General features: G+C 41.0%; 5 protein-coding genes across 15 annotated transcripts; 3 read left to right on the top strand and 2 right to left on the bottom strand.

Moving 5' to 3' along the window:
* Positions 1-4472: 4472 nt before the first annotated feature.
* On the top strand, positions 4473-9792 carry adcyap1a (adenylate cyclase activating polypeptide 1a). The gene is made up of 7 exons (XM_041065922.1): positions 4473-4608; positions 4813-4917; positions 5498-5632; positions 6319-6423; positions 7267-7401; positions 7911-8031; positions 9671-9792. Exons 2-7 carry the CDS (start codon positions 4820-4822, stop codon positions 9677-9679), a joined length of 603 nt encoding a protein of 200 aa, XP_040921856.1. The 5' UTR covers positions 4473-4608; positions 4813-4819; the 3' UTR covers positions 9680-9792.
* Positions 9793-20572: 10780 nt separating this feature from the next.
* Positions 20573-69026, bottom strand: mettl4 (methyltransferase like 4). 8 transcript variants are annotated; one of them, XR_005896556.1, is made up of 15 exons: positions 68633-69026; positions 68039-68104; positions 66419-66779; positions 66137-66206; positions 65552-65726; positions 65150-65256; positions 64639-64730; positions 53570-53744; positions 41619-41782; positions 37448-39620; positions 34595-34747; positions 34251-34333; positions 29107-29184; positions 26842-26905; positions 20573-20673 (listed from the first exon to the last, which is right to left on the bottom strand). XR_005896556.1 is itself a non-coding variant. In XM_041066170.1 (8 exons), the coding sequence occupies exons 1-8, from the start codon at positions 68861-68863 to the stop codon at positions 60137-60139; spliced, it is 1341 nt and encodes a 446-aa protein (XP_040922104.1). In that variant the 5' UTR covers positions 68864-69026; the 3' UTR covers positions 59701-60136. The 8 variants fall into 8 exon arrangements, 2 of the variants coding, with proteins under 2 accessions (XP_040922104.1, XP_040922105.1); XR_005896555.1 differs by lacking the exons at positions 20573-20673; positions 26842-26905 and adding an exon at positions 27255-27458 and having other exon boundaries at positions 37448-37510; positions 39401-39620; XR_005896554.1 differs by lacking the exons at positions 20573-20673; positions 26842-26905 and adding an exon at positions 27255-27458.
* A 346-nt stretch (positions 69027-69372) lies between these two features.
* On the top strand, positions 69373-87068 carry smchd1 (structural maintenance of chromosomes flexible hinge domain containing 1). Of its 2 annotated transcripts, none has more exons than XM_041066093.1 (47): positions 69373-69696; positions 70838-70913; positions 71131-71268; positions 72120-72202; positions 72363-72496; positions 72633-72747; positions 73045-73164; positions 73247-73413; positions 73516-73609; positions 73717-73933; positions 74021-74141; positions 74328-74517; positions 74860-75057; positions 75216-75329; positions 75526-75632; positions 75791-75873; positions 76006-76119; positions 76427-76498; positions 76618-76737; positions 76821-76965; positions 77110-77212; positions 77386-77458; positions 77744-77883; positions 78627-78755; positions 78868-79092; positions 79235-79377; positions 79814-79899; positions 79988-80106; positions 81059-81220; positions 81363-81488; positions 81618-81697; positions 81867-82024; positions 82133-82248; positions 82351-82412; positions 82594-82672; positions 82846-82977; positions 83151-83306; positions 83390-83516; positions 83719-83838; positions 84004-84089; positions 84209-84331; positions 84452-84633; positions 85565-85674; positions 86099-86169; positions 86255-86423; positions 86524-86682; positions 86793-87068. In XM_041066093.1, exons 1-47 carry the CDS (start codon positions 69529-69531, stop codon positions 86864-86866), a joined length of 5886 nt encoding a protein of 1961 aa, XP_040922027.1. In that variant the 5' UTR covers positions 69373-69528; the 3' UTR covers positions 86867-87068. The 2 variants fall into 2 exon arrangements, with proteins under 2 accessions (XP_040922027.1, XP_040922026.1); XM_041066092.1 differs by having other exon boundaries at positions 71131-71289.
* Positions 87069-87540: 472 nt separating this feature from the next.
* On the top strand, positions 87541-95453 carry emilin2b (elastin microfibril interfacer 2b). Its single transcript, XM_041065897.1, has 9 exons — positions 87541-87665; positions 87809-87934; positions 88593-88774; positions 88923-90713; positions 94093-94302; positions 94389-94445; positions 94531-94581; positions 94663-94779; positions 94949-95453. Exons 1-9 carry the CDS (start codon positions 87541-87543, stop codon positions 95302-95304), a joined length of 3015 nt encoding a protein of 1004 aa, XP_040921831.1. The 3' UTR covers positions 95305-95453.
* A 340-nt stretch (positions 95454-95793) lies between these two features.
* Positions 95794-109194, bottom strand: LOC121200533 (phosphatidate phosphatase LPIN2-like). Of its 3 annotated transcripts, none has more exons than XM_041065899.1 (20): positions 109121-109194; positions 103885-104085; positions 102744-102839; positions 102352-102650; positions 102163-102279; positions 101886-102012; positions 101252-101729; positions 100598-100697; positions 100178-100365; positions 99954-100047; positions 99802-99871; positions 99614-99697; positions 99225-99304; positions 98573-98750; positions 98275-98423; positions 97972-98058; positions 97718-97870; positions 97294-97408; positions 97044-97147; positions 95794-96954 (listed from the first exon to the last, which is right to left on the bottom strand). In XM_041065899.1, the coding sequence occupies exons 2-20, from the start codon at positions 104074-104076 to the stop codon at positions 96810-96812; spliced, it is 2856 nt and encodes a 951-aa protein (XP_040921833.1). In that variant the 5' UTR covers positions 104077-104085; positions 109121-109194; the 3' UTR covers positions 95794-96809. The 3 variants fall into 3 exon arrangements, with proteins under 3 accessions (XP_040921833.1, XP_040921832.1, XP_040921834.1); XM_041065898.1 differs by having other exon boundaries at positions 109125-109187; XM_041065900.1 differs by having other exon boundaries at positions 98573-98729; positions 109125-109187.
* Positions 109195-110602: the final 1408 nt, after the last annotated feature.

Raw genomic sequence — 110602 nt, 5'->3', positions numbered from 1 at the left:
TCTGCTGGTTGTAAGGCTGATACCGCAGCTGTCAGGGAGGTCTCACCTGTGTGGTTGCTGTTATTGGACAGTTTCAGTACATGATACATTCAGAAGGATGCACTGCACTCACACAACACTGCAAACACAAGTTGCTATATTAATATTGACCATTATTATTATTATTATTATTATTATTAAATGTACAGTCACAGATACAACACAATTGTTCCATAATATTGGTAATATTCACAAACTGACTGGTAATAGTATAGTGATTTAATTTATGTGATTGGTTGATTTTGGACATGTAAGAAATAACACTGCAGGGAACATTATAGGATTTCTTTAATATTTAGATAAACTAATAGTGATGGAGTTCTTCTATCAGCTCTCTCAACTGGTGACTGGTAATCTTCTGATGGAGGCTGATGTATATTTTACAAACTCTCTTTTCAACTTTATTGTTGCTACTGGAAGTTGCCCTAAGTTACTGTCGTCCAGCAGCAGCTGGAAACCAAAACGTCAGCGCTTGTATCATGTGTTAATCTAACAAGATCACCAAAAATGGAATCACATAATACAGTAGTGAATCGTGCGCGTGTTTCTTCGACAGCTTTTCGTACCACTGAGTAGGGGACAGTCTGTAATCAGTGAAGCTCATCGTGTCAACACTGAAAGGCTCTTGTATTGCACTGGTGATTGCATCCTCTTCGGTGTGTACTGTGCAATTACAATGAAGCAGTTCTCTTCCCTGTTTTTACAGACTCTGTTTGATTACATATCCTGCTTTAATTGTGCCCTTTGTACCAGGAAGGTGCAGTTTTCAGTCATACTTTGTAATTCAATGTATGCTAATGTTAATGTTGTTATTCATAAGTATTTATATTCATAATATAAACCCAGTTTTTAATAACACTAATCCAGTTCTGCCACAGGGATGATTTAAGTTTTGTGTAATCTTGTGTGTTTACTATAAAATAAAGAAACAGTATGTCAAATTAAAGTGCCTTCTTTATACAAACTGCACAATCACTGTGTCTCATGGAGTGTATAGATTGTTTGGTTGCTTTGCACTGAAAAAAATCCCTGATTTTGCTTTGTTAACGATGAACTGATAAAGGTACATAAATCACTACAAATTGACAGGTTTTATTTACAGCACAGAGAAATAAGCAGCAGTTGAGTCCCCACATTGTGACTGTGTAAACAGATTTGTGTCCCCACAATATTATACAAACACACACCCACACGCACCTTACAAATTAGATTTAAAAACCCATGTTCTTTCAACACTCTGGGCTGTAAAAGCTGAGTATTGCAGCACTTGAGTCATGAGACTGTAACTTCAATAAAACTCTTTAAACACCACGTGTCAACACCGGTAGGCGCTATAAAAGGCTAACAGAGCTAAAATTAGAATGAGTCATATGTTCTTCTCCTGTGTTGTTTGGTGTGATAAAGCTCAGTCATACACTGTATGGTCTGGTATGATTACTCACGGCTCTCTTTCCAAGCAAAAGATATTAAACAGTGTGATTTTCAAGGAAGCTGCTGTTTGCAGAGCCATCTGAACAAACACAAGCACATTTTCTGTTACTATACATACAGTGACAATGTTATTGATGAGTTCCTGTAAGGAGCCAGTTTATAAAACCTACCGCACATGGCTTTTATGCCACATTTATCAGATTGCAATCAGTTTCATCCACATGTTTTATCAACTCATGTAATTATTATAATAACACTGTGGCCAGAAAAGCAACAAGCATTTCAATCAGCTATCAATAGGAGATTAAAATGCTTCTACAAATGGTTACTGAGGGAAGCAGGTTTATTAATATTCCACTATGACTATTACAGGAAGGCACTTACATGGTGTGATGAGTCAAGAATTAAGTGATTACTGGATAAATATTCTTATCTATTTTATGTTCTCGCTAATTAGATTTAGAAAAACCGACATCCTGGCAACATCAGTACAAATATTTTTTAAATGTTATTAACAGATGAACAAAGCTGAATGACTAATCACCATTTTATTGTGATTACTCTGACTATTTTTAACTGACGATCATGATTATATGATTATCTTATGTTAATCATTATTATTTTCCACTTTGCACAGTCCATGTCCAAAAAAAAGTGTATCACACATGGACACCTTGGTCTTCCTTTTTTATGCAATGTATCTGCCATATTAAAATATTTCATTTACAGTCATTTGAAAATCATTATGATTCTGTAACTTTACCTTCTAGTTCCCAGGAACAAAATAAAGTAGATAAACTCTATTTTCAGAATAAGTTTTTGCAGTTAAACAGGATGGTTATTCAAAACTTTACATTTCAAAATTTTGTCTTCTCTACCTTGTCTGCTGAGACATTACAAAAGAGACCAGACACACTACAGTGCACTTTCTCTTCATAACCACTTGGGTGCAGTGCTCTCTCAGAGATTTTATCAGAGATCTTTTTTTCCCCCCTCAAATCTTAAGAATTCAGGTGAGGAAACAGTGTCCTGGTGCTAAACAAACCGTCACATGACCTCAGAGCCTGAAAAAGACTGACCTCTCTGAATCACACCTGTGTAGAGCGAAGACACAGCCGACTGTTAATGAATACTGTCCAGGCCCCTGAATGCAGGCGTGAAACGGAGTATATAAATGAGACAAATTAAAGTAGAAAAACAAAAGTTAATAATAGTTTTAGATTTTACTCAGGGGCAATTTTAGCTACTTGTGCTTTACATACTTCACTTGTGACCCCTTGATGAAAGGCAGCGTGTAGCTGGGACACTGTGTCACATTTCAGATGTCTACGAGTTGTCAGCAGTTCCACCAAAGAGAGATTTCCCCTCTAAACTCATCAGATAACTGTTATCTAATTAGCAGGTTGAGGACCAAATACATGAAAGTGTCTAACATCTCACAAAAATCAGAATTTGGAGTAATTAATACACATTTGTATTAATCATTGAGGACCACTGGACTTAAACTACCTGACTGTATGTAAAGTAGTCAAAGTTAGCTCCACCTTGAGCAGCTACAACAGCAAAATGTTACACACAGCTCCATCAGTGTTAACAGTTTAATCATGTGTCACTGACAGGGGCCATTTTTACTTTTGCTACTTTAAGTACATTCAGCAAATACTACTTATGTATTTTCTTGCTTCAATTTTTGTGTTGTTGCATTGTTAGTACTTTAACACAAGTGAAGTGAAAATGATCCGAGTATTTTTCCACCACTGGACTCAGGTTATTCAACCTCTGAATCAGGGACAACAAAGACAGCTGAGAGGTTAAAGAGACGTCCTTCAACCAGGTGACTCAGGTCTGTATATGACTTCAGTAAATTGTACCTTCCATTGTCAGGCTCTACAATGGAAATGAGCCTGACAATGGAAAGGTGGGTGTAAAAAGGAAAAGCACAGGAAAAACAACTAAACACAGGCCAGCTGCCTCTGAGACATGTCTTTGGTGCCTCAGTTTGGGAAACTTTCTCTGGAAGAGCTGCTGTCAGCCACATTTCAGGGCTGGACAGCGCCACAAGACAACAAGACAATAGCTAATGTTAAATATACAGAAATATACAGAAAAGAAAAAAGGCCAACAACAGCTTTTCATCATTTTCCAATGGAAAACCATGTATCTGTGTTATCAGACCAATATTCGTTTTATGGGTTGAGAAAATTCACCTTCTTCTTAAGCTGAATAAAACATCTAAAACCCCCCACTGGATTACTTGACTGCTGCGTCGTGACAAAGCTGATAACAAGCCAATATCTACTAACCCATGGTTGATAATCTGGAGATACGTGGTTTTCACAGGACAGAGGCGCTTTGCTGTGGGCCTAAGGGATGAAGGAATCAGGATTCTTCAGTCAGAAGACTCAGGTTCAGACTCTGAGCAACTGTTTAGTACGTTGTTGTGTAGTTAGGGTAGTAGTAGTAGCTGTGTAGTGGAGTTGGACAGGTGAAAGGAGAAAACGTCTCCCTGCCATTTCCCAACGGGCTCCAGAGACCATGTGATCCTATTAATGGCGTGACGTCAACTGTTATGATATTAATTCACTGTGTAATTAATGACAATGTTTGAATTCAAGATCCATTCTTCTCTTTTTATTTTTTTATGACTTGGCTCGGGGTCTTTCATTGACGCGGAAGAAGGATGCACTCCAATGGGACGAGCAGGGTGGTGGGTGTGTGGGGCGGAGGGCGATGACGCAGCCGCACACCTCCCTTCTCCACACCCCCCCTCCCCACCCCCCTTTACCTACGTGACAAGTGAAAAAGGCATGCCTTTCGGATTCATGAATAAAAAACCAAGGGGAGTTAAGTTCACAGGACGCAGGAAAGTTCTCCGCAGACAAATGTTTGGCGCTCTTCTTTCAGCCCATGACAGAGTACACGTAGCAGTCCCCGAGAACTGAGCTGCGGGCGCACGGAGGGCTGGACACTCGGTTAAAGACGCGCACGGAGACTGAAGAGGCGCTTCACTGAGGGGACTAGAGGAAGAGGAGAGGAAGGGAGAGAGAGAGACAGAGAGAAAGAGAGACTGAGATAGAGATCCTATCTCACTCTCCCAGTTGAGATCTTCAGAGGATCGCGTCCAGCGTCTCGCAACTGGTAAGAGGAGGCACTTTTCGGGGGGTTTTACGCTGCGTAAAAGTGGGGAGCGTTTCAGGGAGAAACTCGCAGGAGCGATTGTGAAAGTTACTAAATATCACAAGAAAACACAGAGTCCACCTCACTGCATTAAAACATTGTTCTTATGAGTAGTTTGATTATGCACCTGTGCACTCACTGAATGTTTTTTTTTTTCTCTTACAGCAGGACAATGTCTAGTAAAGCGACTTTAGCCTTACTCATCTATGGAATCATAATGCATTACAGCGTCAACTGCTCACCTGTGGGGCTTAGCTTTCCCAGTGTTAGGTATGTACACTCTTATCATTTAAGCGCCCAGGTGTGTTGATTCCTCTCTTTGTTTTTTGGCATGCATGGAAAGGAGAACTTGACATTGTTGCACTCAGCGGCAGTAGCAGCATCAGCAGCAGGGCACAGGGTAAAGACCATACCTGCCTCACAGTCAGTTATGTCTGTGGCTATAATAGCCCATTAGATTACTGGATAACAGCATCTGACAGCCAATCCATAGGGCAGCTCACACTGAAATAATTGCGGAGAAACATTCACTAGGGAGCGGCTGTAATGTAATTTAGTCTACTGAGGCAGTAAGGAACAGTGTCTCAATCTGTCCTGCAATCACCAATCGATCGGTTTATGTGATTAGATAATTAATAGAAAACGTTTTTGCTTTTTTTTGTAGAAAAATAGGCTTAAAGCTCTTTTTTTCTTTTGAGAAAATTGTATTTTCGTGCAACATTTAAAGAAATCCTCTGGAGATATAAACATAACATTTTAGTGGACAATTACACAAAGAAATGCTCCTTTTTTAAATGTAAGACTGCAAACAAGTTCTTGGAACATGTTTTCTTTTTTTGTCCTTATTCAGACTTGACAGTGAGGTTTATGATGAGGATGGAAATTCCTTACCGTCCCTGGATTATGACAGAGACCAACTGGATGTGAGGAGCCCTCCGTCTGTGGCTGACGACGTCTACACTTTGTATTACCCACCAGAGAAAAGGTGACTATCATCTCCGTTTTACCCAAAAGAAAACAAAAGAAAACTCCGATGCTGGAGACCTCCATGTTGAACATCTCATTGCTGTAGTCCTATTTCTGTCCATATATGTTGTACGTTCTGTGTGAATCAGTGTAACGTATCGTCGAAAATTGTGTCAGTAACTTCCAACACGAACAAAGAGTTCATTATGACTTTTTATTTATTTTTTATTTAGTTTTTTTTTCCTTTACCAAATTAGTCAGGTCTCTTTTTTAAACTGAATTCCCGGGGGAACTTCAAACCCCGCTTTCTTTAAAAAAAAAAAAAAAACAATAATGGACTTTAATGATCAACTCCAAATTGCAAGAAAAGAGTGAGGAAAAAAGTAAATGAAATCTGGCTGCAAAAAGAGGAAGAGTCCCTCCTGTGGAGTTATCCAGTCTTTCTCCTAAAATCCTGTTTTCTTTGAAAAATTCTGCCAAAATGTTTGTCTAGAACAGTCTAGAAAAAAAACTTAAATCAATTATTCGACTCAAGTGAAACATTCTTAAAACTATTTATCTTTAATTAAATAACTTGAGTTCAAGGCCCGAAATTATAACTGATTTGTTGAGCCAGATATTTTTTTTGCAGTGCAGCTACTTGACATTGTTGCCTCTTGCGCTGGGTGTGTGGTGATTTTACTGTGTGGCTATCTATCATCCCAGAACGGAAAGGCATGCAGACGGCATGTTTAATAAAGCCTACAGGAAAGCGCTGGGTCAGTTATCAGCAAGGAAATATCTGCATTCTCTGATGGCAAAACGTGTAGGGTAAGAACATCTTCTTGGTTGTCACCTCTTCTTTTCTACTTAATGTTTCCTGTCCTATGTGCGTCTTTGTTTCTTTTGACTGATCCTTTAAATGCTCGTAATTCACGCTGTTATACGTACTGTATATGTCTGTGGTCCCATTATCTCCCAGCATGCTGTTAAATCTGGCGCCCTCGCCTTCTGAATCAACCTTTATTAATGCTATAAAACCGTGGAGGGGGAGCACAAACGGGCACTTGATTGATTTGGGAAGTGTCATTTTCTGAGCCCGCTGCTGTGTCGTTAAGGCGCAGGGGGAAGAATTAACCCGCACAGGCTTAAATTTATTTCCATATGAATAATTTATAGGTTTGAGTCCCAGTGGTTCCCGATGGAAGGGAGAGATGCAATTACTCTAGTCTTATGAGCAGGCCTTATTGCAGATCGAAAATAGATGCCACATTGTCCTGGGATGGGCTAAAAGTTAAACAAAGACAGAGAATATAAGTACAGAATAAAAGCCTTTTTTGAGAAGATTTGGAAAAGAGTCTTCCTGCAGAATGACAATGCACTAACATGCTTTGCCTTGGAACAAAATAAATGGTGAAATTGGATTGTTTTCACTGAAATGATCTGAAATAAGGACACAGATTTGGTCTCTGCACATCACTCCAGGCTTCTGCACAAAATGGGGAGTCTGATTATCTGATTATGCTCCCTCTAAGATGGTGACATAAAGATCCTAATTCAAGTATCCAGACTCTTCACCTCAGCACCACAGGCTGTACATGCAGAGGTCATGTGAATGCACATCAGATGCATCAGTGTGGCGGTAGTGAAACCCTCCTCTTGTCTCTCTCACAGCGGGGGGAAAACGCTGGACGACAGCTCAGAGCCCCTGTCCAAGCGACACTCAGACGGGATCTTCACAGACAGCTACAGCCGCTACCGAAAGCAAATGGCGGTCAAGAAATACCTGGCAGCAGTCCTTGGGAAAAGGTATAGACAGAGAATTAGAAACAAAGGACGCCGGCTGGCATATTTGTAGCATCCTCCCCTCCCCTCCTGACAAACAAAAAAACTTAAGTGTGTGCAGCCCCAGATGAAGTCATTTGAGATCTGAACAATCAGTGGATCGCTTTTGTGTTCTTAAACATGTATTTATGTATGAAGTAAGCCATTAAAATGAATATTTTGATAATAATATTGTTTTTTATTTTGTACTTAAAGCACTTGAGGACACATATATCTACTTTGTGGACTAATTTTTGTTCATTATAAAAAAAATAGCCTCTATTTATGTATTCATTGATTTATTTTTTTTAGGCCTATTTATTGAGGGGAGACAATTGTTCACAAGACGATATGCTCCAACAGCCCTGTCTTTTAAACGTTTAGTGAAGAGATATGATTGTGAGGAAAATAAATAGTTTAAAAGACAATCAATGTATTGAATGCTGCTTTTTGTAAAGTGACATTAAGAGTTTAGTTGTCTTTATTCACAACAGCCTTGAAGACATAGGTATTCACCATATCCTACAAGACATAGACTTTGATGCCCTCCCGGACGGGGATGAGTTTGAGGCTTTTTTGGGAGATTGGCTGAAACAGTTCTCTCCCGAATTTCCGGTGAGTTTCAGGCTCTTTCCTGAGGCCGTGTCCTTGCAGGGGGCGTCTCATGTCCCTCCCTTTTTCCTCTCACCTTTAACTCTTAACCTTGTGATCTTGCTCCAAACACTCAAATTCAACTCTTCTTCCACCTCATTTGTGCTCCTGTCTCTCTAGAGTCTCACAGATTTTACCTTTAATCCCACCTGTATAGCCACGTGCATACAGGCTGAATGTGGAGAGACTTTGCTAAGCCTGATATGTTATACATATCATTGATTGATACGAAAGGTACAGACTTATCAGCATCCTGTTTTATTATGGATGCAAGGATGATATGATGATGGCAAAAACTATTTTATTAGACCTGGTTTAGACCAGATGTGAGCCCTGCTGGCTTTCAAAAGTGCCAGTTATTCATTTTTTAAGTCAAGATGGGATGCTTGTCAAACAAAAAAAGAAAAAACAAAAAAAAACAAAAAAAAAAACAAACAAATCTGAGATGAGGACCAGAGTACTTTTGAGGTTTTTCTTGTCCTTTTCTTCTGCAGTGTTTACAGAGTGAGCTTACACCTTTGACTCATGTAAAAGTGCCAGTCTTGTGTTTCTATCAACTGGTTTCTGTGTGTTTGGAAACCTCTTATCCTGCTGAAGGTTTTCTCATGTCTCTCTGCCCATATAATAAGTATCACTAGCATTTAAAGCACCATCAGGCAAATTTTAAAAAGCATAAAAAAAAAAAACACACTAAGAAATGATACTTGTTACATGGTAACCTACCCATCGATTTGTTCTTTGTGAGAGACATATGAGGCAGTTTGAACTTTTGTGTTTGAACCTTCTGGGTCTATTGTGCTTCCCTTTTCTGTCATGTGAACCAATGTAAAAACTACAGTAGATTGCATGATTAAAGTAATTGCACTAGCCACCGCATCTGTGCAGACGACTCCAACTAGATGGTTTTGCTTGCTTTCTGACTACTGCAAACATATATTACCTGTCATCTCTAGATGTTGTTTTGTGTTTTGTTCTCCTCACTGACATTTCTACACAAGCTGTATGTTGGAGAATTACTCTGAATGTACTTCACTGCTGGCAAGAAGCTCTCAGTCTTATGCCTAGCCTCTGTTAGCTAACCAGCTGGAGATTTTGTAACCCACTGTTGAATTGTATATGAAGAAAAAGCTGTGATTGGACAATTAAAGTGGTCATTTTCTATCATCTTTATCTGCAGTGTGGCACGAAAACTGCCATTAACACAATTTGATTGACATCGTTTAAATTTGAAGAACAGGAAGGGTAAGCTGCAAGTGCAAGAGAACAAAACACAGTTAGGGAGACATCCAGAGAAAGCAAACAAAGGAAGAAAGGGTGGACTGCATGACCAAGAACATGCTGATTTTAAAAAAGTTAAGGGAACAGGCAAGTTTATAAAACCAACATGGTGAGACTGAAAAGCCACTAATAACAAATAACATTAAAAACTGTCTAGAAGTGTGCACACTTCGTCCCAGTACCTGAGGAATCTATACTGATACATCAGGCACAATTTTGCAGAAAAAAAAAATCCAGTTGATCTTTAGTTTTCAAACAGCAGGGTAAAGTTCTTCGATTTGTGTTTATTGTATCAATCTTTCTTTAATTTTGCATTCTCCTCTAGGCTTTGTGACGCAGGAAGCAGTTTGCGGCTGTGGTGCCTTGCATCGACTTTAAAATCGCCATGAATCACAGATGGCTATTTAGTGGCCCTACAATGCTGCACATCATCAGCTTACATTTCACCCTTTTGTTGTTGTTTTTGTGTTGCACAGACGTTTGATAGGATCTTTGGTACCATCCAGCTTTAGACGTCAAGCGTTCTTGCTTGCACTGCTTTCTTTTGCACTTTGTGTTTAGAGCACTAGATAAGATTTTTGTGAAAACAGAGGGAAGGATCAGTTTCCCACTCTCCATATATGTATGATAATGAAAGCGCCAATAGCCTTACTAAAATGAAATAACCTTCAAAGATTATATATATATATATAATACTGTGTAGAAAGTGAATATTAGATTACTATTTCAAATGGCGATCTGCAAGGGTCAAGTCAATAAATGTTAAAAAAAAAAGAAGTGTTGTAAGATTTGTATGAATAAATTTTTGTAAACAACAAACAAAAATTTCGTCTAATCTTTGAAGCCAATATCATCATAAGTCTTTACGTTAAGACACATTTAAGAGGATGAAAACAAGTAATAAAAACCTAAATCACTGGAGATAGAGCCTCCCTCAACAGTTTGAATGGGATAAGAAATGAGGAGAAAAATCAGATTGTGGACATCAGAGAGAGACACAATGGTGAACCATTAAAATCATGAAATATCAAATGGACCACACACAATCAGATAAGACAAAGCAACATAGTGCAAAGCACAGACACACACAGTAGCCTGAGAAAAATCTCCCAATTCATGTCGAATTTTAGAAAATGACAAAAAAAAAAAAAAAAGAATGAGCACCCGTTACTTTTGTCTCGCCATCAGTGTGGGCGTCATGTGTTGTAGCTATGTGGACGGTCAGTAACTACAGGATGTTGCAAAATAAAACCAGTGAACCACAGAAACAAAGGATAAGCTGGTGAAAAGGAGTCCAACAGATCCACGTCTCTGCCCCATTTTCATACTGACTCAGTCAATTTGGCGGAGGAACAGTGACACCAGTTGGCTGGGTGTCTACCTCCCCTCGGGACAGCATGAGTAAAGGGACGTGGGAGGGATCACCCAGCCCGCACCACACACTGCCTTGCTGCACTTTACACCTCTCCAGGACTTCAGCAGTCACCACCAAAGGCCTGAAGGACTGGTGGAACAGTTGGCCAGTCTCAACACTGGTACATTCACTTTGTGCCAAAAACAATGTCGACGCGTGAAGCAAAAGAGCTGATGCAGGCTGGTTTCAACCAAACATGCACAGAAATGAGAAATATATTCATATCTCCACAATTTAAGATAGAAATGTACCTTTTAAAAAAAAAAAATCATTTATATATAAGATAATCTGATGACCCAAGTACAACTGAAATTGTTTTTAAAAACAAACAAAACAAAAAACACTTGCTGCGTGAGGTTTCGATCAGGCTCCTGTTGAGACCCCAGGGACTCCCACACTGTGGGTGCAGCAGGTGGCATTTGGAATACTTCCACCCACATTATAGCCCTCAACCCTGTTCTATTTCCACACAACTGTGTCAATCCAAATTACAGTTAATGATTTTAAATAGATCCCCCTTATCTGATAATAACTCATAATAATTCACCGCAGAGCAGGGCCTGTTCTAGACATTGATGGCTTGTCTGTACACCCCCGCCCTCCAGACCTACCCCATATAGTGCCTGAGATCTCTCTTAAGGCTTCGGTTACAATCATATCACTTGCGACTGCGAGTAGTTGCAGCATCACGCTGTGATGTGCAGTACGGGATGTTAGACTGAGCAACCACACAAAGCCTGCCGTGTTTCTGTCTGCTCCCCTGTGTGCGTAATAACCCCCTCTCAGACATGATGGCAGGGCTTTGATTTTGTGGCCGCGGCCTCAGCTCTCAGAGGAGCACACACAGAAGATGATCAATGGGAGTGATCTGATTCCTGCGGCCCGTGCCAGACCCTTTCTTAACCTTGCTAACCCAATCAGCCAGTGTTGCCAGGCAACCAGTCCTAGGAGGATGCATTGGGAGTGGGCGGGGTGCCGGTGGCCTTCCTGGGCACCAAAAGATCACACTGGATATATTTCACTCAGATGGCTTCAGTGTCAGCTATGTTGTCTCTTACTGGCTGCAATGGGAAGTTGCTGGGAGGGGCTGATAAATAGGCTCTCAGAGAGGAAAACAGAGGTTGAGTAATGCTTAGTGATTCATACAACTGCACAGACATAAAGCAAGACAGAGACGGGCACACACACTGTAACTGATGCTTTCACAAATTAATCACACAGGTCAGCAAGAGCCATAACAAGAAAAGCAGCTAAGACTATAAACAGTTCTACAATTCTGAGTACTATAGTGAGAGTTTAAAGATTATGTTTGAGCAAGTCTCTCTCTCTCTCGCAAAAACTCTCCACTCAACAGAAATATCCAGTTCTTTCCCAAATGTATAACATGTCCTCAAATTACATGAAATCAAACCAAAGCTAAGATATGATCAAACAGCAAATTGGGCCATTGTTCAACATCATTTCTATTTCGGTCAAATCCAACTTTGCTCTTGGCAAACTGCTGCCTAAAATACTCAGACTGTCTCTCTCACACGTTCAAATCGTACTCCACAGCCCAAACTCCGGGCTTCAACCCAGGATCCCCCCTGCTCCTCTGGGAGCCGCGTGAGTGACAGCTTTCTGGAGGGGGAATCCACATGAAGCCCTTTCATCGCTGCCGCCCCCTGGGCCCTGCTTGACTGACTGCGGCACAGTGCAAAAGTTCAGCCATCATGGAACACTATTGCCTTATTTACACTGGTGAAATGTGTCACTTTTTTAATGTCAGACCTCTATGAAAGAGAAATTTCCTATGTGAGTGGACTTTGGGTCCACCCTCCTCTACCTTTAAAGGGAGGAGACGTTTTCGTTCTGTGAGGGTTAACAGGGCCTGATGTGTTCGGTTTGAGGTTTTGAGTACTGTGGTCAACTGAACAGTACAGTACAGTGCAACTGCACAGGCTAGGGAAGGATCATGGTTATAGCACTAAGATGAAGGTTGGTCAGAGCTAGGCAAATATCTTTGTCTCTATTATCCTGTAATTGTTACTCGTGTCCACAGGAGTACTGAAGAAATGAATCGCCTACAGTTTGTGCCCATCTTCAGTCTCTTTAAATCAAATTATATTCGTGTCAGAAAACAATGAGAATCTGAGAGTGATGTTAAGATGACATTAATCCTCTTACAGATAAAACACTAAATTCAGAGCAACAAAAGGCAACCTTGCTCATGTTCGATACACTCAGGAGTTTGCACCTTACTTGGTCTGGTATGATTAGTGAGGTAGATTGTTCTGTAACTGACATTACTGAGCCAGTTTGCTGACATGAGCTGCTGTTAAGAGCAACACACTGCATCACACATCTCGTGACACCCAAAACACACATAGGATGCGACCTACAGTCAGAAGGACTTGTCAGCACATAACCAGGATGTGACGAGAATGCTGCCTTTCTGGAGAGCTGACGCACATGGCTCAGGGAAACGGGAGAATGGCACATCCTGACAGAGTTTGTACACTTAAATATAAAACTATGGGTGCAGATGTTTTGATGCATGTCATGTGCAGGCAGCATATAACTTATAATTGTCATTTGTAGACTCACTTTTAGGCAGAATGACAGCTGAATACAATTTCTTAGCAGGTTGAACAGATTGTATATGTGATTATATTGGTAGTGGACCACAGGACTAGTGAATATGTGGCATTTGAGAAAGGCCAAGCAGCTGGCAGTTTGTTTGCAGAAGTCTCACTTACAGTGTTTGTGTGTTTTTTCTCTTTGTCTCGAAGTCTCTTCCCTGTTAGTGTCTAGGGGACAGAGAGAGCTGAGCACAGATCACAGCAAACCCTGTTAAGTGGCTGAAATGCTTTTCATCTAACCTCTGTAGCTGAGGCTATAAGTGCCAAAGGCATGTAATTAAGTTTTTATTAAATATATCTCTGAGAAGCCACCTGAACAAAGACCTTCATCGAAACCATGAATTCACAATTCCATATTCTTTTTAAACCTGTACATCTGCAGCTCACACCCTTCCCATCTCTCATGTTACTCTTCCACCTTTCCTCCCTCTGTGGACACTGTACAGAACATCAGAGCCCAATTAGCATTCCCCTGGCTCAGACGTCATGGCGGTGTGGGTTCAAAGGCCAGAGGTAGAGGTGCATGTTCCTGGATTTGGACTGAACGCTGTACTCATTATTGGGCTGTCAGGTGACCCCTGATGTCATTTTCCTCACATCGTTAGAGATACTGTAGGTCTCAAGGCTAAACTGGTCACACATACAGACACGCACACGCACACACACACAGGCCACAGAACCATTAATATGCATCTACTGACGTCACAGTATCGATCTATCCATTAGCACGCTGTTTTACCTCATGAAATCACTGCTGAGGAAGGACAGTGGCTGTAACTTTGCAAACACACAGGATGAAGAAGGTCACAGGTACTTCGGGAGATTTGGCAGATATGTACACAATTAAATCACACACTTTTCCGCACATTACGGCGTGCTCCTGCCCACTGGGTTGGGAGGTCACAAAAAGAAAGAAAAACAAGGCAATAAAGCGTCTTGTGGTGGTGGTTTTCATATCTAGATGTTCATCATTCATGTGACACCAATGAGATGGTGGTAATAAATCAGTTCAGCTGCTTGCCCTAAATCCTGCTAAAGATAGAGGCAGGCTTAATTTATCTCACTTCTGCTGACGTGGATATACCTGTCTTCTCTTGTTGCAGGGGGTACACTGCAAGCAGAGATAAATCATACACTACCAGAATAGAGCGTTCAGTCATCTCTTAAGAACGAGCATCACTCACTTATGTACACACACTTTTCTTGGCATTTTCTTTTGATCCTTTGCAGCCCACTGAAAACATATCTCTACAAAAATATTTTTTTTTTAACACCAGCCAGAGAATTTTATAAGAAAAAGAATATGAGAGTAACAGTCTTTATTCTTTTGAGGGTAACAGCTTTGATCATGTATGTATGCATGCTAGTTCTTGAGAGGCTAACGTATGTTTTGTAGGGTTTACAAAGGATATTGGCACAAAACGGCAACTTAAATATCAACATAAAATAGCAGAAGGTAAAATAAATTGCCAATCATTTGCCTCCAACACACTTTTCAGGTGTCTTAATCGACTTATATGTGATCATTTTGTCTATTGTTAATAAAAACATATTGATCTGGGAAGCTTTAAGGTTTTATCTTAAACACTTCAATCATCTACAGCCTGTTTCAGTGGTTCTTCTCTCAAAACAAAAAAGTTGCGATTGTAAAAAAAAAAAAATCAAATCATTACAACTGTGCATGGTCAGAAAGAAACCATTCATTGTTCTTGCTTCATGTCAGTACAGCAGTGGCTTCGGGCTGGCATTTCAAGAAAGGCTCCTGCTGTTCATCTTCATTGGAGATTTCCTCCATCAGTCTTCCTGGTTGCCAAAGTGAGTGGCAGCCTAATAAGATTTCATGGAATCTTTTAACCCTTTTAAGCGGCCACTTTCGTAATGACACATAAATATACAGGCGATGAATAAGAAAGGTAATTAGATATGACTCGAGCTGAAACATATTTCTAAATTAGCTGAGCAATAGCTGCGTGAGCATCACAATCTGCTTTGTGGAAGACATTAATTTCCTGTCATACATGATTAGAGAGCTTGTTCTGAATATTATCCTGTTCATGGCTAAGTAAATGAGTCATTCATCTGCTTCTGGATTTTACATATTGTTAGCATCCTTTTCCAATGTGGCCAAACAGTGCACTTGTTTTTTTTGTTTTTTTTCTCTGGACCTTTGGTTTACATTTCATTGATGCTGATTTTAGAGCCTCAATTAAAATACAGTATGCAGATTTTTGTCTTATGTCAGTGCTTGTCCCTAAAATACCCACATACACTGATTTGAATTGATATATGTGATGAATCAGTGGGTTAATGACTAAAAACAGACACAGGTTTCTTTCTCAGATGTTGGGCTAATTTGCAAATCTAGTGCTAATCAGCAACTAACTAGCCTTTGTCAATTAAACATCCATAATTACACTCAGGGTCACTGACTGAAGATAACCTTTGGGTGTTTCATAAAATCCGCTTTGTAGTCATCCGCAATCTGAATGAGTGTGCTATCATTCATCTTCTCCTCTGTTTCATATGTATCTTTAATATCTCCAGTTACTAAAATAGAGCCTCTATCTTTAGCTGTTCACAGTTCATCTTAGCAGACAGTGACTGTTCCTGAAAAAGTCTTGTCTTTTCAGATTCCTCCTGAGGTAATGCTGCAGGGCGGGAGTGTTGATGAAGCAGCGGGGAGCAAATGACTGAAAACCCAGAACACTTTCAGCGACTGAGAAGCATTGCCATCATCATTTTGTAGCTGATAAACAATGCCAAATAATGATAAGACATCCTAAAGACAGACAACCATTAACAACTCAGCAACCCGGCAGCTGGAGACTTTAAATTTGTGCGAGGCTGGAAAAAGTTGTATTCTTCTCACAAAGTCTACAGTTTCCTTGAAGCTTTAAGTCGTGAAAAATGCATGATGCTGGTTTATTTGTCCCCTGCACACACCGAAAGATCTCTGCTGAGCAACAAACAACCCTTTATGTCAGAATCAGCACCATTACTGTCTAACTGTGAGCCGCGCTGTTGAGCTCTGAGCTTATTAAAAAAGAGTGAGCATGCCATATCTGCTGACAGTCCTGAATCATTCAGTAAAGCCTGTTTCTTTCTCTGTCCCTCCTTGTGTCCTGGTGCTCCATTTGAAGCAGTCTCATTATGTCATACATTTGTGTAACAACATCATCAAATGCCACGGTGACTTAGAGAGACTCACAAAAGAGCCGTTTGTAGACAGATGATCACATCGTAAAGGACGTGAAATAAAAGATGTGCTGTGAAGAGAAAGTAGTGTGTGCGCTGGCTTTTGTCTCTGTCTTCTGAAGATTTTGTAAAACATTACAAAACAGCATTAAGAATTTGTTTCTGCCAATCCCTCATTTTCTGCTGTTTGAGTTCATGTTCTGAAGGTTGTTACTGAGGAAACTACAGAAAGTGTCAGTAATTCTGAAGCTATTATGAATTATGAAGCCAGATATCAGGATGGAGTAGAGACAAACAATTGTGCCTTACAATGCACATTGATTTGTCTCTGAAGGAGCTGCAATTGTTTGTGTTTACACTGTTTACTGAGGTGAATATTGTTGTCATTAAACTTTGACTGAACTGCCAAGAGCTAAAATGAAACAGCGACCTCAAAAAATGAACGCAGTTGTAAAGATTTATCCAGTCTCATGTCAATGACGACACTGGTAACATCTGCTGGGACACACTGTGGCAAATCGCAATTGCTCCTCTAAAATACCTGAACCATTAAATCTAATTTGTGCATCACATTTACCTCAGTAAACACACACTGGTCCCCTTTTTCTCCTGGGATCTTTTGGTTGCTCTTATCACCCTGTTGGACACATATATGATGTGCCTGAGTAGAAAGATTTATCAATAACTCCTCTTCACTCATTCTATCATTCATCACAGCAGAAATTAGTGTTGCTAGCAGGACCAGCTGCTAAAAACATGTTAACATGTATTAAACAAGTATTCTACCTTATTAACAGAAGGTTTATGAGACAATGTCATTCCTGTTACAAATAGAAATCTCTTTCCACTAAAACTGTGTTGTAGCTGTTGAGCCTCAGCGAAGTTCATGTTAAGATCCCATGATACCAAAGGTGAATGTGTTATTAATAGATCTCATGATGGTGTGTGTGTTTTTGGGGAGTCATTTTCATTTGTGCACAGCGATGCCCCTCTAAGTGAGACACGGCGCCTTCACCTCACCCTGAATTTCATCAGCTCATGTGCCCCGATGGGATCCAATCAAACAAAAATCTACCTGGAGGAGAAAAGAGTCCCCCAGCCAGCTTTCTACCACCAGCTGCTATTTTGACCTGTAGTGTAAATTACCCTGCATTATGTTTCACAAAGTAATAATGGAAAAATACCATTAAAAGCCTGTAATAAAAGTCTCAGTGAGCTTGGTGTAATTATGTCAGAAACCTTCCTTCGTGCATTTTTTAATTGAGAGGATGCATCACCAGCATGAGTGTTTTCTTCTTCTCTCTCCTCCTCTGTTTTGTAGGAACGAGGACTTGCTCATTATTGGTCAATTCAATGCAAGGGTGTTGTAGTGTCGAATGAGATTTGTCTCACCATTACAAGAAGTAATTGGTCGAGGCTCTCTCTGTAATTTACTCTCAGCCAGCGCTACACTGCTTTATGGTGAATAATTGCTCCTGTCTGGCTCACTACTGTTATGGGCAACATGAGTGCGGAGCCCCTGCAGCCGAGTGGACAATGATCGGCAATCGAGAGAGAGAGGCTCGAACTCTCATCTGTTCTAGTCTATGGAGATGTCTTGTTGGGAGCTTAATATCTTTGTTTGGAAAATTCTGAAATTCAGTTATTATGTTGTCATAAATGTTTGCAGCAATGCTTGCAGATATATGAGGGGACTGTGAGAAAATGAGTAAATATTTGATGAAGTTACGAAAGGATTTATGCTTCTTTCTAACGCATCATGTCAGGATATTATCTCCTTATAAAACTTGAATTTAAAAGTTCACTCCTGGCAACTTTGTGTTTATGAGGCCAAGTTTTTTAACCGCATCACAGCCTCTTGGTGATAAACAATGAAGGTGAATGACTCCACAGTCTCATTTAATGGTCATAATGTGTTCATAAGACAAGCTCAGGGCACTATGGATAATGCAGGAGCACAGACATCTTAATAATACAGAGCTGTGGTTCTTTTTCTTCCCCCCACAGAGCCTACTTGAATAATCTCACTGTATATTGATGAGCTGACGTGAGTCTTGCCATTCGTATAAAAGTGGAAGAACATAAGTGGCTGAAATCCTGAGACCAGATTTTCCATGTCTGGAAGAACATCATTAATCACCATTTGGGTTTGTTACAGCAAACCATGGCGTCATGTAATATATGAACCCTAAAATAAAATGTCATCCTTCCTCTTAATGTCTATAAAAACTAGCAAAGCTTCAAGCGTCCTAGTGTGTCTGTGTCTCATTGTAAGTAATGTAATGTATTTGACTTTACTTTTCTCTTGTCAGTTGGTCTTTCATCATGACTGAAAAAATGATTTTTCATGTTTAGTTACAACAGTACACGCTCTTATGTATAAAGAAAAGAAAGTAACAGTTTCACAGGTCTGTCAGACTGTGGCAGCAGGAGGAATGTGATTAAATCTGTTGAAGGGACAGATTTCTAGAAAAAGAACTAGCACCTGTATTTTCAGGATAATTTGGTGCCATTGTCAAAAGTTAAAACATAAAAACTAATTTTTAAAAAATCCCTAAACATGGCAAACACAACATCTGAAGTATTTAGTCTCATATTACTGTCAAACAATGAGTTTCTATGCAGCCAGGAAGAAATCTGTATTCTCAGCTGGCCACAGGCCACAGAGGAAACAGGTCCTCATGGTATATTGATGGCCTTGGCTCAGATTGAAGTCCTTCACTGTCTGCTAGCAGCGTCCTGGTTATACATGCCTCACAAATTTTTAGCTTAGGGATAGAATTTGAATAAAAATGTCAAAATGATTTAGCGATAAAAATGTTCCTGTCCTCATGAGGTGCGCCCTTCTCTGTGTGAAATCGTTTGGCAGGCTCTTCACAATGAGCTTCACCTACGATATGACCTTGCTCCACCTCAAAAACAGCACAGTACAGCCTCATTTGGAGACATGATATTTGGAAGTTACTTTTTACATTTATATTTCACAGACGTGTGAACTTGTCAGTAAAGCAGTGAGAGGAAAACTGTGATGATAATCAGGGATCTACAGAAAATGTATTCATGACTTCTTCTCCTCTTCTGCTAATTTTCAACTTTTTCAAATCAGAAGGTTAGAAAGGCCACAAACTGTTTGCATGCTGAGAGCTCAGTTCTTAGCTGTGATTGACAGTTTTGGCAGGCTGCTTTGTGCTGAAAAGATTAGTTTTGCAATGCTAACCACAGGCAGCGGGCACACGCCTGAGACGTGGCCTTCAGTGTCGAGAGAAAACACTGATACTGAACCTCCACTCATTAGTGTGGTTAGAACTGTTAAATGTTCGAGAACTCGCCTAAAATCTTTGGATCAGAGGAGGTCAAAGAATTTGCAAATAGCAGTTTTACTAATTGTCTAAATGTGTCATCAAATTATGCTGCAGTGTTGTTCTCCAGGGTAATTAGCCGAAATTATGTAAATAGAAATCTTCCTCTGATATTCAAGAGATTTAATTACAGACACAGCTAACTGGGCAGAGATCGTACCTTATTAATGTTGAACATCTCCTCGGAAAACTAACAGGTTAGACATTTTTTTTTTTCTCCTGCGACTCCAATGATTTTTGCAGCAAAGACAAAAGTGACATGATGAAATAAATAATGAAAGAATCATGTCTAGAGTGGCAGGGCTGTCCGTCTCCATGGGTCCGTTAATCCCCGTGACACCTTGACACTTTTATGAGCAACATATCTGTTCAGACGCTCAATATGTTCATGGTGGCCCCACAGTGGAGCTGGATGAAGGACGGTGAGTTTTCCCTGGTGGAGACGGAGATGAAGGAGGGAGGGCGGTGAGGAGGGCCATGACAGTGAGAGGGGCAGGGTAATTTGCTCGTGTCCATTCATTACCTTCATTAAAGTCTGAGAGGCAGACACATGCTGACTGTCTGATTTATTCTGTCAATCACAGCAATGATGGGACAGTCTATTACTCTCCCTCCTCCAATCAGATTGAAGTCCACAGCTTCATTATGCCGCAAGTGTGAACATCGAAATATTCAGAGGAGATGAACGGGTTGCAGCTCTGTGGATGACGTATGCCGGACTCATCTGTTTTTCATTTCTCTGGAAGACAGCCACAATAAATGCCTATATGTAACACTGGTTTTAAAAAAATCATAATCTGTATTTCCACATGCGTAAAAAAAAAAAAAAAAATTTCTGACTTGTTTACTGCACAGTTGAGAGCTACCGAGTTACAGGCAAAAAATGAAACTATGCCAGCAGAGTACAAATTGTCTCCCACTTATGAAACATACAAATCAAAACAAGGCTCTATAAGTCTGAAGCACTGACTTTATTTATGGTCAGTAAATCATTTAGTTCTAAGCCATTTTTTACAGCCTGGCAACCCTGATTCTTCTTATTGAGGTTGCAGTGCAACCTCAGTTGAGATCAGCCATCAGGGACCAATTTTTGGGAAGTAAATGGAGTGCTGTGTGTCCCTTTGACTAATATTTCTTTCACTGTCAGAGACTTGTTTTCTTGAAAACTAGAGACACAATACGATGATTATACTGATCATACATTATAAATACAGTACAATAGCGCTGCTGAATTCTGGTGGCCTTGAGGCTGAGCTGGATGTCAGGCTGACGCGGGGAGAGCTTGATTGGAATTAAAGCTCTGTTGGTGGAAGGCCCAGCAGTGACGGCCACAGGAGGCTAATTGGTCTTTGGCATTTAGCACATTGTCAGTCGAGGTGAACGGACACATTTCCCCATGTGCTTTGACTTCCACGTTTGCATAAAAGAGCAGAAAACAGTGTGAGAGGAAGCAATATTTTCATTCATCCCTATCAGTGCAATTGGACGATGCTACATACTTGATCTTGCTAAGCAGACTTTGTTACCTCTCATAATTAAGGTCTAAAGACTTAGCTTCAAATTATATATCAATGGGCCCAAAGCCCATTTGTTTTTTCTGAACATGTAAAGTCTTTAAACAATGAGTCATAACATGTATTTAATTGTTCTATTTAAAAAAAAAAAAACTAAATGGCAAAAAGTCATAAGCTCACATATCAGGCTTTGGCCTCGTGGACGATTCTTGCAGGCTGGATTTGTTCACTGCTGAACTGAACTTCAGATATAAACAGTGTAGTCCGGTGTACAGCAGTACCCTGTATTCATCTCTGTACTGTCACTTCACAAAGTTAAACCAGCAAACAGCCTGTATGTAGTGTACATTCTTTCACAATGCACATACCACACATGGGATTTCAGAGCTGTTCGGCTTTGACCTGCTGGCATTTCTGGAGGCAGAGCAGAACAGATCAACTCTCCCTGCAGCCTCCCTGCTGGGCAACAAGGATCTCACTGAGTCATGTGTGTGTGTGTGTGTGTGGACTGTAGTTTCCCTCACTGTCACCAGTTTCCACAGAGCCTGTCATCCTCAATCAGCTCACAGTGACTGAGATCATTAAATGTATGGTAGCTGCGAGCGGCCAGCAGTGCCAAAGATCAGGTAGCAAATTTCAAATTATGTGTGAGCAAACTGTCTGTAACGATTCTACTGTACATGTCAGATTATAAGGAAGAAATAACGTGTGTTTTCTCTATCTTCAGCTACGATTTAATAATGCAAAGCCTCTCCTGGTGTGTTACCTCAAACCTCTGCTGAATGCTGTGCAGCGATTCAACGTGGATACGGAAAATAACACGATATGCTGAACAAACCTGGTTCTGAAAATTGGTATGAGACCAATATTATGCCTTCTGCACATGTGTTATTCTCATGCTGTGTGCAACTCTGGACACTGTAGGCGGATGGGATCATTACTCTGAAGTCATGCATCATGTATTGCACTGTTACATTGTATGGAGGTAGTGGGGATATACTCTGACCTCCTTTTGTTGCTTAAACCACTAATAAATTCAACCATTGCAGCAAAGATGTCCTTTTTCATGAATCTTAAAATCTGATTTAACTTCAATCCCCAACACCCCTTGCACACTATTTCATCTACTGTTGCCTTATTTCATCACAGAAATTGTCAATAAATCTGTTAAGGCTGTTTCTTTCTTAAAATCTCTCTTTTCATCATTTCATCATTTTCTCTAAACCACACGAAACGTTCAGTCACCATGAGACAGGGCTGCTAGTTTAGATTGAAGTTCAAATTCACAGAGATGACATGACACCAGTAAGCGTTCTTATATTGCGTTTTGGTCACAGCTTTTTCATGCACTGATGTAATCGAGGACAAATTCTCACTGATTTATGGTTAAAGGCAGCATCAAATGCTGTGGTAAGAGATCTAGGCTGCAAATTGTAAGTCTTTGTAAGTGAGACAGTTCCCACAGAAAATAAAAACCCATCATTGTGATAATCTACACAAAAAAAACATACATAGTGTGTGAAGCTGACACATATCCTGATGATAAAACAGAACTTTTCTTGATGTACAAATAGTTTCATTTAGTTTTAAAGAGGCCGTGCTGGAAGACACATAGCATCTCATGTTGTGTGAAGACGAATTGATGAGTTAAGCTGGATGTCAGCCTGTTCTCTCAGAGACAAAAGTTCAAGCGTCGCTATCTTTAATTGATGGATCGTGTTATTTGGATAGTAGTGCCAAAGCCTGGAGATAAATGCTCATCTTCTCAAAAACTGGCTTGCATCACACTACTGTAAAACTACGCCATTCAGCCTCCCACAGCAAGGCAAGACGACAGATATATAACACATTCTTCTGGTTCTTTAGAATGAAACTTGCAAAGTTTTTAATTATCATTGGAACACTTGTCTTCTTTGGATTACTCTTACATTAACAGTCATGAAGCTATGGATCATGAATTATGAAGGAGTGGTGCAAACTTTTGGAACTAATTGTGTACATATGTTTGAAGTTCTATCGAGTCTTTGAAAAGCTTGGCCAGTGGATCAGGTTTCCCCATTAAAATGACTTGACCTTTGCTATAAAATTAATCACAATTAGCTTCTTCCAAAGACATTGTCTTTCACTAAACTACACAATGCAATCTGGCTAAACTTTCAAAGACCGAAGTCCTATAAAAGCATTCACTTTCAGTGGAATATTTTAAATAGAAACTTATAGAAACACATCTGTCTTCTTAATCATTAACAATCACATTAAAATGCATTCAAAAACAGTTCTCTTGTGATCATTAATGCCTTCCTTGGTCAAGTATTTTGTTTCATTAAGCCGTGTCCACCTGCCACATTTTCCACCTCATTAGCAGCTTGCTACTTCAACCTGCTACTTAAGCTTGCAGCAAGCGTAGCACAATGGCCTCATGGGAGAATAGGTGACCAGTCCGGCTCTGCAAAGGAGGTGTTGTTGCTTACGGATGAATACCAATTAGCATATAGATACGTCCTATCCATGTTAAACCTGAAATGTGAGGAAAGATGGTAAAGCACCAGAAAACAAACCACCAACACTTGTTGTTCGATGGTTCGAGTATCTTTGAGAGATAAATATTTATATTTTTGTTAAAGAACAAATCTCCAGAGTTTAGGAGTGAGCCCCACCTGCATACATTTTTAATATCCATCATTACTATTCCTGCCTTCTTCCAGGCTGGCTAACCTCTTACTCAGTGTCAGGCACAGCCATGAGATTCAACACTTTACGTCTCTCAAAGAAGACATTAGCAGCAACCAATTAGTAAAGAGGTAGATGCCAATGATTTCCATCAAGACCGGGCTTTGAAAGAAAAGAAGATGCAGCACAGTCAATTAACATGCATTTACTGATGTGCTGGCAGCATCATCCCACTGAACCCACACATACTCATCCATTCAGTCAAGGCCTACCACTCTCTATTGATCTGAGAATGTTGTGCTGTGCTTCTACTATTATTCACCTCAACTGAATGGATGTATTGCAGCAACTAGCGAAAAACCCTGTGGGGAAAATAAAGTGAATAGACGTGTGTAGGAGGTGATGCTGGGGTCTGTCTATGTGTTCACGACTGGATTGGCTTGAAGTCCACATAGGAATGCTATAAATTGTAAAAACTTTGTCCTATAAAACCAAAACAATGTGAATCTGTCAAAAAGAAAACTAAGGGCTGTATGGGCAGACCATTTCTTTCCCTTCTATTAGAAATGTTTTCCACAAGTAGATAGAATTGAACACCAGTTCATGAATTGGAATAAAATGTGAAGAAAGCAGATGCAATTCATATCAACTACGTCTTGCAAAACCATGAAGGCAGTACATGTAATGTGAAGAGACTTTGGAGTGAAAGTAATTAATGTGAGCAGGAGGGACTGATCATAAACAAACTGGTGTTTGGGGAGTCTTTATATCAAATTGGGCGATCACCGAGACGGAGCTCAGGTGTGTGCAGTGATGATTAAAAAGCATCAGCTGAGCTCCCTGATCAAGGCCAGGGCTGCAGTGAATCCCCATGCTGTTCTGTTCCCTGTATGTGACTGCGCTGGAATCTGATCAGCAGCAACACAGAGTGCATCTACCTGCCTGGTTAATATAGCCTGATATTTCCAAGGGAGAGTTTTCATGATTAAATAATAGGGGGACATGTAAAATACAAGTTTGGCTGTCAATATCACACCAGACTTCATTTGGAAAAGTCTGAACTTCTGGTTTCTATGGCTACTAATATTCATCCTCCTAATAATATAACATTGATCGCGAAACGGTGGGTTTGAATACCAACAGTCGAAACCAGAGGAACGCACCAAGCACAACACAATGGAAATCATACAAAGCTGGCTAAAAATGATTCAGCCCAAATCGATTGAAGCTCAGGGTCGGCCTTTTGTTGGGAGTTGTGGTGAATAAAAAATGTCAATGTGCATATACTGTGGTATTCAGAAACAAGATTTGATTGGAGGATTGTATTATATCGCCACATCTAACTGAGCAGGTTGACGCTCCAGGTGCTACCGCAGAAAGATGGACTGGCGGATGCAACCTCAGACACAGACAGACTACTGTCCATTCTCAAAAGTACTGCTGCTCTGAGGGGCCTCTGATGCTCCCTGAGCCACAGCTGACATCACTGCATTTTAGTGACAAAATACGTAATGCAGCATGGCCAGGATGTGGTTTGTGAGTGGCATGTCTTGGCAGACAATGACTACCTGAATCTAAACCTAAAGAAAAGGATTAATGAGTTTTGGGACGCAGTTATTAGGATTACTGAGACGTGGAAATATGATATTTCAAGCCCATGATTAACTGAAGAGAAAACGCACTCTCTTTAAGGAAAAGTGAAACGTTCTGCGCTTCATCGTTCAACAAGTTCAACTTGTAGGACAATGACATGCAAATTCCAGCCACTAACCAACTGCCTGGTGTGTCTGCATTTGGGCCCTTCCCTCATGTTACTGGCCACAACCCCCCCTTCAACAGTTAGTTGTTAGCAAGCTCATTAGCTTGAGGAGCTTCATTTTTGCCTTTTCAGTTACTTCATATTGCACTAAATGATTTGCAGTGGTGAGAAAAATCTCTAATAGAACAGTAGAGAGAAAATGGAGAGAAGCTCCAGGAGCTATCATAATTGACTGGTGCTTGTGGTGCTTGAAGCATGTAAAAATGCATCTTTGTCCAGAAATAATGTGCCGGTAAATCCAATTAATAGTACTACACATGTGGCATCATTAAAAACACATATTTTCAAGGAAGCAAGGTAATGAATGACATTTACTTCGAAAAATCAGTGTTTTCTGGGTTCAGGAAAAGAAACTGTGACATTTTCTACTCCATACCTGAAATTATTGATAATTTTGCCCTTGAAAATAGTTGTGCTGCTTTCAGAAAGAGAATTTTTCATTTCATATCTGAAATTTTTAATTAGAATTAGGTGTTAATGAACAGGCTGCTTGTTAGTGCTTGCCACAATGACACAATAAACCTGTTGTGTACTGAGAGGAATGTCTCTAACAAACACATAACCTCCCTCAGCTTCATCTGGAAGCATTGACGTGTTTCCATAGCAACTCTGAGCTTCTTTCTCAAGAAATGAAAACATTTCTAAGAACAGACGCAAAGCCTTAACGAATCCTTACAGGCTTAACACAAAGAAGTTGTAACACTTGCAAATGTTCAAGGACTTTTCTCCTTGTACTTGACGGTGGAAATGAAATGAAATTTTAGACACTTCGGTCACCATCAGCATCATCCTCTCCACCACCACCACCATCACCATCATCGTCATCATCATACTTTCTTGTGTTTAAACTTGGGCTGTCGGAGTTAACACTTTATCACATGCTGTTAAAAATTTTAACACCTACTTTAGACACCTCAGTTCCATTTTCATGTCGCTTGGCACCCTTTCTGTCTTCTGGGGAGACCGTCCTGCCAAGAAGAACAACAGCACCAGTTGTTTCAGTAAGTGCCCCAAAGCGACATGTTCGCATTAAAGTGATAAATCTCTATAGTGGCTGTAGTAATACTTACAAGAGCACAAGAGGTCGTCAGGTGATGATTTATAGAGCGTCAATGTCCCCATAGGGAGGAGGTCAGGGTGGATGTTTGTTTTATAAGTAAGCAAGAGCATGATCGTGTCATAACTTTAACCAGGTGTTTAATATTGTAACCATGGTGATGAATGTCCCTTAACCAAAGCGGTTATTTTAACCCGAACCACAATTTTTCCTGCAACCAAACCGGTTCGCTTTTGTGATTAAATATAACGAAGCCGTCACCAAAGTGTTGTAACATCATGAAACAAATTAGTTTGTGAAAGGTGAACAAATAAACAAATGACGTCATCCTTCTGATAGGGGCCTCAGATCAGAAAACACTTCTCATGTTTTGGCTTTCAGTTTGGGGGATTTCTGCAGGTTCCTGCAGGAAGTGCAGCTGATTCAACATTAAGTCAGTGATATCAGGACGCCTTTGAAATTATCTGACAAAAGAAAAAAAAAGAAAAAGCTGTAAGTTGAAGGCCTACTGAAGCTCAGGAAATACACGTCTGTGCTCTGAGTGGGTGTCGCTAGGTCTCATTATTGTCACAGATTTTTGATGCATGTATCCTCACGCACATCTCCAGCCTCAGTAAATGCCTGGAGTCAGTAATACCCACACTCAGTCGTAAAGCAGGAGATTCAGATGCACTGACTGTGCTGACATCAAACTGTAGCTGAAATCAGCTCCTGCAGTTCCTCAAAGATGAGATGAACCATGTTGCTTTCTCTCCTCACCTTTTACACAGCAGCTCAGCTGCTGGAAAAAAAATGTGTAGTTTCTAAATACACTGTTATTTCTAAGGTGCTCATTGTTTGTTTTCCACCTATCATCCTGAAATGCCCAAAGTGATTACATTTAGATTTTGAAAGTTGGTCTTACCATTGAAAAAGGACCACTTTCTAAGAAATGGTAAGACAGAGGAAAAATATCTTTCAGTTTCTCTTGTCTTGAGCAAACACATCACATTCATCTCCAGCATGTAAATATTGATGTCCTTGTGCCAATCCCTTCTCTGATTCCCTGTTAATACTCGTGACCGAAGGCCAATAATCTGACCTCCACCTGAATATTTTATACCTGTTTGTGCTTCCTCTTTGACGGCTTTGAAGAGATTTGTCGGGGGAACGCCCCTCATACATTAACCATGAGGCGAGCTCCCCATTGATCCAGCTGCTGTTTAATCTCAGCGGTGGCACGATATTTTCCCACGTCAAAGTCACCGTCACTACTCCCCCAGCTTCGGCTGTCACGCAGAATTACCTGCTCCACCCTCCACCATTGGACACTTTTCTTAAGCAATGGCAGGTAAGACTTTAATGGCCTGGGAGAAACTTGATCAAATAGTATTATGGTATTAGTTTGAGAACTTCTTCTTACTGTGACTTCTGATGCTTAACTGTCTTTATTGTATAGACAGTGGAATTTATAACAGGCTGTGGCTTCATACACTTTTTCCATATTGTATCATTTTCTGTTTGGTTTTAGTGAAAACAATTGTTTTCTCTATTGTTTATGTGCTTTTATTTACTTACCTAAATTTTGATATTTGTATAACCAAGGCTAGATTACCAACAGGCCCCTAGGGGCCCTGAAGGCTGAAGATTGTCTGTGTGGTACAGTAATTTGAGCAACTACACATTTGCTCATATGTGTCACTAAAACACAATAAAAACTGAAACTGTAAATGCCGCCCTGGACGACAACACGCATCTAAAATAAAATAAAAAAGCTCATTCATGACCCAAAACCTTGTTAAATCCTGCAGTGCCACAGAACGTAATGGTTCCTCTGTGTTGTCGAGTGAAGTCAAATGGATCTCGGAACCTCTGACAAATGAGTGCTCTTTTCCCACCCTAACACAACGGTATGGTGGTCACATATTCATCCAGTCACAGCGAATTCAGTCATAACAGCATAATCGACCACCTACAGCTTGGCTAATTGGCAAAGCCCTGGGTCCTTGAATATTTCATATCAGACATTAGTTATAAGATCAAAATGAGTCTCTATTTGCCTATAATGACCCCCAAAAGGTTAAGGATTGGCTCACTACTGAGGCACTCTGTGTGCAGCAAGGGACTACTTACACAGATAATGACGTTCACAAGTCCATCAGCAGCTTGGTGTGGTGGTCACTGTGAAAACCACGGTGGTTAGAAGAAACTCTAGAGAGGAACAAACAGATTTTGAGTGAGTGAAACATACTCTCTATAATTCATCATACTTAAGCTTCAGTCACCACATTATTCATGCAGTCATATAATGGTCAGTGGTTGGGGATGAACTCAGCAGCTTTCCTTAAGTAGTAGACACACATATTCCAATGCATTACTCCGCATTACATTTCAATTAAAGTAGTACAGATATATTATCAACATTTTTTTTCAATTATTATAGATTATTGTGTGTGGAGCGTTAATATTTCATGTACTGCTTAATGTACAATGATTGATCATGTTTAATCGTCAAGTTAATGTCATGGAGCTGAAACCAACCTCTTTCAAAATCCAGATGAGATTTGTAATAACGTGAGTAACAAAAAAAAAAAAAAATAATGATTCAAAAAATCCAGCCTTGGAACAAAGGCTTGATCAGAACATCTTTAAATACAGCACACGAGCATGTGTATTTATTTTCCACCAGAGGTGAGTTGTATACTCATCCAGGTGATCAAATGAGCAAACATATCCTCAGTTAATTGGGTTCTGAATGACTCTCAAACAAACCACACATGATGTATACAGTGCATTTATTACAAACAGGAAATTTGAAAGTGTTCTCATGTTTGCTCAATATTCTGTTGACCTAATTTAGACAAATATCATGTGGCTCACCGCTGTAATATAAATGTAATTAGTGTCACAATGAAATATGAATACAGAGCATGTTAAGGGCTTCCACTTAAAGAGGGTAAAGGTAAAGGTGAGTTATTTCTCTTTATTTGTTGGACCTTTCAGACTGAACAACAAACTCATCCTCACGTCTGGTCTTTTTGAAATCAGACACTTTTTATAATGCACAAGTGCAAGACAAGTCTAAACTCCTCAGGCATCATTCACATCCAAATATAGTTTACACAAATACTAAAAAAAAAAAAAAAAAAAAGAGTATCCTGTCAGCGTTGCCTCTGGCATTTCTAAGGAGATGAAAGAGCTGCATGACAGAAACGTCAATGTTTACTAAATATTTCATCTATTTGACGTGACCACTGAATAGTCATGCAGCGGGTATAATCTCTGAGGGGTAAAATGTACGACCAAATTAGCAGTTCAATTTCCATATCAAAAGCCATCGCATAGTTTCACAGCCCAGGACTTGAGCAGGATTGGAAACTGTAGGAAACAGTGCATGCAAACAGGGAAAATACAAGTGCATGTATGTGTTGTTTCTGTGTGATTGATATGCAGTGTGATTGTGCTGTGATGACATGATTTGAAACCCCATTGTCGTCACTTCACCTCCAACATGTGACATCCTGTAAAATTGTGAATGAAACAGGTTTTACATTAAAATTAATGCATAAGGGATCACACCTGTCTCCTGCTCTGCAAAGACACAAATCAATTTCCTCACTTCTCAGGATGTTTGAGGCAATTTTCCCTCTTGAGTTATGTGTTTTGGGTAGAATTTTTCTTTCTGTTTTCTCATTAGTTGTGCTGTTGTCAGTGTGAGTTCTAATAAACGTGATGAATGCATTTTCTTCCACATAAAACACTTGCAAATCAGATCTGAAGGTTTGAAACATGCAGTGTAGGCATCCATGTTTTCTAGCTCGCTGTCTTCTTCTTCTCTGACCAGTTTCGGTTATTCTGTGTCAACAATGTGTACAAAGCCTCAGCAGTGACACACCAGTTACAGCAATGAAGACCAGAGGAGAGACATTCCACAGTTTATTGTGTTTTTGAAAGGATTGCTAGAGGAAGCAATCCTCACAAAAAAACAAAAAAAAAGGATTTTCAACAAGATGATCTTCATGAACTTGTCCAACATCAAATTTCCTCTGCCATGAGCTGACAGACAGATTCTAATTGCCGCATCATTACAACATAAAAAAAATGGAATAGTTTGATGTCCGTTCAATAGAGTATTTAATATCTGTCACTGAAAATGGTTATCAGCTGAGCTCGGCTCAATTTAATGGCATGTGGTCACTTAGTGGAAGCTTTATAAATACTTAATAAGTGAGGTGAGTGACTTATTTACCATAGGCCATGAAGCATTACCGTCAGAGTATTGATTTCTGATGGTCTTGCTGGCTGAGTGATGATCAGACACTGTCAGAACAGTAATTGTTTTATTCCAACACCTTCCGCAAAAAAAGTAACTGGGAATTCAATGGGTATTGATTTCATATTAAAGTGTATAATAAGTTCCAAATGTGGCACATAGAGTGGGCACTAACTTACACAGTGTCAATGCTTAAAAGCACAGTTTTAGGTTTTGCAGAGATTACTTCAGCAATTCTCTCTGCAAAATGTTTATTGGATTTCCTCAACTCGGATTTATTTGGAGTAGTTTATTAGTCAAAACTTTTACAAACAAAAATAGTTACTCTTGCTGATTAAAATGCGAACACTGAGCTGAAAATTTTCTTTTCAACTCATTGTTATCATAAAGGAATGCATTAGAATCTTAATCATTCCTGTTCCTTTGTCTTCATTTTCTTCGACTCTGCCATTTTCACTGCCTGTGGTCTTCTCAGATTTTCTCTCCTCTCTCATCTTTTTTTTTGGTTTTGCTCTTTCATTATCCTGTGGTAGCACCTTGAGCTACATTTGTGAATAAATGGTGCCATACAGCATAACCTGAAACTGAACTTGAAACTCTTTACTACCACTGGGAAAACAATTCACCAACCGCTTCAGCTTAAAGGGCAACTTAACTTCATGTTAGCTTGAATCAGTGGACTGTCACTATAGGCGACCTCTGTCACATTAGGCATTATTATACTATAGAAATATAGATTAGAGAAGTTTTAAATAAAGCAGTAATAAAGTGTCTTTTTATTTATAGGCGTATTCTGTCAGTGGACAGAAAGGCAGGGACACACCCCACCTGAAACATGAAACATGAAAGCTCTGACATGTTTTTATTAGATCAGTAACACTTCTGCAACATCACTTCTCACTTTTCAGCATCGTAATCATTTCACAGATATTTCAAATATTACTGTATGTGTTTTGTAACAAGGGAGAAAGATTTCCATTCTCCTGGCGTGCTGCATCCATAATGAATGTTTTGTAAATGTGTGTGTGTGTGTGTGAGAGAGAGTATCAGGACTGCCATTGATTGCTGACACGTTGTGCAAACAGAGGATGGAGTCGGGCCAAAGGAAAAGAAGCTGAGCTATAGTCTGAGCACAGGCTGTCACTGAACAGAGCTGACCTTACAACAGGGAAACCTGCAGAGAAAGCGAAGCAGCCTCTGCGGCGCTTTGCTCAGGAACTTGATAGTAGCTGGGAGGCTGGGAGAGTTTATTTTTGTTTGTTTTTCATGTCAGGAACCACCGAGGGATGCGACTGAGCCTGGTTGTTTTTTAATTGCACTCAGCACCTTGGTTACGCTTTAATTACTTTATTGTGAAACTCATTGTGCTGGTTTGCTGCTTCATCTGTTAGCGAGGTGTTGGATTCAAAGATATGCTAATGCTTTCGTGGAGTTTAAAATAAAACCTGTGGTACTCCTCTCAGACTCATGAATAAAAATGTACACGAAATGGCCTAGTTATCCTGCAGACTTGGGACAGTGACGCCTTTCAAAGGTATAGTCAGTGGTTCTAATACAATACAATACAGTTCTTGTCTAATTCAGCAAATATCTCTTCACGATCCACTCGCCGTCCATTTGTTGTGGGCACTGAAAAAAAAATTTGCACACATATCGCATATTCGTCCCTTAAGGCACTGCAGCCACGGGACCATGTGGTGAAACAAGCTGCATCTTTACAACTTTCTTGTCTTGAATCAGCTCACGACTGTGACTCACATACATTTACACACATTGACATATGTGGCAGCCTGTGCATGTGTATGAGTGTCCCTCTTAGCAACCTCTCCACTGTGCTCTCCAAAGACGGACCATCTCAAATTTCATAATCCCACTGTTTGCATGTATGAGCATGCCCGTGGCCGAGCACAAGAGAGAGTCAGCGCTCGCCAGATCTTGATGATTGTCCACGAGTCTCTCAAAGAAAAAGCAATTTAGTTTTTTGATACTCTGGAACATGAACGAAGTGAGATGAAAAATAAGAAGCTTTCATTAAAAGAGGTGGAATCGTAATTCATGACAAAGTGTCTGTGGGTATAAAAACTGTAGAAAAGCCAGTTCAGTGAGATTTTTGAAAGACTTTTGAAATAGAGTTGGCTGCACTTTCTGTATTTTGATCCCTGGGGTGACTTCATTATCAAGAAAACTATTCCTGTGGACAAAAAACGTGGCTTCATGGAAAACCAAAGTGTGTGTACATTTATTTGTTAGCCTCATGGGTTGAAAGATGTGATGTTTCACGAGTAAAAATAGGCTACTCATAATTGTGCCCCTGTGAGTGTCATACCATTATATATTATAATACTGAACAGTTATTTCAAATACATTCCAACTAAGTAGTTTTAGTTAGGTTAACCAAAATTTAACCACAGTGGCTGCAAGTCAGAAAACATTCATACTGGTCGTTAACATTTGCTTTACATTTGACAGTTTAGCTTGAGCACATCTGTTATCGTACTTGTTTCCCATTCATCCTGTTTGTTTCAGAGAAGTTGCTTTGTCTCTTCGCCATGTTAGCTTAACAAGTGTTTAATTGCTGATATCACATTCACACTTCTGCATGCATTTGTTTGCTTTCTCTCCATGTGGTGGTGTGTAGGTGGAAAACGCAAATGTCACTAGTGATATGGTGTATCTCAGATCACACCAAACACACACACACACACACACACACGCACACGCACACACACACACACACACACACACACACACACACACACACACACACACACACACAGGCTTATAATGTACATATGCTGTGAAATAGCACCAGCTGAATGGCATACTATTTCAGTGATGGGGCTGTACTATTTCTATATTCTTACAATGGCTTGGATGAAGAATACTCAGCATTCATTCCTATGTTAATCAAACATTCTTGACATGGTGGTCTATGTCTGAGGGAGTGACAAAAGAAAATGAAAAAAAAAAGCAGAATGACATATTTTTGTGCAGCTCCACACACCTTTAAAGCGCCTTTTCACCTTCCAGTTCCTCCTCTGGTTTTCCGGTGTCGGGCTGTTAAAACACACAGGCACGGGAACGAACCTGAGGGAGCAGAGAGGAGATGGGATTAATGACGCTTCGAGCCTGGTGTTGACCTCAAGTCTGAGATTCAGAACATGTGAAATGAGAAAGTAAGATGGCGTTGCCACAGTGGTTACCCTGAAAACACAGGGCTTATGTTTTAGCGAAGAGGAAGAAAAGATTCTCCAGATTTTGGTTAATGTGTTCATAAAATTAGACTTGTTCAGGTGTCAAACATTGTAAATGTAAACAACTAATTTGTGAATTCAGCTTCATACTGACCGACCAAAAGAGTTCTGTTCTGTTGTATTCATGTTTCAGTGAGTGGCCTTTTCTGCACCTTTGCTTTTAATGTTGATAGTAGTCTCAGTCCCTCTGGTTCACGCTGTGTTGCTCTCTCTTTGCAGTCTGAACATGATCCTCTCTTTGAACATGCTGCCAGAGAAAACATGGACATCTTTAAGTATCTCGACGTACTTCACACATGTACTCCACCTCTTTCTGAACCTCCTGCTCTCCTCCCACATCGTTTTTTCTCTCTTTGTAGTGGCACAGTCACACTGCTGCCTCTCTCCTTGGCCTGATGAGTGATTTTCTCTCTCTGTCCCCTCCTAAAACCTCCAGATGCCACAACAAGACAGAGACAGCTGTTCTTGTGTGTACAAATAACGAAAATGAACCAAATGCGCCGTGAATTGACCTTGCAGCCATTTTCGAAGTGACAGTGTTTTTTGGTGACATCGTTTTTCAAGCACACTTTCTTTTTGTTCACTTCTTCATTGAGTTTATGGCTCATTCACATCATTTACGCATTCATAATGTTGCTGACAACTGCATTGTGTGAGCCGAAGCTAAATTTAGAGTGTTAATTAACCAAGCTCTCACTCCTGCTCTGGTTGTTCTTGCAGTTTGATTTGTTTGTGTCACCCGGCGAAGACGCCTCCCTCGTGCTCTGCCGGCGATCCTGTTGTGCATTTGAATATATCTGAATGTCTGTAATGTAGTACAGATTTAGCGAGGTCAAAATAGATCTGTCAAAAAGTCTAATGCCTGTCAAAGACTTTATGTTTTTATCCTCTGCGATGCACAATGAAAACAGTATCTATTACAAATTTTCTTACACAGTCTTGTATTTGAAGCTCAGAACATAACAGACCTTTACATACTTTTTACTGTCTCAGAAAAAATTGTATTATGTTTTGTTTTGAATCTCTTTCACATTGGTCTGGGGGTGTGTTGATTAATTGTTGCTAAGCAACACCTTCTCACAGCCATCTGGTGGCTAACCTCGTTGTTAGTGTCCTATGTCCCATCAATGTCTGGACTAAGTGAACTAACGTAAGACCAAACGCAGTCTGACATTTGCTGTAATTGTATAAATTCCGACACCATGTGGGACTATGTCAATTGTCCATTTGTCAATTTCATAAGGATTAGATGTTTTTAGGACGTATTTTTATTGCCATTTCACTTGATTATGTCAAGTCATTGTTGTGTAGACAATGTGTAAAGTTGGATCCAAATTCCAATCTCCAGGTTTTTCTTGACAGAGACCCTTTGTGGCCCTGCACTCCTCTCTCACCTCGGTTTTTCCGGCCGATTAGACCTCTGCTCCGTACGAAGGCAAGTTGGGCTCTGAAGAATCACACGAGGTCAATGAACTGCACTAATAAGGAAGATAAAGGTGTAATTTGTCTTAACAAGTGCAAAAAAAGCTAACTGGAGAGTGAGCGCGGGATGTCAATCACCCACAGCCTGTACATGTCCACGGAGTCCAGGACAGAGGTGTAATCAGCCGAAACAATTAAAATCACCTACATGAGTCTGTGGGGCCTTCAAAACATTTTGAAGCTACAAACCAGAAACGGGAATCTGTGAATCACTGCAGTTTGGCTCAGCATCAGGATTATGCACATAAAAAAATAATACTGTGCCTTACATGGTACAGTACATCACAGCCACATTGTTAATTCACACCAAGAAGGAAGTAGAAATTTCAGGTTTTGTGCTGATGCAATTCAGATAATGGAATGATGCAGTATCTGTTGCTATTACATTGATGCTGTCACACCCTCGTCCTGTGCACTTTAATTATTTTCAGTAAAACCCTTTCACAGTGGGTCTCTTACTTTCTCGCCCCATCCCTGCTCTTATGATTGCACAGCAGTAAGTTGCAAGATGTCCTTTGTTGCGACTTGATCTCCTTTTCCTCCCAGGAGATGCCGAGCAGATAGAGCAATGTCTGTCTCCATCTCTGTGTGCACGTTAGCAGCATCTGTTCCATCTCTGCTGGTTTATTGGTTGATGAATAAACAAAGAGTCTCCAGATTTGTCTTGGCTGTGTAATATCGATGACAAATCTGGCAACCCCCGAGACGTTTGTTCTCATCTGTCAACAGTGAATTGTTTTGGGGATCATTCGCTCAAAGCCCTCTCCATATACCTGTGTACATCTGCTTTACTGTAACTTGATCACAGTATTTATGAATGGAGCCATTTTTGTTTTCTCTGATAAGATAATTTGACAGCATAGAAGTGATATAGTGAAGTTTTATTGGACCTAAATTTCTGACTGGGCCATTGATATTCTGCCATAATATCACCTGCGTGTATATACGTAACACAGTGCTGTGTCTTGATGTTCCTCTCCGTCTCTGTATGCAGTGTTTTCTTCCAAAATCTTTGCAACAAAACCAAACTTTTTCAACCTCATACGCAATATCTTGAAAGGAAACGCCTGTGGACGCGTCTTAGACCTGTGCATAATTCACTGAGGCAAGCTTCGAGTCAAGGGTCTTATTCAAGCATCAACAGGAGACATGCGAGTCTATACACAGTCTATACACAGTCTATACACACAATCAACTGAAAAGTATTGGAAAATCATATTTGCTCTGTTTGATGTCATGGCCCATTATAGCCCATTATCATTATATCAACCATTTGTTCACAGGTACAGTGTACAGCAGGTGTCAGTTTGAGATGTTTGGAAACAAAAGTCTCAAAGGACGTTTACTGTCAGCCAGGTCAAGTAAACATCCACCCCCCTCCAGCCTCAACACACACACAGAAAAACACACACACACATATTAGCGAGGTGTTATTTATGGACTAAGCATATATACTTTGACTCACCTCTTTGTCTTCCACCGAATCCTCCCGAGACTGTGGGGGTTTCACTGTTCTGGCAGTTTTGTCCTGTTAATAGATGTTCATTAAAATCCAATTGCTATGTTTTGATGTGTTTTTGTTTTCTGCATCTAACGAGCACAATTAAAATGTATTCAGTTATTCAATGCTATTGTCTCTGTGGACCTTTAAGGCGTTTTGGCCAAAAACACTAATTAGTGTCAGATTTCCACTGTAGATTAATTTACTCTTTTCTTTTTTCCACATACACAGACAGGCTCTGGTCTCTCTAATGAGGCCTGTCTAGGTCTGGAGGAGGAGAGAGGAGAGGAAGTACAGGTGGCAGCTCTCTAATTATGTCCCCAGTGGATGACTACATTACCCAGGTACCCCAGGCCTCTGACAGGTGGGTGGGTGGATTGGAGATGGACCATCACTGGGATGAATGACAGTCTTAATGAATCATTTCCTCAGTTATTCCATTAGGGAAGGGAGTGGGCCAGAGTCTCTCAACTGTTAATTACAGTGGAAGTTTTTCTCAGGATGATGCACTTCTGTTGTCTCTGCTCAGTGTAACTGAAATCATTGGGAAGACGTCCAAGCAGCATTTCTTTTTCCTGCATTATCTGTGTGTCCTAAACGTTTTATTTATTTTTTCTGCTGTCATATCGCTTTAGTGTTTTCCAGGGGACATAAATTATTGGGTCTGGCTGTCATCCAGCTTGGGGGGCCAGTGTTGTTAGCTGTTTTTTAATCCCAACTGTGATTTGAGCACACAGGTCATGACACTGTGCATTACTCTGTGCTGTGATTTGAATCATGGGGAAACATCGTTTCACCCTCCTTTTAATAATGTGGGACGAACACAGCACAGTGTTACGGTGAATCTTCTGACAACATTGGCTCTGAAATTCAACTGTTGCTGTGGGAAACGACAATTCAAAGGCCTGAAGTTTGGGAACATTTTCTACAAATATGTGCAAAAACAGCTTTATCCTCTTTTTACTAACATACCTATCATTTTAGTTTATATAAACTCCTTGGCTAATGTCAACTTTAAACGTATTTCTCCACTCCTGGACTGTAATGTGTCCATATTCCCTTCATTCCCTCATCCCTGGGCTCTCCTCTTGTTTGAGTAAACAGTAGTTGTCATTTTGAAACGGTCACAGGAGCAGACCGAAGCTTCCTTGGCAGTGATTACTGTGGAGGGAGTCAGGTCCCATCTGTTCCCTGTCCACGGGGGATGTTGGGTTAGCCAGCCAGTCTCTACCGCCACCGCCTTCCCCTCCCCTCTCCTCTCCTGCTTAACACCCAGAGAGAGGATAATGAGAACGGGGAGAGGGTGCACCAGACATCACCGGGCAGCGTGCGTGTCTGAGATCCCGCTTTGTCCGTCTCGTCCCCTGCGACCCTGTCATATAGACGCTGGGCCTCAGCTGGTCGCATTTGATCAGAGCCGCCAAGAATAATTCCTCCAATGCAGATGAGCTGCTTGACATATGTCTCCGACACTGTGATGCTGACGGCAGTGGTTGTTGATTCTCGCTCTTCAGTCACATGCAGCAGCACTTAAAGGGTCAGCTCGTCCAAATTACTGTGCTGTCCTCATCAGCATTTATTTTTTGTTTAAGGACTTAAAACGTCCTAAAGTTTGTGTTTTCCTGACACACAACCTCAAAGTCAGTGTTACTGGTAATGGTCACAAACTTAATTACAGACTGATAAGCAGAAAAAAAAACAGTTGTTTGTTTTTTCTCTTATCTCTCTTATCTTGCAGCTCTCTTAGCTCTCTGACAGTACTGTATGTATTTTGGATTGCTTCCTCCTTTCACTGTTAAACATTCAGCGGCACAAATGCAGGCGGGCCAAAACACAGCTTGAAATATTTAATTACAATATTTCATTAAATGGGAAATCTGGTGGAGGATGCAGCTCTTGAAATTATTTTTTACCCACCTCTTCAGAGCCAGTGAATCAGAGCAAGATGTCAAACTCACTTCTCTGTAAGTGTTACCATTTTCTCTATAACAGAGAATCAATCAATCGTTTCTCCCCTGAGAGCAGCTTGGACGAGCCTTTCTGTAAACACTGCCTGAGTTGTGACTGAGAGGCCACCATGATTTGTGCTTTGCCCCTCCCGGATGACGTCTTTCATTACCTCCCTGCACCTCTTGGCCTGCGGAAAAATGACAAATGTTAATTCTCCATTCAGAGTTACACTGAGCATTGAGTCATTTATTTCAGCCTGTTGAAACAAACACTTTGCGACAGCTCTCACTGTCTGGCATGGCTGCAGTCCGCAGTGATACAGCCAGAGACCGGAGGCTTAAAACTTCACAACTTAACAGTGTGACCAGATGTTCCGGTGACTGTCTCGCGTTTGCGGTGTAACAGATGAGCTCTGGCATCACACTCTCTGCTGGCCAGAAGATGCTGAGACACACTCGGGGACACACCCACACAGGCACACAGAAGCAGAGGAAAACTCCTGATGGGCTCTCACTATCTGAAAATGAAATTCCTTTCACTGCGCCCACAGAACACAATGTGCTGAGATTTGCATGTGTGAATGAAAGTGTTTTCCCCTTGTATGCCTTCTGAATACTCAATAATGCTGTATTCTCAGTCTTTTAACCCTCTGCAAGATTAGTAGCGTTGCACAGAAAAACAACAGAGACAGCGTATGTACATTTGTGTAATTTCTCAGTATCACATCCACGTTTGCAGTGTTTGGCTGATTGCTTTCCCTCCCATACTCACATTAAACAAAAGGCAAAACAGCCAGAAAACACCCTGGTTCGTTCCTCTAGGGCAGAATAAGATTAGAGAGTGTAGCTGGTGAATAAGGTTGGGACCCGGGTCAGACTGTTATTAGGATATTGATTTAGACAGAAAATGGACTCAGGTCAGCCTGGCACCAAGACTCTTTGCAGGATATTATTTCAGGGGGGAAAAAAACAGATAGTGTGAGTTCAGAGCAAGATTTTCAGTTTTAATTTGCACATCTGAATTAGTTTATCTCACACATTCAGGCACCAGAGGAAAAGGAGAAATCATGCCACACCTCATTTACCACCACAACTGATGGATGTATCCATCAATTTTTTTTTAAAGCAATTGATCCTGTCAAGATATGTACAGTTTAAAGTGCATGATATATTAGCAGCAACTTCCTATCAAACATTTTTGTCTAACACATTGTTTAGGTGTCCCAGGACTAACATCTCCTCCAGCAGTAGTCCTCAGCCCTTACTGATTGTTCCCCAGTCACCTGACCACCACCTGCCTGCACACCTGCCCCTTGTTTCCCCTAATTTATCACTTTGTATATATACTGGTCCATTAGCTCACTCTCTTTGCCAGATTGTTGTAGGCAAGTAAGTTCTTTCCTTTGCTCTGTGTCTGTTAATGATCTCTGCCTATTTTTGGGTGATTTTTCATTTCATTTTTCTTTCATGGGCTGTCAGAAGTATCTGGTCAGAGTGGAGTCCTTCCTTCCTTCCTTCCTGCATAGTTACTTAAAACAGTACTCCACTGAAGAAACAAAGAATTAGCAACACCTACGCTGCAATGCCCATTTTACATACTGTGCAGGTCCAAAGTCCATTGAAAATTTCTTCTACATTTGTCCTATTGATTTTGTATTGGCAGAAAGCTCAGAATTAAGTGGTGCATTGCTGTTTTTAAATGGGATTCTCTTCATTGTGTAACAGTAAAACCTGTCCTTTACAGTATTTAAGAAGACATGTAAAAGCCTCCTGTTCAGATTTTAATTATGCTTCATGAATCTCGCCTGTAAAATTAAGAGTACATTCTGCAGAAAGTGTCTGAAGTTATGTAAATTGCTGCATTAAAAGCTCTCTCTGCTTTCCCTATCCTTATGCCTTTCTTTTATGTGAGAAGTTCATGAATTATGCAACCAGGTCAGTGTGAAAGAGGTGTAAATTTGTTTTTTCTGCTAGTGTGAGAGCTGCTCAGGGTTAATTCATTTACACTTGTTCATTTTTCACCACCAAACCCCTCCCTGGTCGTCACACACACCTGTATCTGCCTACACGCCTACTCACCTACACACACACACAGACACAGACACAGTATAGGATGTAAACAAGCCCAGAGGTCAGAGGGGCAGTGGAGACACAGGAGAAATAGAGTGAAGCTTTGAGTCACTCACCACCTCCAGTCTCTCAGTGTCCTGCTGCTCCTTCGTACCTGATGGGGACACCTGACTGTTTGATGTGTGTGACAGCGGTACAGAGAACACCACACCCTGCAGTTCTGATCTGGTCTAATCGTGGACCCACCATCGCGCTCTCCCGCCGTTCCACATCCTGTCACCTGCAGGGGAAAAGGTCAAGCCAGGTAACATCACAGTTCGCAAGGCAGGTAACTCACGATTATTTGCATCGTCCCGAGCAAACATGGCTGCGGTGACACTCCGCCTACTTTCCCCTCTCAGAGCAGTTTTCAAATCCACGCCTCCACACCAGAGGTGGACGCTGCAGGCTCGATGCCAAGAGGTAGCCACAGTGAGTGCATAAGTGCCTTCAGACACAGATCCTCTAATGGTGTTAGGAAGCTCATCTGTGGCTCAGCACATTTCCGGTTAGAGAAAGGATTTTAGGGAGAGAGGGTGGCTTGTTATTATGTTTATATATCCCCTAATGTATCTGACAAAATCTTTTTTTTTTTTCTGAAACGTTCGTGTCTATTAAAAGTTCACTTCCATTTTCCATTTACATTTAGGATAAATAATAGTTGTGCCCAATGTGCCAGTGACCACCCTCCTTACATTCTCTTTTTCCTGCACTAAAAATTATGCGTTGAACAGTAATTAGATGCATAATAGTAGCATATGAACTTCCATCCATCTATCTAATCGTGTTTTGGCTAGTTATCCAGGTCAGACTTGCTGTGGAAACAGAACAATTACAGCAGCTTTCCTTTTCTCATTGTTGGGGATATCTGGGTGTTTCCAGCCAAGCTGTTGAGAGATTTGGCGTGCCCTGGGACTGCTACTTGTCATGCCTGGAACGCCTCCAAAACAGGCAAATGAAAATCCTAACAGATGCTTGGACAGTAAGGCCCCTTTCAAAACGCTGAACTCCACACCTCATCATGCAGACTGAGGCAAGCAGGTGAGAGAGGGAGCAAACATTTCACCGTTCACTTAGTGAGCAGCTCTTTCAGCATCACAGTCCGATAGACTGTCTCATGATCTGTCTTCTTTTGACACATTAATAAAACCACACGTCAAGTACAGAGAATCAGCTGTTTTTCATTTTAACTACAGCCAGGTTTGATGTCGTCTAGTCATCAAAAAAAATACTTGATATTTGTTATTTAGATTATTGCTGTAAAATGTGCTTTAAAGTTTATTGTAATAAAAGTTGATGCACTCAGACTTCATCCATTATATGCCCAGATCATACGGAGCCAACTCTTTTATGTAACTGACGTCTTAAGGCATCTTTAAACTAGAAACTCGCTCGCGACATTGATCAATCAGGTGCTTTTCAACATAATACAACCACATTAAGTACTTTATTCATACACCACCTATCAGGAGCTAAAAAACAACTCTCATTGCTTTTGTCTCTTTGTCTTTCTACTCTGTAATCATTTGCCATTGTCCTTTGGTGTCATCATAAATGTCCCTATAATTAGACTGAATAGCACAATTGTTGCACTGATCAAGGAGGTGCTCGTGTTTTCAATCCACTTTTTAATGCAAGTCCTATTGTTAAATACATAAAATAAAGGGTCTTTTTCTTCCTTTTGACCTCTTTTATGACAAAAGAAATCCAAGTTAAGCACTCTCACACTCATTCTACGGTGATCCGAAGAGCAAGAACACTCAGCTCAGGATCTGAGGATGATGCTTTTGAGAGTTTATTCAGCCAAAGTCTAAAAAGAAAACTCTTTACATGTTTTCTGGTGAAGAATAATCGTGGATATGATAATACTTCAGTCTATCACTCGGTCATCTAGTCAGTATGTGGTCAGCAAGTATAAAGATAAGTTTATCATAAGGTTTAATCTAACATTTACGGAAAAATAAAAGAACAAGGTACATTATGAAACAGTAAACATGCAAATATTGTGTGCTAATAGGATTACAAAAGGTAAGAATGTATTTTTAATGCCCAGTGAACAATCATGGTTTGATGATGAGGTCTTTGAGAGGAGTGTGAAGGCATCTAGATTGAAACTGAGGTGGCAAAATGGTCTTCAGACAGAAGGGGCAGCTAGGTGACAGTGCAGACAAGATGAGTCCAGCGTGATGGAGGCTATTGATACCGCCACGCTTTTCCCCAAGGAAATAGTATGAGAGGCTTAATTCACAGAGCGTTCTCGTGATCGAGAGAGAGATAGGAGCTATAAGAGCTGGAGAAAGAGAGAGGCCGAGAATAAAATTCAGACTTGCACTCACAGGGACAGATTTAGGCATATGGATATAGAAATATGCCGCTATCATTGATTGTGATTTGTCCATGAGGAGACACTTCCTGGTTTTCTGATTTAAGAAAGGAAAACAGGTTGTTTTTCTCCGCCTGAAATTTTGAGTCCACTGTTTTTGTTTGAGCTTGTCCCCTGCCACTGACTATAAAACCCTTAACTTTGAGGCTTGAAGTTGTTGAGCATCTTCAGCTCACCCTAAGATCTGAACTCCTCTTCAAGAAACAGTCAATAATGACTATGAAACATATTTTGTTTTGTCCTCTTTTGAGAAAAATCTCAAAATATGCCACAAAATCACATTTGACTTACAATGAACCCAACATGTGAGCAAACATATTTGCCTTATAATAAAGTCATATAGTGTGTTTTATGGCCATCAAACAGCCAAGCTTATCGATGTCTGTTTGATGATCTCCACTGAGGTCTGTTTAATGATCTCCGTTGCTCTTTTCTTGCTGTCTGTCAAAATTCAATTAATTTGTCAGAGGTTATTGGCCTGTCAGTGTACTGCATTTTAATAAAGCTGAAGGGCTTTGATAAGACTTCGTTTTAACAGACAGCAAGAAAGCGATAAAGCCCGCTTTATTTATTTCCTCCTTTTTATTTTGTCTGGTACAGTCTAGGATTCTCCGGCGCAGATTGATCTGTGCATTAAGGACGCGTCCTTCAAGCCCTCCTGAAATTGTATCAAGAGTTTTCAGTGAGTACTTTTATCTGAACTACGCTTTGGGTTTTGGAAAAGGACAGCGGCATCCCAGCACTGGGACTGGTCTTCCCTTGTATGTGCCGTCTCTGTCATGCCCGTATTCTGAGCTGACACGTCTCTTTTCCATCAAAGCGGCACATCTGGCCCTCCTGGAGCTGTAGTCAAATGTCACCCAGAGCCCCCCACAGAGTGATGCCAGCCCTGTGTAGGGTTACACCACCAGATATTGAAGCATTTGAGTGTCATTCTTGTGCTGCTGCCCACTGTGATGCCCATGGGTTATTCTCTCATTGTCCCTTTTAAGAATTGTTATATAACTGTTAAACAGGTTATCATGGTGCAAAAAGCTTTTTTTTCCCTGTTGTGACTATCTTCTTATCTTTTGTGAATAAGCATCAATTCTGAGATTTAATATTATCAGCAGTGGAACAAAATTTTCAGCCTAGTGGTCTAAACCGGTAAGATTTTATGATGTGCACTAAATGTGAAATGTGCAAATATGCCTGCAAAAACAGAGGAACTTTTGAATTTCACTGGCTTTCAGGTGGATATTACATAACACTAATCCCATCCACCCCCCAGAACACATGCACATACATATAGTATACATACAGTTTTTCACTTATGACCCTTCAACATCACACACAACACTATATACTGTATTGTGCGCATATTTGGGTTAAAGCAGTGTTTTTTTTTTCTGGTGTTAATTTCCAACCTCATACTTTTCAAGCCTGATGTTGGAAAAAAGTGGAAGAAATGAGCTCTATTTAACTCCATAAAATGTCAGTGGGTTATTAGAGTTGCAGGTTGCAGGCCTGTGCTGCTGTTTTACAGGGATCCTTGTTATCTAAGGGATACCCTCCAAACATTACAGTTTTCCATAAATAACCACTTAGCAGCCACGCACAAACATCACCCACACACATTTCCCAGGGGTGCAGCAATTCTGAGAGGCCTTACTTTTCTTCTTTTCGTTTTCTGTCTTACCATCATTAGCCACAGCAGAGGTGGGTTCAGTATCAGATTTATTTGTCAGTTCTGCTGCCGTTCAGGTAGCTCATTTCTGCAAAGCTCTGAGGAAACGGTCAGCGCAAAGAACATTTTCACCCAGATGGATACTGAGCTACGTGTCCTCCAGCAAGGCTGGTAAGTGCCTCAGGATAAAAATACACACAAGCCCTTTGATCCCCTCAATATTTCATTCACCTCTGCACTCTATCTTTTTTTTTTTTTTTTTTACACCCATAGAGACTTGATTGAGTAGTTCTCAGACTGGCCTTGACGGGTTAAGTAGGCCACGAGAAGCAGTTCTCTGCAGGTCCCGGCCCACCGCTAACTCACATTACTAGATACATCTGTTTGGGGACATTTCTTTAAAGGCCGATAAGTCATGTTGTCACGGGCACTTTTCTCTGAGTGGAGTCTCATTTTGTACACAGAAGATCATGGAGGACTTTGGGATTGGCCGCAGCATCTGCAAATAGGTTTTGAATAAAACAACTTGTTCTCCCTTGTCCAAATTGACTCTGGCATGTTCGCTTATTGAATGCCACATTTTGTGATTCACAATAACATATTATGAAATCCCACACAGGGCTGTGGTGTTTCCTCTGGGCTAATCATCTACTCATTTGATGTAGGATGCCTTTGTCTTGTTTCGACATCTATTTGATTAAAAAAAACAAAAACATAATGTGTTATATTCTGAAGGCACCAAATGACATACAGTAATGCTGCATAAACTACTGTTTATGGAATAAAAAAAATCTGATCTTTTTTTCATGTTCTATGACTGGAGGCAAACACTTATTAGTTTCATTCATCTTGTATAATACACAGGCACTGTTCAAGTATATTTAGAAACTGGTGTCACTCAGTTTTATTATTAAATAATAAAATAAAGTTAGAATAAACTTAAATACAGTACTTTAGTTAATGTATTTAATTTCCACACGTACCAAACAGAGGCAACAAAAAAATGCACAAAATGAAGTTATTAGTTGCGATTCCAGATGAAAAAAATAAACAAAGTCACAGAGAGGTGCAGTGGAAACTCAGAATCAGAACAAAGTTCATGCATTCATATGTTTGCAAATTAAAATATATAATCTATGACTGATCAAAAAACTAGTTTAAAGGTCGTTAATGAAGTCCCAACTGCAGCCACAGTGGTAATAATAACTATCTCAGGGTCATAGACAACCAGCACAGAGTCACAGACGGATGGAGGAATTAGTTAAGCATTAATGCAGGGACACTGCACCCAGATCCCTCACTGGTCTAAGGGAAGAGCTCCATCCCATCAGCTTGCATAATTGGGGCAAAGTGAGTTTAGACTTGACTGTCTGGAGGATGAAAAAGAGACAGGTGTTGGAGACGTGTGTGTCTTTGTATATGTGTGGAGGATTGTGGGCCAGCTGTTCCTGCTGGACAAGACTTTATTTAAGGCAAGAGTAAATGCCAAAGTGGCCCAGAAGGTGCCTAATTAAGCCGTTTGCTGCCTGTGAGAAGAGCTTAGTGGTCAAACCATTATATCTTCGCCTTTCACTTCATCTCCTCCCTGGCCAGGGAGCAGACCTGTAATCATTACCGAAATGTTATGGATGAGTCGTTGAGGGAATCCTCCGCTATGTTTGCATGAACATCAATCACGTATTGACTGAGTTTGGCCAAAGACAGAGGGCTCCAGCATGTGAGCGGAATATCTGAAGTTTTGGACCAAACCGACTGCCCTTGTCTTAGCTTTATAACAAGCTGTCCGAAGTGTCTGTGCTATTAAAGGCTTTCTGTCTGACGCTGTACTTGTCACTGTCCTCTCTGTGTCAAACTAAACCAATGCCATCCAAAAAGGCTTGAGTCAGAGCTGACAACATTTGTTAAAGTGGACATTCCTTCAGTGCAGCTCCACCTGAAGCTTGTGTGTTACCTGATTGAGAGATGTCAGAAATATCTTGCGCTTGTCTGTCTCCCTCTAGCTTTCAGGAAAGTGGATGTGCACATAATTAGCATGTGCGTAGGTTGAGCAGGTTGGGTCCCTCGTTTATTTCTCACTTATTCTTCCATTTATTCCTCCTTAAGCTCAGTGAAGTACAAGTGGACAAATGAATGTCTAACACGGTAGATTGTTGAAGACAAGAAAAAAGTGTGTGATTATATTTCTACCTCTATTTTACTCCAATTCAAGGATTTTTTTTTGCTAGTGAAAAAGAACTTTGCATTGATCCATCTATTTTTAGACAGAAATGTTATACATGAAAGCAGATCTAACATTACAGTTAATATTTTCTCTAGTTAAAGTGCTTCCAGGGTGTCGGATTTAAACATTTTTAGCACTAGGTTTAGACATTTTTCCGTATGATGTGGTTTCATGCAACAGGTTCTGGGCTCGACCTTCACTCACACCTCTGAGTTTTTACTGGCTATGTGAATCACCGCATCAAAGGAAATATAATAAGCTCTCCAAGACAAAAACAAGCAATTAATTCTCAGTGGAACGTCAGATTAGAAAATAGGAGCCGAATGCTAAATGAAACATTGGAAGCCGAGAGACCTGAACCTGTTTCCTGTTTTCAAATCAGACAAGGACCCACTGAGAGGAGGCAATTTCTAAGGTCAAGATATTTGACTGGAGCTACAGTGTGTGTGTGTGTGTGTTTTTGCGTGCACGACTGCGTGCATGCAATTGTTCCAACTAGTGGTTTGCATGATTCACAGAGTTGCTTGGCTTAATAATGATCATATACAGTATATACAAAAACTTTACGCTACAGAATATTCTTTTCTATGTGCTTTTACAGTGAATTAACTGCTTGATATTTTGCCAGGAGTTATCATCGTGCTCGTTGTGGTTCCCGGCCTTTAACACAGACAGAATTTGTAAGCTTCTTAAAATGAAAATGAACTCGATTAGGTGATATTAAACATGTTCTGGCATAATGAGGAGTCCAGCCACTGAGCAAATTCAGTTCCTGCTTATTCATGAAAGCCTGGCTCTGAGCCCATTCCCGTCTGACTCATCTAATGATTTCTGTAAACTACTTAGCACAAACTAAGTCATTAATTAACGTGATCAACTACGGTTTTGATTGTTCACAGCTACTGATGATACATTTGTTTTATGTAAATAGCGTCGTGTGTTTTCACATTCAACAGATGTCTGTAACCATCTGGTTTAATGTCATTACCTTTACAGTATTAATTGCCTCTGGCGATTTAGAAGCCGATAAAAATACTCAGTGTGTTGCTCTGTTGTACAAAAGAAGACCAAAAGACAGAAGGCCGTCCAGGAGATGTTTGCAAAACCATCATCTGGTTTGTCCAGATCGTCATTGTTAATGTCTTCCAAAGCCCTTTCAGAAAGTAAAACCATGTTTTGATTTTACACAGCAGTAGTTAATCTTAAGTTTAGGCACAAAAACAAATTGGTTAGTGTTAAAATTAGTTCTCCATTAAGTGTAGAAGACCTTCTTCATCGTGGCTACAATAATAACCACGTGGTAAAGATTAGGTGGACGACTACAGTCACAATTAAAAGAAACTTTCAGCAGGAAATGGAACGGTGGCCCATCCATCTGCCATATTATTCTGCGCACTTTGTGGCTCTATAATAACGTCACACTATTTCCCCCCTTGCTCTCAAGGGACAAGAGTCATAATTGCTATATCAGCTAGATGGCTTTGACCCTTCAACGTAAGCATATGACGTTTTCAGACATTTGCTGAAACGACGGATGGAGTCATTTTTCCTCAGAGGGAAAATCTCCTTTGCTACTACTGTTTGGCCATGATGATGCAATTTTACTTTTTTCACTTTAAATCATCTTTATTTCTGAAGCTCACAGTTTTGAAGAGGAAAAAAAAGGGGCTGGTATTTTTCTGTATCCTTTTGCCCTCCCTTGTCTCTCTCCCATTTAGTCTTGCTACTGCACTCAGTCTCCACGTAAGTCCCTCCTCGCTAAAATAGAGCTCCAGAGCCCTGGAGAGCGGATGCTGAAGTGATGGCATGTCATCGCTGTCCCATATCAGTGACTCACTGAGGCCTGTGTGCCCCGGCCTGTCACCAGCCTGTCGCTCTCTCTTGCTGGGCCGGTTGGCAGCACGATGTCTCACCACCTTGGCGTTGTTAACACCCGCTTCAAAAATCCCTACCTCACCCAATGAAAAGTTTCGCAAGAGGAAGCACTTCTAACATACCTGTCTCTCTCCTCATGTCACTTTGCAGCATGCCTGCAACACAAACCTTTAGCTTCAGCATAAAACAAAAGACCACATACACTGTTAAAACACAGTGTGTTCATGTTAGTCTCAGTGGAAGACCTGAATGATTTTGACTGCTGGTTATTTTTGGTTTATGGCCACAGTCTTTCCCTGTGCCAGAGGGTAGAGTACTTACAAATGTCTGAAAACAGTATTTCCCTACACTGCTGGAAACGCTATGTTATGTCATTAGAGGAGACGTACTGAGCACCAGATTTGTGAGCTGTCAGGAACAAGAGGAATAAGGAGGGAAGTGATTTAGTGCGGACTTGGAAATGTAACTTAAACAAATAAAAGCTTTATGAGGCGTGGCAGGTGCTGCGGGGCATCCGGTCCTCAGTACTGGGAGAAATATTTAAAACTGTAATTTTTGGGTTAATAACAGCCACAAGTGAGGGCGTGGGTGGCTCTACTTCTTTGTTGCTGATCTATCGTAATGGAAATTGTCAAAATGCAGAGGGATAATATTTTACAAAGCCTGCCTTGGGCTTAAAAAAAATAGGAAGTGGAATTAAATCCATTGTAGGATTAGTCTCCAACATAGCTAAACTTAAAGACCAGTGTCTGCTTGTGTAAGTGCAATTTAAACAGTAAAATCATTCTTTTAATTAGATTTTTTTTAAGGTAGAGGAGTCAATGAAAAGCGCCTCCGAGTGTCAGAGGCCTTTCGATGACCGTCATCACGCTCTAAATCATAAAGCCAAATAAGGGGCTCACATATATATATATATATAACAGCAGACACAGATTAGTGAGTTTGACTTGTTGTCATCAATTAAACCCCTGCAAGGAATTAAAATTTAGAAAAGACGCACGTGTGAAACCCTCAGACGCCCACTGCAGGCTACTGTTTTTTCACCTCAAATTCATTATAGTTAGGTCAGTTTCCATCACAGCCACTCAGCATTAAAGGTGAAACTCATTAATCTTTAGTAAGAACCTCTCCACCTTGCTGGAGAAGGGTCTTGGACAGGAATGATCACAAGATACAGGACATGACCCTGTCAAGAAAAGAAACTGAAAAACTTGCCAGCAATGTTAAATATTGAAAGGACTACAAGTGTGATACTTAGTCTCAAGAAATTTAGATGATACATTTATATATGACCATTTATTTCAGTTAATGATATAATCACAAAAAATAATTTGAAAAGTAATCAGGTTCATGACCCCCCCAGGTCCCGTTGCTATGCCTGTCAAGCTTCCCTGTTCATCTCCGTTTACATTTACTTAGGCTGAACACAAACCTGTTTTGGCTCCCTAGCTGCCATCATTATAATTTGTTATATTCAGTACTTTGGTTATTTTTTTTTCCAAACAAAAATTTTCACATTTAAGTTTTCAAAAGAAAAAGCTTTGAGGATGAGAACAAGCTGATGCGTCTGACAAACATAAAGTTATGTTTGGAAACGTTAGCCGGGCTTGCTGGAATGTAAACTTCCCTAGATCAAATAGAAAGTAGGACAGAGCTATTAATGTTAGCCAGAATCATCCAGGACCAGCTTCCACACGGTATACCCAGCTTACAGTATACACAGTGGATGATAAGCCTAGCCTTGGTCTTGGAAATAATGCTATGTTTACCGTAAGATAGTTAGCTAGACATGCTAACGATTGTAAATTACGTCAGAGCAGATCAACACTCTGTTTCATCCATGCCTTACACTTTTGCTTCTGGGTCTGTGGTTTTTGGAAAAGCTTTTTGGAACGGCCTGAATAATTTTGAGTTGAAACTCCATAAGTCAGCTTGTTTATCAGTTTTCAGTCCTGAAACTACCACACCATGTAGAAAAGAGCATCTTGACAGTGTTGTGAATGTTACTCATTCATTGCTGTTCAAAGAACACACAACAGTAGATCTCACTACATTCAGTATGGATGATTCGACATCCCTTGCATTATAAATGGCCATGGTTACATCTTTTTTTTTTTCTCTCTTCGTGTCTTTTTGAAGATTTGAGCAGTGTGTTCTCAGACTATTCTCCTTGGTGGAGACATTTTCATTGGTGATAGGTTTTTACACAAGTCAGTGATATTCCAAATGATATTTCACACCTAAGGAACATTTCAATTTTATAAAATGTAACTCATGTCAAACTCACATAACTCACATAACAAGGACACCTGTGCTATATAATGTAAGGCAAGCAAATGAAGCCCTGCAGCAACTGATGATTGTTTAGGTGGTTGGACAGAATAACATTCAAAAGGGTTTTATAAGTGTTATTAAGTCCTCAAAAAAGTTATGGATTTCCTGAAAAACCCTTGATGTCTTGTTTGTTAATACAATAGATTTCTGAACAATTTGCTTTCAAATCCCCTTTGAACAAATAAAATTCACCGAGCTCTACATTACTCCCTCTTCATCACTTCTCCAACACTCAGCTCAATATCAGAATACTAACCAAGAGAGTCAGAGTCAATACTCAACAAAGGTTACCCATCGGATTCTTTGCATACGGCTCCGATCCATACTGCCGTATGAGCAGCCTGTTTAAACAGTTGCCCCACTGCTGGCTTTGTTTACACAGCGATTTATTGAACTGAGGATATTTTTATAACCCTAAAATTTATTCCCTTTGCTTCTGAAACAAAGGCTGACAGTGATAGCTCTCCATGTGTTTATAAAAGATATGCATTTGTACATGTTAATATTTGTAGTGTTTGTGAAAATTATCTTATATTTCAGATACAAATTACACACCACTAACTAAGCATAGATGTCATTTATCTTGCCCCTGCTTCCCTGTGTCCACTCACTCCTTAAAGGTCAAGCTAAGAAAAAATAGAGGTTGTTGCGGTACTGCAGAGGTGGGAGTTTAGGCAGGTGTAGGCAAACCGCTGGGACTGTGACTGTGACTGATGGAAACCCCTTTTACCGGCAGCAATCTGCCAGCACTGCACCCTCATCAACACAAACCCACATCCTACACGCATGGATTTACTGTCTTTCACATGTTCCCAGTGCCACAGTGACAGCCGCGCTCATTACTCTGATATCCTGTTAATACTTCATGGCTGTAACATGAAGTATTAACAGGATATCATCTTCATCTTCCTCCCTTCTGTTTTTAGTCCTCGTGAAGATTGAATCCAGGTGTGGTCTCATCCTGCATCTCAAATAGGATGCAACCCAGAACAAAAACTCAGCCATAAATTCTACCTTTACAGTGATGATGATGTTCAGTTTTGATTGACACTGTCATTGAGAGGTATCAATTTAACTATATGCTTCTTATTTAGGTTGAAGTTTGCAGTGGTGTTGAACTGGGTTGCATTATATTGAGAGGTGTATTTCAGTTTCTATTGTGCTTTTAAATATCTCAAGTAAAAACAAAAGAAATGCCTCTGTGCATAAAAGGAACTATACAAATAAACTTTGCCTTGCTTCATGAAAAATTCAATCCCAAGACATACATGCTTGCACAACAGCATAAAATGGAATTTTTTTTAATGTCCTCCGCATCATGTTATGCACATTTACCCTAGCCTGACATAACTGGTATTTTTAGAAACTTCACCAGAATTAAAAATCAAGCTTTGTTTAGTTGCGCAACATGAGTTTGTTGCTGATTTGCCGAATTGTTCTGCATCATCCATCGGAGCTGACTTTAAAAATTCCCACAAACACTAGAAGATTGGTCCACTGTCATATCATTACCAGTGTCATGCTGAGCTTTGTTTGGAACACCACTGACCTTTGCTCGGTAGAGATGGGGGGATTGGTATTCTCCAGATGAATCTGACAACGTGCTTGTGCTGCTGCTCCAGAAACCACTGATGATTCACAAGCAGGCATGGAGCTCCGGCTGGTTATGGAGTAAGACCACTCCGACTGCTACATTTCATGCAGCCAATTTAGCAGAAACAATTCTACAAAGGAAAGAGAGGACAATTCAGTGTAAAGATATTTCATGTGTAATGGCAGAGTTGAAGTTTGGTAAATACATTACACTTAATGAGGGGAGAAGCATGACATGAATGGCAGTTCAGTGTCACTGCAAGACAAACAAACAAAAAACAAAAAAACACATACAGTCAGAAAGTAACAAGCAAAAGTTCTGCAAGAACTTTTGGTTTTACTCAAGGATAGATCTTACATCCTCATGTATGACAGCATATGCTGTCTTTTCTGTCTCTGCTGTCCTTCTCTTTTTGACTTTTTTGCCCCTTCCACAGTTCAACATGCTAAGTGTGTTTCCTACCATTGGTCTGACCACCTCCTTTCCAAAGAATTCACTCACCTGCACAAGTACCACATCACTATTTAAAAGCATCATTATATCAGTGCTGACAGGTTCTGTGGAACAATTTATGCATGACGATCAAACATTAATACAATTTTAAAATCTACTTTTAACCACTGAAATGGCATTTCACAAAGGGATTCTTGACTGCAATCTGTATTAAACAGCAGCCTTTGGCATTTTATGCATTTGCATAGATTAATTTTCCTCCCACAGAATTGAAAACTTCCACGATTTTGTTTACTTCTCTCGCAGTGGAGTATCCTGCAGCAATGCATCTACTGTGATGCAACATGACCCATCAGTGACACAGAAATAATATTTCAGAAGAGCTTCCTATGAGGTATAATGAGGTATCTTCTATGCAAAACCCTCAAATAGTGGTATTTTGTGACTCTTCACTGAGGAATAGCAGAATTTTACCCTTTAAAGCTGTCATAACTCTTTCTATTTAACAAAGCCAGAAGATTTGTAAATCTGGCAGAGAGTGATTTCCTGCCTGCTGCCATCCACCTGTCAGCCATTTTGACACCTAAGCTGCTAATATCCCTCAATGTATCTCCTTCAGTGACTATTTTGGACTGGGCTGCTCATGTTTGGATTCTCTGGCAATGCTTTTTTTCCCCCTCTCTGACACCTTTTCATTGACTCACTGACACATGCTGCTTGCTGACAGACAGATCTTTACATGAGAGACATGAGGTATCCTGTGAATGAATATGGATGGAGCCGTCCATCTGTCCATCTGCCATTAGGCTTCACTGACACTGAATGCTGATGGGGCCCAGTGAGAGGCTGGAAAGAAGGAAGAAATCTTGATGTGAACGAGGCTCTAATATTTCTCAGGGGAAAAAGCAGTCAGCCTCAAGCAGTGTTTCTACTCCCCATAAAGCAGGGTGGGGAGGTGTGACGTTTGAAATCTTAGCTATGGGCTTTCTGTAAACAGGAATAGAGCAACTGTCAAAATTAACAGATGAAGAGAAAGAGGTTTGTTTGTGCAGAGGAGGAAGAGACACAGAAGTAAACATATTTCCAAGTATTTCTATCGAGCTGGAGCCTAGCCCAGCATGCACTGGGGTGGAGGGCAGGAGGGTACCCCGGACAGCAGGTTGCCAGTTAGAGGACAAAATATACTAACGCTCACATTCAGATCAGTGAGCAAATTAGGAGTCTCCATTCCACCTGACGTGCGTGTCTTTGGATGTGTGGCAGGAGGGCAACAGCATGAAGCAAAACCCACACAGTGACAGGGAGGGACTAATTAACGTAAATCTAATTAAAGCTGGAGACATCAGATGTAAATAAATGATTACAATACAGCATTATTCGGTGGAATAAAATGACAGACTCCTGAGGGAAATATCTGGCTCTTTAGCTCCTAAATGCTCCACAGTGTTCACCAGCTAGTCACTAATTTTGTCAATCTGCCTGCAGCTGGAAACGGTGCTAACGAAAGCAGTGAAAGTGAACCAGAACAGTAAAGCTGTGGGCTTAAAACCATAACGATGAGCTAAAAGACACTAAAACGCTCTGTAGAGCTGGGGGGTACCGCAGTCAGATGATAATTCTCTGTGGGCTCCCATCACTGTGAATGACACCTTTCACATTAAACTTAGTCATTTGACTGATTAGTGCAGCTCATTCACTCTACTGGAACAACTAGTGATGTTCCCATTGTGTATCTCTTACACGTAAATCTAGATAACGTGGCTGTTCAGCACCAATTCCTGTTCAGGATGAAAGTGTGAGATCTGTGTTCTTGTAAAAATTACGAGCTCTGCAGCATCTCGATTTAGCTCTGAGACACTCTCATCTCTCTTTCTCCTCTTTTCATTTGTATATTTAATGACAGACAGATATATTGTGTCCCTTGGGTGACTTTGAAACATTTCATAAAGTACATGGCACTATGTTAAATCAGATTATATTACCAGAGTCTAAGCCCTCATAAATACATTTAAGATATTTGGCAAAGTGTTTGCATTGAGGTAAACGAATCCTTTGAGGAGATGAAATAATCATGTGAATGTGTATCAAAAAGGAAATCAAAGCTCACCAGACTAACTACCTGTAAGGAACTGCATGTAAAAAAATTGCTTATATTAAAGATTAGGATTTTTGCTGATGAATACATAAGCCTAAGTCAGAGAGTACAAAGTATGTGTCCCTGATAACGTTTTTTAGCAGCTGCTTAATTTTGCTAAAAAGGAAAAAAAAATAAGGGCCAAATCAGTTAAAAATATCTAGTGGTTTTTTTTTTCTCCTTTTTACCACAAAACTCTTCTTTAGAAGTGCAACAACATACTAGAGTTGCTACCATAAACATGAGAGTTTGTGGTAATAAATTTATACCTTGGGAATTGTTTCTACGTCTGCACACTCGACTTCAGATTTCTCATTCTCTCTGATGATGCTGACTGACGAAACTACTAAGTGTTGCTGCTCATTCTTTGTAGTTTCTACTTTTTGGAAGTTTGAACTGTGCGTGTGTCGAGCAGAGACAACGCAGAGGACAGGGCCTTGGGATTGAGACAGATGAGGAGATGCAGCTTCTCTTAGGAAACAGTTATCTCTCTCAGACCCCCCGCGGCGTCCTGTGGGAGATCGAGCTGTGATGGCTGCCAGTTTGCTGCATGGCTGTCTCTTAACCAAAGGCTTTGTTTTTCCCTCTGTGAGCAGAGTTGTTGACAAAGCTTCTGACTGTTTGCCGCAGCATTTTCTCCAACTCTCTCATACCCAGAATTACGTGGGAAATATGTCTGGCAGTTTACCATTGGCAATATTGGATATTCCCTCGTGATAGCTTACACACTGGAGCAGCTGCACAAAATCACTCATTACCACACTTGAGTACAACTAGCAAAGTGTCTGATCTGATCAAAGGGTGTTAAAGCAACTTCTGAAGACATGACAGTCTTTTTCTCACTGAAATCTTACTTGCTGCCCTCCTGCAAAATGAGAAGTAGTCACCAATTTTACATGTCAAAGTCGATTTATCAGTCATGAGGAGTAGCTTCAGCCTGTGAAAACAGTTGTATTATGGTTTCTGTTGCTCTGGGAGGGGCTTTGTCAAGATCTGACCCAGGTATCAAGGGAAGATCTAAAGGTGCGGTTATGCAGAAAAACATAATAGGAATAGAACCCATACACACATGGTGTTCATCAGAAACAGAATGGAAACAAGAGCAAAAAACATAATTAGCAAACCTAGGATTGTAAGAGAAGAGAAGGTCGTTATCATTTAGTATGATAACATAATAAAAATAGTGTTAAACCCAATAGTGCCCCAGTGATCCCAGAATTTCCCCTTAGCTCATTGTTGGTCAGAGAATCAAATAAGTAAGCAAGTACGTCACAGCCAGGCTTGCCTGTCTGTTCCACTCTGTTCTCTAAGTCAGTGCAGACTCTCATTAAAAATTCCTTTTATTTCATACATTTTGTGGAGACTTGACGTTTTAGGCAAAGTGATCCAGGGGTTTATGGAAAATGGTTTTGTTAAAGGTCACTAAAGACAGAAATATTGTACAAACAACAAAATTAAATTTTTTTTTCAAAGGATTACTGTCTTTATCATGACATATGGAGTGAACCACACAAAATACTGTGGAGTCAAGCTGTTACAAGACTGGACTTTTTTGTTATTTGCATTGCTACAAGTGTCAGTGTGATTTCTGAATGAGGTTTTCTTAATTCTGGACCAAAATCCAGAAAGTTTCACCTCGGCTCCCCATAAAGCCGCTGCTTTATTATGTTAAGCAATTTCCTCAGCTGCATCAGTTACAGGCCATCAGCCTTAAAGAATGATGAGCTGCTGGCTGCCCTGATGATGTTCTTTGTGGTTCCCATTTGAGGTTGAGGGAAAACCATATAGCACTTTAGGTGAAGCTGTAGTGGGGTTGAAAGAAATCAGATGTATGAATGCTCTTAGTTCTCCATCTCCTACCCACAAAGGAGATGGAGCAGTAATCAGTGCCCGAGCAGTGATTAGAGCTCTGACACTTTGAAGTGAAGCTGTCCTGCTACTGGTGTGAAAAAAAATAAAGCCATGATGACTACTGAGAAAAAAAAATCATTCTATCTTTTTGTTCGAGCAACTGTTACACTGCCGCAGAAATATGCACGGAGGAGGACAGCAGCACAGACTTCAACACAACATACAATGTCAGAGTTAAATTAGCTAAAACACATACGTTCAGAGTTACTAATCTCTGCAGGTGAAGCTTGTAAGTTTTGATCATTCGGCTTCATGGATCATTAATTAGGTTTGAAAGAGCAGAATAGTGCAAGACACCAATGAAAAGCCAAAGTTGATAAAAACAAATTGCGTAATTTTTGTGTGTGTACTCATTTAAGGCGCGTTTCAGAAGGTTTCTCAGAAATTCAAGGATGCGTGGGGACCATTTCTTTGAAACGCCTTTCGTTTCTGTGGAAACACAATAATGTGAAATCCTTGGCGACCCAGATGACACTGTCGAGTATTTCTCCACCTCCATCTCGCAAAAGGCATTTTATCACGACATTTCACTTGTATACGTTAACAGTGACCTTTAACCACAGCTATGTATATTATACACTTCCTGATTAAACTTTGAAAGGATGAAAGAGGGATATGTCCTTCATTCCATTAAATGAAAGCACAGCAACTGTAAGAGTGATGAATTGCTTAAGCCACAGTGTGTGCGACAACACAAACTCACATCAAAACATCAGAACTTGCCTGAGAATCACTATGTTTTTAAGTTTTCTTCAATATCAGAGTAATCCAGGGATAGTTGTCTGTACATCCATGGATACACTGGAAACATGAGGGGAAACAAGGAAAGCTGTAACCTTCAGCTAATTAACTGACTCCATGGCAGCATTATTTTTCATATTTATGTCTCCCAAAGCATCGTGGGAAACAAAATTGATTATCACCCCCAAAATCCATTAATATTAGCTTGTTGGGAAGTGTGAAAACTCAAAACCTCAAATTAACTGGACCTTCAACATTTTTGCAAACCTAAAGACACTGTTGTTTAAAGTTTAATTAAATCAAATGTTTGAGAACGTTAATTTCTCTCAAACTAAAATATTCCTCAGCAAAGGAATTCTCTGCTCCTCATCGTTAACTTGCGTCAGGCCGGATAAGGAGAAATAGATGTATAGACTGGTGTTGGGTGTGTGTGTTTGAGAGAGAGAAAGAGCATGACAAGGTAATGTGTAAATGATCCTCCTGGAGTCACACTCTGGCTTCATTAGCTGGGATGTGTACCACGCTGCAGTGGCTGTAACTCATCCTAATCTGCCTCAAAGACAGCTCTGTTCATCCCCCACAACACCACCACACCACCTCTCCTTCCTCTGGACACCAGACTCATTAGAGAGGCCCCACCTATTAGGAAAAAGCAGGCTGTGGGTTATGCTGACAGTTAGGGAAGACTGAGTCTTTCAGTGGAAACAGGGAAAATTCACGGACAAATTGTCTGAGGACAGAACTAGATGTCCTTGAGAGGGCCAAGGCTGACTAGCACAAAACTTTTAAACAAAATTCATGTTAAAGGACATTTACAAGCAACTCAAAATGCATTCAGTGTGTTTATTTCATTAGGACTGGGAAACAGTTTGAAATTCAGTTCAAAACAGAGTAAAAGAGGTAAAAATAGAAATACTTTGATCATCTTTAAGACACATATTGTGCCAAAGATTACTCAAAAGGCAAATATTTAAAAAAAAAAAAAAACCCTTGTGTTGTTTATCAGATTGCAACGTGGGAAGTGAGGTTCAAAACATAGCTGCACAGAAATGCACTTTCATCTCTCCAACTACATCATCAGCCTTGTGATTCGCTACCTTAGAAATGTACCCAGACCCAAAAAGAAATCAAAGGTCCCACATGCATGAGAAGTACAGATCAAAAGGAACTGGTACAGATATATTTTGGTGTTACATACACTGTTACACACTTTATTAAAAAACAGTAAAATACTGATGATGTGACAAGTACTGAAGCTCAGTCATTAGTCCACAGCGGTGGGTTTAGTGATGAGGAGGAGAGGATTCTCCAGGTGCGCTGGATGCTGGTGTGACTGTGGGTTCGTCTGTGCAGACCTCATCTTTTGAAATGTCCGCTGGATCATCTGCAGGCGTCAAAGTGAAATAGCTCGCGTGCTGAAATTTGAGCACTTCATTGCCCCAGCTGGTCCACCCGGGTTGCAGGCTTCGCGCAAACAGCTCCAAGCAGTTTGCTTCAGCTCCAACATATAGCTTCAACACCTCTACGGAAATGAAACGAGGAAGAGGAACGATCATGGATGGATAAATTCACCATTGGGCCTGACGCAAAAAAAGCTGTTGGGCCTCAAGTCCAATTTGAAATGACGTGTATTGACCATTGGGAACACAATACACTCCTTGAGCAGCTATTTTATTGACTGATTCATTCAAAAAAACATTGCCTCTGAACGTAGTCCAGCCAGTGATTGTGTTTCCTATAAAATTATATATAATATTTGCTATTTGCTGTTGCAGACTGCACAAAGACACACCTGTACACACCACAGCCTGTGAGTGATGCAATACATGTTATTGCCAGTGTTTTGTGGCGTTAATGTGCCAAGAAACGCAGCAACATGCCTGCACACGCAGGAAGAAGAACACTGCAAGCAAGCAAACATGGATACGAACAATGCAGGTTTCAAACTTTTCAGAAAAAAATGGCTTTGCAAATGTTTTATGAAGAATTCATTAAACATGTTTGTTAGACCACAAGGATGCACACAATGCAGTGAGCACTGGGGCTTTCAGGTCAGTGGGCAGCTGCCGTCTCTGCCCACTTGATAATTCAACCTTGGGAATGATGAGAGAGATTATAAATCCAATAGGAATTTTTAATAAATTTAAAGTTGGGCTGTAAAATGACTGCACTGCATCCATGTCTTATGGGAGCACTTTGCTTGTTACTCTGTAATAGGCAGAGGACAGCACTGGCAAATGCCCAGCTCCATCACACCACGGCACAGGTTTTTCCATGTGGACTGACACTGACCTTGAGTCTATAAGTGATGATATTCCTGCAGCAGCACACCTGACAGATACGTTTCACTGCCTCTGCCCCTGTGCTGCTCTGTCTTCTCTTGTGCATGCTCAAACCACCCTGACACTCCACTCCAGCCAACACTCAGGGAGTTAATGAGCTCAAAAGCCTGATCCCCAAACCGATCCAACCTGCACAATGTGGTGCCCTGCCTCCCGTTTTCCCTCCCTATCTTCCTGTGCATGTCAGAGAGACAGAGTCACGGAGTGGAAAGGCCAAACATGCAGCTCTCTGACTAATTCAACCCAAACCGGTGACTCAGCTCAAAGTTGAACAGAGAATAAAAGGTCTAATTATCCTCTTAACTCCGAAATGGGACAACATATGAAACTTTTGCCAAGAAAGACCCGAGGCAAAGGAGGGTGTTACTTAACTGCTCTCTAGACAAGTAACATATTCCGTCTCTGATATTCTGCAAAGTAACTGTCTGTTATTCAGAGTGTCTTTTAGCATACCAAACTCCATTACACTAACTCCCACTTAGTTTATCAGTCTGAGTATAGTCACTGTTTAAAGCTGCTCTAATCAATTTTTTTTTTTTTTTTATAAAAACAGTGGATGAAATGACTATGTATGATTGGAACGGGTTTGTTTGTAGTGACAAACCCACAGAGAATCGTCCCTCGATTCCGCAGTTCCCCTCAACTCTACAAGACTCACTGTTTTGGTTCACTCTCACAGGGCCAATTTTCAGCACCAGCAGGCAACTGTTTTCAATGGAAAAGGTCTGAAAACCCGCTGTACACTACCTGTTCAGCACCAGAAAGACAATGTTAGTGACATAATGGAGATTTTTGCTGCTAAAAAAAAAAGTCAGATATTTCTGAGTGAATGTTGAGCTTAAATATGGAAGGTGAAGAAATACGTGACTGCAAATGAATGCTCACGTCGCTCTTTGTCTCCTAACACAGTCGTATCAACTATTTAAGGTGATAGTACGTCAATGGTGTGTTTAAAGCTTTGTGCTCTGTACTGCCAAAGGAGGCCAAAGGAGCTCAGGTTATTTCTGGAAAAAAAAAAGATGGAAGCTCAATCTAACCTAATTTTGGCATCCTTCCTCTGCTTAGCTGTTTCAGAACTTGAGAATTTTTTTTTTTTTTAAGATTTCACAGATCAAATTTACGCCACAGAGGGGACTGCTTCAATTACATCTTCCTCAGAGGATCCTAAAATGTGGATCACTAATGAGAATTCAAACGCTCTACAAGCAGCCCCTAGTGGCATTGCTGCTTCTTACATCCAACTGGAACAAAGTGATTTGAACCATCTGAAATACTACGGCGTCACACTCTTGCATAGGTAGAAAAAAAAAAGCCACTCAGACCACTGGCATCAGTGACTTAGGAACAACAGCCACGAACAGCCTGCAAATCTGGAAAGTGTTTGATTTTATGTGTGTTTAAATTTGGTTGGTTATGATTGACACACAGCTCAGTGTTGTAGCTGCCAATGAAACATACTGGTGCACAGAGCTCAGTCGCAGATCCATTTCCCAATCAACAGTAAAGCCCACACCACTGGCAGTGTGCCTCGAATATGAGGAACAGCCACTTAACCACTAATTAAAATACCAAGTTGGGAAGGGGACTTCATTTTTCACAATTTCTAAAGTTGCAGGGGGGCCCTAATTAATAAAAAACACACGCCTTGTCATTCAGAGAAGTGTAAACACCTTTTTTTTTTTTTTTGCTGCTTGACCATCTGGCAAGGATGTGTTGTATCCGTAGTGGAGCAATGGTGTCCCTTATCTCTCCATAGCAACCACGAATGTCACTGACAGTAGCCCCATCTGAGAAGGGAACAGAAGTGGGTCAGGGTTTCTCAGCGCCGAGGGCCCGAGGGTTGTGGCTTCACACACCGTCGAGGCTGCCCACTGGCTCCAGCAAACCTGACATGCTTGTCATGAACCCCAAGTACAGCCGAGTTGAGATGATAGCTGGTGATGAGAGTAAGCTCAGGTTGCTTAATGCTAAAGGTTTGGGGACTTTGAAATGAAATTTCTAGCAGTTGCATAATCCCTTGCAGGAGTGAACAAAAGAAAGAAAATCATCCTTCAAGGCCCTCGGTGTTAAATTATTATCTTAAATAGTTAAATAAATAACCTGGACTGCTTTTACTGGCATCTCTGCAAGATTTGGATCGAGCTCTTCCAACATTTCATGAGACGCTGCAGTTTACAACTATCACACTCACAGATTTGAGCCACACCCACTGCCAACGGAGCTTTCGCACCTCTTGCAGAATAACAAAAGAGCCACAGTAACTGGAGTTGTTATATCGATGCTACTCATTCTGGTCATTCAGCAGTGCTTCTTTAAATACCATCAAACGTACCACGGATAGACATTTTCCCACCATTTTGTATTTAATTATTAGTGCCACTGAGTCTCTACATCTTGTGTAACCAAGTGCAGCTAAATGAAAGTGTTGTGTGCATGACAAGCTCTAAAAAAAACAAAAAAAAAAAAAACTCCACAGCAACAAATGAAGTGACATGAATAAACAAACCAGCTCAGAGTAAACCAGCTGAGGCTTTGCAATAAACAAAGAATCACACATGGAGACTGAACAAAATCTGTATACTAATCTACTTAATCTCTGTGATATCACAGCTCCATAACAGCATATTTATGATTTAAATGAATGTATTTTAACAATATACAGCCACTTCCCTGAGATGGAGGCTTTTCTGTGCTGTGTGTGAAAGAGCACTGGCAAACGCTGGCCGTGTTTTGCTCTCCATACTGCACAATAAATTGCATTCCCCTGAGAGGGAGGGAAATGACGTCAAGCATCTCTTATTCGTAGTCCCTGCATATTCATTGTCAAGGTCTTACATTGATTCCAAGTAGCAGAGTCCATGTCAGAGTCAAGTCTTGCCACACCACAATCAGTGCAAACAGGATAAATTTGATCAATCTGAGCAGCAGAAGTTCAAGCTCTGACAAATCCAACCTGTCATGGGTTTGAAGATTCAAGTCCCGTAGTTATTATGGATACAACAGAGCTCCTGTATTTTGTGTTGGAGCACTGCTCCCTCCTCTAACATGGCCATCTGGTAGCATTCCCAAAAGAAAATGCCAACTTATACTATACTTTCACATTGCACAATGTAATAAATTAATAATTTATTATTTCTGTGTATTAATTTCGTTCAAAAACACACTATAGTCATGGTTTTGCATGCAGTAACTGATGTTGCCTTCTAAAGTGGAAGAAAAATCACAGTGGCACAATTTAAATTTCATCTATGCAAACCTGAAGGACTGACTCAGGCTTAAAACCTTTGCTTTTGCATCTGTGATAGCAGGCTGTAGTAGGATTTAGAGCTTATCACTGAAGCTGTAGAGCAAGATAACAGTCACTTATGTTACAGCATTGCCCTCTGGTGGCACGGTAAAATACAACCATACTGTACTTGTGGATGCACTTGAAGATATTTTACCTGAGAGTGAGGGCTTCTGGGAGTGGAGGGCTGATGGGATGCTGACGATCAAACGGCAGTCCTCCACAGGAATTTCTTTTGTCTCTGAAGAGCTGAAAGTAGCCAAACAGGTCTGCGATTAAATACAGTTTAAGATAAGATAAATCTTTGTCACTGCACAATCATACTTTGTACAAAAGTACAACCAAATTGAGGTACTGTCCCACATCAGTGCAAAAGAAGGCATACGAATCATAGTACAGCAGAAAAAAAAAAAAGTAGAATAATAAAATAAAATAAAATAAATATATCCATGATAGAAATATACAGTGTATACCGTATATACAAAGACAGTGAAAATTGTTTATTGCACATGACCTGCTGTCGGAAAGGTGGCTAGTCAGATGTGTTTGCATTGATTAGGGCTATTGCCCTGTTGTAAAAGCTGTCCTTGAGTCTGTTTGTTCGACATGTTGTTAGACATATTCAATTTAATTATTATAACATAAACATTATTAAAACTGACACACACCTCATGGAGGCATCTGCAGAGGAACGATATCGGCCCAGAACCAGCACTTCATACGGTTTCTTGTGCGGTGAATCCAGTGGAAACACAAACTGTCCAGATGTGGTCACCTGAATGAAAAAAAGCAACTTAAAACCTCAAAACATCTGGAATCACACGAGTAGGTCTGATTTGAGAGCTGTTTCAGATTCAGAGAACTTTATTTGTCCCCAGGGGGCAATTTAAGGCACATTGAGCAGCATGAGGTGGAAAAGAGACATTTCAAACAAGACACAAAAAACAAAACAACAAAAAAACATACAAGATATATATACAGATATTTACAATACCAGGGTGGATAAAGTGCAGCCAGTGTCAATGTAAACTGGAATTACAGGGATTATGTACTACTCAAAGTGTCTGTACCTTGACCCAGAACCATTCGGCTATGACCTCTACTCCCCAGTGTGGATACAGCTCATCACGGACGAAACGCAGGTGGCTGGGCCGGTTTGTGACCCAGGTGACCACTAAACAGTTCGCAGAAGCCAGTAGGGGTATAGGAAGCCGTTTCAGCTGTGATGAGGGCAGAGAACTGTATCTTTGAGGGCAAAAAAATGAATAATTAAAAAAAGATATCATCAGTGTCAACAGAATTTGAGTTGCTGGTGATTTTTTTACTTTTTCTTTAGCGCCACCAGCAGGTTCAAATTTACACTAAATTAGTGAAATATCTCAATATCAACTGGATGGATTAGATGTATCATTGTGACTACGGTAGCCCCCTGACTTTAACTTTAGCAGTTGACACTGGTATAAGTAATGCATGTAGCTTTTAATTTAATTTCTTATCGTATTTTAAATAGTTCTTTTATCTGTTTCCTCCTCCCTCCATCCTTTTCAGCCTGATTCTTGTGCTGTTTTAAAATGTAAATTGAATCCCTGGACATCAATTAGACCCATCTTCCTTTCTGCTGAACACCATCTTCTAACACTTAAATGCCAAATTACCTTCGACTCCTTTTCACAGACTTGTTTTCCCACGGTGGATCCATAACTATTAAGTCAAACTTTCTTCCATCTGCGTGAAAGACAAGCAGCTTTAGAAAACAGTGTCAAGCAGGGAAACAACTAATATGCTCTCAATTGAGATGATGAGAATTCAAAGACACACACTGAGTCACACTAGAGTTATTTACAAAGTGTATACAGTTGGAAGACATTTTTTTATTTTTCAGGTCAAAAATATTTGCAGTTTTCTTCAATTTCTTCAATTCCGAACATTGTACTCACAGTGGACCAGCGGCTGTATGCGAGTGAAATCAGACAGCAGGAAGGCTGTGTGCGGTGGTATTACATATTCCTCTCCCATCAAGGTAACCACTGTGGCCCAGTCCTCCCTGTTCTCCGTTACCCGGGAGAACAAGTCCACATGTGATGTACAGCCACTTTCAGCAAGAAGTAACTGAACACACTCCTCCTGCTCCTCATCGTCCACTAGAGGAAGCTCTTTAGCCATTTCACAAAGAGCCGCAAGGCTGCACTCCTGGAGAGGAAGAGACTCTTTCACTGTGTCTGCAGATCCATTCAGATATCCCAGGGACCGGGCGGAATCCACCAAGGATGTGGTTCCTTCGAGGATGACAGACCTAATCTGCAACAATCAGCGCAGATTACAGAGATTATGGGTGTTGTGATAAAAGGAAAATATAAGGACGTGAGATTTGTGAGACTGTATTTGAAATTAATGGAGTTAAACTTCAGGTACTGTACTTATGTACAGCTCTGAGGTACTTGAGTAATTTCATCCAAACTGAAAGCCTTAAGCCTCAAACAGAGATGGACTTTGAACACCTTATTTTGAGACTGTCCTTCCAGCAAAAACATGTGTCAGAATAGTTCTACAGAATAAAGTTTATTTTGCCATTTGCACAGATACATTGCAGTACATGTACATTGGAACTCTTGTGCACCCCCACCCCTGAGTCAAGCTTACTAAAAGTTTAAAGGACAAAATAAGAATAAAAAATAGAATAACCAGGCAAGAAATAGATAATACAAAATAATACACTTAAATACTGAGAAATACTAGAATGTTACAAAAAGAGACAGAAAATTATAAAGTTTATAAAGTTTGTATAAAAGGTGCACTAATAAAGGCATAAAGAAATGTATATATACCATACAGATATATAGTATAAGCTTAAGTGCTTAATTTAAGCACACAGTCACTTTCAGTATATGCTATGATATTGCACATAGTAAGGGGATATTTTACATGGTGATCGTAACTTGTGATTGTCAGTCGGCTCCACCACAATCCCTTTGATGGTGAGTGGCTGCAGAGGGAGGGGGGGGGGGGGGGGGGGCGTCTCCTAAAGTCCAAAATGAGTTCTTTTGTTTTTTCAAGATCACTATCCTTCCTCCCCGCAGACAGTTATCTTGCACCAGGCACCAGGTCCCTGTTTGCTGACCCGTCCCCCCCTCTGATGAGGCCGAGGACGGTCGTGTCGTCAGCATATTTTATGACGGCAGTGTTGACCTGTGTGGCTGTGCAGTCAAGTGTGTAAAGTGAAGAACTTAGGAGTGAGGCAGAAGCCCTGCGGGGGCTGAGGCAACAGCCCTGGGGGATTCCTGTGCTCACTGTAAGCTCAGCAGAGACCTACAATGTGCTACTATTACTATGGTAAAAGATCTGAGTACCTTTTCCTCCACTGATGCTCACATTGAACAGCTTTGCTTTTCACTATGCCAAATTTAACTGCAACTACAAGTTTGATTTCCCCCATCAAGTTGTTCTCTCTCTGGCACATTAATTTCAGTGGTTTAACAGAATCCATGCTGGCACAAATCTCTTTCCAGAGAAAATATATGCAGCTCAGAGCCAAATTTAGAGAAAGAGAATCAACCTACCTTCTCGTGGAAGACTCGTGAATCAATTTCCCCCTGGTTGAGTTCATTGTGTTTTCGTTTCCTTTTCTGAAAATCAAATTGTTATCGTAAGTTTTGCTAATATAATATACTGACATATTTTCATCCACAATCGTAACAGAAACATTGGGTAATGTCGGGTATGTGTTAAGGCAGGAAAAACATCGCTGCGGTATAATGCACTGATTTGAGGTTGGACTGTGAGTCAGACGGTGATCTTTACTGGAGACCCTGCTTTGTGACCCCTCTTCTTCTTAAGTTATTTACCTGCCCCATCTCCTTTGACCCTGTCTCCCTCCCTTCCAGTTTCTCTCTCCAGATTATACCAACAAAGAATGATTTCAGCATCCAGGCCCCCATGACCCTCCAGCCACCCCACTCACCTGCCCCCTGTGTTATGGGACCCATGGGAGCACCTAACATGACTCCCCCCCCCCCCGCTTCCATTTTCCATCTCTGAAGACTCTTGTCTCTGAACACCAATGAGCTGAACAGTTTTAGCAAATGTGAATAGCTAAGAAGCAAGTGTTTTAAAAGTCTCATGTTTATTGATGTGTCTATGGAGCAGGATTTTACCTTCGTTGGTTTGTTTATTTTCTCTAACATGTCTGTGTTTCCTCCATCCACAGCGGCACAGGCATTCACACTGTAATGGCATTTTAAAAGGTGAAAACACTGCCGCTTGAAGCGACACTTTACATGCGACTTTAGATCACCTCTCCACCGGACGCAACGCGAATAGCCCCGGTCGATGAGTGAGCACGCGTCCAAGACCCAGCCGTGTCCGCTCTGGACTACCACGGCCATTGTGAAACACGTCGCTTACACCTAAAGCTTTACAAAACGTTTCATCTAGCTGGATTCTGTTCCAGTGCAGCAAGCCGTGTCGCGTCCGGCAGACAACAGAAATGTGTCGGAACAACTTGGCTTCCTTAAAAACGATACCGAAAGTACATGACGTTCAAACCCCGGCTAGCTTCGCGGAAAAGGAAACCGAAGCGTTGGTCCCGGGAACATTTCCGTCTAACTCTGCGGCGTTCACGTAACGCTGCCAGAATCTGTAAATACAAACGCCATTCCCACTCGGATGTGTTTTTCCGCATTATTCCGTGGTGGTTAGCCTTACTGTGTGGCTATTATAAAACGAGCTGAAAGGATTGTAATGGATTTTATCTAAATATACCTGTCAGGCGTGGTGCGTTTACGTTCAAACGCGCTTGGCTCGTCTGTTGATGGTGATTGTAATTTAAACGATATGATCTGAACGCAACAGGGTGGGCCCGTAAAGGAGTGAGTGATTGACTGGCACGGACTTATGTTTGCTTAACGTATGTGGTCCACAGTCCAACATAGTAGGTGATGGTGATGCACCTCAGTGGTGGCTGGAGAAATTAGGAAGGAAGGAAGGAGAAGATAGAAGAGTGTTGAATATTTCATAGCTCACAAACTTTAACGTACATGCATCTCAGAAGATGGCAAACACTTTTCATCGTCTCCCAGCTGCGTCTTCCCGGGAGGAAGGGAGACAACTGAGACGGGTCCGTGTCTATGACTGCCGCTCCAAAGACAGAGAGGCTATCTGGACCGAGCTGGAAACGAGCGGTTTGGACTTTAATGGATTTCTTCAAGCTCTGCACAATGTAATGTTATATAACTTTACTTTGGTTTGGGGGTCAGTTTTTAATTTAACAGATTGTCTACGAGAGAGGTCAGAGGGTTTTAGCATATCTTAAATTCAATTTTATCAGTTGTTAACCGTTTTGAATTTAAATTTGTGGTCTTAATTTTAACTTTTAAATTTGATAAGATTTTAGTTTTGTTGTTGTTTTGATTTTTTTGCTTCCCACTAATTATCAAACAGCAGTAGGTTGTTTTTTTTTTTCCCCACTCAAACCTTATACAAATTATTTTGAATACAGGAAGGACAGGTTGGTCAAGGTCAAAAAGTTTTTGCATAGCTTTGATACTGACAGTCTGAAATTTGAATTTATGGCCTTAATTTTTTTTCCCACAACTTTTATACAAATTATTTTGAATAGAGGAAGGGCAGGGTTGTCAAGGTCAAAAAGTTTTTGCATAGCTTGGATACTGACAGTCTGAAATTTGAATTTATGGCCTTTTTAAAAAGGTAATTATTTATTTATATCATGTAATATCAAAAGTGGGAAACCACTTTGTAAGAACTGCTCAACATGCAGTTGAGGACGAGGAAATAAAATGGAAAAAATGCCTTAAAAAGTCAAAGGAGATCACGTAGGAAGCACTTTGGTGCAGCCTGCAGTGTCACGGTGATGTCACAGGTTGCCAGGTTAGACAGGTAGGTAGGCACGTAGAAACTTCTTAATTTATTCCCGTGGGAAAATTTGTCTCACAGCAGCAGCAGAAATGTGAGAAGGAATAGCAAAGAAATAATAAATAAAGAATACAATAAATAAAAATTAAATTCAAAGCATAAAAATATGTGGGATTTATGTGCAGTTTTATGTGTATGCACCATATTGTACAAACAGTGTTTCATTATGTGGTATGGACAAACAGTTCAGTGTTTGGGCTGCAGAAATGTTAGGGAGGAGTTGCCACAGGGTTTTTCTATTAAGCTGCAAGTGGGTGCAGGTGTGGTTTTTCGTTAAGTTTCACTTTGTTATGATTGTACCCCTCCCTGCTGACAAATAATCAAACCAACGACCAGACATGGGTGAATACACAACAATATCAGAGGAAGTAGAACTGACACAACAAAGAAAAATGACTTGCACTTACTTTTAACATTTCTGTGTACAGAAGTTTTCAATCCTCTCCCATGAGGTCTTTGTGTTGGCCACAACGGACAGAACAGTCTTGGATTTTGACAGATTTGGTGAGTAAATCAGTCATTGTGGGCGCAAAAGCAGGCAATATGCTTCCATAAATTATAGGTGAGAAAATTAAGTTTAAAAGCGTGTGTAATTAATAGCTAATAGTTAATGTGTAGTGTAAATGCCATAACCTGTAACCCAGGTTTTTCTGACTTTGTTCTGAATCTGCTGTGATAACATTTGTTTAAATGTTGACTTTTTTTTTTATTATTATTATAGAGGAGCTTCAGGATGGCACTACCCTGTACTTGCTGCAATCTGAGGACCAAGTTCTGCCAGTGGCCACGGAGGAGCACATCATGTTTATGCCTCATTATGATACTTTGATCCGGAGTGGCATGTATGAGTACTACGCAAGTGAGGGCCATAATTCACTACGTAAGTGCTTCTGTGGTTTAAACAAAGGTCATTAAATACTCAAGTTAGTATTCACCCCCTTTGATGGAGATCACCTGAGTGCAGTGAATGTGTCTCAGGTAATTGTAGTATAAAGACACCTGTGTCTGGAAGGTCCAATCAATTAAATCCATGATTAAGAAATGGAAGGAACATGGCAGATATGTAAATCAGCCTAAGGTAGGCCGTCCCCACAAATTTAGTGACCATGCAAGGAGGAGACTAGGAAGGGAGGCCGTCAAGACACCTGTGACTAATCTGAAGGGGCTTCACCAGCTGAGAGGGGAGAGACTCTCTATACAACAACTGTTGCACTGATTCTTCACTAGTCAAGGCTGTATGGGAGAGTGGCACAGAGAAAGCCACTGTTGAAGAAAGCTCATATTAAATCTTGACTAGAGTTCACCCAAAGGCATGTGTGATGTTCCACAGTCAGCTGGGAGAGAGATTTTTGGCCGTTAGCTGACACCAAACGCCGCACATCGCCACAAATGCACCGTCCCCACTGTGAAGCATGGTGGTGGCAGCATCATGCTGTGTGGATGCTTCTCGGCAGCAGGCCCTGGAAGGCAGAGGGTAAAATGAATGCAGACAATGACCTGAAGTATACAGCGAAAGCTACTCAGACATGGTTTAAAGACAACAAGGTGAATGTTCTGGAGTGGCTGAGTGAAAGCCCAGACATCAGTCCAATAGAGAATGGTCAAACATCCGATGGGGTGAATACTTTTTATACGCTCTGTACTTGAGATGGACAGAGAGATTAAGCTGCATAGCATTGCCCTTGACTTTCTACTCATTTCTTTTCCCAGCCTACACACTTGCTGAGCTGATTGACAACGCTCTGTCGGCCACGGCTAAAAACAAAGGAATTAGGATAATAGAGTTACGGATGGTGGGTTATGCAGCTTCATATAATTTGGGAACAATTTTATAAAATCTAAACCTTTTCCATATTTGTTTACTGTTAATGTCGTGTCCACAGTAAGAGTTCAGCTTGTGCCTTTGTTTAGCTAAACCTGTAATATTAACTTATTTCTCTCTGTGTTTTCCAGCTCTTTGATGAAAGCCTTGGTAAACCTGCAGTGATTGTCTTAGATAATGGATGTGGGATGACCTCTAAGCAGCTCAATAACTGGGCAGTGTACAGACTCTCTAAATTTACCAGGGAAAACAACAATTTTGCAAGGTCGGTGTGCTTTACTTTCAGGCTTCAGATTAGTTGTGATTGTCCAAGCTGTGTCCCCATGGCAATGACATCTTTTAGTGTTCAGTGCACCAAATTAGATTATCTTTCTGTTATTTTTGTTTTGTCTTTACTACAGTAAGGAAGAGGGCTATGTTCGTCCTGACCCTGTCCCTCGTAGTCTCAACAGTGATATATCCTACTTTGGAGTTGGAGGAAAACAGGCTATTTTCTACATTGGAGACTCAACCAGGGTAAGTCTTTGGTGAAAGTAGTCAAGAATGCAGCATTATGGCTTTGCTAGAGACAGTAACAGAAATATAAATTTAGTCTTTGAATTCTTCTTTTTCCTGTTTTTTTTTTTCCCGATTGAATAATTAGAACAATTAGTCAAATAACAGAAATTACTGCTGTATTGGCCCAAAAATAAGGCAAAGTTCTTTCTTTGAAGTTATTATATTATTATATATATTCAAATGATTGACTGGGCTGCATATTTTCAGGCAGTGCAGATATTGCAAAATATATATATATTTTTTAAAATTTACTAGATGATCAGCAAACCAGTAGGCTCCCCGGATGTTCATGAGCTGGTTCTGTCGCAAGAGGACTTTGAGAGAAAGGAGAGGAACAAAGAAGATATTTACAGTGGGATCATCAAAAACAGGAAGGTAAAAGCTCTCTTTTAAAGGCCTCTGTTCAGATTCAGTGAATGCATTTCATCATGTATTTCATTTCATCCTCCTTCTGCAGCCCTGTGACTCTTCTCATGTGACTAACGATGATGAGCGCTTCCTCCATACCTTAATTGAAGAGGAATATGGGAAGGAAAGCTTCACAGCCGTGGTCATTACGGGAATCAAGCCTGCGCACATCGCCTTTTTGAAAGATGATTTCGAAGTGTGGACCAGGGAGCTAGCGTAAGTTCATTCACCTGCACCATCTCAAATAAAATCCTAACTCTTTACAGTCCCCAAGTTGTCTGATTGATTTCATATTAAAAACTTTTGTCCATATTTCAGTCACATCTATCACTATTACATCCATGGAGTCAATGGAAATGACATAAGGCACACCTCTGCAAACTCAGACCATCTCTCTAAAATTGACATTCAGGTGAGGCTGTTAAGGTTACAGCAGGGTAATTGCTGATGAGAATGACTTCTACTTCTCCACATCCTGCTTATGGCACCATTACCGTTTCACTCTTCTCTTTAAATCAGGTCACCTTGCGGGAGAAGTCTCCCAAATGTCCCAGCATGGTGAATCTCAGGGAAATTGATGATGACATGCAGACCCTCTACATAAATGCTGCTGAAGACACGTTTGAGTTTAAGGCAACCACCAGACCAGACAATGGCACAGTAGAGGGAATCATTCGGTATCATCCCTTCCTTTATGACAAGGAGACCTTCCCTGAAGACCCACATGTTGCAAAAGGTATACAAACATTTAAATACTGAACATAATTTATGGCATATGACAGCTTTGGATCAAATTGCGTATTTTATTTTGGTCCCTTATCAGCACATTGTGATGATGACGATGACGATTATGAATCTGGAGTCCAACATCAGGCAAAAAGAAAGAGGCCGATCTTTGAGTGTTTCTGGAACGGACGTCTCATACCTTACACCAAAGTGTCTGAGTAAATACGTTTTTTCATTATTTTTTCTTTCTTTTTTTTTTTTTTTTTTTTTTAAGAATGAGGCAGTTTAATTCAGAGATTTTAAAAGTTTACATGTAGTTTAAATATACCCTCCAATTTTAACAGGACCCTGATCACCACTACTCACTGGATCATGTTGGTTTTCTTGTTGTCCCTTTACTGCAGGTTTGATTGGTGTGCCTGGCCCCTCAAAGCAGCAAAGGTGCAGGTGCCTGAAGAGTGTTACAGTCGGTTTTCAGGGGTGCTGTTTACTGACGACAGATTCCAGGTCAGCACGAACAAGCTCACCTTCATGGACCTGGAGCTGAAAGTGAAGAACAAGGAGACTATCTATACACGCGTTGTTAATGGACAGGTGATTATACACATACTTTCTTCTAACAGGCTCTTTGATGATTAGAACTAATTGGAACAGCCCAACACCTAAAAGTTTTTTCTTTGTAGCTCTTGTAGTAGAGGTGGATGTACAGTTTGGATACAAAATTTGGATTGAAAGATTGAAAATATGTTAAGCTTCATGATTATTTCTGTATTGCCCTTGATGTTGCTGACGTTTATCATTGGAAGTGTCCACAGTAAAAATAGTTTTGGTTTTGGATGATTCACTCCTTGATGAAGCCAAGGAGTGAAAAGTCAAAAGTCAAAAAAATCTTAATGCAGCTTCAAGCCATTTTTTAATTAAATAAACTTTCCACAGGAAAAAAGAAGTGACATTCAGAGGGACTTCACACAGTGGCTAAAAAACTGTCATGAGAAGTTGGACAAGCAAGTGAAGTTCCTGGGCTTCAAGGGGATCATAACACGAACAGATGTGTCCACGAAGAAAATGCAGCATCCCTGGGCGACGTTCTCCTCCATTGAAAGGGACGGCAAAAAATTCAAAAGTGGCCAACTTGTGAGCATCTCTTTGTTATTGTTTTTTTTTTTTCCTGAGTGTGCATGTGTGTGTATGTATATATACTTTTATCTATCTATATCTATCTCTCTATCTATTTGTATTATGGATATTTTGTATTCTACTGTATACTGATCCCTGCTCACATCTTCATACAGGTGAAGTCTCAGAAAACAAATCCCATTCTGTATGGTACCTTGGACAGGTTTTTGCTCTATGGAGATTATGACAAAGATGTCTTTGCCACAGGAGGAGAGGTTGAAGTGCATCTGGTAAAGTAGGAATTATGGAGTTCTGTCAATTTATATTTTATAGATTTATAAATCACCTGCTTTTTTTTTTTTTTTTTAAATTAAGTCTCATACAACAAACTGAACAATTGGGGACATTTTTTTAGAAAGCAGATATGATACACTGCAAACAGTGCTTTGTTTTTGCTCTTATTTGACAAACAAATCTGCTTCCTAGGAACCCAAAGAACTGTATGACACAAAAAAGATCATACCCATTTCCAAGATCGACCAGACTGCCGCTGATGAAGCCATCAAGCGACACATTGAAAGTGAGCGTGCCAGGTGAGTAAGCAGCCAGGTGAAATTCTCTTACGCTAACATCTAATATGTACTAGTGTAGCTATTATATGCTTTACTTTGTCTGTTTACCTGCCTAGATGTTGTAGTTTAAGCCTAATGACACTCTGTCAGCTCAAGTAAATGATATGTGGTTGTTCCAGGTTTCCACATACGCTAAAAGTCGAGTGGCCAGATGGTAACCCCTGGCCAGTGAACGCTGTTCGTCCAGCTGGGACTCCGTTAGGTAAACTGCACATCACACCAGTTCACACACCAGTCATCGGTGTGCATCAGAAGGTGCCAATACTGAAAACTGTTTTCTTTCATGGAGCCCATACATCAGTCTGTGTATTGTGTTTAAACATTGATATTTCAGGGGCACTCAAAGTCGAAATTCTGAACATGAAAGGAGAGTCAATGTCCAGGATGCCGACAGTGACCCAGGGGACAGTGGTAAAGCTGAGTGTTAAGCTCAGAGTTGTGAAGCATGGTAAGAATCATCTGTGTCCCAAAAAAAAACCAGCCTTCTAAACTACTAAAGCGTGAATCAGATATTTGTGGATTGTTTTTTTTTTTTTTTTTTTACCAGGAGTCTATCAGGGTCTAAACCTTAAAAATGGGGAGAAAAAAAGCAGCAAATCCTCTTGTCCTCCAATTTTTCACTTGTAAAATTACAAACAAATTACTAAAATGTTCAGCTCCACTTTGTTCTAGCCCTTATTTCTGATGGCTTTCTAGAGTTTGTAACATCAGTTGTTTCCTCTGACTGTAGTACATTCTATTTACCTTTCATTCAGGTAGAGATGGTGCTGTCGTCATGTTTGTTGCCCAGCATTCACCAAAGTGGGGTTTCTGGTTCAGAAAAATTGGTATGTTTATTTTTATTTGTCTTTTTTTTTCTATTGTTGGTTGTTTTTCGAAGGTTTTTTTTCTTTTAATTCTGCTGAAAGATCATATCTCAATTTTGCAAACCTTTCACCTTTGGCAGACGGTCTGTCCACTCCAGGGAAGTATACTCTGTTTCTGGACACCATTATAAACGAAAGTAGTGCCACCCACTTTGGAGGCAGAGCCCTTCCAAGCTACAAACTGGACTTCACCATCAAAGGTAAGGAGAACTGGAGCACTGTCATGTCTGTTATCCTTCTGAATGCCCTAATCAAACACTTCTGCTACTTTTACCCCACTCAGAGGGCAGTGCCGAGAGTTTCGTTATGGACACAGTGAGCTCCACTCTTCGTGTAGGGGTGCCATTCGACATTCCTCTGCAGCTAAAAGATCGTTACGGCAACCCCACAATGCCTCTGCCCGACCTCCAGCCTGTACTCAAATGCAGGTGGGTTACTTCCAATTGGTAAACATCTAGCTTCCGTGGATCTTTCACGAGCTAATACATGAAAAGGTTTATCTTAAATCTTATCATCTCTCCAATTTGCCAAATATGGCAGTTACTGTAACATTATCATTGTCATCATCTTAGTGACCTGCATCTGAGTTATGAGGCAGTGAGCACGAGTGGGACCAAGTTCATCATCAAAGGTGTCAAAGCAAGAGGAAAAGTCCTAAATTACCAACAATCCAAGGTTAGAAAAAAAACATGCTCTCCTGTCAGAATACATAACTTTAGTTGTCTACTAGATAGGTTGAAGGTATAATAATTTATTAATAGAGAGTACACATGAAGGATTTCTTTAAAAAAAAAAAAAAAAAAAAAAAAAAAAACTTCATTTTTTCCATCCTGTATTGTACTTTGCAGACATATGATCTGAAAGTGACCTTTCCTGGCCTGAAAAAAGACACACACAGTGTCAAGATCAGTCTTCTCCCTGGTAAGAACCCATTTATTTATTTAGAGCAACAAATTAGCTGTCAGATATTCATAATAAGACTCTTTGCTGCTATTAAAAACAAAAAGCATTTTCTGTGGATAGAACCTCAAGGGTCATTTAAGATAAGATACACCTTTATTAGTCCCACAATGGGGAAATTGCATCCGTCATAGCCATAGGGCCAATCTGTCAGCTACTAACCTATAAGAATAATTTCTTATATAAGAGTTAAAACAGTTTAGGAAACATTCAGTAGTTTCTCACATGCATTGCAATGATTTTCAGGTAATCCACATTCCCTCCATGTGAAGACAGAAGACAACCCAGTCATTGTCGAGAACGGAAACCCTGTCACGTTTAATGTTGAAATTCATGATGAGGCTGGAAACATCACTGCTCACCCCAAACAGATTGTTCGCTGCCAGGTATGGGTGTGCAGCCGCTCGGAAATTTTGTGTGTATGTCTGAAAATGGCTCTATTACATAAATTGGATTTACAACAGGAATATCTGTGGCACTGGTCCACTTTTCAGACAAACTTACTCAGGAGAAACCTAAATCTTGACATAGGAGGTGTTTTTACAGCAAGTGTTTTGATTCTTCGGGTTTAGCAAGAGGCTGTGTCTCTCATTAAAGTATTGTTAGTCTTGTGTAGCCAGAGTTAATCTTGTATGTTTACCAGCTCTAGAAAAACTCCCAGTGGTAACCATTAAATCGCAATGAAAAGCATCTTTCTGCCAGTCATTTTATTAGAAAAAAAGAAAACCAATATTGTCTTTCACTCCAGGAAACAGAACACATATGTGTTCAGAATTGCTGTTATTGTGGTTTAAATCTTCTAACTTTCCTCTAGACACTTTGCTCTGCCTTGGTTTTGTAAATACCAAACCAAAGACATTTTGGTTTAATTAGTGCTGCTTCTTCATGTTTAGTTTGCACTCTGGGAACATTTAATGGCCGCTATATCTGGTGACTTGAGGGGATGTAAAAGACAATCAGAGCTGGAAGCCATAGAGAAATCTATAGACCTATAACGTGCTGGAAAGTTTCTCCTGTTTTCTCTAATCCATTGTGATCCCAGCTTTCCTTCTTTTTTTTTACAATTGATACAACATATTTTGATTAAACATGAATCACGTATTCAGCGTGCCAGTTTTATCCTTTGCAGGTTCAGGGGCTTCCACCAGTAACGGCTGACTGCAGCAACACAGGAGCAGGGCAGCTTGTGACAAAGCCCATAAACGTGAAAATAATCGTGGGAGAACCACAAAAGCTCAAAGTTCAATTTGGGATGCCTGTAAGTAAAAAAAAAAACCAACAAAAAACACTTTCAGCTTTCTGTCTAATATAACATTCCCTGATTATAACTTACTCATAATGTGTCCATCCCTTCTTTGTTTTTCTACCAGTATCAGAAGAACATAGCATTGGTTGAGAGGGAGCTGCAGGTGATGCCCAGCACAAGAGTCTCCACGATAGAGATCTACAGTGGAGATGATGACAATCTGGTGCTGAAGAACAATGAAAAGATAGAATGGTTGGCTGGAGGCTCATTGCAGAACCTGTTCTATAAGCTGTATGATGAGGCTGGCAGAGAGGTACCTCTCACTGCTGAAATTGCCTCTATGATCAAGGTGTGTTTTAGCATATACAATTCATTATCTTCCGGGTTATTATTCTTTCTCTATCCTATCAAATTATGGAGATGCTTGTTTGGTAAATGTCAGATGTCATTGCCTGGCTTATCGCTGACTTTTCACTCTGTTTGTGCTTAAGGTCAACTGGAAAGCAGATGTTGATCTGGAAGCGTTGGTGCAGGGTAAGCTGCCTGATGTACTGGTGCCCATGCAGGTGGAGGAACAACACTTCTACCAGGTGGCCTACCAAGACCAGAGTGTGTCTGTCTCCTTTACCGTAATGTAAGCCACATCCCCATTTCAAAGCTGTGATTCAATGTTTGCCAACATAAAGGAAAAGGTCATTTTGGGAAATATGCATATATGCCTTTTACCAAGAGTTAGATAAGATTGATACCACTATGTCTGTATATAAAGCTACAGCAATGCAGCTTAGAATAAAGGAGGGAAACTGCTAACATGGCTCTGTCTGAAGGTAACGATATCCATCTGCTATCATATCTGAAGCTCACTTATTTACTCGTTCTGTAAAAACAACAAGCTGCGTTTTGGATGGAGCCAGGCTATTAGTGTCCCCATTTCCAATCTTTCTGCTAAGCCAAGCTAACTGACTCCTGGTTGTGGCTTCATGTGGAGAGGTATGAGAGTGGTATTTCTTGTCTCATCTAACTCTCAGTAAAAAAACGAACGCCTGCATCTGTTCTTGTTTCGTATTTAGACCTCGTCCAGATGAACCAGCACGGCTGAAAGCATCTCTGCACCAAGGCACAGTTCAGCTGGGTAAAACCCTATCGAGAGGCATCAGTGAGTATGAACCTGATGACATGAGAATCTTTTGGTTTTTTTGGATATGGTTTCACACCAGATGAAAAACAGCGTTTTCCTCATGCAGACTTGGAGCTTGTGGACCGGTATGGCAATGCAACCAAGATGCTAACACCCACCTGTGTGAACCACATGACTGTGAAAGCTGAGGATCTGGACAAATCAGCTGTTGCCTTTATATGGCAGGTAAGAACAGAGATACTAAAATTCAAATGGAAACTTAAAATTAAGAGATTAAAGGAATTGTTCACTCTAGGGTTCAAATACAGTCTGTCACTCATGCTCTCTTCATTCTTGCTTCACTTATTCCTAAAAACAAGGATATTTTTGTTTTTCTGTCTACTAAATAGCTCTTTCTAAATAGACCTTTCTCGTCTACCTCTCCTTATCTCAAACCCAGACCATAAAAAAAAAAAAAAAAAAAAAAAAAAACAACAACAGGCACAGGCATGCTTGATAGAGTTCAGCAAACTAAGTAATAAAACTTGAATTACACTAGTAAGGAACATCTCCTAAGATTAAGAACGACTCTCCCTGATCGTAAAGTGAACATTCCTTCTCTGCTTGGGCAACATGGGCGGGGTAGAGAAAAATGCCCATCACAGTTTCCTAGAGCATAAGGCAACATGATTAAATGTCTTATTTTATCTCACCAACAGTGCTAAACACAAAATATACAGTTTACTAAAATAAAGCATAGATTACTTGTAATGTAAGACAAGGAGAAGCAACAAACCCAGTGGTTTAATTGCTTAAGTAATTTTTGCTTGGAAAATGACTTAAGCAATGCATCCACTGTCAAAATAGTTGGCGATTGGTTTTCATTTGGTCACTGAAATACAATGCATTGTTATACAAGATATTAAACTACCAAACAGCATTCAAAATAGTTAAAATCATCACCCTAACCAGCTAAAACATTGAAATTCTGCTTATTTTGCATAAAGAATACTTTTATTTTTCATATTTTAAGCACCTCTTGCTGCTCATACTTGTATAACATTTTTGAGGCAGGAGTATTTTTAGATAAAGGTGCTGATCATTTTCTTTGACTAAAAACATCTGAGTTTCTCCTCCATCACTGTGTAAATGTACTGCAAGTTGATGTAAACATCCTCGCTCTGTTTGTTGAAATCAGGAAAGCAGTAGCTCTGTTGAGGTGACAGGAATACGTTTCCAGTGTGGGACTCCTGGCATCAGAGAGATTTGCTTCACTTACCTGGACTATACGGAGTCTGTCATAATTAAAGTGGCTCCTGGAGACCCTGCACAGCTTAAACTGCTCAGTGGACCTAAGCAGGTAAAAAAAGAAAAAAAGGGTTTTGATGCTTTGATGGCTTCTAAGCTCACAACTGTTATGCACAGTATTTTGTATGTTCAAAAGGTGAAATTAACTATTAAAGCACAGCTTTTTAATTTATTTAATTTTTTTTATGTGCAAGCCTTTACAGGTGTTAAATGACCACAACATCCCCACACCATTCGTCGTCCAAATCTTTGATGAGTGGGGAAACCCCTCTCCAGACCAGAGGGTTGTGGTGGTATTGGCGTCACCACCATTGCTGAAGGTTAGCCTGACCGGGAGTACAAACAGCCCAAGCCCTGTACATTTACACTTTATAAAAACAAATCACTAATGGTCAGGAACTTGTGAGTTGTACAGAGAGATCTAACTGGAGAAATGTTAATGTTTTTAGCTGACGACAGCTGTTACTTCACAACCAGTGAACGCAGAAGGAAAAGCCTCTTTCATGGTTAGCTGTGTGAGCGGACCAAAGTGAGTGTCACCCTTACAAATAATACAAAGAAAACAGTAACATGATAGTAATATTAACATACAATAATGAATAAGGTATATCTAAAATCAGTGAGTTGATGACTGAAATCACTCATAACTAATGTGCCACCAGTTACCAGTGAGTGTCTTTACTTCGTTGTTCCACTAGGGGAAACTATCAGCTGGATTTTCAGGCTTCCTTAAACAGCAAACCCATCCCTGGTCCATCAGTGAATCTCACCGTTTTACCTGACCCCAACAAACCCGTCAGCCTGTCAGTGAAGTATGACACCGCTGCCAAGTTTCCTGCTGGAGGCACATTCCCAGGTTTGTGCCTCTGGTTTCTGCCCTGACACACCCTAATTTGTTTCATTATAAACAGCTGGTTTAGCCCCTGTCTTCTCAGACTAAGAGCAGCTGTGTGTTTCTGTCCAGTGTTCTCAGTGACCGTGGTGGCTGATGATGGTAGCCCGATGACAACTTTTAATCCAGCTGATGTATCCATGTTTCTGTGGGATGGAGTGCCATCAGAAAATAAACCTCCACTAACAGTGAGTGATTTACTAACTAGGCAGAAGGATTGCCACTGATATTTATTTGCTCTTCTTTAAGTAATATTTGTTGAATTATATTCTTCTGCTTTTCTTCTCTAGGCCTCTGAGCTGAGGTGTAGTAAGCCCATTGGGAATGAAAGGAAAGACTGTTTCCACTTTAGGTAGGATGCGTTTACATCCTGTCTGTGTCTGCTCTGTCTTAGCCATTGCAGGATTTTTAAAAGGAATAGTTTGACATTTTTGGCAAACATACTTTTTTGCTTTCTTTCACAGAAGATTGGTATTACTCTCATATCTGTATGGTAAATATATAAATCTAGTTTTTGTGCGTTTTCCTCTCAGGGATAAAGAAATCCCAAGACATGCTGGAGAGCACACCATCCAGTTTTCTCTGCGCAACGGAGTCCTGTTCAGTAGTCAGGTTGGTTGAACCTAAAATCTGTAAAAACAAGTTAAACATTAAATATAAAAACATTTCCAGACACTTTCAAACACTCAAAACATATGGGGAGTTGTGTTGAGTTGCTGTTGAGGGCTGTAGGCCACAATCAATGAGAGAAATGACTCACCTCAGCACTGTTGCTTCTCGCCTAGATTACTATAAATGTGGTGGCCAATCAGCCTGCTCAGCTGAGACCCGACGTCCAGCCACAAGCCCCAGTCGTTTCCTGCTCCAAGGACATTGCTTACCGAACCTTGGTGAAGAATATGACACTGAGGATTATGGTGAGCTGTTCGAAAAACTTGTCGGCCTTTCATCACTGATGTTTACCTCTTGCAAAAGGAATAGTCTCAGCTTTCTAGTTAGATATGTGGATTTTAAAGCTGTAGTTTTGGTGGTTTGTCAGCTGGTTTTTGTAACGTGATTTAACTGAGTTGCCTTGATTGATTGATTCCAGGACTCATATGGAAACCCAGCAGGGAAGGACCTGAACGGGAAGGTGGTCGTATCTATAACTAGTTCTAGTGGTGATGGCAAAAAAAACCTCCCTCTGTTTGAAGGCAATATCAACAGACCCTCTATTAACCTGATAGAGGGAAAGGTCCACATCACTGTGAGTAACCATTCCTTGCAGAGGAGATTTATTTGGGGATTTAAGGGATCTGCATCTGATAATTGATCTCTTACTCTGCACAGCATTTGGCTATCATGGAGAAGAGCCCTGGTGAGGATGGCAGCACATACACCCTCCTCTTCACACCTGAGGTGCCAAAGGTTCCCACTCCTCTGGTTCCTTTTGAGCTCACCTTTCATTTTTACAATGGTATGATATAAAAAAAGAAAAGTTCATTAACAAAGGCCTACAGCTGGGCTGAAACTGGTGCATAGATATTAAATCTGACAAAAAAAAAGAGACAAATATCTGAAAAGCTTGGGCAAATAAAACTGAAACTACCTGTTTGTTTCCCAGTTTGCTTTAGCTAACATTTTAAAGTTTGTCACTTGTTTATCTTTTTCCATTTTAGATGCTGAGAACCAACAGAAAATGTGTATGCTGTTTAAGAAGAAAACTGAGCTCACTGCAGATCTTGCTAAACGTAAAAGCCTCATGAGTGATTACACTGAATACCTCAGTATGCTGACAGGTAGGATTTCACCCTCTTTTTTTTTTTTTTTTTTTTTTACATTTTCTTAAAAAAAACTGATAGTATGTATATGCATGTTGTGTGTGTGTGCAATGTGCTGCCATGTTTGTTTGTGTCTGTTATTTGTTTTCGAATTCTCTCTAATTGAAAGTTCTTCCATACCAGAGCAATGCCTGACTACAAGAGGCAAAGAGGCTGAGCTCAGAAATGTGCTGATCAAAAAGAATGTGCAAATAGCACAACATGAATCTGTAAGTTGTCGATTCTTACCCCTTCACACCTTACCCCCGTATAAGTAGAAACGCTGATCCCCTATATATATATATTTACTGGCAGGTGATATTATAAATATATTTTTAATTCTTCGTAGAGCCCAGAGGTTGACAGACTCCTAAAAGAGAAGATGAAGAAAGCTGAGACAATTCTGAAAATGCCCAGAAGAGTCTGCTCAATCCGTGACAACTTCAAGGGGCAGCAGGATGTTTTGGGAATGGTAATATCATAGGAAAGAAGGATTTTAATGTGTGAATTTGAGCTGAGTGGGGAAAAAAGACAATGGGACATTTATTTTCCAGAGCTGTGTGTTTTTACCCGTTTTACCTTTTGAATGCAGGTTGGTCACTTGGCCTACGTGGAGGACGACGCTGCTGCGAGAGTTATCTCCTGGCACATCGGGGGTGACATGGACTGTGTCATCACCAAAACAACAGCAGCAGCTCGGAGGATCTATGACGACACCCAGGGCAAGCAGCAGGTCATGGCCCTCGACAGCGTGTATGTGACACCGCTTAACAGGTACACCTTTTGAGACAGTGGTAAATTAAATAAAGCTCAAGCCTTTTCTGACAATACAAAGTTCAATTTGGAAGCATTGAGTTCCTGCAATTTAAAGCTGTACTTGTGTGTGTTCATCGAGCCTAAGACCTTGTTCATACTGCACCTTGATGTGCCCATCATTCATTTCAGTTTCGCTGATAGTATCTGAGAAGCTTTCCTGGTGATATTCCTGTGTGTCTTTGATTACAGTCTACCCCCAGCTTTCTAACAACAGTAATTTAAAGATCTTGTGCAGCACCCTCTTACACAGGCTGTCTAAAACTAGGCAACATGGACACCTACAGTGAAGTCCTTTTTTCATTCATTAAGCTAGATAAATTTCAATTCAATGGAAATTGTATGTAAATTAATACATGTTTTGGAAACTTGCACATAATAGGAAAATACAGTGTAAATTTAAGGTCTGTTTTGTGATATAAGACTTAATAAACAAAGTTCTTTCCTTTTGATTTGCAGTATAAATGATGGTGACTATAATTATTGTTATCAAACATAAGAGCTGAGAACAACTTCCTGCTGTTCTTTGGTGTTTTCTGTGCTGGTGACGTCACTTAAAGGATCATACCACCACTGTTGCATGTTTTAGACAGTTTTGACGAAGTACATTTAACATTACAACTATTCGATCAATAGATAAAATAATCAGACAGAAATTAAATTGTTAACAACTTCCTGGAACAGCAGGAAAACAGGAAAAACAGTTACAAATCAAAAAATTATGAATTTAAAAATGTAAAGTATACTGCACTTCACGATCTAAATCTTTCAACACCAGTATAACGCTTTTAAAACAAAGCTGCGAACAATGCAGGGTTTGATTTTGCTTCTTTTAGAGCAAAATTTCAGATCTTCCCTGAAGTCTCTTCACTGAAATTTGAATTGCTTGCAGACCACTGCCACACATAAGAAATGGCCACATGCTCTTTAATCCCCATGGGAATCCGGTCTACGCCAGAGATCTCTTGATTTACCCCCAAGACAGTGAGAGCTGTGACATGGGTGAGCTGGATTTCCCTTGCTTTTCAAAGTGGGTTTTGTTTTTTTGTTTTTTTTTTTAAGCACAAGTATCTGTGGTTTTCTAGAGGTTTCCCAGGTCTATCTGTGTTGGCTGTTAGGGTATTTGCGCCACTTCTGTTGAGTTTTGGGTAAATGGTTCCACCTGGGATCTAATGGAGTTTGAGGGGTCCCTGATGGGGGGGGTATACATAATTTGCCTTTGTCAAGCTTGTTTACAATGTAAGATAAATATCTGGTTTCAAGTTTTGTTTTTTTCAAGTTTTTAAATGTATCATTAGCCATCTCTAATAATTCCCTTTAATCTCTTCTCAGATTTTACTGATTTTGGATGTTTTTCAGTTGTATAATCAGTGTTTAACTTTGTTACAACGGGTCTGAACGTTTTCTCCTTGTTTTTACTTTTCAGCGTTTAAAAATATCCTCGGAGATGCTATTCTGATTGATGACCTGGACTCTGCAAACCACTACAGACGGGCAGTGAGTGATGCTTGCTGACAGAGCAGTACCATAAGTTTACTGGCCCGTTGGTTACTGTTCCTCTAAATTTTGCTGTTGCTTACAGGTGGTGCAGAACAAGACACATTGCCCCACCATACTGACCAGGGACGGGGACAGGATCAGTGCCAAGGGCAAATTTGGAGGTGCACAGAACAAAGCTCCACCAATCAACGCATTAAAAGTGTTTGGAGCCCCCCTCCCACAGGATTACAACACTCTTATGGAACAAATAGGTGACATCTCTCATAGTCATACTTTAAGTTTATTTTTTGTGGTCGTGTTCAGTCAGATTGTGCTTTAATGTCTCTTTTTTTTTTTTTTTTTGATGGATAGAACTACTCCGTCGGTACCAAACAGCTCTGCAAAAGAGAGAGAAAGCAGAAGAGGAGCGTGAGGAACATTTAAAATTCATGGGGTCTCCTGAGATGCTGAAAAAGGAACAAGATATAGAGGAGATAAAGAAGCAGCTGGATGAGATTGAAAGACAACTTGGTATGTTGTCTACCTGTTAGTAAGGGCAGGAAACAAATTACAAGCTTTTTTTTTTGCTTTTAATTGTTTTTGTATTGTTAATTTCTAACTGGTCTTTGTTCTTCTTTTAGTGTCTAGCCCCGTCAGACCAGTGAAGCGGGGTGCTGGACAGCCTTCTGGCATCATTGCAAAAAGAGCAAAATAGAAATCTACCTCAGAGGAGGACCTGAGCCAATCACTTATCCTTTATTGGAATTTTCTTTTCTTTTTTTTTATTTCTGGGTTGATTATGCTCTTGTCATTTTTAAAAAATGTTTTATTAGAAATTTTTCTTTATATTTCAACATTTGTGTAATGCTCAAGACAAAATTATGTGTAAAAATGTCCTATAAAAATATATATTTACTCTCTAAGACTTGTCTATACCTGTGTCCTTATTACTGTTTAACTTAAGCGAAACACAAAACTAACATTGATAGTTCTCAGCAGACACACTGACAGGCGCGCACCTTTTACGCACGGGATAATTATGGTGCCTTTTTGGATCCAAGACAATTATTATCTAGACGGGGGTGTCCGGAAATTATGTAGGTCGATGACATTGTGTTTTGGATGCCGAAAAAGAGCCGTGCTTGTGTGTGTGAGAGAGAGAGGGAGAGAGAGTTGAGAGCACGGAAAAAGGCGTCTGTCAGTATTGGGGGAGGGGGGCACCAACTCCAGAAACGTCACATCCAAGGACGCTGGAGGAGCTTGTTATAGAGTCTGCGCTCACCGCAGAGAGGGAATAACCCGCGGTGCCTTCACTGATCACTGAACCACAGACTTTAACTACTGATTATAATCTGAAAGGGTAGAGCAGAATTTGTGAATATTTTCACAATGAAGCGCGGACTGCCACTTATTCACTTGTTAATGACGTTTGGCCTCATCAATGGATCACCTTTCCAGTACAGCATGTTTCAGAACAACGCATATTCTGGCACCGAAACACGACAGAGAAATAAGTGAGTACTCTGAATATTTTATACTTTCATGCGTGCATGTTGATGAAATGCAGACTGATGTGTTTCGCTTACGCGTTCCGTCTTCCCTGCGTAAAAGTAAACATTATCTCTCTGTGAGATTAACCTGAGTGATTTTCCTGCAGAAACTGGTGCGCCTACGTAGTGCACAAGAACGTGAGCTGCGCCGTCGTGGGAGGCACGGAGAGTTTCGCGCAGCCAGAGGTTTTACCGTGTCCACCGGAGCTGCCAAACTGTGCGCAACAAGTGATGTAAGTTCCCAGAAGTCCTGCACACTGGGTGGAGGGTCGGTATTCGTTGCTTTTGCTAGTATTTCTAATAATGTGAAGCTATTTTGTTGTTATATAAACCAGCTTAGATTGATCGACTAGCTAATAAGACGTATAAATATACTGATTGTTCCCTTTAAGGCCAAAAGTAAAGTTTTCAGGATGAAGCCATTAACAAGTTGATGTATGTGCATGGACATGAGATAAATGGCTCTAAAATAGGGACTAATAAATATGAGATTTATATATGAGAATCTCAAAAACATGACTCATAAAGCAAAAAAGCCTGATTATTCAGGCATCTGTGGTAAATCTTCATGAATGGCTAACATGGATCGACTGTCTGTTTTGCTTCAGTGTGCATTGAGCAACAAGCACACTTCTGAGATGCAGTTAATCACTGGATGGTAGACAGTTGGGTCCAACAGTGTCCTCATGGTGGAAAGTCTGGAGCTGCTTCCTGCCAACTGCATGATTAATTAATTGCAAATGTGACTGTGGTTATCTAGTCTTATTTGTAAACAAGCAGACTTTGTAGATTGATGATTATATGTCCGAAAGGAAGAATTATTCAACTTTCACTATGCTGTGCCGTACCTGTGAATTTTTACAAACCAGAATCATGTGCTAATGCTTCCAGATATCGGACACACTTCAGGCCCACATATAAGATTGCATACAAAACTGTAACAGAGCTGGAGTGGAGGTGCTGCCCGGGGTACCAGGGCCACAACTGCAGGGAGGTGAAAGACCTAAAGCTAATCCAAGTAGAGCGTTTGCCTCATGCGCCCTCTGCCACTGGACATATTCCTGTCCCACAAGGTAAACAACATGATTATAACAAAGGAAATATAGAATGAAAATATGTCAAATAAAATTAGACAAATATGTCATGGCTGGATAAAGGCAAATCTAAAAGCATTCATATTCCAGTTTTCTAACCCTCTCTCTTTCTCATTTCTTGCGCTAGCTCCAGAACAGAGAACAGAGGGCCAGAGAAACCACCCATGGGCAGGAGAAGGGCAGTTTGGAGGTCAGACAGGTCACAGGCCACTAAGAGGTCACGGAGGCTCTCAAAGTGCACAACACCTGGAGGAGGAGGTGCAGCGACTGTCCCAGATGGTCCTTGACATGCAAGCAAGAATGACAGACATGACCTCCAATCTGAGACTGGATTTCCAGGAGGACGCCAGTAAAATGTTTGTTACGCTGCTGAATAATTTCAGACAGCCTGTCGGTGCACGAGGCGCAGAAACCGAAACCATTCAGGTGCAGGACTTTCCCTTTGACCATGAGACAACACCGATGGACGAAGTTATGAACAAGATCAGCCAGGTCACAGACGATCTAGAGTCCAAGACTAATACCCTGGATGAGCTGCTGAACCGTGTCAACCGTCATGATGGACAGATTCGTCTGCTAATGGAGGCTGCCCAGAATCCACTGTCCACGCCTTCTCCTGCTCCACCAACTGGTGATGCAGTCCTACTTGCCTATCTGGACAATAAGATCCGCGCTCTGAGAGAGGAGTTGATGGAGGGCATGGAAATCAAACTGGCAGACTTGAAGAACTCTTGCGATTATAAAATCTTGTCAGTTCAGGAGCAGTGTGAGGGACAAGAGGCCAATTACCTCAGCCTGGCCGAGCTCATGGACTCAAAGGAAACTGACCTCCGTAACGAGATCCAGGACCTGAAGACCAAGCTGGTTGATCCAGGAAAAGAAGGCACCCAGGTATCTGACTCTGTTCTCACTCGCATGGAAAACATGGAGATGCGTCTGAACTCATCTGAGAAGACTATGGCGAGGCAGTGCTTCTCTGTTGAGGAGAAACTGAAGAAAGAACGGGCAGAGGCCATCAAAGACCTGAGGAAGACCCTGGAGGACAAGCTGGCCTCCATGGAAGATAGACTCACCACTCTGTTGGCAGATACAAGCACCAACTCCCAATCTGGAGTTCAGCCAGAGAGTCCGGATGTGCTGCAGAAGGATGTTAACTCTCTAAAGGGATCTGTTGAAAGTTTGGAGGATAGACTCAATGTCTTGGACCAGCTGTGCTCAAAGGAGCACAAGTCTAATTCAACTGTTGTTGAAAACCTTCAGCAAGACTTCCAGACCTGCAAAACTGCTATTGGTGCTATGGAAACTAGTCTTAAAGCTCAGAAAGATGCCCTTGGAGCAATGGAGGGGCAACTCCTCAACTACAGCACTAGCATTGAGAATGTACACAGTGAGCTGACTTCCATGAAAGGCCGCAGGGGCAGGTTGGGGGACTCGCTATCAGATGTAGTCCACCGGCACTCTCAGACTTTGCAGAGCCTTAACTCTGCCTGGGGTCAAGTTAAGTCAGGGGCTGAGCAGGAGGCCAAGGACCTTTTGGAGCTCCACAGAAGGCAGCATCAGGAGCTGAGGCAGCAGCTGGATGAGCTGGGCAAGGAGGTGAGAGCCGAGGCCGACGAGTGCACGAAAAAAAACGAAGACGTCGGGAAGGAGATTGCCCACATGGACAGCCGCATTGTTAGTGTGGAGAATTTATGTGGTAAGCTGGATCCTATCTCCAGTAGCCTCCAGAGAATTAAAGAGGGACTGAATAAACACGTCACTGGGCTGTGGACTTGTGTCAACCAGCTGAATGGCACTGTTAGAGCTCATGCCCGAGACATTGGAGGACTGAAGGGAACTTGTCAGAACCTCCAGAACAACATCGCCAACGTAGCCACAGACCTTCAGGTGTTGACGGACAGCTATTCTGGGAAGACAGGTAAGCTGTCAGTGCTGTCTGTTCACTGCCTATTTTCTACTTGTGCTACTGTTATTATCCACAGAAGTTTCCATAGTAGAAACTTGAGATAGAAATCAAATCGCTGTAATATGTCGCAAACTTCTAGATCATTACATGGCCTGGAGCCCATTTGTGGATCCCAGGCTCACTGTGTTATTGGAGAGGTTTCAGTATTGGTGTGTTTCTTTCCCTGAGTGAGAGGAAGTTGGATTTTCATTTAACCTTGCTCTCAGTTAAAGGAGGCAGGGTTGATTAAAGACACATGCGTGATTTAATAGACCCCACTTGTGTTAAGCAATGCCTTGGCTCAAAGAAATATTGCTCACTTGGCTTTTTTGTGCATCCAAGTGTGTGATCTTGTGTGTGTTTGTACATAAACTTTGTATGTATACGTACAGTTTTTTGTGGCATATAATGCTATAAAGTCTGGACGTCAAGTGGAGCTCGTTGCCTGAGCTTAAACATGTGGATCTGTTGCTATTAGTTTATCATAAACGCTGGTTGTTATTGTAAGACTCAGCTTTGTTACTGTAAGCATATTTGAGAACATAGATTTCCATATCGGTGAATATGTTGCATACCTCTCGTATGAGTCTGTTCATTAATGACACCTACGAGACTGAGCTGGACTTCACTGGGTCTCATAGTTGTAAATGTGAACAAGAAGCACGCCCATAATGTTTACAAGCCAAGCGTCTTCCTCTGGGTCCATCTAGTTTTCAGTTACTGGTTTATGGGGCAGGTGATGCAGCATGCGATCCAGTCCAGAATCTCATGGGAGGTGAGCTGGAATAAAATTGTCCTGGGTCTTGTTCTGGTTCCAGTCCAAGTCAGACCAGAGGTTTTGCATCAAGAACTGTTCCAGTGTTACTTGTGATTCAACTGTGTAGTTCAGAGATGCCAGCCTACTCATTTCTGCCAAATACTGAATCTGTGTTGGCTGAGAAATGTTGCCACTCCCCCCCATGGTTTTTGTCATAATACAGCATTTAATTCATCATTCTGACATCGGAAAGTTCTGCAAATGGGAGCACACTTAATCATGATGTTAGGGCGCTGCTCTGTGCTTGACTTTCTGTTTGTCTTTGCATTGCCAGCTACCTCATCCTATTGTCTCCCTCCCTGCTTATCTGAAGAGAATGGAAAATGCTGCTCGGAGGGGTCCGTCGCAGAGAGATCTGCACACAGCTTATCACCGATCCTCATGTGCACCACTCACTTTATTTTAGAGCCAAGAGCTTCTTCTTTGTCTTTCGTCTTCAGCGCTGTCACATTTTTTACTCCCGTCTCTTCAGTCCCATCCGCAGTTTTCTCACATTTCCATCCTCCATGGCTGAGTTCCTTTTCTGTTGAAACAAACAGTTCGGACACTGAAAGCTGCACCAGGGTCCCAGAGGCCATTTTTCAGCGTTTCCCATGATGTCATTCCAGTTGTTAACCTTAAATGAGAGAGGGTCAGAAAAGGGGTGAAGAGATGGAGAGTGTCATTCTTGAAATGATTTTGTTGCTTTCAGTGCATACTAACCATGAAATCTTAATTTATGGTTAGCGTTAATCGTAATTTATTATGGCATGTTGACGCAACATTTAAGTACATAAGCCACTGAGATTTTGTTGGAAGACCCTTTCCCTCATTCAACAGTGGGCCACATATTTTTTGTGAATGTACATTTCAGCTGTGTTTATCTTCTTAAAGTCCAGAAAAATGAGCCTAAAAGCTCATTCTTGGAATTGGAAATAGTAGTTAGAAACAGGTACAACTTTAACAACAAGTGCCAAGTGTATCAAGTGTCCTCCTGGAGGATGATAAACATGAAAGGGATAAAAGATTTTTTTTGCAATCTGGAAACACACAATTCTTCTTTTTAAAAGGAGTGACAAGTTGCCTTCAACTGTCTTAAAACAGCATTACAGAGCTTTTATTTATGGGGATGTTCCGAGACAAGCAAGCAGAAAGCTTTCCTGCTTCTGCCAAAGCTCAGTGGGTAGGCTCTGGTGGGTCAATGACCTGCAAGAGATAAGGCAACTTGTATCGTGACACACTCTGGTTAGTGGTCAGCCATGATAACCCCATGAACCAAAAACAAGATGGGACGTGACAGAAAGCCCCCGAGAACTATAAAGTCCTCATTTGTCGGCTGCTGTAACTGTGTCTGCTCGTTTATTCTGACAGAGTAGGTGTTACTTTGTCTGACTTAAGATATTTAGCCGTCTTCTTTTTCTCTTGAGTTCTGCTTTGAGGTCTAAATTCTGAAGCTGGATTTATTGAAATCAGAGTCCAAGAGCCCAGTGTGTTTTGGCTAACAGTGACTCATAAAGTCACCACTCACCAAATTGCTCTGCAGTCATTATAATGTGGCATGTAATGCGGAAAACGGCCACTCTTGTGACACAAGGGTCTGTTGTATCCCTGGAGCTGGGGTTTTGTGGAGAGGGCTGGCTAACAACAAAGTGAGGGTTTCCCATGCTGCTTTGTTAGTGTGCAAATTTGTGGTCGCTCGCAGATCCAGCTGCATTTGTTTACAAGCTCGCCTCTTCCATCATGATAAACACTCTCACATCTATACATGCGTCCTCGCGCTCGCCTCTTTTATCCTTGTGGCCTTATGGTCTGAAATCAGTTTTGAATCTGTCCCATCAAAGCCCACTCACTGCAGCACATACCTCGCTTTATATGAGGAGTGACACAGCTAACAAATGCAGGCCAGTAAACCACATGCACATGTGTGTGTCATACACAGACTTACCCCCCTGTGCTGTTTTACGGTTACTCACCGGTCCCTCTCCACATGTTGTGTTTAACAGGCAGACTTCTCTGGCTTCCATACCAAATGACCCTTTTCCTCAGGGTGGGGGCAGGCTGTCTGATGATTGAACATGTGGCTGGGCCTTGGTATGCTGCTGGTATGCCTTTTATGTGCTGGTTTCCCCTTTTGGAACAGCAGAACTGGGGCCTGTTGTCTCCCTGTAGACCAAAGGTAACAGCAACTGTGTGCCCCCAGCAAGGAGGCTTGATTTGTTGATAAACCCCAGGGTTCGTCTCAACTGTGGTTCTCAGGAATGCAGCGGTGCATGCCGTATAGAGCTGATCGCCGTACGATGGGAGATGGGGCAGCGGCTCAGGGGCTAAAAAGCTCTTATTTTCATAAAAACGGACAGCTCTTTGCTTTTTCAGCTCATGACTTAAAGGTTTTTGCCTGGGTTTATGTGGGAGATATTTTTTAAAGAGTGATAGGGGTGAAGTGTCAGTGTCAGTATGAAACCAGGTGGTTTGTTAACACATCTGACCTCCAAACATCTGTCTCTGCCTGACCTGCAGCCTCAGCCCCATCGCTCACTCTGTGTCTGTCTTTTTCAGGTGTTCAGGTTGCAGTGGAGGACGCAGGACTTCCCAAGGGTTCAAGTAAGAGCCTCGCAGTGCCATTGGGCCCCATAGAGGCCTCTATCCCTCAGCCCCCTGTGATGGAGACCGGAGAGGCGGGTCCCCCCGGCAAGATGACCTCGTCCAAGTTGCCTAAGGGGACCAGCGGCAGCATGATGCCTGTTCAGGGCTTTGCTGGAGCTCCAGGTGAGTAACGCCCACATGTACATGCGCCCTGCCATGCATGTTTCCCGGCAATGTTTCATGTCTCATATTTTTGTTTTATTTCACAGCTTCTCCGGTCAAATCCACTGACTCCTCAGTAAAGACCAGCATGCCGCTCATCTCAGGTAAATACTCCTCTCATTTTGTTATTCTTCATCACAACAAAGCCTTTCAAGGGTGGATGAAACGTTTTTTTCTTTTGCTCAGCAGATGCGAACACAACTCAGGGACCGTCACTCCAGAAACCCTCCATGGATTTAGGTCAGAATTCATTGATTATTCAAGATCCTGCCCGTTACTGTCATGTTTGCTAATGAGTCATGTTTCCTTTCTTGCGTTCAGGTGAGAAGGTGTCGTTCTCAGCCGGTCTGACTCTTCCACCGTTCCAAGGGGAAGTTGGGATTATTCGATTCAACAAGGTGCTGATCAATGATGGAGGACACTACGACCCTCATACAGGTAATTATCACTACAGTCTCACTGGCCCAAGAGTGAAGCACAAATCTACAGTTTGTAACCGGGATTTTCAGCCTCCACTGTTATGAATTCAGTTAGATGTGTTGTGCTTAACACATTTCATTGCCGAATGGTCCTTAAACACTTAATCAGTGTTTCCCCATGTCCTCAGGGATCTTCACAGCTCCCACAGATGGCCGCTACCTGGTGAGCGCAGTGCTCGCAGCTGAGCGAGGTGAGAAGGTCGAAGCGGTCCTCTCAGTGTCCAACCGCAGCATCCAGAGGCTGGATTCAACAGGTTTCTTGTCTGGACCAGCAGCAGCAGCAGCAGCAGCAGCAGCAGCAGCGCCACATGGACTATGTAACTGCAGCAGTTCAACCTCACTGAGCCTGGTTCTCCCACTGACGCGAGGAGACCGAGCTGGACTCGTCCTGACGGCCGGAAAGCTCGCCATCCCAGCCTCCTCCTCTGAGATCCTGTCGTCTTTCAGCGCGGTGCTTCTTTACCCCAGCCCATCAAAACGGTAGCTACTGACACACTCAGAGACAACTGATACCTTATATATGCAGATTATGGTGTGCATTACTGTGGATACACTAAGGCTGATTGTGATGTTTTATTATGAGGAGGAGGGACAAATTTACCAACAACAAAAACAGGAGAAAATCCAGAGATTATTTTTATCATGAGTACTAATACAGTGTATTTATATCAGTGATTTTACTTTTTTTATTGTAAAGTTTTGTTTCCAACTTAGGTCTACCAAACAGATATTCTGCTTAAACATATAATTGTTGTTCACTGCAGTAATCTGAGTTTCGTACTTAATATTTAAAAACCTTGTACCTATCACCCAGTACTTACGGATGTTAATGAATCGTTAGTGCTAAAATTTAAATTCCAGTTGCTTTTATTTAAGCATCATCAGTCAGAGGACTTTGGATTGAACACTTTGTTAATACAATATATACCGTAAATATTCTATATATACAGATTATAAACACTCTAGGATCTACAAATGTTGACTCACTATAAAAATGACCTTACATAAGTCATGTTCGGAGATGACCTCTCTCACTGTCTAACAAATAGAAAGCTGATCAAACAGTTGTAATCACAACAACCTACACAAAACACCTGAAGCAGCAGCAAAAGTTCTTCATTGAAAAGTGAAATTTGACAACTAAGAAAATACAGTGTGTCCTCGTCACACAAAGTTTATCACTTTCATAGAAAGAATGCGTTTAAATTTTACTGACAGCTGTTACAGAGAAGGAAAATATTTTTTTTTTTTAAAAAGAGGCATAACATTAATAACACATAACATTAATAGTCTTTAGTCTCAAAATTCATCAAGGATTTCTACTTTCAGTCTAACTGAATCTAGATTTTGGAAAAATACTAGAAAAAAAAATACCAAAAAGCAGCAGTATCTACAGTTTAGAAAGTGTTTTTTTCTCCTAAATTATAGTAATGCAGTTATTATATATATGAACAAATGTTTTACATTTTTATCTTTAACATAACAGTGCAAAATCCTTAAGCTTTGGAGCAAATATATAAGATTTCTATACATTAAATAACACCGTTACAGAGCAAATAAGGCCTTAAAAGGGAAATACATAGTTTTTCCAAATTCACCATGTACTGTATGTTTCAGGCAGAACTTGTGCACTACAGTCAGTATTTTTACGCTTAAGGGATTTTGTGATGAAACAACTGATCTTTCATATGTCCCAAAATCTGACAAAGCCTTCAAACACACCTCTTTACTGTGTAGCTCAAGTAAAGAAAATACTCTCCATAACAGGAGTAAACCCTGAAAGAAATTACGTTTCACATAAAAACCTTAGAATATTTTAATATTCCAAACGTTTTCTCTAAACTGGAATGTGCCGAGGACGATATAAAACTAATATATCTACTGAATTTGTATCAGTATTAAGCCAGTGCATATAGACATGAAATAAATTACTGCTCTGAGTTAAGTTGATTTCAAGTAATTAATTTAAAACACTAATGTCAGTCTGAGTTAAAGCAGCTCCTCAAAACACACCTCAGCGATCGGCTGTCTCCAGTAGCAGAAGGAGCTGAACTCCGGGCAGCTGAAGGTGGCGTTGTGTTGTGAGCTTCGTAAAGGAAAAACATGCTCCACCAGCTCACTCAGTCGGCTATAACTGTAAATGTTATTGGAACAATAAACATGCGTGAGAGAGAAACAGTTGACATTCAAAAACAACAACTCCAGTGATGGTTCAGTACTTACGATGTTTTATTGCCTTTGGCTTGCTCGAGGATTAACTCCCCTTTGGGATTCACTGTGAATATCCGGCACACAGGCACACCCACTTGCTTGTAGGCAAAGACATCCTTGAGCACGGAGGGGAAAAAAAAAAAAAAAGACAATAGGGATCATTCTTGTCTAGCTGAACCTAAAATTATACCTCACTGTGGTCAGTAAATCCTTGATTTTTCATAAAATATAACCTGCGGTGAGGAAAAAAAGTTACACTTACACTTTCTCTGTTTCCAAAGGCAGCGTAGAAGGGATGTGTGTTTGGGAGGAACAGGTTCTTGATGTCTGTGAGGCATTCGATCTTGAACTTCTCAGGCTTTTTTTCTATGATCTCTCTAACAAGAGCATCACAAAGATACGATCACAGACTTGACCTCTGACCTCTGTTTGCCACCACTTTAAGAGTGCCTGTCATTTCTAACCATTTACAGTCAGTGAGTGAGCAAGTAAATCAAATGCTGCATTAAATTCTGAAGTTTAAGAAATATTGATGTGACAAGTAGTTCTGCTTTATTTGCTGGAAGAGCAGTATCTAAAAATACTACCGTTAGTTCCAGAGATAAATTTGTATTGTGTTTCATTCAAATGCTGACTGAAAAGAAAGGCGGGCCTCAGAATAAATGCTTAAGGAAAGACTTTCCTACCTGTGGAAGGCAGAAAAGAGGCTACTAGGGGACAGCATGAGGGGACCTTGAGGCAGGAGAGTCCCCCTGTCGTTCACCCAGTGCAGATATCCTCGCGTCATGTCAGCCATGCCGATCGCTCGGGCCGAACAGTACAGGAACTTGTAACCGTTTCTGAAGAAGGCAGATATTTACCGATAGATTAGATCCTTCACTTGTCATCACACTATCAGAACAGTGATTACGGAGAGCAGTGATTCAGTAATTAGTCTTACTCGTGCACTGAGTGGTAAAGCTTGGCGATTCCTTGATGTGTCCAGTCTTTACCGAGCTGAGGCAGAATCTGTCCAAACACATCTGATCTGTGGGAAGAAAATCATCCAGGTAGTAAATAATCCACGATCATGTCAAACGAGATTTTTTATATGAGAACCACTATAAAATCTAATTTTAAACAGAGTCTACAAGATTTCCAGTACGTCTCTATTAACAATGTTATCACTGCCAGAGAATAAACTAGAAATAAGGTAAAAATTAAATATACACATATATAAAAATATATTTAGACTTTCCCGTACTTGGTGATGGTGCCATCGATGTCAGAGATTATAACCTTGTCGTCCCAGTTCCACAGGTAGATGGTGCCCTCGCAGCGACACGTCCCCTGGTACTGGGTGGTTATGCTGAAGGTGACATCGTTAGGCCCCTCTCTCAGCTTCAGGCTGGCCTGTAAGAGACACGTAAAAAGACAAGTTTCATTCAAAAACGCATTTCTTGAAGGCAGCCTATGCGCTGCACAGTAACTCCTTTGTTCCAACCAATAGGGTAGTTTCTGTCTTCTGCCTAATTTTAGTCATGGTACCAGTTGTCACTTACTATCTGGTCAGAGGACAGGCGGAGGGATTTCCTGTAGGAGTGACAGGGTGCGGGTACCGGGCCTTCTGTCTGCACACGCTCAATAGGTGTCAGGGCGGGTGCAGCAGCGTTCAGCTCTTTGGTCTCGTCGTCGCTGGACCACTCTGCTGCTTTGTGCCTGCAAGAGAGAGAACGAAGTCTGGAGGAGGAAGACCAGGAAATAATATCAAGACCACAGCTAATGAGCATAATAATAGCATGGCAACGTACTGACATAAATCCATGTTTATACAAGATGACATGATTCAGTGTCAACAGAAAAACCCCTGCAGAATTATTTATAGTCACCAGGGGGCAGCAGATGCCTTCATCTGCCCATGTCTCTGTCTTTTTGAGTTTTAAATTTGCAATATGTTTTTGCTTTTCACCCTTCCTCCTACACTAAAACTGAAAGCGACCTTAAATATATTTTACACAGAGCTAAAACTAGAATCTCCAAATATGGTTCAAACAATATTTGAAGTGTTTGTCCTGAATTTTTGTGAAATAACAACACTGCTCGCTGACTAACATGCTAATCCAGCCTCTGTGGCACATGTTTACCCAACACTGATTGTGTCACTGTGTGTGACTGTAGCGTTGTGAGGAATCCAGGGCTTTGTTGCTGACTCACTGTGTTTCTGGGGCCTGGTGGAGGGCAGGGCTCTCTCTGGTCAGGGACTCCTGCCTCTCTAACTTGGTCTCGGATGATGACTGAGGAGGAGAAGAAGAAATATTATCGGGCTTTTATCACTTGACATAAATATACATCATTAAAATAAATGTGCAGTGAAACGCATGTTATAAAAGAGCTAATGTCTTTACATAATGATGCAAAACAGGGAGATGAAGGTGACTGAAGCATTTGGTCAACCTGTTCCTCATTTGTCTCTCATTTCCAATGCAAACTTACTCAAGCAGAATGTGATTCCCACTGATCTCCACAGTACAGTAAAACACACAGATGGAAGTGTGACTCATCATGTTACCTAAAGACTTTTGGCTGAGTCACATGTTCAGTACCTGCTTCACGCTGCTCTTTCTCCAGAACCACCAGCGTCCAGATTTTTTTGGCATTTTCTCCTTCACCCAGGCCTCCTCTGTAGCCTGCCATTCACATCAGTAAATTCATGTGCAAACAGACATAATGTGCAGTTGCAGTATAAGAAAGATCAAATCGCACACTGTTAACACATCAGACCAGAGGATACCTTTGGCAAGTTCTTCTGAAAAGCCTGCATACTGAGTATCAGCGGTGCTGCCAGTGTCCAGTTGTAATACCTGGGTGGGGGAAAAAAAGGGTTTTTTAGCTGCAATGTGCACATCATGCAACATGCACCCACTACAGAGCAGGAAAACTCACCTGTTTGCAATTCTAACCACCAAATTTGGATTGTCAATAATCGCTGGATTCTCTGCGAACTCGTTGTAGGTGATGATGTGCTCCATGAATTTTTCTGGAATAAATGGAACAACAAAGAAAAAAGTAAAATGTGTTGCAATGTGCTCACTGGAATTTTAAGACTGATATAACAGCATCATTGATGCTGCAATTAGTAAGAGGTGGTAATAGAGATGTTTAATTACCTTTGGAGATCTCGGAGTTCTCACCAACGCCTCCACACAGCGACAGCGTGACGTCGGGGAGGTCACCAGCAGAGTCAGACAGACACTCAGTACCACTGTCTGCTGCTGCGCTGCCCACTGACTGTGGTGACTGGGATCCAGAGCGCCGCCCCATCTCCACCCAGTGTTTCGGAACCTGCTCAGACTCACTGAAAACACAGAGAGTCCAGTTTTACACACTAAAATTACCATGTATAAACAGACACAGTCTTATTTCTTCTAAAAGTGCTGTGCTTCGTCTTACATCTAGGGCTGGGTCAGTGATTTAAATGGGCTCACTGAGTTGTGTCTTAGTTACCTATAACCAGGTAATCAGGGTTCTAAGTGCTTGGTCACGAGATAAGGGGTCTGAGGAGGTAATACGACTCCAGGGGTTTGTACCTTTTTGGGAAGTACCGAGCAACAACATCAGGTTCCAGTGCACTCAGATCATCCAGGTAAATATCTTCAGGTCCCTGATGCTGGCTCCTCTTCCTCACACCTTAATGAAAATAAAGACAACGTGTGTGTAGTACTCTACTGAGAAATCGCTGACTTCATTTCTTTTCACTTCCTTTGCTTTTGACTTCTGCATATGAATGCAGAACCACCCCAGACACTGAATATGAACTCAGGCCCAAACTGAAACCACATCCTTCCTGTTAACATCCACTTACATCAACACTGGCTACAGACTGCCTACATATAGAAAAAATCTGAGTTTCACTAGAGACCTTCCCGTGTCATTTAAGATGTAAAATAAGAATAATTCAACGACTGAAATTATAAAATGCTTTCATGGCCTCTTTGTTCATTGTGCTCATTCAGTAATAAAAGGTCATTCACTCTGAAGTTGGATGTTTTTTTAAAAACTGCAGTGCCCATACCCATTCATACAGCCCCTAAGAAAATCTTTTTTTGTAGAAACTAACAACCACTATCTACATCAGAAAATGCTTGGGAGCTTTCTAACCTAACCTTGCAGTAAAGAACACAATGTGCAGGAACTACACAACAGAGTGTTTTCAGACTGAGGGGTAAAGGAAGTAGTGCTACCTCTCCGTTCAGCGGGGGAGTCTGTGGGTGGTTTGGCGGAGGCCCCTGTGTCGGCACAGACAGCTGCAGAGTCTCCAGCCATGTTACTGCCTCCGCTGGCAGCAGAGCCGCTGGCCCTGCGGCTGGGTGGCGAAGACGTCCACCTGGGCTTACGCAGGATTTTTGGGTTAAGGTCTGAGTTTCTGGCACATGGCTCAGAAGTAAAACTGCTGCACGCTGAATTTGAAAGGTCCGGTTTGTGCTCAGTAATGTTTGTGTCATGTGACAGAGCTTCAGGGGGCTGTGGTTTACAGCTGCGCTGAACAGCTTTTATGGTCCGAGGCTCTGGTTTAACAATGCTGCAGATCGGATCTGTGTCCCTCTCTCCTTCCCTGGACTCTTCCTCCATCGCCTCTGAGCTTAAGATAACCCTGAAATGCGTGTTCTCTGAGGGAGTAATCGTCAACATCTTTGGCTCTGGTTTGTCCTTTTTGTTGACCTGGATACGAGACAGAACAGCACAAGCTTAAATATGCATTCATTGAATGAGGGAATGAACCAGACTTGCTATAAAACCCTACAAATCTCTGCTGCCTCCGTTGTCTCTAAGAACAAAGTTTAGGCTAGTTTCTACAAGACTGGATCTGAGCCATACCCTGGTAGATTCCGGAAACTCCCCCCATGTCCACTGCATGTGGGCCTCGGCCCTGAGCATGCTCTCTGCCGGCTTCACCATCAGCTCTGAGTCACTCTTGGGTGACATGGGCTCGGACATCTCCCTGCTGTAAGCAAACAACACATTTCCACTGAGTCAGCTGTAATGACCTTGTGGGAGTGATTTGTTTTACTCAACTGGAAATGATGTCTTATTGTTTCTCTCCGCTTGTATGAACTATGTAAATATTTGAAAGGACAGAGTGGGAGGGCCGTACGTAGTGCAGGGAGACCAGTCTCCGTCGGAGAAAGGGTAGCTGTCCCACTCGAGGGCGGTGAGGGGGGAGTGTTGCCTGTGGTCCATGTTGTTGTTCATCATGGAGAGTGAGGATGCCCTGAAGACGGGAAACAATGAAATCAGCAAACGGTTCACAGCAAACAACAACAAACTGAACACGTCCACTTACCGTCCATTGTGTGCATTGTGCTCCTCATCTGAACTGAGCTCACACAGCTCCAGCTCCCCGCCTGCAGGTGTGGCTGTTTGCTCCTCCTTGCGTGGCTCAGCTTTGTGCTTCCTCCTGCGTCTCTTCTTCTTCTTACCGGCTGAGTTAGAGCAGGGCTGGGTGCTTGCAGCAGCCGGGTCTTCTGCACTCAGAGGGGGACTGGTCTCTGCCACTGATCCCCCACACCTGGGCTCTCTACTCCTGAACAGAGCCTCTTCTGTGGGGATGGGCGAGGTCACCAGGTGGGCTGGGACGATTTCCTGTGTTGGGGAAAAGTGATTTTCTGCTAGTAAACAGCTTAAATTCAACATTAAATTCTCCTTCATTTTCCTCCCATACTGTACAAAACTCACATTGTGCTGCTCTGTCTCCTGGACAAAAAAGGCCTCTCCATTGTCTCCAAGCTTCATGTGTAGCTCCACAGGTTCCCCATTGATTTCTATATCAATCTGCAGAGTAAACAAAACACACATTTCTGTGTCACCATGTCCTCCAAAAGCACCATGTGCATGTCTACAACACGGCTCATGGATAAAAACTGTGCCACAGATTTACCCAAAGAATTAGAGTTAAGCCACAAAGAGCACAGTGAACAGCTTGTACAAAGGCTTGAATCTGTGAACTAAACAAACAGGGTTTCTCAGGAGGCAGAACTGGGCTGCATGGGTGGAATTAGGTTGTTAATAAAAGGTCAACAAACAGTATGTAATTCCACAGCAATGCTTCCTTTTTTCTTCTAACTACCAGACAGGTTGTGAAGTGAAACAAACTCAAGCTGTCTGCAAGATGCTGACATCTGATAGGAGGTTAAGATAAGCTTCAACTTTTCCCGGTTGGTTTCTCAACAGCGACAAACGATGCTTTGAAGCCACATGATTTACTGCATAGAATCACTGAAACCGTGACCCACAGACCATTTCCGGCACTGTCTGGCTCCCCTGCACGTCTGTAACAGATAAGACTCATCTGCAAGACACTTTTCTTGAACGGTATGAACCTTGACAAGCTGGGAATACTGTAAGAGGGTAAACTGAGCTTTAGTCTGTGCATCCTACCTTCGTCTTCAGCCAACAACTATACAGTGTCTATAAATAGAGAGAAAGGGCAATCTGTTCTTATGAGAGGCGATTGGATGGTAATGTTCAGAGAGCTTCAGAGGGAAGGGAGAGCTGCAGAGGGCAATTAAAGAAACAGAAAACATATTGCGCAGCTCCATTATAAGCCTCTGAAATCGACGGTTCAATCTGTGCTGTCATCCCACATTTTACTAAATATTTCTCTTTTTTGCAGGAGTAGTGCTGTATAACAATATGATGCCATTGCAATAAAATGAGGGGGGAGCTTTTTTTCTATGGTTGCCCAAGTGATCAGGCGGAAACACTGCCTTGAAGCAAGATATGGGACTGGAAAGCGGTGTCAAAAGTGTGATAATTACGTAAGTCGCTAACAAAAATAAAATGTGATCGTTTCCCTTCGAGTCATGTGTGCACTCACTACTTTCTCCCTGGAGCGCAGCACCCCGAGTTTCCCGAAGCGAACGTGGAAAGGGGAGCACTGGAACGTCCCGTCAGGCTGTCGGACCACGATCACGTCGATGCAGCCTGACAGAGTGGCCTGATTGATCCCCTTATACAGCTCCTTTACTGTCACCAGCACCTGGCCGGCCAGCTGCCCCACGTAGTTCATGGTGTCCACCTGTCAACAAAAACAGCCTTCATTAATTAACATAACATTAACAACAGCATTCAGCACTATGTACACGTTAGAAACTCTGAATTTATTACCTCCTAAAACATAACACGCTTGGATCACCAGCACAATAAAATAATGCAGAACTCTTTTGCATCTTAATAGGCCACTGTCCCTAGTATGTGCTCCTGTTGTTCAGAATAGTCTGCAAAGGAAATACAAGCTGGTCCCTAAACGCAGTGGCTCTGTCCCATTTTCTTCAAAGGAGTCCTGAGCTGATCGAGACTTAATCAGGCCCTGATGCGACAAGGCTGCTGCAGACCAGAGCAGAGCAGACAGTGTGCGTTTCTGTCTTCACAAAGAACACCAAAAAACTGATTACTGATTGCTGATAATATGTGTATCCTTCACTGTTTTATCACGTTTGACAGTTTTAGGGTAAAAACTTCAGCCTGTTGTCTAAAACGGGTTAAAATAATCACGTTATGGGACAGTTCTGACCCGGTTGACTTTTACTGCGGCAGCTTCAGTTTTCTACTTAACTTCGCTTCTGCATTTGTTTGTGCATATGATACTGAAACCAGCTGAAACGTGACAGATAAAACAGGCAGGTCTAGATTGATAAGGAGATAGTAAATGGAAAAGGTTAAAAGTAAACTGTTATTTGTTACCTCTCTTCTTTAAGCAACCATCAGTGTTTTATTTCAAAGAAGAAAACCTGTGCTGTAACTTCGGTTTTTAAAAAACACATTTTTCATAGTATGTTGCACCTTCCACTTTTTAAAATACAGGTTGTCCCTCGCAATGAAACATATATTGGGGTAAAATTGGGGCCAAGTAAAGGGAAGACAATGCAACATAACTACAGTATTTACCTCGAGTCTGTCCATTTAAAAACGGTTAAAATGCTCAGTCAATGCATCAGAAACCATAAAACATGTCTAGGAAAGTAGAGGCACAGACCAAATCATGGATTTGCACACAGAGCGATGAAAAGATAGAAGGTGAGACCTCATTCTGTCATGAGGATGAGCTGATATCCTCACCTCATTATCACTCTCCTTACTAGAAAGTCTCTCTCTCGTTCCAAAACGAAAAAGCACTGTAATGTGACCAGACAAAATAAAGCCCCTGTTAATATGAAAAATATAAAATATTTAGCTGAATGCCTGCAACCATTGTACTTTCATACACAGTGTAACTGTGACCAGTCAACAGTGATAAATCTGGCTGAACCTGATCCCTGTCCACCTTGTTCTCAGAGTTGTTTTCAGCATCCCTGTTGTACACAGGCTATCACATTACATTTCCATGATTAGAGTGTTTCATTCATCATTTTTCACCACACAATTTAATACAGAGCAGTTTAGAATCAGAAGACGATGAAGTTTGTTGTGTTTCGGTGTTTTCTCAACACAAAATCAAACTTGTGTTTGTACTATTTTATCATATGGAAACAATGGGCTATATTACTGCTCAGTGCTCTCTCTGCCTTTAATGCACCAGGTTTAATTTGCTCTTATCTACAGCACGTCAGCTCTGGGGTCAGGTGCGTGTCACTAGGTGCCCTCACCTTGGTTCGGCATCTGTCATTACTGCTGTGGACGACACCGGCACCATTTTCAGTGCAAGCTCCAAATATTTTTTAGATACATGATCACAACTGGACAACAACTTTGTGTGTGTCTGAGTTGCCTGAACAATAAGACTCCAGCAGTGTGTTTCAGTATTTAGGACAATGGTTGACACTAAATCAGAGCTGCACACCAGCTGGTTGGACTTTGATACCATTCAGTTTCTATGACTGCCAGATAAACCTTAATGTAATTAAAGGATGGCAGAGGGAAAATACTCTGCAAGAAACCCTCTGAGGAAAATAACTGACAAACAGCTATATATTACCTCAACAGAGTCTTAAGTAATAATAATATCACGTAAAGCAGGATTTGGCAATGGATCCCAGAGGTTTGTCTCTAACATTATTTCAGTTACAATTAGCAGATAAGGCCGGAGCTGAAACAGTCAACTAGTCAACAACATATTGGAAGCTATTTCGAAAATACGGGAGCATTTTCGTGTTCCAGCTGTTCTCATTTTTGAGGATTTGTCGCTTTCCTCTGTCATATATCAAAGTAAAATGAATATATATTTGTGTTTTGAACTTTTTTGGCTTTTCACTGCCTACACAGTTAGTCCATTAATGGAACAATAATCTGCAGATTAAGCAATAATCAAATAATCGTTACAGAAGTTCTATTAGAAACTTTTTATCTCCTGATTGTTAGAGAAGAACCCTGCACGTTTTAAATAAATTCCCACCAAATCTTCACGTCATACAACTTTTGTTTTGATGGAAAAGGCCAACATTAATTAGCCCTACTTCAAAACTCCAAAGCAACTCAACTCACCAGAGTCCAGGGGGACTTCAGGTGCAGCCGCTGGCCCTGCTGATCTAAAGGTAACCTCCCTGAGAGCTCCATGTCACTGCAACAGGCTTGAACGAGAAAACTGGGTCTGGTGAGACCTTCTCTGCTCAGGAACCCTGCTCCTGGTCTGTGCCATGCACCACAGCCGCTACAGCCTTTCTAACCCCTCAGGCTGAGCACAAACACTGCAAGGGAATATTACCCCCAGCCTGAGCCTTTACATAACCTCTCTCTCAGCACTGCCATCCTGTCCTCAAACAGTCTCTCTAAAGACGTCCAAACAACTTGAGCGAACACCTTAATCTATCAAGTATTTGTTCGAATAATAACTTTAACACTTAATCTACAAAAAATGAAAAATGATGCAGATCAACAGGTGCCACACTCCAAAGATAAATGCTAAGATTTAGCATGTGAGCAAGGCCACGCTAGCATACAACTGATGTTAGATTTTGATCAGATGTTTTTGTCGATTTAAATGGCCGTTCAGTGATAATAAGGTCACAAAGGTCACTGGAGGTTAATTAAAGAAAACAAATAAATAAAGTTACAGCAAGGATCCAGTATATTACAGTTCAAGTTGATAACAACAGTATATTGTCTGTTGTCTCTGTGTTCCTGCAGTGTGCTGCAGCGCTCCCCACACAGTGAACCACAGCACATTGTAAAGTGAAAGTGCAATGTTCAGTTAATGGACAAAGCAGAAGTGTCTAGATCACGGGCATCAGCTATGATAGCAGCGCTGCACAGCCAGGTCTCTCCAGTGAGCTGACTGCACACTGTCTGCATCTACACGCCACCAAATTTAGTAAGAGCTTCAACACCCACAGCACTTCATACAGACGCCTGTATGAAATACTCAAACAGTCGTACTATGATGTTCTGCACAGTTTGCCATGGTGAGCCTGAGAGTGTGGGGTTGAAATTTTGTTCACCCACACAAACCGAGAAACTAAATCTTAAAGCCAACATGGATGAGAGGTCAGAATGACAGAGAGTTTGACCATCCACAGTTCAACTGGGCTGCAACTAACAATTATCTCCATTATCGATCTGTCAATCATGTTTTCGATGAATCAGCAAATTGTTTGGTCAATAACATGTGACAAGAAATAGTGAAAGAGCCAGCTTTTGATAATCAATTAATCCGTTGCGTCATTTTCAGTTCTGAACAATACTTGGCTGTGCTTCTTCCTCATTCACAGAAATCTCACTGCACTGATGCAAGAGTTTAAAGCTCTACAGCTTCACATTAAAACAATGATCTAACGATCTCCATGGATACAGTGCAAATAGAAGAAGACTGACCAAGCTCCTAAAGCTCATAATTCAGGTCCTTTTTTGTGTTACATTAGTGCTTGATGATGAATCCAACACAACCTGTCCTCATCCACAACACCCTCTCTGAGTGGGATGAGGGGACCTTAAGAGGTGTTAATCCTGTTTACAGGATTAGGACAGATCTAGCTTTCCCTGTCTCGGCACGTTTCTCCCGCTCACTACGTCCAAGCGTCCAACGTGATTCTGTGTCAGCCAGCGTTGTTTTGACCAACGCTGCGTCACTGAGATTTTAATTTCAACCACCGGGCACAAATCAAGTATACAATGTTTTTAACTGAGATAACTAAATGTTGATAATCCAAACACATTCTGATTATTTTTTATTTGAATCAGCATCCATAAAGCCCATCAAACATTTTCAACAGTCCAACCCCCAGAAATATTCAGTTTACAGTGATACAAAGCAGAGACAAGCAGCAAATCACCACATCTGAAAGGCACTTTTCAGTCTTTTCTAAACAAGCAAATCATACAATTAATTAGTTATCAGAATAGTAGGTGATTCTTTTTATGTCAGTCGATTAACTGATCACTAAATGCAGCAACAGCCAAATCACCTAGTGACCTTGATGTAGCAACATGGTCTCTAGAGATAAAATATTATTTTGGATATTTCCACATTCACTGATCATTCAGGTATACTGCAGACTTTCAGGGGGAAAAGACAACAAACAGCAGTGTCACTGTTGCCTAAATCTCAGTAAATACTGACTCTCATATGCCAGCTGAGATATGATACAGTATATTGATTAATTCCTCACATCCAAGAGTATACTGTTACAGACCTGCACATTGTCAGCCCTTAAGCAAGAAAACCATTATGTAAACCAAAGTGTACATATGCACATGTAGATGATCTCAATGTGACATACACATGCAAGTTTGGACATTAAAAACTTCAGGTAGCCCAACCTGTGAGGCGTTCAAGGACACAAAACAGAGCACAAACAGAGAGGCTGGAATTTTTATAAACAGCGAAACAGTAGTAAACAGTCGGTTTCCTTTCATGAAAAGGCTCGTAGTGTCTTCTTGTCCGTGTTTATCGATAACATCCGCTATCGCAGCGCTTCAAATGCGATATTCAGTATCAAACAGGGCTCACGAGTTGCACGCAAGCCGCTAAATGACTGCTGAGAAAGATTTCAAGGACTCCGCTGCCGGTATTTCTACAGCACAGAGGAGCGATATAAACAAGCGCTAATACAAATTCTGCCTTATTATTAATTTTTTTTTATATAGAGAACTGTGCTAGGAGAGTAAGCGATTAAACGGACCTACCCGCTGGAGTAGAGGCTCACCGGCAGGTAGTCTCACCTCCGCTCCTGCACCGGTAGTCTGCAGTCTCCGCCGCCTCTGCGCTGAAGCCGCCGCACCACGTGACCCCGCGCAGCTCAGGCTGCACGTGATTACAGCGCAGGAGGACACGATTAGGTTAATTATTAAGGTTGTTTATCAGAGATGGGATGCTTTCCTGCTTTCAGCGTCGGATATGTGATAAATAATAGATAAAAAAAAGAAAAGATGATGAGTCAGATGTCTCTGACTCTTAGTGGAATTCACACGATTTCATGTAGTTAAATCAAGATTAATTAATCAAACTTGCTCGAAGAGCAAACAAGAACGTATTTTGTTTGTAGATACTGTTTTTATTTTTATTATAAATATCCAGATCCTACTCTAAAATCTATCAAAACTATAAATCCAATCTATGAAAATGAAAAGTGTAAATAAAGAGTATGCTTATTTATTAAAACGTCCCATTGTTTTTGCCCTGAAATAAAGTGTAGTCAGTTAATGTGATACTTTGCTGATCACAGTCAGGCAGGTTTGGCTGAATCTGAATCGTCAGCTGAAGGCACTGTGTCATCAGACTGACTGACTGTAAATGAAGTGTACCATCCACTGGCTGCGGAGGGGAAGAAGAAATTTTCATTTCCTCATAAAACACCAGCTGAGTCAGGTTTCTCGTGACCAGCTGTTCCACAGAGGGATTCCTTAGGCTGAAGGGCATGACATTAAAACATGTATTTTGCACATTGCTGAAGGATCTACACAGTAAGGTCTTATATTAATACATTGTTTTTGTTAATGTCCCAAAGGTGTCAGTAAAAAATAATTTGGATAAACTTTAAAACATCTAAATGAATAGATGTGTGTGTGTGTGTGAGAGAGTTTAAGGAGCAGCAGTTCTCCTTGCAGTACTATTGTCTTAACTGGATCTCTAAACCTTTTACACGTTGATCTGAATTAATTCTGCCCTGTTTCACCTCAAGAATTTCTGCTTTGTTTGCTTTGTTCTTCCCTCCAACAAGAGAGTATTGTGCCTCTTTAATCCTCTAAGCCTGTGTCACTCTGTATATTCTTAAATCTTCTGGCACTATATACCAACAAGTGTGGTGATAATTTACACTGATAAAATATCTCAGCAGCTTCTTTATTCAAACAAGTATGATGGAAAAAACTTTTCGATTGGATTTCAAAACAAGGCAAAACATCCGATCAAAAAGAGGCAAACAGTAGAAACGGTCTACTCTGTGTGGTTACTAAAACAGTAAAAGCAATATACTGATATTGATACTTGCTCCATCATAAATTCCATTAGTACAAATGTGGACTATTACTATCATTAATATTTGACAAGAGCAAATGCAAAATCTAAGTTATGATAACTGAAAACAATAAGAGCGCACATCAAACTTAGAGAGTATGTGAGTACTTAGTACTCTTCTAGATTTAATCAGTGTTTTCTGCCTGTG

The sequence above is a fragment of the Toxotes jaculatrix genome, chromosome 20 (genome assembly GCF_017976425.1).
Source record: "Toxotes jaculatrix isolate fToxJac2 chromosome 20, fToxJac2.pri, whole genome shotgun sequence".
Classification (NCBI taxonomy): domain Eukaryota; kingdom Metazoa; phylum Chordata; class Actinopteri; family Toxotidae; genus Toxotes; species Toxotes jaculatrix.
The sequence above is the reverse complement of the archived record's forward strand: the minus strand, read 5'-3'. Positions and strand labels throughout refer to the sequence as shown.

Excerpts from the sequence above, each read along its gene's own strand:
- adcyap1a (XM_041065922.1), top strand. The coding sequence starts at position 4,820 with ATGTCTAGTAAAGCGACTTTAGCCTTACTCATCTATGGAATCATAATG. Across the intron at positions 6,424-7,266 it reads CTGATGGCAAAACGTGTAGG|CGGGGGGAAAACGCTGGACG; the intron begins GTAAGAACATCT and ends TCTCTCTCACAG. Across the intron at positions 7,402-7,910 it reads GCAGCAGTCCTTGGGAAAAG|CCTTGAAGACATAGGTATTC; the intron begins GTATAGACAGAG and ends TATTCACAACAG.
- mettl4 (XM_041066170.1), bottom strand. The coding sequence starts at position 68,863 with ATGGCCGTGGTAGTCCAGAGCGGACACGGCTGGGTCTTGGACGCGTGC. Across the intron at positions 66,780-68,038 it reads CACGAGTCTTCCACGAGAAG|ATTAGGTCTGTCATCCTCGA; the intron begins GTAGGTTGATTC and ends TGATTGTTGCAG. Across the intron at positions 65,257-65,551 it reads CCGAATGGTTCTGGGTCAAG|GTGACCACATCTGGACAGTT; the intron begins GTACAGACACTT and ends TTTTTCATTCAG.
- smchd1 (XM_041066092.1), top strand. The coding sequence starts at position 69,529 with ATGGCAAACACTTTTCATCGTCTCCCAGCTGCGTCTTCCCGGGAGGAA. Across the intron at positions 81,221-81,362 it reads TGCTCAGTGGACCTAAGCAG|CCTTTACAGGTGTTAAATGA; the intron begins GTAAAAAAAGAA and ends TTTATGTGCAAG. Across the intron at positions 86,683-86,792 it reads TGAGATTGAAAGACAACTTG|TGTCTAGCCCCGTCAGACCA; the intron begins GTATGTTGTCTA and ends TTCTTCTTTTAG.
- emilin2b (XM_041065897.1), top strand. The coding sequence starts at position 87,541 with ATGAAGCGCGGACTGCCACTTATTCACTTGTTAATGACGTTTGGCCTC. Across the intron at positions 87,666-87,808 it reads GAAACACGACAGAGAAATAA|AAACTGGTGCGCCTACGTAG; the intron begins GTGAGTACTCTG and ends ATTTTCCTGCAG. Across the intron at positions 94,446-94,530 it reads CAGCATGCCGCTCATCTCAG|ATGCGAACACAACTCAGGGA; the intron begins GTAAATACTCCT and ends TTTGCTCAGCAG.
- LOC121200533 (XM_041065899.1), bottom strand. The coding sequence starts at position 104,076 with ATGAACTACGTGGGGCAGCTGGCCGGCCAGGTGCTGGTGACAGTAAAG. Across the intron at positions 100,048-100,177 it reads GAACTCCGAGATCTCCAAAG|AAAAATTCATGGAGCACATC; the intron begins GTAATTAAACAT and ends CATTTATTCCAG. Across the intron at positions 97,148-97,293 it reads CCTTTGGAAACAGAGAAAGT|GATGTCTTTGCCTACAAGCA; the intron begins GTAAGTGTAACT and ends TCCGTGCTCAAG.